This window comes from Calliphora vicina, chromosome 5, assembly GCF_958450345.1.
Source record: "Calliphora vicina chromosome 5, idCalVici1.1, whole genome shotgun sequence".
In the NCBI taxonomy this organism is placed as follows: domain Eukaryota; kingdom Metazoa; phylum Arthropoda; class Insecta; order Diptera; family Calliphoridae; genus Calliphora; species Calliphora vicina.
The window spans coordinates 30,778,193-30,922,371 of record NC_088784.1 but is presented as its reverse complement, the minus strand read 5'-3'; positions in this window follow the sequence as shown (position 1 = coordinate 30,922,371).

The window sequence follows — 144,179 nt, the reverse complement described above, 5'->3', positions numbered from 1 at the left end:
TTACGGCATTTACTTGTGTTTCCTTTGATTAAGTGCGCACGAGTTCTTAAAGAAAAAGTACTACGTCTGCAAATGATTGAAATCATTAATCATCATTATGATTCATCAGTTATTGATGGGGAGGGGGTTTGAACATTAAAATGCTTTCATGTTTAACAATTCTTTAATACTAATTAAAACTGTTTTTTGGTTTGGTTTAATAATAAAATGTTTTAAATATTCATGATTTTAAAAAATTTTACTTTTTAACTTATACTTACAATAGCTTCACAATTTGTGTGTATAAATCACAGCATGTATTGAAGTATCTTTAATGATATTGACAATATACTTAAACTTGAGGAAATACATAAACATTTAAAATTTAATTCTAGTAAATCGATGACACTTAAAGAGTGAGTCCAAAAAAACTTATACACACTATTCCAGCCAAAACTTATCCTTAATTACTTTAGCTTTTAATAATATGTCAGACATGATCGTTTCTAAATCATTTATTTTTAACTGCTATTTCTGTCAAAAAGGTTACCGAAAAAAGTACGAGAAAAAATAATTAAAATTTTTCCAAAAAATCCATAATGGACTTTCCAACAAATAGCAAAGGATCTGAAGGTTCATCGTCACACTGTTTCCAAAGTCATTAAACAGTATAAGGAATACTTTAACATTGACAGGAAACCTGGTTCAGGAAAAAAGTGTCTAATAGATATTGGTTTAACACTTCTATCAGAAAAGCTGCTCGTAAAGTTAAATGAAGTGATTATTTTGTGCATAGATCCAAAGCTAATGATGGCTTGAAGAAGAAAAAGAACGAGCGAACAAATTGAGGTACAATTTTGTAAAAAACAAGTAAGAGTACTATATTCGGCCGTGCCGAATCTTAAATACCCTCCACCTAAATATGATGGTATAACAACTGAAATAATATAACAATTGTTAGTAAGACTAGTTTACGCCGAAGATATTATATATCAAATGTACAAAAAATTGTATCTAATTCAGAAATTTATAATTGATATTCCTATTAGAACGTATGAACTTTAACAATTTATATACTTAATAATAAGTTAATACGTTTGGATCAACATTTTTCCTTTTTAACCTCAAGTGAAGAACAGAGAATAAAAAAAAGGTATACAAATATATTTAGACAAATTTCAAGATATTGGGTTGTGGGAGATATGACCTATTATGAGTCGATTGTCATAAAATATTTTATCGTGATTTTTATGTTGCCAAATATGGACCGATATTCACAAAATTCAGTAGTATGATTTTAAAAATTACTGATCTGTGTACTATTTTGGTTCAATATATGGAAGCTATAACTTATTATGGGCCTAAGTATTTGAGTGCTAATTTTGTACAATTCCATATAAACAACGCCATTAACAAGAGTGGATCTTATATGGGAGCTATGACGAGTTATGGACCAATATTTAAAAAATCTTGTAGTACGATTCTTGGATACAATTTACTGATCGGTGTAAAATTTTGGTTCAATACAGATTATTTTGGATATTTGTGCAGGTTATTGTGTTTTCCGGAAGTGGTTCTTATATGGAGGCTATGACCAATTATGGGCCTATCATCGTAACATTTGGTACATCGTTTTTTTGTATATATTGAAAAAATTTGTTTCGATTTTCAACCTGATAAATATATTTGTAAGACATTTATGACGAGTTTAGTGATTTTCGAGACCTTATATGGGAGCTATGGTTAAATATGGACCGATATTCACAGTATGATTGCTGGATACAAATTACTGATCTGTGCGTAATTTAATTTTGATATCGATATCTTTTTCGGAAATGGGCCTTATAGGGGAGCTATGACCAATTATCGGCCAATCTGCGTAAAATTTGGTACAGAAATTTCTATGTATATACTTATTATTTTTGTTGAATTTTAGCATGATAAAGCTATTTATAAGAGATTTATGAGTACTTAACTGATTTTCAGAAGTGGACCTTATATGGGAGCTATGGTCAAATATGGACCGATATTCACAAAATCCCGTAGTATGATTTCTAAATATAAATTAGAGATTTTTATAAAATTTTGTTTTGATATTGATATTTTTCAGATATTTATATAGGTTAATGTGTTTTTCGGAAGTGGTCCTTATATGGGAGCTATAACCAATTATCGGCCGATCTTCATAGAATTAGGTATAGCGATTTTGGTATATATTGGGACTATTTATGACGAATTTAAACTTAATAGCGATATTAATAAGACATTTATGCTTATTTAAGTGATTTTCGGAATTGAACTTTATATGGGGGCTATGGTCAAATATGGGCCGATCTACAAAAAATTTGGTGTTGTGATTTTTGTATGCACAAAACTTATTTTTCCTGAATTTTGTGTGGATACTGCAATTTGGTAGGCATTTACAGACCATAGAACCATATTTCGGGACGAAATTTGTATGGGGGCTATTAGAAATTATCGACCGATTCCTATAATTTTTACCAGAATTAGTCCCATTAACATAAAAATAACGTATGTAAAATTTGAGGGTATTATCTGCAATATATTTGCACAAATAACAAAACCAATTTTAAAATTATCATGTTTTTTTTAGGTTGTCTCACATTTTGGTTCATAATTCTGCTTCCACTGAACCGATATTGCTGATTTTCAATAACAAACTGCTTAGGAGAACAATAAACATTTTTCTTGCAAGTTTGTCAATTTTCTTTGTCTAATTTGGACGTGAACGTGTTTTACACAGACAGACAGACGGACAGACGGACAGACGGACATAGCTCAATCGACTTAGAATTTCATTAGGATCAATAATATATATACTTTGTTGGGTCTCAGATGAATATTTCTCAATGTTACACACGCAATGACAAACTTATATATACCCTCATTCACCACTTATGGTGGTGGAGGGTATAACAATACACTTGTATGATGGATGATGAAAATTATGTACTGGCAGACTTTTCACAACTTCCGGGTCAAGATCTATATGTGGCTGATGGACTACGTAATGTTCAAGAATAATACCGGACAAAAAACAAACAAAATTTCCCAAAAAGGTCCTTGTGTGGCAAGACATTTGCAGTTGTGACAATAGAAGCCAAGCTGTTTGTAAAGTGAAAAAATATTTACCCAACATAAAGTATACAGAGCGACTAACAATCACTTTCATAGTAGATTAAAAGATGTCCTTCCGTCCGTCCGTCTGGCTGGCAGTAAACTATGTGCGAAAACCCAGTACCTTAAAAAACCAGAGACCAAAAATAACTGTTATTAAATTTTTTAGACTGAAAAAGTTAAGCATAATTCAATGAATAATTTTTACGTTTTTAAATAAAAGTTATTAAAAATATTTATTTTTTTTCATTGCTCATAACTTTTATTTTCAATTTATATTTTTTTACGTTGCCTAATAAGAGTTATTCATAATATAATTTGTTTTTGTTACTCACAACTTTTATTTTCGATTTATGTTTTTTTACGTTGCAATAACTTTTATTTTAAATAATAAGAATTATTCATAATATATATTTTGTTTTCGTTGCTCATAAATTTTTTTTTTTATTAATATTTTTTTTACGTTGCTTATTACTATTATTTTCGATCTACATATATGTTTTTAAGTTCCCTAATAAGACATATTCTCAAGAATAACAATAATTATTTAATAATAACCGGTTAACCGGTTTTTTGGTCTAGAAATAAGAAGAAAATAAGTTTTATTTTATATTAAAGATCTTATACTTATGATAAAGAATATACATGTATTCTAATTACAAAAAATAAGCCTTTTTAAAACGTTCTAACGTTTACAAAGTCAAATTCGACCCATTTTGAAATTAAAATTTAATTTAATTTTAAATATCAACAACTACGTTAGGTTTTTAGTAACACTAATTGTTAAAAAAATATCTATGAAATATTTTGCACTTAAGGTCATTGGGTCAAATTTGACCTGAAGCTTAAATCTTAAATTTTTGTTACGCACAATTAAGTTAAATGTTTTCAGAGCTTTGGTAGCACTAACAAATATTCATCTCTTTTTTTATTTGTATGAAAACTGGAATTCCATGGGTAAATACCAAAGCTATTATTTTCTTATACTTCATAAGATATTTGAGTCAAATTTGACACATTTTGAAATTAAAATTGAGTTTTTCATGAAATGAGTGGTTGATATTTTATGACTTTTATTTAATTTCAAAAGTCAACAACTTGGTTAGGTTTAAAAAAAATTTGGAAAAAATATATATTTTCCATTCGGCTTAAATTTGACCCGAAGATCGTTAACGTCAGTAAATTTGAAGACCTTATGAAGGTTAAAACAATCGCATAGGAATGAAACACAATATAAATGCTTTGGAGCATGAATGAAATAAACAACATTACGACATCGACAATTCCGTTATTTTAGTGTACTCTTTTACTATTTATGTTTTGAATGTAAAATACTTACTTTTTATATGAAATTTCAAAACAAATAGTGAAAAATAAATAAAAAATTTATTAAAAATTAAAATGTGGTGTGCAGTCAAAAATTGCAATAATAATAATAATAACTAGGATCGCCCGGTGGCCGAAATTCGACCACTTTTATGGAAAGAATTTAAAAAATATGATGTTCTGCAAATCTAGAGAAAATAACCTTTTAAACCATATATGTTTCACCAATATTGGTGGACAATAACATACTTAAAAGTGTACCACAAAAAAACGTGTGGCCTATTTATATATAAGATAATAATAAAAAATCAAAATCGTGAACTAAAATATAGCAAAAATATTGAAAATTAATAAAGTAAAATATGTCTAATAACATAAAACCTAAATTACATTTTATTTTATTAAACATTAATAACTTTTAAATATAATTATTGACTTTTCCATTATAAATCACATACAATTTCCATATAATACAATCACTTTTAGTCAATGTTGACGTCACTGAGCTTAAGAGAATTTTTTTAAGAGAGCGAAGGCGCAATCTTGTTTATTTCATTCATGGCTTTGGAGTATATCGATTTGTTTCCTTTGTTTTTATAAAGCTCATTAACTCAGTAAACTTTGTAGGACGTATATATAGTTAACAAATCATTGAGTAAGTTTTCAGGCTTTCCAGATCGATTGTGACATTGGTCTAAATATAAAAAAGTCTTCTAAAATAGTTGAAGTATTTTTTTTAAAAGTTATTTGGATTTTGAATATTTTTTAAAATTTTTAATACACTAAAACTCATAAAAACACGCTTTTAGAAAAAACCGGTTATTCGAGGAGAAAAACCCGGTTTCTTCGATATTCAATATTATGTACTAGGCCGATCACCCTAGTACATACGTTTCACTTTAACCTTTAAAGTTGAAAAAAGACGCTTGGTATGAAATTGTTGGTTTTTTATTTTCGATGAATTTAGTTTCAAAAACAATATTATCAGTCAACAAAAGGCGCAAAGCAGGAAATGCTCTTTCAACAGAAATATGTGTAGCCGGCACTGTATGGACAATATGAACAAATTTACGTAAAAATGGAATATTGCAACAAATTCGCTTCTACGTCCAGTCTCACAGGCTTAAATCTGTCTATTTCAGCTGCTATCAACTCTCGCGATGTATTGTCTTCGTCATCTTCTGAAGATAAATCCACTTCAAGTTCACTAATTGATGTTCTGCATCGATGACGTATTTAGAATCGTCAACCAGAAAATCGGATATTGGTTGAAGTGGAGATACATCACGAGAAGTTACTGAAATAATTTTCCCCTCAAAAAGAAATTTGAAAGTAAACAAAGTTTGTTGACTTTGCACTTTGTTGCTTTGGACCTTTGAAAAACATAAAAATTTAAAAAATCTTTTGTTGATATTTTCAAGTAATAAATTGAACGCTTTGAAGCATTTCTTCAATATTAATTTATTCAAAGTATTGGCCATTATTAGCTATGACTCTTTCCCATCTTTTTGGTAACATATGGATTCCGAGCCAAAAGAACTGCTCATCTTTTGAGGCCAAGAACGAATAAAGCCATAATCGGATACTCTCGGAGAGAGCATTTTGCATCGATCGAAACAAATAATAGTCGGACGGGGCACGGTCTGAACTATAAAGCGGGCGAGACAAAATTTCCTAACCAATCAGTCTAAATAGTCTTTAATAGGTATTGCACAGGTATTGCAACATGTGGCCGAGTGTTGTCATGCTGAACTATTACTGTTTCATGTCTGGCAGCATATTATTGGCGTTTTTCGGCCAATGCTCGCTTCAATAAAATCAGTTGTTCCATATTATGGTTTGGCCAGATTCCAGCAGCTCATAATATATAAGACTCATTTGCTCCCACCAAACATAGAGCATTACTTTAGCGCCATAGATATTTGGCTTTGGTGTTGAATCTGCTGATAGGCATCAATTCCCAATTTCCCTGCTTTTGGATGAATTCTGTTGCACACAAACGTTCTGAAATTGCTGCTTGAGTAGCTCCCAATGATTTTGCAAGCTCTTGTTGAATTTTACCACAATATTCATGGAGTAATGGCTTCAATTCTTAGTTTTCAAACTTTTTTGACTTCCATTTTAAAATTGCCACTACTGAACCAAACAAACCATCTCTCGCACGTTAAAACAGATGGAACACATTCACCATAAGCTTTGCTGAGCAATCAGTGTGCTTCAGCAGTTTTTATTCAAACTAAAGAAACAACGTAAAGCAAAACCGCGTTCAAATGATACGATATCTATTGTAAATCCCGCATTTTTAAGTCAAACACCCAATACACATATATTTAGAATTACTGAGCAACATAAGCAAATAATTTCATTCCACAACTAACATTCTATCTAAATTCTCCAATTTAAGTTAAGCTATTCGGATACTGCAATGGTTAGCATATATTAACGTAGATTAAATTGCTTTTATAACAAAGATAAGTAAGTATTACATCTCAGTCAATAACTTGATAACAATTAATATGGAAATTTATGTTTTTCTTTAATATAAATGATATATTTTTTTTGACAAATAGGGTAATTTTCAAAATTTTTTTTAGCAAATTACACTAGTTTACAAATCAAACATTTTTCTTTGCTCATGGAATGAAACTTATATTTTTGAGAAGAGCTAGGGACGCTTGTTAATTGACCATTTTTTGTTTCCCACCTATACGTCAAAATTTTGAGATATATGGGTTTTTATTTTTCACCTGCCCTGAGTACGACTAATGCATACTGTAGTGTACCGAATTGTAGTAATTAAGTATTTACATCGTTTTTGGGTACTCAACACTCTGGTGAAGCTGCCAGATACTTTCAGAGTTGTATTCTTTTGACAAATTCCAAAAAAAATGAACGGGAAAAAAATAAATACGGTTTAAAAGTACGTCTTTCCTGTAGATAAACGTTAATAAATCGCTGTTAAATACAAATTTCTAAAGTAAAAACTATATCAAAATGTCTTCTAGAAAGTGTAAAATAAACCCAGACCATTTTTGTTTTATTTGCAGAAAAATTATTCAGTCAAATTGAGGTTTTCCTATAACACAAACACAAAATGCTTATATACTTACATACATAAAATTATTTCGTAAAAGCTTTAGATAAGACAAAACAAGCATTTCAATATTTATGCAGCGTTTTCTCGAGTCTGTCTGAGGCTAAACTAAATGATGGGATATTTGTGGGTCCGCAAATAAGAAAAATTTTGGTTGATACCAAATTTGAGTGTCTGTTAACCGGTGTTGATAATGCAGCATGGAATTCTTTTAAACTTGTTGTTCAAGAATTTTTGGGGAATAAGAAAAGTCAAAATTACAGAGATATTGTTGCAAATTTATTACATAATTTTGAAGAGATGGGTGTAAATATATCCCTCAAGATTCACTATTTAGATTCTCATGTGGATTTTTTCCCGGAAAACCTCGGACACATGAGTGACGAACATGGAGAGCGTTTCCATTAAGATTTGAAGTTTTTCGAGAGGAATTATCAAGGTTTTTGGGTCGTGAGGGAGACAAATGAAAATAATTATAAAAAGAGGACTAAACACTTCACATTTAATTTTTTTGTAGTAATTTAATGTACATTTTTATATGTTTCGTTTTTAATAAATATCTCAAAAGTTTGACGTCCAGGATTTTTTTTATATTTTTTCCAAAGTTAGAAGACCTTAATACACAAATCCCAATATGTTTCAATTCATGAGCAAAAACCTTGTAAACTAGTGTTATTATTCAAAATAACTTGTGTTTAGAAACTATATTGAAAGTTCAAACAACTTTTATTAGGACAATGACTTTTTACTTCATGTTTGAATACATTAATATTACAATTTCATATTGCTTGCTTAAACACAATTATTTATGAAAAATGTATGTAGGTATTGGTATTTAATTCAACTTAAAATATAATCTCTAATAGAATTGATAAAACTGCTACGAACATATTTATGAATAATTTTCGCATCAATAATTTTTGTATAGAACTAATTTTGTTTTAGTTTAATAGAGTGTATTAGTAATATTTATTAATTGAATTCAACAAATACTCATACGTTTAGTTAAACTTTATAATTCTCTTACTTATGTAAATGAAATATTTGTTTTAACTGAATTCCAAATCTATGTAGATTAGGGTGATGCATCAAGGGTTTTTTTTAGAAATTTGTTTGGTCAAGCCCGACCATATAATGCACTTTTGCACTTCTGTTGAAAAACTATAGGAAGAAAAAATTTGTTTTTACTCTTTTTAGAATAACTTCCAGGGACTAATTTTTCAATAACAATATTTTGCAAAGTTGTAGCTACGATAAATCTGAATAACTCTTGTGAACAGATCAATGCAATCCGAACATATCTAGGCATTCTAAATAGCTGTCAAAAATCACTTTGTAGCTTAAACATTTTAGTTTTTTACTATTTTTTGACTCTAAAACAAAAAATTGTTGTTAAAAATGTATGTTCGAGTGTATACTTCTCTATTGTGCTGGAATAACGAAGAATGGGCAAATCATTATCGGTATGATCCGGGCGCATCACTTTATCCAATCTTTACCACGCAAGACCGGCTTGATGCAAGATATGAAAAAACATCAAAATTTTTGAAAGTGGGCAAGGTTTGTGGAGCTTCTGAAGAGTAAATATAAGCTTTTTATATAAGTTTTTGATATCGGTGGAAACCCTATGACTTGGAGATTGACATTTTAGTGAAATTAATAAATTTTGTGTTTTTTCGGACGTATTGAAATACGTCCGAAAAATTAGGAGACCCTGGAAGTTATTCTAAAAAAAGTAAAAAAATAAATTTTTCTTCCTATATTTTTTCAACAAAAGTGCACGAAAAAGCTATTTTTTGTAACAAAATTTATTTGGCGGAATTTTAGCTATATTATTGCCATATAAAGTTAAGCCGTATCACAAAGTCTGAATTAGCTGTTAATCAAAAACTGATGACACCTTTTTTAGAGGCCCAACTGATTTTCAGAAACTTTGGGGGCCCATAAAAAAAAAATCGGTCACCAAAATGGACAAACTGAGTATAGGGTTTTACTACCCTTTGGTAGTAGAGTCGAACCTTTATAGTCATGATCGTGTGTTTTTTTCACTGTTGCACTGTGTTATAGACCGATCACCATGAAATTAGGTCGTGTGATTTATGTCTATATCAAAGTGAGCTATGTTGAATTTTGTGTTTATACCAATATTTTTAAGCGATTTATGCACGTTAAAGTGTTTTTCGGAAGCGGGTCTATATGGGAGCTATGACTAGTTATGGACCGATCGTAACAAAATTTGGTGACATGAATTTTGTAGTTATAAAAATTATTTGGAGCAGAATTTGTGGAGATACATAGATAAATTAAACATTTATGACCGATAAAATCCAATTTGTATGGGGACTAGGTGAAATAATGGACCGATTTCAGCCAGTTTCAATAGACTTCGTACTTGCGCGGCAAAAATAATATGTACCAAATTTGATCGAAATATCTTCAAAATTGCGACCTGTACTCTGCGCACAAAGTTTACATGGACAGCCAGCCGACCAGCCAGCAAGCCAGTCGGACGGACATCGTTTAATCGACTCAGAAAGTGATTCTAAGTCGATCGGTATACTTTAAGGTGGGTGTTAGACTAATATTTTTGGGCGTTATAAACATCTGCACAAACGCATTATACCCTCCCCACTATGGTGGAGTAGGGTATAATTAGTCTGAAATGGGGCTAATTTTGCGAACTTTTATCTATATGGTTTTCTGAAAATCCAATTTTTCATACAAAAAAAAAATTCTGAAACATTTGATGAGACATAAGAATACATATTCAGCTTAGTTGAAATGCCCTAATATACATACATTTATGGCAAAATACAAGAGAGTAAAAACAAATCAATAAATTATATAAATTTGTTATTTATCAATTTCTGTTTAATTGAATACAAAAACCACACGAGAAGAAGCTAAAAATCAATTTTACTTTATTTATTTGTTCACATACAAACATATTTATTTAGAGAGATTGTATTTCTATGTGAGTATTTATGTATTAACTCAGCAGTTCCAGGACACTGTCCCGAACTAGTTACATGACTAGTCATTCTAATACTTCAAGTCCTACGCAGGAGATCAATTGACCCTTTTGAATTACAAAGATACTATTTGATTAGATAGAGTCAGTTAATTTACTAGCTACCTAACTCGTTACTTGATCAGCTACATAACAAGTTATGTACGGGTGTTAATTGACCACAAATAGTCAGCTAAAAAGACATCTCATAGACAGTACAATAACCGATTGCTTGTAAATAAACCTTCCTCCGACTAGTCATTACAAATAACACATACGTGTCAAATGATCCAAAATATATAAATTGGAGTCAGCCAAGTGACATTTGTGACGTATGTTCTCCTTGTAGTGCAGAGAGAAGACAATTGGTTATTTTATACATCCCAGGTAATCTAGCGTGAAGACAATTGCCACTTAAGTCTCTCTAAGTAATCTAGAGTGTGGTCACTTTAAAAGTTGTTTGACAAACCGGTTTTCTACAAATTTTGTTGATATAATTCTCATACAGTTTATTTTGATTTTTGTTTTAGTATACTGATATCCCAAATAAAATATGGTGATTTCAATATTCACTTTAGCGTCTCTTAGTAACCTATAGTGAATTCACTTTAAACTTTTATTTTGTATTGCACTTTAGAAAGTCGTTATTTTAGCCACTGGAAGCAATCTATTAGAGACTTGTCAGAGGAAGGTTTGTTTGCAAGCAATAGTTTATTGGACTGTCTATTATTTGTCTTTTAAGATGACTATTTGTGGTCAATTACACTATACAACTCCAAAAAAATTACGAGGTCTGACCAATAAATTTTGATAGAGGAGACAAAAAAAGACACATGTATCGGCGTTTTGAAAGTTTACATCTGAATTTCATTTGATGGGGGGTTAAAGTTTCCCAACTCTGGCACATTCTTATTGTTGATCGTCATAAGAAACCATGTGATCCTTACATTTTAGGTATAAAATATGTTCAGCAAAGTTATGTAAAATGTTACGGAGAGTATTTTTGTAGAATATGTTTAAGGGGTTAAAATGTTCCGCAAAAATATTTTCCGTAAAATTTGACTATGAGTCTCTATATACACCAAAACGGAAAATTCAACCAGAAAGTCAGAAATAAGACATAACAAAAGAGAGCCGAGGGTTAATTTCGCACTTATTAAGAATTTTATTTTAAAGAACATTTTAAGTATAAAATGTATCCAGCAAATTTATGCAAAATGTTACAGAGAACATTTTTGTAGAGTATGTTAACCCTCTAACTCCTCAAGGCATTGGTCTTTTTTGTTCTTATTTTAAAAAAAGAGCAACAAACTCCATTAAAAGGATTTAAGGGGTTTAAATGTTCCGCAAAAATATTGTCCGTGAAATTTTACTATAAGTCCCTGAATACAGCAAAATGGAAAATTCAACCAGAAAGTCAGAAATAAGACACAACAAAAGAGAGCTTAGGGTTAATTTTGCATTTAACCGCCCTCAAATGAAATTCAGATGTAAACTTTCAAAACGCCGATACACGTGTCTTTTTTTTTGTCTCCTCTATCAAAATTTATTGGACGGACCTTGAAATTTTGGAAAAAATTTGATTTTCTTGTATAGTGTTATCACCCGTATATGTTAAAATAACTAGTTATGTAGCTGATCAAGTAACCAGTTAGGTAGCTAATAAAGTAACTGATGCTATGTATGTGAATCCAATGAGTTGACTACTTTGGACTAGCTATCGGACAGTCTCATTGTAATCAAAAAGGGCCAATGATCGTTTTAAAGTAACTAATTCCAACCCTAAATGATGGGTAAATTCACTAGTTCGGGACTGTTTCCTAGAACTACTGGGAATTGATGGGAATCTTTAGAATTGAAATACAAATGTACATATGTAGCTGTGTATAAATGTGTGAGTAATAGAGTGTCCCAAATTATCCTTGGATGCAGTTGAAATCAATTTACAGACCAACATAACAACTCAAATTAATACAAACATTTTAGAAATATTTAAACTTTTTCTTACTGTTAAGGAAACATTAAGAACTCATACCAATTATTTTTAGAGTTCCTTAAAAAATTTTCCCACGAGACACTCTAGTGTATAAATATACATACGTGGCAATATATACTGCCGCATGATGTAAGATGTTAAGTATAAACTTATAAATAAATTAAAACTACTCTTGCATAAAGTACTCACCTTAAGAATAGGATGTTCTATAACAAAATTAAATTTGTTAGAGAAATGTTGTTGAAATTATTGCAATATAGTTTTGTGGAGGGGGGTTTATTTTTGCAAACCAAACATTGTTTTATCCTACTATTTTTTAGAAAAATTTAAAGCGGTAAACTATGTTATAACCTTTAATTACCTTTTAGCAAATAGTAGATCAAAGGTCAGCTACTTTATGCCGTTAATGATTTATTACAACAGACTTTTTGTCAATTAAAATTTATTTAACAGTAGAAAATATGTATATTTTAAGGAGCACTCTAACATGTCAATACTTAGCCATAGAAATATTTACAATACATATATATTTTTCTTTAAATCTGATTGCTATCTAACACCACCACGAACAGCTTTAATACTTTAGCTTACATTGTATATGTTGCCATTATTTATGTACTTTAAGATGGGCCAAATATAAAGCCAATGTCTAGTAATAAGTAATCGATAATATGCTTTCTTATATTTATAGTCGATAAAATATTTTTGAAATCCTTATATCCATCGTTAAGCGCTTCCTATCTTTAAATTAACATACCACAAAGTGTGTGTGAGATATCGATGCCATTATGTGAGGTATATAACATCGTTAAAATATCTGCGGCTTCGCTTGGTGGTGTGAAGATGGCACATCAATCATACTGAATTTCACCAATGGCATAGGTTATGTTGGCTTTGAGGGCCGCACAGCTATAGATAAGGTGTAGCTGAGTTTAAGTTTTGAATCTGGACTTTAAACACTAAGTCCCCTTTTACAATGTAGAAATTGAAAGGCAGACATTTTTCTCATTCTCTTTTGAACTAACCTTAACCTGTGTAATACACACTCTACCTCTTGAACCCCTCGCCCACAAACTTCGTCTGTCTGCCTTTCAATTTCTACATTGTAAAAAGGGAATAAGGAGGGGCGGAGCCTCAAGGCCTCAAAGTGGGGTATCTCGGGTATATGAACAATTAAAAATTATGCCAAATGATGCTATATTTTATCGCTTACAGTTAACGAGATATTCACATTTGAATATAAAAATTTAAAATTTTTAAAAATTTTGTTAATCTAATTTCAGAACTTGTTGATCACCACATTGGGATTTATTGAGATTATAATGGGGAATAAAAATATGAAAAAATTATGTCAATACCTCCTACAGTTTTTTCGTACCTCCGATTTAAATTTTGCGATTTTCGGGAAAAACTAATTTTTTGCCTATATTTTTCATCACTGTAATGAATTTTAAGTAAAATTTATTCATAGTATTATAGTCTAGATAATTTAAAATATAGTCTGAATGTTTTACTAAAATCGGAAAACGTTAACCATTATGGAAATACATATATATTGGTTCCGGGCGACACCCTTCAAAATTCGAACAACAATTTTTATACCCTTCACCATGAGTGGCAAGCGTCATTCCGTTTGTAATTTCTGCATTTTTCATTTGCGACCCTACAAAGTATATATATATTCTGGATCGTTATAGATAGCGATGTTGTTACAACCATGTGCTTTTGTCCGTCTGTATGTTGAAATCAACTTTCCGTAGCCCCCAAATAACTTACATACATGATTCATACATCAATATATCGGGAATTCTTCCAGCTCGGTTGCTATTTCAAATCGACAAAATCGGTCTATAAATGACTAAGATATAAGGAAAAGACCTATTTTGATGTATATTTGGATGACTAAGTCATAAATATAGACAATTTGGATATCCAGTAATAGATATTTCAATGCTCATTGCAATGATGTATAGTAAATAGGACCTACAATGGGTCAAAATCGGGAAAATTATATTTAACCCGAATTTTTTTATCACCAAAAAAAATTTTTTTGTCATAAATTTTTTTTTTAATAAATTTAAAACAAAATTTGGAAAAAACTTTTTAAAAATAAATTAAAAACCAATTTCGAAAAAAAAAATAGAAATGCGAGTAAAATATGAGTAAACTAGCACTTTTTGCTCAATATTTGGTCAGATAAAACTCGTATAACTTTGTTATTTTTCATTCGAAAGTCAGATAAAACTCGTATAACTTTGTTATTTTTCATTCGAAATTATTGTTTTATACCTTGTTAGAAAGATAATTTTCTCTAGAAGCTTAGGTTTATTGCAAATGTTTAAAAAACAGTATTCAAATATGGAATTTTTTTAAGATATCGGAAAAAGTACCATTATTTACCCAATTTTACAACTTTCAATCGATTTCCGGCACGTGTTCTAGTTATCCGATTGCACTTAAATTTTGCAGTAGTTAGTTTTAGCTGCTAATAAATAAGACCCATCCAAAGCAAATCTATTTTTTAAGGGCCAATAAGTAATAAAGGCTACTGCAATAGGGACTTCCGAATTTCTACAGTTGATAAGCGGACATATTGTTGAAGCTACATCAGTTCAATTGGCTGTTTATTGTTCAATTTTATTTCCCAAATCACCATGGACGGACATCAAAATTGGTGTTTTGTTCGAGCAACGTTCCGCGCGCTTCACCTAAAATCAAAGAGCGTCCAATCGTTTATCAGTCAATATTTCTTTGACGACAATTTGGCCAGGCCATCACCGTCATTAGCGAGCGCTATATGATTACCACGATAGTCGATGATTACCAACTTATTTTGGACTGGATTGGATGTTATGGACACCAACGACATGTGATTTCAACAGGACGGAGCTATGTTCCACACAGATCATGCTACACTTAACATTCTGCACTTGCGTGTTGTGCTCATGGTCATCTCGAGAGGAGGTTATGGAAAATAGGACATTTCGGATGAGCGCCACCCATCGAAGCCGCGCCTTTATATGCATAGTGATGCTATTAGAAATCTCGAAAATATTAAAAGTGCCAAGCTACCAACAATTAATATATTGTTACGTTGTTACCTTTTAAAAACGGTGGATAATTTCCTTTAAATAAACCGGATATTTTGATTGAAAATAAAAGCAGTTTAGTAGTTTAAAAGTTGTAACAACTCTTTATTTATTCCAATTTACACAACAACAGTTTAAATATTCACTGTGTCTTTTAATATACACACGTTTATGATTCACAAATTTATACAGCACACTTTAAGGCAGTTAATTTGTCTTTACTTAACGATGCTCTAAATTTGACTGGCTCGTTGATGTTCTTACTCGTTGATATTCTAAATTTAACTAATTTTTTTTAATGATCGCAATACATAATCCTCAAAAGTTTTTACATAAATAAAACTTATTCAATTCCACTTATTAAATACTACAAAATACATCATATTTCAGACCAAAATTCAATAAAAGGAGATCGATCTGTGATCACTCATATTTCTGACCAAAAATCGATTTTTTTTTTATAAAAACTCAAAATATCTAAATTCGCGAATAACTTGGCCAATAAGCGTTTAATCAAGGAAAGGAGATCGATCTGTGATCACTCATATTTCTGACCAAAATTCGATTACTTATATAAAAACTCAAAATATGTACATTGATTTATATATGTATATTCTGTTATTGCAAGGTTTTTGACAACAAACTTAGGTTCTTTGTCTCAGTAGCGCTTCTATGTATATTTTATTCTATGTCCTATATGCATAAAAATTATCATTCAATAATACGTTTTTTTTTCTTTTTAACTATTTACACTTTTCAAACCGCTTCTCACAAATTCGGGTCAGCTAGTATTAAATAACTATAAATATACAAAAGTGCTAAGTCCATTTATTTTGTAAAAATTTCAAAATTATTATCGCAGTCAATCGAATTGAGTATAAATATAAAATACTTGTTTTAATTATGGGTTTATTCATTAAATTTCTACCAAAAAATGTAGATCATAAATTGTTTAATTAAATGTTTGATCATTTGAAATATTATCACCTCGACTTTCTGATATGAAACAGAAAAAGGACCTATAAGATGCAAACGCACTTCTACTTAGCTGTGACTATTTGTCATTATAAAAAAATTCCATTATCAGATTTCAAATAATGGATTTTGGAACGGTTTTTGTCTCTCCTGTAATATTTCTGAAAAGCGACGAAATGATTAATAAATTAAAATTTTAGGAACAAAACACACTAATAAAGTCAAATTTATTGAAAGAAAGTATATACATCGAATTCAATTTAACGTTTGGTAAAATCATCACTAAGTTTTTAATGAATCATAAGTAAGATTTAGCCTAAACTTATAGAATTATGCGGAATTTAATTTTAATTTTTAATAGTTTCATTTTAATTTTTAATAGTTTCATTTTTAATAGTTTCATTACCACACTTTTTTGAACGAAATCATAGATAAACAAAAACAAATTCTACACTGATGATCGCTGTCGTCAATGCTTACCAGCAAAGCTTTGTTGCTTTGCACCTACGTGTATAAGGTGAAGAATGACAAAAAAGAAACATATAAGACAAAGTTGTTTCTGTACTTCGTATTGCTAGTGTTTCTTGAAAGCTCTATTTTTACAACGATCTTAATGGACAAAACTAGTATATTCGAATTCTAGAGCTTTCAAGCAATGCTAATAACTGCATCCTATCAACATTGTTGATAAGAAGGAGCTTCTACTGATGGACATGTTTATAAATATGATGAATGTTGCAGGCAGTCGTTACATACCGTTTAATTCAAATCGCTAATACAAATTCGTAACAATATTTTCTATATAGAAACTCATCTGCCAGCTTTATTTAGCGATTTGAGTCTGCCTCGCACTTAAAGGTTGAGTAAATAACTCCGGGATATTCCGGGATGGAAATCGAAGCAGATTTTACTAGAAATATTTATGACCATTTTTAGTTAGCATTCTGTAAGTCGCGAAAAATTTAAAATAAATTATAAATTGTGATTTAGCTATTTTTCTGAAAAGTGTAAAAATATTGCGATCACGCGATGTTTATATACATATATAGCTAACTACTACAATATTGAATTTTTTTTATCAATTTTTGAGGTGCTCTTACTTCGTTCTCACTTCGGGCATATTAAAGTGACGATGCTGAAATTATGGGTATTATATACATTTAATTATACGATACCACGTCAATTTTCTGGCAGACATTTTTTTTATTCGAAAAATCAACACGTGACATTCTGGGCATCTAATTTTAGGCCACCTTTCGAGCATTGCTGGCCGTATATCACGAATAAAATGAACAATGTTGGCCTCCAAGACAGTTTCATTGATGTGAATATCATCTGTGATTTAGCCATATGTGTATACTATACGAAATCTATACTAAAAATGGTTTATACAAGCACTTTATATTAGAGTGCTTCAAAAATAAGATGTCGAAGTTCCCAACTAAAATGAAAGTTTACGTATTCTTAAGATACCATAATCCAAAATGTTTGTCCTTTCATCCTCAACGAGTTGGGCTAGGAACACAAAACTTTCATTAAAATTGGGAGCATCCATTTTCTCTATACAAATGCGCCCCACCTAATGTACATGACTACATATTCTACATACACGATAATCATGAGAGTAGTGATAGTTTTAGTAGGGGTTACGTGTATCATTTTTTATTTTTTCGAAAGCTGGTGGTTGTCATAGTTTTAATATTAACTACTAGTTTCTTTTTATTGACTTCTCAAATAGAGTGTAATAAATTTTATACGATTCTAATGAAATGTAACTCATCAATAATGTCAATAGAAGAAATATTTTTTTATAAAAAAATAGTCAAATGTGATAAAATATTTATAACCATTTAATCTACACTAGCAGTTTTATACCCTTAAATGCTACTAAAATTAGCCAGTGACCTTCAGGCAGCAAATTAGGTTAATAATAAAAACTTTATACAATTTTGTTGGTTGTAAGAATTGCTTGCAATTAAAATAGTGTACTCAATGAGCTGTTTGTTCAATTAGATGGCATATAAAATATATGGTCTTTTATACAAATCTTTGTGGTTGTAATTAAAATAGTTTAAAAATCGTAACTGAATCCAAAGTTATATGCATTTGAATTTAAAAATTTTACAAAAATGCGATTTTTCGCTAATTTGTGGGAAAAAAGTACTTTTTTTCTTTTTATGTTATCTAAAAAATTTCTAAGAAGATGTATTAGGAATTTATTGTTTCTGAAAATCCAACTTAACACTAAATATTTTAAATGAAAACAAATTTGAAAATTATTGATATCCTTCGCTTTACCAAAGGTTTTTTTATGTACATGGTTTACCAATACCCACCCGGGTGGTATTGCACTTTTACACATATATGCGACGAAAAAATTTAAAAAAATCAGAAAACCTCATAAAAAGTTTAAAATGATTTTAATAAATTCTACGGAACTTTAAAATCTGGTCTGTGAGTCTTAATTTGATTTAAATCGAAACAAAATTAAAAAAAATTATTAAACTACTAAATCCGTAATGGTCACCCGGGTGGGTATTGGTAAAGCGAAGGAAATTGAGGGGAACAGGTCCATCCAGAAAATGCCGTTTTTTGTGTAAAATTAAAATTTAGGGCAAAAATTCTCAAATCGCATAGTCGATATCATAATATAGTAACCTATTTTAGATGGCCCAATATGTTCTTAATTATTTTCTAAAGGGTCCCGATAACCCCTCCCCTGGTATGGATATTATAGCCAAAAAACAAAAATATCCTATTTTTGGAATTTTTGAACGATTTTTTTGGGAATTTCGCGATACCTGATAACAAATTTAAAAATTTAATTAAAAAATATTCATAAATAAAAATTTAATTTTGCAAAAACTCAATAAAAAGCATTTTTTGTCATATTTAGGCAAAAAGTATTCCATGAATTTTTTAATTGTCAAAAGTTGTATATATTTTTTCAAAATATACAGAAACTCCTATCTATTGATCTATGGGCAAATCCCAGAAACAGTCTACCAACAAAAAAATTTTTAAATGAATCAAACTTGAAATGTTTAATTGTAATATTAGACTAGATATGTGTGTTATATTTTATATATAAACAAAATGTATTTCTATGGTCATTCATACAAAAATGATTACCAAATCCAACACAAGCGCAGATATCTTAATTTTATCCAAAAAAAAATTAATTTTTTAATGCCGATTTTTATAAAAACGGCAAATGTTTGTTCATGCAAATAAGTTATATTAGAATTCTCTATCATTCACCTTTCTTTTAGGAATAAGATTTTGTGTGCTTTATTATGCCAAATTCGCTAAAATTACGAATAAACACTTCAACTTTTAATGTTACTTCCACTTTTTGTAACGTGCGTCACAAAACTTTGCGATCAATTATTTGGCAAGAAATGGCAATTAAAAGGTAATATCTTATGCCATTTGGAATTGCACTTAAATCTCACTATAGCGTATAGTATACGTTGAAGGTATCTTATTTGAAAAACCAAAAAATTTTCATATTTAAATATGAAAACTTGTACGAATGAAACGTTCGTCACGCAGGATTTGCCCATATAACATGTCTACCTTATATTTTTTACGTGTCAAATTAATTAGATAAAACTTAACAACTCGCTGAGAATTTACCTAAAATAGAAATTCATAAACATTTATTTGAATGTAGGTAACAGTGCTAAGTAAATTCTCTGAGAGTTGTTAAGTTTGAGGAGATTCTATATTTTTAATTTTTTTTAAATCGGAACACAGACGAAAAAATAGAATCGTTTTAAAAATTTAACATACCCGAGGTGTCCTAATTTGGGGACGCCTGGTCGCACCTCTGGTGGATGCATGCGATCAAAATTCAAAACTTAAACTTGTGGCTTATTCGCATAGACCTGTTACTGCAAAAAACCAACCAGAAGTAGTCTAACGAGGCACAGTGGGGCAGAATCAAATTTTTTTGGAAATAAATCTGGCATTTCTAAATGGCTCATTCGATCGATATAAAATTTGACGGGAACGTAGCCAAAGAATATTCGAGTTTAAGGTATTAAAATGAGCCTTACAAATACTCTAGGAGCAGCGCTATGGGGGCTCAAAGTAGGGTACCTTCGACATGTATTTCGATTTCAAAGTATTTTATATTTTTGGAAAGCGCTCGGCTATTTACTATTTATAAGTTCCGAGTTATAGGCATTTCAAAATTGAAATTTTCAAATTTTGCCATACCTTGGTCCGCTTTTTTAAAAATATAGGTCGGACTTTTGGGCCGAATGGACTTACATTTTCGTTAAAGTTGGTTAGACAACTAAATTACGAATAACATATAAAAGACTTCAGAGCAATATCTATTATGGAACAAAAAATAAACGATTTTCAATTTAAATATTCAAAATATAGTTGATTTTAGCTGTTTTTTGGGCGAAAAGGTTATCTAACTCTTCTTTTATTAAAAATAAACTTTCTTTAAGAACATATAACAATTTTATATTTTTCTGTAAAGCTGGGTTTCCGCATAAACCGTAATCGGTGCCGATAACGGAAGGTGAAACTGAAAAAAGTTGGTATTCGTCACCGTCTCGTTTCTGAATTGTTTTCGTTTCAGTTGGGTGCGTTGCGGCATAAAACAGAAACAAAATTATTTTTTAATTTTGAATGTCGCACACTAAATAGAATTTCAAAATTTTTGACAAAATCTATTATTTTTTTCCTCTTCCAATAAAGAAAATTTATTTTTTATACCCTACATCACTATAGTGGGGAGGGTATAATGCGTTTGTGCAGATGTTTGTAACGCCTGCACAAACACCCACCTTAAAGTATACCGATCGACTTAGAATCACTTTCTGAGTCGATTAAACGATGTCCGTCCGTCCATCTGGTCGGCTGGCTGTCCATGTAAACATTGTGAGCTGAGCACAGATCACAATTTTGAAGATATTTCGATGAAATTTAGTACATATTTGTTTTTTGGCTCTAGGACCAAGCCTATTGCAACTGGCTGAAATCGGTCCATTTTTTCACCTAGCCCCCATAAAAATATCCTCACGAAATTGGACTTAATCGGTCATAAATGTTTAATTTATATATGTATCTCCACAAATTCCGCTCCAAATAAGTTCTATATACACAGAATTCATGTCACCAAATTTTGTTACGATCAGTCCATAATGAGTCATAGCTCCCATATAGACCCGCTTCCGAAAATCACTTTAACGTGCATAAATCGCTTAAAAATATTGGTATACACACAAAATTCAACATAGTTAACTTTAATATAGACTTAAATCACACGACCTAATTTCATGGTAAGCGGTCCACAATTGGTCATAGCCTCCATATAAGGCCCACTTCCGAAAATCACTCAAAAATATAAATTATTGAAATGTTAAAAGAAAAATGTTTTTGCTCTTTTACTTAGTGTAGGGTATTATATGGTCGGGCTTGACCGATCATACTTTCTTACTTGTTTTTTATTCATTTCGATTTTCTTTAAATTTGAAATAAAAAAATAATTCAAATAATTTCGTTCCTACAGCACCGAAAACAACCTACTTGAATTTGTTTTCGTTCCGGCCCAAAATGACAGGTTTTTCGTTACTAATCGGTGCCGTTTCGTTCCCAATTTTCGTTTCTGATTCTTGAAACGAACTTTTTTTCGGTGCAAATGTATGGAATTTCGTTTTCGGTGCCGATTACGGTGTATGCGGAAACGTAGCTTAAGCTATCTTTACGAAAAAAATTTTGGTATAAAAAACATGTTCTATTTTTCGAGTATGTCTTCTCTACGCCCTTCGGAATGTGACCTATTTTTTATCAAAATTTCAACTTTGGGCCACAGTTCTAAAATCTCAAAGCTGTGATGAAAAAAAATTGGAAAAAGTTTGGAAATCTTGATGTGTTCCCTATTTATTTTCAAAGTATTTTCCCAGTCCAGAAGGAAAAGTAGACCCCATGGGCAAAATTGTAAAAAATTTTTAGGAATTGCGGGATTCTGATTTGACCTTTTGACAAGTTTTTTTTACATTTAGTTATTTAGAATGACAATTTTAAAACACGTTGAATATTTCATTGAGTTTTGTTAATAAATAAAGATTTTATTACATATTTAATTTTTATTGAGATTCTAAAACTAAAATCTGTATCAAAATTTGAATAGGATTGCAAATATGAGGAACAATTTGATCCACAAACAGTGAATTTTTCAGGATGCATTGAACTCTCTTGGATCTCAGGTGTGTCTCATGTGTTAATATAATTAACAGGTATGGGCGATTGGTCCCCCTTCTACCCTAATCAAAATCTCAATCTTCTATGGAATAGAAGTACAAAAAGCCTTTAAGTAGAGACTAACAAAATTAAAAAATGTCTAAAAAACAGCATATTAATTAATGTTATTATTTTTTTTGAAACTAAATGACTTAAATTACATATCTACCGTGTTTTTATTTTCAACCTATTTTTTTCTTCTCATATACACAGTATGTATTACCATGAAATTTTTTAAATAATTTTTTTGCATTATTGAAAAAAAAATTAAAATAATTATATACAGTATATTGAAGCATTGTTGACTTTAATTTCCTAAAAATGTGTTTGTTTGCATTTTCATTGTAATTTATACAGGCTTTTACATGCGTTTTTTTCATGTAATTTTCAAGTATCATGTCAACAATATGTAAATATTTTATAAATTATGTCTACATGATATAACAAATTTAATATTTTTTTTTCCAATTTTAATGTAATTAAATACTTATGTGAGTAGAAGTGCGTTATCGTTATGTGTTGCATAATTTGTTGGAAAATGTAAAATTTTTGCAGCGACAATATGTGATTTTTTTTAATAACGAATTTTATTAGTTTTAAGGCTATCACCAGGGCAACCAATAATATGGTCTAAAACATGATACAATAATTGTAGAAGGTAGAAGCACTAGGGAGAGTTCTCAATATTTACCCCTTTAACGTCAAACTTTGATTTTGATATTTTACATATTTGTTTATATTTTCTTTTGTTTGACGTTACAAGAATTGTATGATTGAGAATTAATTTTCTACTGAGTGTACCTTATATTGTTGTGTCATGGTCTAAAATAGTGTTTTAATTATAAATGCATAAAAATGCTCTGGAAGTTAAATATTTTGGTGTACATCAAAATCATATATGCTTAATCAAAATAAAATTTATAGCGATTCGAGTAAATATTGGTAGAAACCTTACACTTTGCTTTGTAACTTAATTACACAGTGAAAAAAACACACGATCATGACTATATAGGTTCGACTCTACTACCAAAGGGTAGTAAAACCTTATACTCAGTTTGTCCATTTTGGTGACCGATTTTTTTTATGGACCCCCAAAGTTTCTGAAAATCAGTTGGGCCTCCAAAAAAGGTGTCATCAGTTTTTGGTTAACAGCTAATTCAGACTTTGTGATACGGCTTAACCTTATGTGGCAATAATATAGCTAAGATTCCGCCAAATAAATTTTGTTATAATTTTTTTTCCAAAAAATAGCTTTTTCGTGCACTTTTGTTGAAAAAATATAGGAAGAAAATTTTTTTTTTACTTGTTTTAGAATAACTTCCAGGGTCCTAATTTTTCACTAACAATATTTAGCAAATTTGTAGCTACGGTAAAGTTGTACAACTCTTGAGAACATATCAATGCATTCTGAGCATGTCTAGTCACTCTAAATAGCACATAAAGATCACTTTGTACCTTAACAATTTTCGTTTTTACTATTTTTTTAACGCTAAAACAAAGATTTTTTGTTAAACTAGTATGATCAAGTCCACACTTCTATGTTGTGCTGTATTATTTACTCGGCTGAGGTGTTCGGAATGGGGATCAGTGAGTGGACCCTCAATGTCACACATTTAAAAAAAAATCGCCAAAAAGCCATTTATGATCCGAATGAGCCGAAATTTAAAATGTAGATAGTCCTTGAGAAGGTACTAGGGTATTCATGATCGTTCGATTAATCGAATAATTTCTTACGAATAATTATTCGAACAATTTAAAAATGTCCATTTTCGAATAACGAATAATTCGAACAATTTTATGTAGAATAATCGAATAAAACGAATAAATGTTCATATATATTTAAATTTATAAAATTGCTTAACATTTTTCATAATTTCAAATTTAAATAAGTAATAATGACTCACAAAAATTGTATTGTTTCTGAAATTTGACAAATAACTAAAGACAAAGGGACTTTCGAGTGTTCCGATAGCTCCTTCTATAAATATATAAATATTTCTGCAAGAAGTTACAACTCTATACACAAATCTTTCAAAATTTTTAACTTAGGACTTGAACCAATGAAAACAAAAGGTATGGAATAAAATATTTGTTATTTAGCTAGCAAAATATTAGAAGAATAGCAATTAATTATCAAAATTTTAACATAGATTAAAGTGGAGTTGAATGTGATGGAGAATGGATGACATTTATATTAATTACATTAATGACATTTATATTGATTACATTGAAATAGATGAAGGCCATGATCATAAAATATATGTATATAAGTGATGTTAAACCGCGTACGTTCATAAGTGTTGCAAAATATTTCATAAATCGAATGATAAAAACAAATATTGCAAACTAACGTTTGGTTGCAAGAAAAGCATGGAGTTCGTCTTATACATGATTTTGAATATCGTTGAACATCTTTGTCTAACATGGTAATAAACTTTTTGCGTATTTGTAAATGCGTAAATCATGCACTGCCTGACTTCAAATTAGCCACGTTCACTCACAATGATATCAAACTTACTACAGATTCCCTTTATTATGTAATTCCCCAAGACCACTTTATTAAGAAAAGATTCGGCAACGTTGATAGAGCTTGATGTATAATACAATTTGTTATAAATAATTTAGAAATAGTGAATGATTAATTTATTAAAGAATTAGAGCTAGTTTCTTACTTGTCAGTTAAACTCAGCTTAACACGCTGTTATATTAATCCTGAAACATATTTTGCCGGAATTTAACCAATGATTGTGTTTCACACTAGTGGATTAATTTTGTTAGCATTGCCATACTTTTCAGTCAAATCACATGTTTAATCTTCAAATTTTTTCATATAAATATGGCAATACTATACATTTTATAAGAAAAAGCAACAGCGTTACATAACTTTTTTTTGTAAATTTTAACTTTCTAAAAGAAAAAGCGACATAAAAGTATATAAAATGTATATTAAAAATTATATTGATGTTAATAAAGCAAATAAAAACAAAGAGCTGCTGTGCTGAATTGTTTATTTTATTTTCCATCTGTTTGTGCTTTGGCATTTTATACTTAGGTTTAACTCACCAATGATGCTCAGTTAAACCTAGATTATATAGCATATAAACAATAAGTGAGAAACACAATTTTTAGTTTAATTTAGGTTTAAGCGAAGAATGTAGATTATCTCTATCCCAGAAACTAGCTCTTAGTTACTCAATTTAAAACCCGAATTAATGAACGACATAAAAAAATTCTTAATGCGTTTATATTGTAGTTATTTGAACTCAGGATCATGTCCAAAAAGCTCAAATTTTTCGAATACCCTAGAAGGTACATACAGATACAAGCAAAAATATGCTTTTATCTGTATGTATCTTTTTTAGTTCAAGAGATATTTAAGTTTAATTTTTTTTTAAATTTTGCTCGATCTTTTTTTTTTTGTATTTTATATATGATGGGCCTACGAAAGGTCGAAATTTGTTTTTTATATACGACGTATATTTGCGATAAAATTCTAAAGAAAATAAAACAAACCTAATAACAATTATTTCGTCCCTATAAAAAGTTACACGCATCCAAAGTTGAAGCATCTTTTTTATATATTTCAACTCTGTATGCGTGTGTTTTTTAATTTTTTCCCCAAAAAAGTCCTCATATTTTTTCTTTTATAAAAAACTAATTTTCTTCGTGGCTATATACATTTTTTTATGATCTGGAAAGTGAACTTAATGCAAAAACGTATAAAGTAAAATTTGACTAACTTAAGCGGACATTGTACCGCCCAGCCCTATCCAAACTTGGCCAATTTTGAAACAAAATTTTAGGTTTGAGTAAAAAATTCTAAAAACGCAAAGCACCGATCCTCAAAAACTCGTCGTAGTTGTATAGCCCTATATGTTGTTTATATACATACAAAACGTTTCTACAATCATACCGTAAATAACGTAAAAGTGGCTATTTTCTAAAAAAAACTCAGTTTTTGGAACACATTTTCCCCGTTTTAGGAATTTCGATATTTGAGAACAAAAAATGGCAACATTAGTGATGCCATTGACTTAAGAACATGTGTATCTATATTAATCCAATTGTTATTGTGATATCTGTAACTGTTCAAATTTAAAATTAATTCAAAGTTTTTATTTTTCTTGATGGAAAATCACCATTTTATAATATTGTTAGTTTTTAAGGTTAATTACGTCCGACAAAACACAAAATTAATTCATTTCACTAAAATGTCAATCTTCAAGTCATAAGGATTCCACCGATATCAAAAACTTATATAAAAATCTTATATTTACTCTTCAGAAGCTCCACAAACCTTGCGTGATCAAGATTGGATAAAGTGATGCGCCCGGATCACACCGATATTGATTTGCCCATTCTTCGTTATTCCAGCACAATAGAGAAGTAACACTAGAACATAAATTTTTTTTTTTTTTTTGACAGCAATTTAGAATGCCTAGATATGTTCGGATTGCATTGATATGTTCACAAGAGTTATTCAGATTTACCGTAGCTACAACTTTGCAAAATATTGTTATTGAAAAATTAGGAGTCCCTGAAAGTTATTCTAAAAAATGTAAAAAAAAAAATTGTTCTTCCTATATTTTTTCAACAAAAGTGCACGAAAAAGCTATTTTTTGGAAACAAATTTTAACAAAATTTATTTGGCAGACTCTTAGCTATATTATTGCCATATAAAGTTAAACCTTATCACAAAGTCTGAATTAGCTGTTAACCTTTTTTAGAGGCCCCACTGATTTTCAGAAACTTTGGGGGCCCATAAAAAAAATCGTTCACCAAAATGGACAAACTGAGTATAGGGTTTTACTACCCTTTGGTAGTAGAGTCGAACCTATACTGTCATGATCTTGTGTTTTTCCAAAAGTCTTCATTTGTTGCATAGTGTTATTAAACGAATATTGTATTATAGAACACAGCTACAAATGCTGAAAGATCTCAATGTGTCACTGCACAGTGGGGCAGAATCAAACGGCAGGTCCGATCAGAATAGAAATTGACGTGGGTTTAGACAACGAGTATTCAAGTTTAAGTTATTAAAATGGACTTACAAATGCTCCAAGGCCGGCTCTATGAGGATTCAATTGGCTAGAATTGTCTAAATACCAAGTGTAAAAAAACTTGTCAAAAGGTCAATGGGAATCCTGTAATTCCTAAAAATTCGAGCGAAAATCCGAAACATTGTATTTTTTACAATTTTGATCATAGGGTTAACGTTATTTTTTTTTTTTTAATAAAAAAAGAGTTAAGTCAAAATCTACTATTTTACTATAACGTTTGAACTGGTTGTGATAGAAAGAAATATTGGTACCGTTTTGATAAGCTTAAAATGTATTTTTTTAAGGATTCAAAAAACATCAATTATATTAATTTTTGATGCAGAATCGACTGGTGAAATCATATTTGCAATATGGTCAACCGTTTTTGCTCTACAGAAAAATGTGCTTCAAATCCGCATATATAGGTGCGTTGAACCACCACAAGCAGTGAATATTATCAAAAAAGGAAAAAAAGGAAACCTTAAGAAAAATTATGATACCCGCAAAACAAATGAAGTGACCTGGTCACAAACGAACTCTAATATACATTCATACATACATATATTTATTCCATTAAAATTAAAATTTTGAATAAATTTTCTTTTGCTACTGTGAGATTTTTATAATTAATAAATGATTAATTTGAACCACAAATGTCTTTTCATTATTTTTATGCCAAAAATAACTCGTCCACAAATTCTACCACTTATTTTCATATTAGGTGTGTGAATTAAAAATGCGGAATTTACAATAGATGGCGTATCTTTTAAACGCGGTTTTGTTTTTAATAATTTATATGTCTTTTTGAAGGGTACATATCTGACAACGTTTATTTTTTCTTCTTTGAAAATGACGAATTTTGTGCAAATAATGCTTTGATTGATATCTTATTTTAATGATTAAAATTTAATCATAAATTTGACATTCACTTTCTGATTTACAAATACGTATCATAAACAGAACTTTTCAACATATTTCTTTAATATTTAAGAAACAGTTTACTGTTTCTCTCATCCTCATCTCCATAATTAAATTCCTTCCAAGATATCACACAGTGAGTTACAGCAAAATGTGAATTTTTAATGATAAATAATTTTTAATAATCGTTTAAATATAAGTGGAGCACTTATTTTCAGTCTCTGTAATAGTAATGTTGAAAGCCTTGATATATATAAGCAACAACTGATACTTGTATAAAATATTGCTAAACTAAGAGTTAGGAGTGCACAACAAATAATCAAATTAAATAAATCTTTTGTTATTTGAAATTTCTTTTCTTCTTGTTCGAAATGTTTAGACAATTTTAATACACCCCAGTTGACACTTGACACAAAAACTGTACAAATATTACAACTAGTACCGTACAGTACCGTACCTACCATGTCTATGTCTCGCCATAAAACACTTTAAAATACTCTGTATTGCAGGAGTCTATTGCCTGGTCTTAGTCAGCTGGTCTGCTTTCGATGTTAGTGTCCTGCTTTATGAGTGTAACCCAGTAAAGTTTTTGTTTAATAAATTACATTTCTGGTTTAACTTTTATTATTTAAATTATTTTCAAACAATTCCTTTAGCTTGGCAAAACCTTTGCGGGTCTTTGTTTATTTCTTCAACAAGTTAAGTAATAAAAATAAATCTAAAGTAGACAAATAACAAAAAGGTTTTTATTTTATTTTCATCTCAATTTTATTTTTACTATCCCAACAGTTACAATAAACAATTGTTAAGTATTGCCTTTCATTCCACATTTCTTGGTTTGTAGTTGAAATTAATTTGATAAAAAGGCTTGTTAACTGTTTCAAAAACAGACATTCACAAGACGACTTGATTTTGTTTTAGGGATTTTAATGTGTTTTTCTAAATATATTTTTAAAATTCTCAGCAAGTAGAAACATTTAATCATTCTCTGAAATGACATGAAATAGATTGTCGTTGTTGGTGTTGAATTTAAATAATATTAAATTTGTAATTGTTTTATGTTCCATTGAATGACAGGGCGTGTAAGTAATATTAATTTTATTGCAAAATTTTGCTATTTGATTATGAAGGCAGGGTGTTTTTAGAACATGATATTAAAGTTGTTTCATTAGTTAAAAAAATAACTAAATTTAGGTATAAGTTTCGTTTAATATTTAAACATAATATTTACATGGCAGTAAATATATTTTTACGTTTTTACCTTTTAAAAGCGGTGGTTTCTTTTCTTTAAATAAGCCAGATAGTAGTTTAAAATTTTATCAACTCATTATTTATTCAAATGTACCCAACAACAGTTTAAATAATCACGTTTTGTTTTAATAAACACATTTATATTACACAGTTTATAATGTACAAGTATACACTGTCAATTCTAACATCATCTATCATAAACCACACACCAACAGCACCCAATACCACTACTTATATACAGCGCCATCTACCTTCCAGTAGCTTCATGAACGTTATATTTCTACAATGATCAACTCAAAGCTTTTATTCAATATTGTAAGTTCCACAGCTATGTTAGTAATAATATCCATAGATATGTTAATAATGTCCACAGTTATGTTAACTGCAGTTAATCGGTCGGTAATTAATATCTGTAATAAAAGTAGAAGCAACCCACATTGCAACGATATTCTAAAGTATTAATAAACCGGTTAACATTTCTATCCCATATAAGATCCAAAACTCTTTTTTGAAACCAGTCCAGCAGCTCTAGACTAGATCTTGCAGCTCCGGCATATATATGAGAATTATATTCCATTTTTGGGGGAATAAATATTACCTTCGTATATACGAGGTAGGTCGGAAGATGTGAAGTATGACCGACAACATCTCAAGAAACCCAAGCACATAAAAGTTTCCTTCGCAACATCAAATATATGACGATTTCAACGGATGTCACACTATATACTCGTACCTACTTAAAATCAAACGGTTATCTGAAACTTCAACAGTTTCATTACCCATACGAAGACATAATTGTGGTGAAGTCTCAAGTCGTCTGTCAATAGGCAACACTGCATTTTGAGTGTGTTGTAATTAATTCCGTTCAATTCATCCCATCTGGGGATTCTTTTAAGATCACGAGATCATCCATAATCATTCTTGCGAGTTTAATCTCATAAAGAGTTGGTTTATGGTCAAATGAATATTAGTGACAAATATTTCTCTCCTCCGCAAAAAAATAAATTGAATTTCATATGATTGCTAATAAATCATTCATGAGAATTAAAATAGGGAAGTAGAAAAAACAGAAAACTGGGAGACTCCTGAATTGTATTCGTTTTCGTTTTATTCTTTTGATTTTCTTTAAATTTGAAATAAAAAAATAATGATCGGTGCCGTTTCGTTCCCGATTTCTGAAACGAACTTTTTTCGTTGCAATTGTATGGAATTTCGTTTTCGGTGCCGATTACTATGTATGCGGAAACGTACATAGCTTTAAATGAGAAAATTCTACCTTAACACCAAACAAGATCAATTTCGAAACTAGTCCATCATGCCACACCCAATCAATTGCACTCAAAGTGCGACTAACTTACTCTCTTCCAAGCGGTTGAACGACTACTACAAAGCCATATTGTCTGTCATTCGTAATTCTATTCAATTCTAAATAATTGACATAGTGACATTTTAACATGCTGCACATAACGATCAAAAGCGTAGAACAAATTTCGATTGGTTGGTAATTATCCGGATTGATGGTTTCGCCTTCTTGGGGGACGTTGGCAACCTTCCAACAATGGGGAAAAATTCCAGTTTGATATGATTTCAGTTGGGAAGAGAGGAATTTTATGAGAAAATTATAGCCAAAAGGTTAGCTTTTTCCTTAGCTTCGTTGACAATACAATCACCCGTAAAAAGAGGAGGTATTGAAGTACCGGTATTGTTCCGAATCCAAATGACAAAGGACCAGAAACTATAGCTGTTTTTGGAAGCATCACGTATACTAGCTTGTATGCAATATATCCAAACAATTTTTAGAATAACATTTACCATAAAAACCTTAAATTTCATGATTTAGTGATTTTTCGTAAAGAAAAATTTTAAATTCGAATTAGTGTAAAATTTTAACAGATCATAATAAAATGAAACTTTCAATCAATGTATTGCTAATTTTTGTCATTGTCTAGACTTAAATACCAAAATTTTTTAAAACAAAGAAAATACGTTACAAACATTTATTTGTTTATTTTTTTTTAACTTTTGGTGAATTTAAATAATTTTAGATAAATCAGAAATTTTTCTTAAATTTTGCCCAACTTTGAAGCCTCTGTTTCTCAAATATACCAATTTTTATTTTACTCGCATTTTTATTAGGTTATGTTTCACAAACATACACAAAATATATAAAAAGTGCGTTAAAATAAACTTATACAGACTATTCCAACTAAAAATTATCCTTGGTCCAACAAATTATTAGTTTTCTAATCACAAAATATGGTCATATATTCATAAGACAAAAAAAGTCGAAAATCGCTTTTGAAGATCACCGAACACTTCTATCAGAAAAGCATTTCGTAAAGTTAAATGCTTTGTTTCTTAGAAGTCGAATAAAGTTGAGAAAGTTACAGATCGCAATGCAGTAAAGAGCTTAGAATCAAAAGAACGAGCAAACAATTTGAGTAACAATTTTATATTAAATCAAGTAAGAGAGCTATATTCGGCCGAATCTTATATACCCTTCACCAAATTATACTTTAAAATAATTTTTTTTAAATATTTTTAGGTAAACAAAATTAAATTTTTTTTTTAATTGTTTTTCAAATTTTTTTTTTTTAAATAGTTTTTTAATTTTTTTTTAAAAAAAGTTTTTTAAAATTTTTTTTTTTTTTGGAAAAAAATGTATGACAAAAAAAATTTTTGGATGAAAAAAAATTCAGGTAAACAAATATTTTTCCCGTTTTTGACCCATTATAGGTCCAACTTACTATCTACATCGTTCATTGTCTATATTAATGACTTAGTAATCCAGACATAGATCAAATATGGGTCAAAAATCGAGGTTGTCCCGGTTTTTTGCTCATATCTCCGTTATTTATGGACCAATTTTGAAGATTTTAAATAGCAAACTTTTCGAAAGCATGTCTGACAGAGTTATTGAAGATTTGGATCCCGAAGATATCTGGGGTCTTCAGAAAATTGATTTCAACAGACAGACATGGCTTAATCGACTCCGCTATCTATAAGGATCCAGAATATATATACTTTATGGGGTCGGAAATGAAAAATGTAGAACTTACAAACGGAATGACAAACTTATATATACCCTTCTCACGAAGGTGAAGGGTATAAAATACACCTGTTGTGTGATGGATGATAAAACTTATGTACTGGCAGACTTTTCATTACAAAATACGGGAAAGGTATCCCAGGACATCACTAAATCATCACAAAATCAAAAATTACATCGAAATATTCGTCGCAGACCCACAAAAGTATATATATTCTGAGTCCTCATTAGATTGTAAGACGATCTAGCTCTGTCAGTCTGTTGAAAATACGATAGGTCTCAAACAAATAGTGCTAGGTGTCTAAAATATTCTATGTTCCGGTCCATGGTTTCACCTAGCTTCCATGCAAGTGTGCTCCTGAAACACTGGCGAAATAAGCAGTCATAAATATATTGATTTTGCGACAATCCTGATACAATGTTGCACAAATTGGTTCTAAGTACTCTGAAATTATAATTTAAAGAATGGCGAAAATAATAAAAAATAGAAAAATATGAAATATTTGTAATACATCATAGTATCTAGAACTATTGCCAGGTTTACGAGTCCCAGCTTTAAAATTTTGTAATACTTTTAAAATGTCGAGAAAAAATGGTTAATTTTGAAGCAGCCAAGGGGTGTCCTATATGTATATTTCGGGCATTTTATATTTTAAAGCTATACTAGAAAATTTTATTAATTTTTAAATTCAAAATCTTTTGTTTTTGAACTCGAAAAAGATATTGCTTTAAAATCTTTTTTCTATGATTTGTTAATTTATGAAAACTTTTAATGAAATACGCCATTAATTATGTCTGATATTGTGAAAAACCGGGCCAAGGTATGAAAGTTAGCTGAAATTATGAGATTTGTATTTTGAAATGTGAAATTATGCTATGGGAAAAGAAAAGATATACATATTATATATCAAAGTATAGGAAATTGTGTTCTCTTTTCAAAAATGTACAAAATTTTTAAGAATTAAAAAAATTATAGAAGACTTTTTTCAAAAATATGGGAATCAAATATTATAGCTGATTTTTTTGGAAAATTTTAATTTTTAAAATGCAATAAAAGTTTTGTTTATGAATTGTTTTTAATGCAATTTTACACTTATATAGAAACTTTCGATCCAAATTCAAAAGTGAAAAAGATATTTGTGAATTGTTAATGGAAAATTTTAATTTTTAAAATGCAATAAAAGTTTTCTTTATGAATTGTTTTTAATGCAATTTTACACTTATATAGAAACTTTCGATCCAAATTCAAAAGTGAAAAAGATATTTGTGAATTGTTAATGACAATCCCACAATTCCCAAAAAACTTTCCAAAAATCCCAAAATTGGGATTTTTTAGATTTTTTGATTCATTGAAAGCACCAAGCACGGTGAAGAACATATTGGGACACACAAAACAGGTCTTAATTTTTTGAAAGCAGATATGCGATTTGAGAAAATGTTGTCTTAAGTTGAAATTTATATAGAAAATAGGTCTACTTCGGAAGGCTCTGGACCACGCAATAATACGAATTTTGATATTATTTTGCTTTTATAATATTTCTCGAAATGTTGTCTGTCAGAATAATATGAATAGACTATTTATGTTTTTCTCATTTTCTGTATAATTTAGTATTAATGTAAGTCCTTTTTTCGAAAAAAATGGCGAAAAAACGACTGTTTTATTTTTTTTTAAATTTGAATGCACATAACTTTTGACTCAGTAGAGGTTTTTAAACAATTCTTTTCTACTATTATTACATGTCTTGTTAATTCAAAAAATTATATTTCAATGGGGAAAGAATTGGATCCGTTATTAGCAAAAAACCAGACCAAGGTAGGTAAATAAAATAAAATTTTACTTTTCAAATGCGAATAACTCGTAAAATGTAAGAGATAATGTATGGCTTTTTGTATATCTCGTCTAGTTCCATATATATAAAAATCTTTCAAATCGGATAGCAAACAAAAATTTGGCATCATTTTTAATTTTTGATATACCCGAGGTGCCCCACTTTGGGTCATTGTGGCTCGGCCCCCCTTGTTGTTATATCCCAAATTCAAAACTTAATCTTACCAACATCATATCTATGACCATCGGAAATTTTATTAAAATCGGGCTATTCGTTTAGAAGTTACAGATTTATTTCCACTTTTTTTCAGATCCCCCACTGTGCAGCGCTGCTACATAAATTTAAGATATTTCTACAAATTTCTACAAAAATTAACTTGGAATAATAATTAAGGAGCTGAAAATTTGTTTATTAAATCTTAGTTGTATTCACTTAAAATATTATTAAGTAAAACTTAATTTAGAGTGCTTAAACATATTCGCGCCTGCATTGATTCCACTAATTTTTTAAGAAAGTTGAGATACTTTTCCCCCCAATGAGCATTATTTGTGAAAAAAGTATTGGCCATACCCTCACAAATTTTCCCTTCGCATTTAAATCCAATCCGCAAGCTGGAATATTATATTCAATGAACTACGATTTGGATGATTATTTAGGAACGTGAATTGCAGCATTCTCTTGTTGAAATATGCAATTTTCATAAAAGTTTTGAGCTAAGAGCATGTTCTCAAATTCACTATAAATTTAATAAAACTACATTTATATAAGTGCTAACATAAGTTATTACTTTAAAATGACAACATAAAAACCTACACATATATATAAAGACAAGTAAACATAGAATATATCGTCGCTGAGCAGACAAAAACAGATATGTCTTCTTAAAATTTAGATTCATTTTTGACACTCGATATGGTCAACTTTGATACCGTGTAGCTCCAATAATCTTCAAACTGATGAGTTTAAAGTTTAATTTTCTAAAAGCTCAAGTCCTTCTCTATTATTTTGCTGTACATTAGTAAACAATCGCACAAGAAGTTTAGAAGATAGAAGATATAGTTGTTGTAGATTTATTTTAGTATTTGCCCCCAATAAATAATGCTTAGGTCCTATGGTACGTATGATGAATATTTATATCATAATAATTAAATAATACGTATAACCCATGTTAATTTGTCTTTTGATAAAAATAAATTTTAAACCAAGATTTTAATTAATAATTTAAATTTAGAAACATGAAACATAAAACTTAATTAATGTTTTTCTGGAATTGTTTTTGTTTTCATATTCAATTGCAAAATCAGAACTAAATAATGTATGTAACTGAAATTAATATTATATAAATATTTAGTTTTTATTATTGTTGCATAAATATAATGCTTTTATATAATGAACTGTTTTTACAAATGTGAATTTTAAATCATTAAAAATGTACATGACCCCGTTGGCCAATAAACACATCATTAGAGGTTTTGTTCAATTCCAGAGTTCATATATGAAAAAACGTTTGCGAGCAGCAGGATTCATTCAAAAGCAGATAAATTGGGTACCATATGAATTGAAGCCGAGAGACATTGAAAAACAATTTTGCATATCCGAAATGCTACTCCAAAGCTACAAAAGAAAATAATTTTGTAGTGTTTTTAGCTGCTTAACAAACACTTTGAAATTGCTGATTGAGTAGCTGCCAATAATTTTGCAAGTCCTTGTTAAATTTGACGACAATCTTAATGGAACAATGCCTCCAATTCTTCTACAACATATTTCTCGCATATTGAAACCGATGAAACGCATTAACTATAAGCTTCGGTGAGCAATCTGAGTTTTTAAGCGGCACAAATTAAAGACGTAAAGCAAAACTTCCTGCATATGACGCTTTGAGGGCATAAAATTCGACATTTTCGAAGCAAAAAAAGTTGTTGTTGATACTATAATTAAGTGAGAATAAATGTGCACCCATCAAAAAGACGTATAAGTTATTAAAAACAAAAGCCGCGTTCGAAAGATACGCCATCTATTGTAAAATAAGATTTACACATAGCCCTTTCCATAACTCCTAAACCAATAGAGATATTTGAAAGCGGTTTAGTGTGTAAAGGCAAATAAGACTTTCAGATTGTGGAATAAAAAATTGTTTTTAAAAATACAAATAGCTCTTTTTGTATATGCAGCAACGATAACACAATTTTCTATTTAAAACCCCCACTTAAAATCTCAAACATATTTACACATCATTTATGTTTGCATGTATTAGATGTATGTATGAGCTTAGCATTATATTGTTGTAGTTGTGTATTAATATTTAAATTTACCAAATATGTCATTAAAATTTTCATAAATAAGAGGATTTATTTGTAAAACTAACATCAAATTCCACTTAAATTTTCAACACAATTAATTCAGCCATACCAATCGAATTAATGCCAGAACAAAGAACAAAACGCACAGAGTTTTAAAGGAGAAGGTTTAATGTCTGGGGGAGTATGTTACACAAAGTGTGTTATAATTAATATTGTGTGTTATTAGGTGATAAGGGTTTTATCTTTACATACAAACATACATCGATGTATGTACTTATGTAGATATGTATGTATGATATTATATATTGAGCATTTAAGAATATTTTAAATTTATAACTGTATTTTGAAGATACCTATAATATAACTTAGCGAATCATTTTTTATTTACATTAATTTTAAATAGCTTTGTATAAATATCAAATTTATATTTTTTCGATAACTTTTCATAAGAGTAAAAAAACTGTTTTGTATGAAAGCCATAAAAGCACAGATTATATAGATATGAAACTAATGATAGGTGTCATATAAGTAATTTCGAACCGTATGGTTATTTTGACGTTTCAAACGATTTTATTTTGGTCGTGGTTTACAGAGCGAGAACAAAAATATAATTTACAATATATGCAATGAGTGTGACAGACCATATATATGAGTGTAAGAAAATGAAAACAAAAATAAACATTGAAGTAAATTTTAATCATTTTTGTAAATAAAAAAATATTAATAAAATTGTAAAAATCAAATAAAGAAATAAAATTGAGAGACAATGGAATTTGTGAGCATTTACTGCAAGAAAACTTGGTTGACGAACCACCAACGACATATGTAATGTAATTAAAGAAGGTGAACTTTTGGCTGTTAGGAAAACGCTTTTTCCTAAGAATTAGCAAAAAAGATCCGGGAATTTCTTAGATTTAGCGCGTTGCAGAACGGAGGAATATATTTGCTGCACTTACGGCATTCTGAAAAAGTTGAACACAGCGATTTGGTCTTATATTTGTTGTAACAGGTCTGTTGTTGGCGAAATTTATTAGAAGTAGTTGTTACCGGAAGTTCTTTCCTGCTGAAATTAATATTGTTACTTTTAATGTTGTTGTTAGAAAAGTTTTATTATTACCTATTATATTGGCTAGATGCTGTTGGGAATTCTTTCTTTAGGAATTTGAATTTTTTTTTTTTTTTTTTTTTTTTTTTTCAGTATCTTTTTTCTTTATTGAATCTTTCTTTTTAGAAATTTACAAATAAGTATTCAAATCTTAACCTAAACTAAAACTAAAGTTGTTATTGCCGCTGCAATATCCAACATGAGTGCTCGATGATTATCTGGCCAGATCCAGTGTTTCCAATCGCCTCAGTCGTCTATGACCCTCAAATGACAGCAACTCCCTGGCGAGGGGGTTTGGATGATCCATTAGTTTCGAAATGTATTTCAGACTGGAGAGTTTGATCTCCTCGCGTATTATGGGGACATTGAGATCCCTATGGATATTACTATTGCGAATGTACCATGGGGCACCTGTTATTGTCCTTAACAGTGCTGACTGCTTTCTTTGCAATTTTTCAACGTTAGATGAGGAGGCTGTTCCCCATAGCTGAATGCCGTATAGCCATATCGGTTTTATAATTGTTTTGTACAAAAGCACTTTGTATTCCAAGTCTAGAGCAGACCGTGGGCCAATTAACCAGTACAGTTGGACTGACTTTAATTTTATTTGCGTAACCTTGGCTTCAATATGGTGGGACCATGTTAAACGGCGATCAAGATGAATTTTAAATTTGTTTAATTTTTAATAGAATTTTTTCACAAATCAATATTAAATTTATTGACAATAAATAATGTTTGATTTTTTTTTTAAATTGATAGTAACGTACATAGAGAATTATACATAGAGACGAGACACTCCGATTTGTCAAACAAAAATACAACAAATCATATGTTTGATACAATAACAAAATACATTGACTAGCATGTATTTTTTTGTTGCAAGAGTTAGGTTTTTGACATCAAACTTAGGTTTTTGACAATTACGTCTCTATGTTACCCTATGGTAACGTATTTTGAAAAGAGGGACAAACAAACATTATTATATATTTGTCCCTCTTTTCAAACCACCACCATTTTGACATTTATTTACAGGTTGTATTTTGGTTGCCATATTCGTAAAAACAGCTGATTCATATCTGTAATAATCTGTGCATAAAAGTATACATATGTATGAAGTTTACAAGCAGTCTATATATATAAAGGAGTAACGTTTCTGATTGACTGACTTATTCATCAGTAGCCTAGCCTAAACACCGAAAGGTAGAGATATGAAATTCTGATTATAGGTTCTCTTCTACTAACAGATCTACTAAGAAGTGATATTTGGAAATTCGGGGGTAAAAACGGGTAAATTTGGTAACCGTATGGTCTGGAACACATATACAAAAACATGTAAATTGCATCTTTATGTACTGAAAAAATTATATTTTTGTACTTTTTTGAAACCACTGTGTCTTTTTAAACGGACAAGTACATTTTATCCGAAATTATTAAGACAATTTTGATAAAGTTTTAAACATATAAAAATTAACTAACAGTTTGTTATTAGGAAATTGAGAGATTTTGCCAAATTCGGGTACTTTTTTAAAACATAACCTTTTCTTGATAAAATTAATCGAGATTAATCGTGTCACAAAAAAAATTGACAAAACGGAGTATTTTACAAATGCGGGATTTACAATAGATGGCATATCTTTTGAACTCTATTTTGGTTTAGAATAACTTATATGTAATTTTTAATGGTATATATGTAAAAAATTAAGTTTCTTTAGCTTCGAAACTGTCGAATTATGTGCCAACAAAGCCTCATGTGCGGGAAGTTTTGGTGTACTTCTTGAATTTGAAAATAAGTGCCACTGAAGCACACCGATTGCTCACAAAAGCTTAATTGGTTACAACGCACAGCGGTATGAGAATAAAAAAAGATGGAAATAAATCTTTAACTTCTAAACCCTTACGCCAATTTGAATGAAATTTCACATGCGCAAAGAGGAAGTGTAGTTATGATTTTAAGTTTTGAATTTGGACCTCATGAGCCCACCAGAAGCGGGACCAGGGGTTCCCAAAGTAGGACACCTCGGGTATGTTCAATTTTTAAAATGATCCTATTTCTTCGTTTGTATTCCGATTTAAAAAAAATTACACATATAGAATCTCCTCGTCGAGCACTGCATAACTACGTAGCTATCAATCTCTTATAGCTTAGGAGATATTCACATTTGAAAATTTAATTTTCAACATTTTTACCCAACCTACTCCAGTTTTTTGATAACAGCGTATCCAAATATTTTCCGATTTTCTCCAGTTTTCTTTTATAGGATTAACAATAGATCTATATATCAAATCATGGTCCTGAGTCCAAAGTTATATGCATTTGAATTTAAAAAAATTTAAAAAGGCGATTTTTCGCAATTTTTTGGGAAAAAAGTACTTTTATTCTTTTCAAGTTATCTAAAAAATTTCTAAGAGGATGTATAATGAGCTTGTACTTTTTGAAAAGCTAACTTTACGAGGGATCAGGTCCATTCAAAAAATGCCTATTTTTTATGTAAAATTCAACTTTAGGGCACAAATTCTCAAATCGCATACTCGATATCAAAATATAGTAACCTATTTTAGATGGCGCAATAAGTTCTTAATTATTCTGTAAAGGGTTCCAATAACCCCGCCCCTGGTATGGATATTATAGCCAAAAAACGAAAAAATCCCATTTTTGTGATTGTTCAAGATTTTTTTGGGAATTGCGGGATACTTGATAACAAATTTCAAAATTTGTTTTTATTTTTCCATTTTAAATTGAAAGATCTACATAACTGTGAAACTTCATTACGAGGAGATTCTATACGTGTAATTTTTTTTAAATCGGAACACAAACGAAGAAATAGGATCATTTTAAAAATTGAACATACCCGAGGTGTCCTACTTTGGGAACCCCTGGTCCCGCTCATGGTGGAGTCATGAGGTCCAAATTCAAAACTTAAACTCGACTACACTTCCTCTTTGTGCATGTGAAATTTCATTCAAATGGCGTAAGGGTTTAGAAGTTACAGATTTATTTCCCTCTTTTTTATTCTCATACTACTGTGCAACGTCCGAGAGATGGTTTTGTGGATCAGAAGTGGTGATTTTGATAGCTAAGGAAGATTGTTGTAAAACTCAACAAGAGTTTGCAAAATCCATATAAGGCCATTGGGAGTTACTCAAGCAGCAATTTTTACGAGCAGCAAATTCTTACAAATGCAGGGATAACTTGAAACAGGATTTTGCATGTCCGAAATGATGCTTAAAAGAAAATCGTCATCACACTTCCACTTCATGGCGATCGGCCCTTAATTGGTCATAGATCTCATATTAGGCCCACTTCCGAAAATGACTCAAGAAAATAAATTTTTGAATTATTTTCAAAGAAAATTTTTTTTCTCATTTACTCAGTACCAGCGTACCACCTTACAAGCAAAAAAAAGTGCGCCGTACCCCACCTAATATAAAGTATTTCTGCAAGGCAGTTACGAAAATAATTTTTTTATTATTTACAACAGACCCTAAAGACTATATTACATCAAGACATATGCACTGTTTGGTGCGGTTTACGTGCTAGTCGCATCATCGAACCTTATTTCTTCAAAAATTAAGCCGAAGCTCGTGTTTCGGTCAATGGAGATCGTACCATGAGCAATGATTTTTTGTTTGAATATATGGATGACATTGATCTGGGCGAGATGTGGTTTCAACAGACCGATTTATTGAAATCATAATTTACCGATAATTTAATTTTGATAAATGGAACTGCGATTTGACAGTTCTCGATTATTTATTGTGGGGCCATGTAAAGTCACTGATTTATTCTGATAAACCAGCAACAATTTACGCCTTGGAGTCCAACATTGTTCGTATTATTCGTGACCTACGGTTAGCAATACTCGAAAAAATGGCACAAAATTGGAATCAAAAACTCTCTATGTTAGAGTCAACGGAGACCTATGTATGTATACTGTTATATGGCAATATATTCGTATTTATGTGATCTTTAAGAATCTATGGTGATATTAAAAAAATTATCTCAACTCTACAGTTAACAATTATTTTTCAAAAAAAAAAGTTTTAAAAAGCCGTCATAAAAAAACTCATTTAAGGAGTTTTATTTTTCCCGTCAGAAAAAAAAACTCATTTGAAGAGTTTTATTTTTTCCGTTATAAAATAAAATTCTTTTCGTTTAATTTCTAATATTTTTCAGTATCTTTCTTTATTGAATCTTTCTGATGTTTGTAGTAATTTATTTGATAAAGAAAAAAAACAACAACAATTTGATAATAAGAATCAAACAATAACAGATTAAAATCCCATTTGATTTTATTTTAATGACAATTTATTAAATTGCAATGCAAGGTGCTTTGCAAATTCCAATGATCCGACCAGCGGCAAGCTTTAGGTGTCAATTTACATAAAATGAGTTTTATTTTCTGACGGGAAAAATAAAACTCCTCAAATTAGTGTTTTTTTTTTAAAATTTCATACTAACTTTTATTTTAACGTTGAATAATAACTGTTTTAGATGGATTTTTATTTTTTAAGCCACAAAATTACTGTTATAAAATAATATATTTATCATATATCACTTATAACCGTTACGGTCCCCGGATTGTTTGAATAATTTCCCAAGTACATGTGTGACTTAATATTTATGTCTAATGAGTTATAACAATAAATTAACACAATATTATTTAAAACTTTTGCCAAGATATTAAAATATCTGACCATAAAGCAAGAAAACTATAGCCTAAACTCAACAATAGAATTCTAACTTAAACACTTTATTGAAATCTACTGAAACTAATAAATCTTTTGGCAAACATTAATGTTAATGCTGACAAAACTTCAGTTTTCTTAGTTTCGGAACATTAATTTGAATAGTTTTCTGCAAATTATAAAAACAATGCATCAATGACTTTAAGGCCTTTTATCAACATAATGCTGCAACAATGAACAACTGAAATATAATACTACATACGAATTTATTTAGAAATGAGTAAGAATATGGGTGTTTATGTTTTTGAATATTTACTTAAGTAAAACTTTTCTGTTTCAAATTTCCTTTTTGTGAAATGTTATTCACTTGTTTTGTAGATATTTGCAACTGCAACAATAATAACACTGCTATGAAGAACTTTATCCTATTGTTTCATTTGTCATAACGCCAAAAAAAAAACAAGGAAAAACAAAGTTAAACACAATAAGGAAGTATTAGTTTTACTTTATACATTTACATACTAACACAAAAATAATAGTACAATAATAATAATTCTTAGGCATTAGGCTGCAACTAATTTTGGACTTTTAGAATTTTCAAAACTTCAAACAAAATTTTGCAATCTCTAAACTTTATACGATTATGCTAAAACTTTCAGCATTAGGGTTTTAGATGACGAAAAACAATGTAGGCTCTGGTAGCATTATAAATCGAAAATGTGCAATCTAAGGACCAGCCTAATATGCATACTTTTTTCCAGCTCACACCAGCCTTCCCTCACCCATAATAATACATAAAAGCATGGTAAACACACACACAATATAAGCTCATATGGTGCTAAGTCAGTTTTCTTGTTGACTTGTCTCAAAAGAAGTCACCAAATAACAAAAGAAACAATACAAAAGAAGAAGAGAAATAAACTCAATGACAAAGTATGACATCAAATTTCTTGTCAACATTATAATATTCATTATACACCATGTTGTACGAGCAAATATTAAAGGAGTTGATGCATGTGGCGACAGCAACAATTATAACAAAAACAACAACAACAATAACAACGCAAACGCCAACACAAAACAATTGCAATAAGGAATTCATTTTGAAAGAATGAAATAAATAAGTTTTCATGCAAACACTAGCATGAGAAAACTGGTTGAATATTTGATAAGTACATAAATATGTAGATACAAATAAAGGCATCGAAGCGTATGAGTGATATTTAATTGTTGAATTTATCATTAAAAATTTCACATACGCACTGTGGTGCTTAAAAAATTATCTCGTAATTTTAAAGATTGCTTCAAGAACTAAGCGTACTGAATTTGGTTAGAATCAGTCCATTATTTCAACTAGCCAACTCTCATTAATATTTTAATTATAAACATATACAAACCAAATTCAGCACAAATTAGTTTTATATAAGCTTAACTCTACTACCAAATTTAGTACCGATCGGTCTACAATGTGCTAGCACCCATATAAGCACCATTCTCAAACATTTCATTAATGTGCATAAATATGTTAGTAAACAAATAAAATTCAACACAAATATCGAGCCCTTAGCGCCAAATTATCGTAAGCGACAAAACACAAATTTTACAGGAGAAGGTTTTTTTATTATTTTGAAATTTATACATAGAATTAAAAATGTTATGATGCGATATAATATAATTTCGTCTATTTGTCAAAAATATTTATAACTTTTGACAATTAAAAATTCATTGAATACTTTATTGAAAAATATGACAAAAAATGTTTTTTATTGAATTTTTGCATATATAGAAATGTTTCGAATTGAAATTAAATTTTCATTTATAAATAGTTTTTAATGAAATTTGACAGTTATGTAGATTTTTCTATTTAAAATGGAAAAATAAAAACGAATTTTGAAATTTATTATCAGCAATTCCGCAATTCCCAAAAAAGTGTTGAAAAATTCCAAAAATGGGAATTTTTAGATTTTTGGCTATAATATCCATACCAGGGTCGGGGTTATCGGGACCCTTTACAAAATAATTAGAAACATATTGAGCCACCTAAAGCCGGTTACAATATTTTGATATCGAATATGCGTATTGAGAATTTTTGCCCTAAAGTTTTATTTTACATAAAAAATAAGTGTTCTTTGAAAGGACCTGGTCCCCTCGGTAACAACTATTTTGAAATTTGTTTTCCTTTAAAATATTTTATGAAAACTTAGCTTTCAGAAAGTATAAATTCCTTATACAGGCTCTTAGAAATTTTTTTGCGATAACTTTAAAAGAAAAAAAGTAATTTTTTCGGCTAAAACGAAATCGCCGTTTTAAAATTGTTTAAATTCAAATGCATATAACTTTGGACTTAGTCATTATTTTTAAACAATTCTTTTTCTATTTGTTGTTAGTCCAATAAAGGAAAACTGTAGAAAATCGGGATATAGTTGGATAAGCTGTTATCAAAAAACTGGAGTAGGGTGGATAAAAATTTTGAAAATTTAGTTTTTAAATGCGAATATCTCCTAAGCTATAAGAGATAATTGATAAGTGCAACGAGGTTTTTTGTAGTGGTCGATGAAAAGATTCTATATGTGAAATTTTTTGAAATCGGAACTCAAACCAAGAAATAATATCGTTTTAAAAATATAACATTCCCGAAGTGTGCTACTTTGGGGACCCCTGTCCGTGCTCCTGGTGGGTCCATGAGGTCCACGTTCAATGCGCATGTGAAATTTTATTCAAACCAATCTAACCATTTAGAAGTTACAGATTTATTTCCCTTTTTTTCTATATCACTGTGTGTCGCTTACGATAAAATTTGTTTACTGTAAAATGTAAACATTCACTTACGATAAAATCGTACCCCCTATATTTTTGAAGTTATTAACAATTTTGATATTCTGAGAACGCTAAAACATCAGTCGGTTCATAAAATTTTAATTTCTGCTAAAAAAAAAAATAAAAATGTAGCTTACGTTAATTTGGCGCTAAGGGCTCCATATGTTTCATATATATGCAAATCACCCCAAAAAATTTTGTGACGATCGGTCCATAATTAGTCATAGCTCTAATATAAGGCTCACTTTCGAAAATCACTTTATCGAGCATAAATATCTTATAAATGTTGGTATTCAAGTAAGATTCAATACAAATAAGTTTCGTATCAAAACAAAACCATTTATATTCATATACTCGGTATATTGTATCATATGGTCGGCCTTGTCCAACTCTACTTTCTTACTTGCTTTATATTTGATATGTTCAATGGTAACAAAATAACTCATATCAATTTATACATCGAGGACCTATATTCAAAACCCTTTATCTTAAAAAACACAACTTTTCAAGAGAGCCAAAAAACTGTTTTTTCGCGTATTACTTGAATTATTAAAATTCGTTATTCTACAATATTTTTTTAAACCAATAATGCAAAATTTTAAAATATTGCATTATTGGGGACTTTCTCAAATATTCTCAAAATATTCAATATGCATGTATGAATATGATAAGATAGAGGATTTTGCATTTTAATAAAACTAAATTATTTTGATTACATTTATGCCATCTGTTAGTTTTCAACGTGATTTCTTTAAAATAACGGCTAATAATACAATATAAGATTGCAAAATTTAACAATAAACAAATTACAAATATTAAAAAAAAAACTCCAACTTTAACCATTTATTTTTATGCCATGGACATTATATTTCCTAAAAACAAAAAGGTAAAATATAAAATGTTCATGGTAATTCAATTCAGAATCGTCATTCGCTATTTTGATAAATGATTGAAAAATGTAAAATTCATGTTCACCATGCAAAAATTAGTAAGAAAAAAAATTACAATAAGAAATTATTCTTTGAAAAGATAGAGGGTTTAGCATTTGGAAAAATTAATTGTATAAGATAGAGAAATAAAACAAATGCAAATAAAACAGCAAAGAAATGTGTTTCACACCAATAATGAGGACAGTTTTACTGAACATTTTACCATCAAAAATCATTTTCATAAAAATCAAAGATAGAGGGTTTTGAATATAATCCCTCGACTATATAACTCTCCAGATATTCAATTATAAATATTTTCTTTTCACTAAGCCTACCCAATTTCAGTCGCCCATTTTCAGCTAAACTTTGTAGACTAATAAGAAATAAATCCGTTCTAAGCTTTAACTTCACAATCATAGTTCTTCATAAATCCTTCAAAGTTTTAAGACTTTCTTTAATATAATTTGCAAGATATTTGATAATAACTATTTATTTTGTATGTGAGGTACCATGCCCAATAGGGCTATAACTTTTTTACATATTTTGCAAATATCAAACAAAAATTTATCCAAAAAACGCAAATATTTTTTTTTATAAATATATCAATTTGGCTCGAATCTATATTTAAAATTTTCAGTAACGGGAAAGAAACCTCTGTTTTACTATAAAAAAGTAATACAAATTTGAGAAAATTTTGACTTTAAAATATCGCTTTTGAAGGAGAATTTTTTATTTCAAATGACCCGAAAAAAATGTTATCGTAAATAACATATTTTTTGCCATCGTATGGTGCTAGGGCCAACATTTGGTTATACCCCTAATGTCCACACAAAGAAAGCATATTCGTAGTAGAAACCGAATTTGTTGCCAATCGAATGATTCAACCTTAATGACGGAATTTTACAGTTCTCGCTGCAATATTTTAGAAGGGTTAACAACAGTTTGGTGGCTTTAACCAAAATTCATCTTTATCAATTAACATCCTGTTAGAATCGACAAATTCTATCTGTGAAACCGAATCATTCGATTGGCAACAAATTCGTTTGCTACTACGAATATGTTATCTCACTCTTTAAATAAATCCTGTTCACTTTGTGCCAAACTCCATATAATTAGTTCTTCAGATATTTGAAATTAACCATTTAACATTGTATGGGACGCCCACTAATCTAATACCATTTTCAGCCAAACTATGTAATGTGCTATTCGGATAAGGGTGCTATTCGGACAAAGCGAATATAACTAAGATTTGCTTTGTATGGGAGGTGCCACATACCCTGTTCTGATACGTAAAATTTTTCGCTTGTTTTTCGAAGTTTTTGGCTATCACAATTATAGTTCTGCAGATATTGCATAATAACTATTTATTTTTATGGGAGGTGCTAGGGCCCACTTGAAATTTCAAATTAAAAATTAAAGGCCACTCGGGGCAGATACCGTGAGAATTTCATGAAAATCGGTTCAGTGGTTTAGCCTCTTATTAGGTACAAATATACAAACACAGATTAATTTATGTATATAAGGCTGGGTGGACGATCAAAAAGTAAAAAATCTTATAGCAGATACGCAATCTACGTAAAATACTAAGAAAGTTTCCTCAAGAAACAATAGCACAGTGGGGCAGAATCGAAATTTTTTGGAAATAAATCTGGCATTTCTAAACGGCTGGGCCGATCGGGATAAAATTTGACGCGACAGTAGCCAAGGAGTATTCGAGTTTAATTTATTGAAATGGATCCTACAAATGCTCCAGGGGCGGCGCTATGGGGGCTTAATGTAGAGTACCTTCGACATGTAAAATTTTTAACACGTGCCATTTTTTTGTTTCCCATCCGATTTCAAAGATTTTTATATTTTTGAAAAGCACTGGGTCTTGAAAAAACATGCTTGCGTGTGCTATTTATCTGTTCTAATTTTCGAGTTATAGTCATTTAAAAATTGAAATTTTAAAAAAAAAAAATTTATAAAATTTTTTTAGTATGAAAAAGTGCAATATTTTTGAAGGACGTAGTTTTAAAGTGGCATATTTTTGAACATAATTGAGATATTGACTCCAAAAATTAACTTATCTCGGGGAAAATGTGTATCAAATTGTTCCTAATATTTGCAATCCTATTAAAATTTTGATATAAATTTTAGTTTTAGAGACTCAATAAATATGTTATATGTAATAAAATCTTTATTTATTAACGAAATTCAATGAAATTTTCAACGTTTTTAAAGTTTGTCATTCTAAATAACAAGTTGTAAAAAGGCTTCTCAAAAGGTCAAAGGGAATCCCGCAATTCCTAAAAATTGGAGGGAAAATCCCAAAAATGATATTTTTTAAATTTTGCCTGTAGAGTCCACATTTCCTTCGAGGCTGGGAAAATACTTTGGCGATAAATAGGGAACACATCAAGGTTTCTAAAGCTGCTTTCCGTTTTCTGTTGCCAGCTTTGAGATTTTAGAACATGTGGCCCAAAGTAGAAATTTTGATAAAAAATAGGTCAAATTACGAAGGACATAGGGGCGACATATTCAAAAAAAAATTTTACACCAAGATGTTCTCCGTAAAGATACCTTACAGAAAAGCATAAAATTGTTGTATGTTCTTAAAGAAAGTTTTTTTTTAATAAAATAAGAGTTACGTCACCTTTTCGCCCAAAAACAGCAAACATTTATATTTTTATTTTTGATCCATAACAGATCCATAACAGATATTGATTTGAAATCTTTTGTATATTATTGGTAATTTAGTTGTCTAACTAACAAAGAAAATTCGATACATAATTACGCCCTATATTTTTAAAATAGCGGGCAAAGGTATGGCCAAGTTTTTAAATTTAAATTTTTAAATGACTATAACTCGAAAATTAGAACAGACAAATAGCACACGCAAACATGTTTTTTTAAGATCTAGCTTTCCAAAAATATAAAAATTTTTTAAAATCGGATGGGAAACCAAAAAATGGCACGTGTTTAAAAATTTTACATGTCGAAGGTACCCTACTTTGAGCTTCTATAGCGCCGCCCCTGGAATATTTGTAGGATCCATTTTAATAACTTAAACTCAAATGCTCCTCGGCTACGGTCACGTCAAATTTTATCCGGATCTGACCAGCCGTTTAGAAATGCCAGATTTATTTCCAAAAAATTTCGATTCTGCCCCACTATGCATAGGTCTAAAATCAAATCCTATCTTGCGCATTTCGTCTTTTATCCAATAAAAAAACTATTAAAAAAAACATATACTGAAATATCATTGGATAAAAGACGAAATGCGCAAGATAGGATTTGATTTTATACCTACGGATTCTTGGGGAAAATTTCTTAGAATTTTCCTTAAAATGCGTTTCTGCAATACGATTTGTCTTGAAAAAATTGACTACCCTAACGTATATACATGAGAGTTAATGTCAAAAATTTGATTTAATTTTTCTGAAGGCTTTTGCGTAAATAAAAATAATGGCGTCTTTTTTTAGTCCAAAATTTCACAACAGGGGGCGCAAATCTCATAAAAAAATAAAAAAAATAAATTTAGTTTTTTTAAACATGCACGATGAAAGGGCGTAGCAAAACGCCAACAATATTTTCTTTCTATCACTAACCATTAAAAAGTTATGAAGTTATTTATTTAACAAGAAAATAATAATTGGTAAAAAAAAGTTTCGAAATTTTTTTTATTGATTTGCCTTAACAAAATATTTTTAACGGCACATTTTGGGTTTGTCGTGGGTTTTTGGAACTATTTTTAAAGATTTATAAAACATCAATTGTATTAGTTTTTGATGGCGAATCGACTGGTTTCAACCGTTTTTACTCTACACAAAAACGTGCTCAAAATGCGCGTCTTTAGGTGCGTTGAACCACCACAAGGAGTGAACATTTTCCAAAAAAGACGCCATTATTTTTATTTACGCAAAAAACCTTCAGAAAAATTATGATACCCGAAAAACAAATGAAGTGACCTGGTCACAAACGAACTCTAATATACATAGATAAACATTTTTGTGCTTCACATACATAAATGAGGTTATTCCTGTTCTACAGTGATATAAAAACTAAGACACAAAAAGTTTAATTCATTTAATTTTGAACTCAAATTAAATTTATCAAAGAAAATATTAATGTTTGGTGGTCAGTAGTACTTAGATGATATACAGTAAAATTTTGAAAAACCAATTTATGTTATCATTTATTTGAATACATTTTTTTTTCTTCACACACTGCACATATGCAAATTTCCCAAAATTGGTTTATTTGTATATATTTTTTAACTTCCAATATTGGCTGTATATATTTTCCATTGCATTTCATGGCTTGTGTATCTGTATGTATAAAAGTATATGTATATAAGTGTCTTTGCATTTTATTTAGAATGCATTTGCTTTAGTTGTTGTAATTCTCTTGGCATTTTCGATATAGAAAAAAAAACACGTTAATTTGTCAACAATTTTCTAGCTTTCCAAAAACGTGTTGTTGTCTCTGCAGCCGTTTGTACGTGCTTAAAATATACACTTTTTCTATGTGACTGTATTTTTATTGTCAGTTTTTCACCCGAAATCATTCTATAAATATTTTCAATTTTTGGCAGTAGCTGCTGAATTGGTGGTAGGAAAAAGAAAAGAATATTTAATCGAAATTTTCGTGTTGAAATCTCACACATACTAAACGCACACACAAACTCACAATGAAGAAAAATGTGTGCATACAAATTGAAATTTCATTGAAAATATTTGTAAAATACCAAATGTAAAGTATTATAATAAATCCTGGATTTTAGTCAACATAAAAATGTTTTATTGAATTGCTAAACCTAAATCAAATTTCAACAATTACTTTAATGGAATTGGAGCAAAACATAAATATTTTTCCTTTTTTGGGGGGAAAAAAAACACAAAAGTAATCGGTTTATAACTTTGTTTGTACACAAGAGCAAATGGTACTCTTTTAGTCTTTTTAATTGTCACTACTGTCAGAAACGTCGTGCTAAATTTTAATTTAATGCAGAAGTATTCCAAATATGGGGAATTGGTAAACAGTATTTTGTAAATTTTCAATGAAAATCAATTCTGCTGAAAATTGCTAGAAAAAAAATGGTTTGCATGATTGTAGGTGGTGTAGGGTAAAATTACGTCCAAAATTTCCAGAAAAGTACCTGGTTGGGCAAGTAAATTGACCTTCTGCAAGGAAATTATAACCATTTTTATCACTGCACTATAGTTCAAAGTATCACTTTTCCGTGCGAAATTCAAATTTCGAAGGTGTTATTATTCATTATTTTTTGTTGTCAACCTGTTACTAAAAATCAAATGCAATCAAAATCGCAATTGGTTTTTGTAAAATACAAAATACTGCTTGACAGCACGCCTTCAAAGTCAAAGTTTCGATGTTGACGTTTGTTAAACTTGAAATAAAGAGAAATAAATAAATTGAAATATTGTGAATTCATTTCACTTTATTTTGTACTGCGCGTTTTTGCGCTTTCTGAGTAATTTAATTTTTTCTGGGTTACTGTGCTATAAAAAAATTAAGTTTTTGCCCAAAAGACACAAAGTATGATGCTATTATTAAATATATTGTGAAAAAAAACTAGTGCTCCTGTTATAATTAAGGGTTGTAAGAAATTATTGGATGAAAAGGTCCGCCTTTTTGTGTACAATTACTTAAAAGTAAAATGTCAAAAATGCAGAAGAAAGGATGATAATTTTCGAAATGAAAACACTATATGGCTTAATGGTGATATATGCTTTCAGATTTGTATCTTTAGTTACCAATGACATCCACAGTACACAAGGTATTAATCCATTCGAAGCAGATGATAGAAATAGGATCGTTTTAAAAATTGAACATACCCGAGGTGTCCTACTATGGGGACCCCTGACCGCACTTTTGGTGGGCCCATCGGTCAAAATTTAAACTCGTCAACACTTCTTCTTTGCGCATGTCAAATTTTATTGAAATCTAACTAAGGATTTAGAAATTACAGATTTATTTCCCTTTTTTTCTATACCACAGTGCAAAGTTTTATCTGATACTTCAGTTAATATTTTGAATCAAATAAGTTTTTCAAAATGAATTACTGATTCAACTAATTTGACTGAAAACTAATATGAAATAAATTTTTTCTAATCAAAAGCAATGAATTTACTTTATTTTTCCCCTGATGGGTTAATCATCGACAAAGGTTTAATTTGTTCTTAAATTTGTTGAAAATATAAGACCCATTTTTTTTTGGCCAAAACTCAAAACTGTTTTTCCTATATTTGTTGTTGGAATATTCTAGCAAACACTTCAAATAAAAAAAAAATAATTTGTTTTTGCAAACTTCAATTAACCGTTATTCTATGAAGTGAGAAAGTTCAATGTTTTAATTGCAGTGGTAAACTGAAACACGTGGTGTAATTTTTTGTTTTCTTTGAGTCACATGTTACACGAAAATAAAAAAACTTTTTAAATCAGTTAGTTATGGATATTAACGACGATGTTAAGTATTTAAATTTTTAATGGTGAAATATTCAATAAATATTATGGTAATAAGAAATTACATAAAAAACTTTCATAACCTAAAAATTAGTGATTTTAACTTTTTATAAAAAAAAACAAGTAAGAAAGTATGGTCGGGCTTGACCTACACTAAGTAAAAGAGTAAAAACATTTTTCTTTTAAAATTTCAATAATTTGTATTTTTGAATGATTTTCGGAAGTGGGCCTTATATGGGGGCTATGACCAATTATGGACCGATCACCATGAAATTAGATCGTGTGATTTGTGTCTATATATAAAGTTTACTATGTTGAATTTTGTGAGTATACCAACATTTTTAAGCGATTTATGCACGTTAAAGTGATTTTCGGAAGCGGGTCTATATGGGAGCTATGACAATTATGGACCGATTGTAACAATATTTGGTGACATGAATTTTGTATATATAAAACTTATTAGGAGCGCAATTTGTGGAGATACATTTATAAATTAAACATTTATGACCGATAAAGTCCAATTTCGGAAGGACATTTGTATGGGGGCTAGGTGAAATAATGGACCGATTTCAGCCAGTTTCAATAGGCTTGGTCCTTGGACCGAAAAAATAATATGTACCAAATTTGATCGAAATATCTTCAAAATTGCGACCTGTACTCTGCGCACAAGGTTTACATGACAGCCAGCCAGCCGACCAGACGGACGGACGGACATCGTTTAATCGACTCAGAAAGTGATTCTAAGTCGATCGGTATACTTTAAGGTGGATGTTGGACTAATATTTTTGGGCGTTATAAACATCTGCACAAACGCATAATACCCTCCCCACTATGGTGGTGTAGGGTATAAATAGTATATAACTTACATAATTTCAACCGATTTCAACGAACCAAAAACGCGCAAAATTACATTGATATTTTGTGCTTACGAATCATCAATATCTTTCTGCTAGTTTTTGCTTATTTTGAAGAAATAAATTTTTGTTTCAGGAAACTTTTGCTTCAAAAATTATGATTTACTCAGAGTTTAGCAGAGTGGAAGTCAAAAACAAGAAAAAAATTAAATTATTAAAAATTTAATAGAATTTATGTTTTTTTGTTATTAATTGTATCTTTTGTTTGAATTCATGTATATAAGTGAATATGGTCCAATTTTGGTATCAAACAGTAAAATACTAATTTCCCACGGAAAAAGTGATACTTTAAACTATAGTGCACTGGTACAATAAATGAAATTTATATAGAAGAATGACATCACAAAACTATTTTGGAAGCAGCTCGTTTCAATTATCCAAAACATATTTAAGGTTACTTTAAATATCATGAACATTGTTAAATTTTAAACATTACTCTAACAAAGCTGCACAATTAATGTTTGTATTGAATACTTGCGCAAAATTGCATTAATTAATGTATTTAATTACTAAAATCCATTCCGCATTACAATTGATAGTTAAGAACATTGTTTTAACGTTTTAATTTGCAATTTTTTTCTTCAATCGATTTAGAATAATTTAATGTGGTAAAACAATGATACATTTATGATTATTGAAATATCTAATGAGATGCATAATTGCATTGCGAATAATTTTAAATGACTATTTATGGCATTTCTTAATCGATTCGTATGTAGTTTAAGTGACCAATAGGAAATTGAAGGCAGGACTTTAAAGACATTTTCTTAATCATATATATATTTGTCATTCCGTGTGTAACAATGAGATCAAGAAAAGTTTACATTTTCTTGCCACTTGTCTGGTTACACAAAATTTCCATTTACTAAGAGAAACATTTGTTGAAACGAATTTCAAGAAGTATACAGAAAATATAAAATAAAAAATTTCATAACAAAATTTGGAACTGATATAAATTTAAATGTCCTTAAGTAATCGGCAGTACAATTGTTACCACAAATACCGAAATTCCTAAAAGGGGGAAATTTTTTTGTAGAAAATTGCTAATTTTACGTTATCTACAGTGTGGTAGAAAATACGATTTAAACAACATATGCGAATATACAACAATAGCTATACAAATATGGATATTTTTCGAGGATCGCACAGTGGGGCAGAATCAAAATTTTTTGGAAATATATCTGGCATTTCTAAACGGCTGCTCCGATCGGGATAAAAACTGATGTGGGCATAGCCAAGGAGTAGGGTAGAAGGGAACCATAAGGCGTTTTGAGGCGTTCTAAAATTGAAACCACAATACATATTGTTACGAAATTGTACTTGAATCCAAATATAACGATTTTAACGGCTGATTTAAAAGTAGCATAATGCTATCAAATAACAGTGCTGTAATATCAAACTGTAACATATCTGTGGGCATTATTAATATTGAATACTCCTTGATTGTAAGTATGGCAATGCTGTTTGCTGTGACCGTATATTCGAATTCGAATATTCAGTTAAAGAACATTGTAGAAAGTACACCACAGATGGCGTATGTATTAGAAAGCTCTAGACAGTTAAAGAGCAATCTAGAGTGCAGATGTCAGTGTTATAAATAGTGGCAGAGGTTGCAGTAGTTAGTGAGTTTATCAGAGACGCTATTCAAATAAACACCAACTGAGTGCCTTAAAGTGTGCTGTATTTTTTCAAGTGAGTTCGTGTATATTATAAAGTGTGTCTGTATTTCTGCAAATTTATAAACGTGTATAAAAAACATTGAGTAACTATTTAATTCTGTTGTTGTACATTTTTAAATAAATTTAAAGGAAATAAACCAACGTTTTGAAAAGGTTATAACGCAACAATATTCTTAATTTTTTTCTTGTTTCGTATACTTAGATATGTTGACTTTAGTTTTGATCATTTCAATATTGCCTATCTCATCTTAATATACATATTTTTGCTAGACTGACAAAAAACGACGAAACCACCCCATGGGGTAAATACGCAATAGGGATGGGGCAGATTTGTCATTTGCAAAATAAGACAAAAAATCAAAAAATATAAACGTATTTTACTGTTTTATACCTTATTGTTCACTATTATTGACATTCTATCACCCACCAATATATTTTTTGCATCACAAAAACTGAAGAAGTTAGCACAAAAAATTCACACGCTGAAATATTTTCACAGCTTAATCGCGTCTGCCTCACATCATATGTAAAATTAAACTTTTCAAATTTCATGGGTGATAAATAATCGATAAACGAATACATAACTTGATAATGTAACATAACTTGATTACTCGGTTTTTAAGTTATTCGATGTTGGCAGATGTGCCCTTATGGCGAATGATCCCCCTTCTACCCTACTAGAGTTCAAATTATTAAAATGGGTCCTACCGAGTCTATTCGGTTCAAAAGTAAAACTTATATTTTTTAAAAAGCGAACCAAGGTATGGGTATATGCGCTTTCCCAAAATGTTAAAATCTTTGAAATCGGTTTGGAAACAAAAAATGTTACGTGTTTAAAAATTTTATACATATGTCGAAGATACCCTACTTTAAGCCCCCATAGCGCCGCCCCTGGAGCATTTGTAGGGCCCATTTTAATAACTTAAACTTGATTACTCCATGGCTACGACCGCGTCAAATTTTATCCCGAATTTTAGCCGTTTGGAAATGCCAGATGCCAAATGCGCTTCGATGCTTTGTGTTTTTTCCTCAAACTTAAAATGTTGTTCCAAAATTGGCCAAGTTTGGATAGGGCTGAGGGAGACAATGTCTGCTTAAGTGAGCCAAGTTTTTCTTTACACTCTTTTGCATTAAGTTCTCTAGTTAGATCATATAATAATTGTATACAATCATGAAGAAAATTTGTTTCTATAAATGAAAAAATATAGAGACTTTTTTGGATAAAAACTGAAAAAATACACGCATCAGTTTTGGCTGAGTGTAACTTTTTACAGGAACGAGATTATTTTTATCAAGTTGATTTTATTTTCTTTGGAATTTTATCGCAAATATAGGTGATATTTTAAAAAAAAGTTTGACCCTCCGTTGACCCTTGATATCTAAAAAATTAAAAAAATATCGAGCAAAATTAAAAAAAAAATAAACCTAAATATCTTTTGAACTAAAAGAGATAACCTACAGATGCAGACCTTTTGTAGACCTTCTCAAGGTCTATTTATATTTTAAATTTCAGCTCATTCGGCTTATTAATGGCTTTTTGGCGATTTTTTAAAAAAGAAAATTGACTTTGAGAGGCAACCCACTGATTTCCATTCCGCCTACGAAGCTGAATAACTGTAAATCAACTCGAGAAAACCTCAGCCAAGTAAATAATGCAGCACAATAGAGAAGTGTGCACTTGATCATACGTTTTTTACAAAAAATCTTTGTTCTAGCGTAAACAAATAGTAAATAAATTTTTAAAATTTTTAATGTACAAAGTGATCTTTATGAGCTATATAGAGTACCTAGCTATGTTCTGATTGCATTGATGTGTTCCCAAGATTTGTTTAACTTTACCGTAGCTAGAACTTTGCTAAATGTTGTTAATGAAAAATTAGGAGTGCCTGTAAGTTATTCTAAAAAAAGTGAAAAGTGAAATTTCTTCCTATACTATCTCCAAAACTGTACACGAAAAAGCTGTTTTTATCAAAAAATTTAAACAAAATTTGTTCGGTGGACTCTTTGCTATATTATTGTCATATATAGTTAAACAATATCACGAAATCTGAATTATCTGTTTATCATAAACTGATGACACCTTTTTTTGAGGGCCCACTGATTTTCAGAATCTTTGGAGGTCCATAAAAAAAATTGGTCACCAAAATTGACAAACTAAGAATCGAACCTATACTATCATGGTCGTGTGGAGTTCTCAGTCTCCCATCGGACGCGTCCCAGGTGGCGGATAGGGGGAGCAACTGCCTAGTCTAGTGATACTGTTTTGACAACAGGTCATTAGCCTTGACAACTGCTCAAGCGATGTCAATATCTTAAGATACATTTTTAACAAATGGTCTAAACTTTCATATGGGCACGATATCACCAAGACTGGTGACGGCACTCGAAATTTTAAATCAATGGTGCATCGATAGTGGTTTGAGTGTAAATCCCAGTAAAACTGAACTTGTACTGTTGTCTTTACGGAATAAGATTCCTAACTTAACGCTACCCCGACTAAGCGGCACTGAACTGTCGCTTTCGGATAGTGCAAAATACCTGGGTATTATACTTGACAGGAAATTATCCTGGAAACTCAACGTAGAGACAAGAGCAGCTAAGGCCATGACGGCTATGTATATCTGCAAAAAGGCCATAGGCACGAAATGGGGTATTAGACCCTGGAACATGAATTGGCTAGTCGATACGATTGGCTAGTTGAAAGGGTATTGAGCCGTATGGCAATCCTGATAACAGGGGCATTGCGAACTACCGCGACAAAATCGCTTTTTACTCTACTCAATTGGATTCCAGTAGATCTAATGGCCAGGCAATTGGCCTTTAGGCTCAAGGCCTGCAACGCATGGAAATTCAGGTCCTATGGACATGCTTGCATAATAGGAAACTTACGAAATCTTCCTGATCTTATTGATTACTGTACCCCCAAACCCTTCTTCCTGAGGAATTTCGGTTTCTCTATCCCATCCAGTATGGAGCTTGTTCATGGTCTCCCTGTCGATGAAATGAGGCTATCGATCTATACGGATGGGTCCAAAAAGGGGGATAGAGTGGGCGGGGGCATATACATTCCTGAATTCGGAATAAGAATATCCTTTAGGCTCCCAAATGGATGCAGCATCCTTCAGGCTGAAATATCGGCCATTAGAAGAGCGGCAAACTGGCTCAGATATTACAGTGTATCTGGTCGAGATATCCGTATATATACTGACAGTAAATCCGCAATTAAATCCCTGGTAGGTGTTTACACAACATCGAATATGGTCCAGGAATGCCGGACATCCTTAAATGAGATGACGAGACATTCGACAGTTGTACTCACATGGGTACGTGGACACAGGGACAATGGCACAGGGCAATTGTATTGCCGATTACTTGGCGGGAGCCTTGATGTCAGACGACGAAATAGACTTCCACTGTGGAATCCCGTTATCAACCTGCAAGGAATTGATACAAAACGCGTATTACGAACTTGCCCAAGCAAGGTGGGGTAATGAACCCACTTGTACCACTACGACGATGATATGGCCTGCGTTGGACTGTAAACGCACGTCGTATCTACTTCGATTACAACGAATACGTCTGAGCAACTTGGTGGCGATGATCACCGGTCACTGCACTTTCGGGACTCATGCCGCAAGACTTGGGTTACCTCATCATGACTTCTGTAGAAGTTGTCAGAACGAGGAAGAGGAAGAAACCAACGTACACTTCTTTTGTAACTGCCCGGCATTGGGTGATCTACGTGCTAGGCTCTTAGGTGAGAGATTCGTCAATACCCTTTCGGGGTTATCTGTAAAGGAACTAAGGTATATAGACGCCTTTATCAGGGAAAGCGGATGGTTGATAAGACCGGTCACGCAAACTTTACCTTCTAGAGATCCAGCAACCATCCCATGATGGTCTGCGTTTTTCGAATTCTTTGAATTCCTATCTCCTCTCCTCCTCCTCTTTTTCTTTACACTCTACTCTTGTTAACTTCACTATGACTCAAACTATTGATTGCCCTTTTCTTTAACTTCTATTTTCCTTTTTCTTCCTTTCTGTTTTTATTCCCCTTTCAGGTATCACAAAGGGAACGTTTATTGAACCCAAGTGAGCTGAACAATACCTAAGGTTTTGGACGGCTGCCTGAATACCATACCATACCATCATGGTCGTGTGTTTTCCCGAAAGCCTTCTTTTGTTGCATAGTGTAATTAATACCGTAATGAATCTACCATCATTTGTGAAGATCGATCCATAATTAACACTATCCCCCATATAATCCCTATATCGGAAAAATATTTTTTTGTCACATATTGATACAAGAATCGGCACTGCCGAATAACACACTCTAAATTGTTAGGGTTGCAAATGAAAGTTGTGAGAACATAACTAGTGTTCTGCATTCTTGTGTAGTACAAAAAATCAATACAGATACAGTTCCACCATTCCCATAAATTTCATATTTCGCACTTAATAGTTTTAGCTAATAATAATTTCATTTGAAACATCAAGCCATATATTGTAAAACATATTTTACACTTGCCTTTACTACATGAAAACGATAGCAATGAACATTTTATACCCTCCTTCATTTAAACATTTTCCAATTGAACTCTTGACGTCAGACATTAATTTCATTTTGTTATTTGAGGAAACAAGTGCATGTATAAATATTCAATTTATTTCTAATCCCATGTCTAAATAGAAAACAATAAATGTGTGTGTATAGCTAAACAATGGCATTAATATGTATGCCAAAGTTCATATTACATTATATTTGAAACAAATTTACAAAACGCACTCTAATACAATGCTATTATTATGTGTTTGTGTCTTAAAATTATGTATATTGTATTAATGTAAGTTTCCAATTAAACAATTCTTAATACTTAAGATATTAAATGACAATCAGCTTATTTGTAATATGATTACTTAGCAGGCACTAAAGAATTAACCGCAATCTAGAAATGTTAATAAAATACTTATTTCAAAACGGAAGGCAACTAACTGTACAGGACATACTATGTCGTATGTGTAAATAACTGGTTAAGGACATTTTATTAAATTCCTGTTATTGAAGACAACAAGAAATAATGTATGGCTTGGATATCTTAGATACAGTGTCTCAAAAATACTTTATGTATGTCTTCTAATCTTAATGGGTACGAAACATGTTAATTTCAATATTAACAATTGCTTGTGGTTTAATTGAATTTAAATACTAATTTAGATACAACTTAAATACCATTTTAATATCAAATATTCAATGTTCAAATACACTAAGACCCCGAAATGCGTAGTTAATAGGAAACGGATGAAAATTTAATCACTTTTTTCATTTATTTCTTATCAAATTATTTTTATTTTCTATTTATTCGAACAAATGCTTTTAATTATTTATATATGTACATAAATAGGTAAAATTAACCGAAAGCAAACAGTTTATAATATGAAATTCTCTATTTACAGAAATCGCACAAAAATGTTTAACAATTTGGTGTGAAAAATCACTTTGTATGTAGCGACAGAAAACTAAATCCAAAAATTTACGATGCATGTCTAATTTATAACGACTCAAACCGAAATTATAGCGACGCTAAACGTCGTGTCACTTTGAATTTTAGTAGATTCGACTTGCGTCTCAAAGTTGTAATTTCGGCTGCGTGGTTATACCTGGATTTGCATCGTTATGATTTTAAACATTTTTCTCTCTGTAAATCAAAATAAAATGTAAAGAGTTTGTGATTTTGTTTGTTTGTAAAAAGGGAATTAAATATAGATTTTTCTTTATATTGGGGCTATGGTCAAATATGGGCCGATCCACGAAAATGTTAGTATTGTTGGTATTTATAGACCATAGTACATTATTTCGGGAAGAAATTTGTGGACTAGAAGAAATAATGCATCAATTCTTATCATTTTTAACCGGGTTGGTTGGTTTACGTGGTAGTTCACTACGTGCGAACAATCAAGTAGAGTCGAAGGGACCCCGTTTTGATGAGACCACACCACTCGTCAGATGTAATGTCGTTTACATCGCAATGTAACTAAAAAGTGCTAGCTAGACCCAACCTGTAGCTGTGAGATATCAAAGTAGGTCATTGAGTTTAGACCCGGCTACCTCACCAAGGTTGGTCAATGTATAGTTGCCCATGAATTTATGTCTCTTGACACTCATTGCTGGGCATTCGCAAAGAAGGTGGAAAATCGTTTCCTCTTGTTCCCTATCCTTACAACTACGACAATGGTCGTTAAAGGGGAGTCCCAGGCGATTTGCGTGCTTGCCTAACGCCCCGTGTCCCGTTAATACTGCCAGCAACCTTGATATATCCCTTCTATTCCGGGTTATCAGTTGCATAGTACGTTTTTCGTTAAAAGATGGCCACATCACTTTGGCTACCCTACATGTGTCTAAATTACACACTCTAATTGTGGTTTTTTATTACACACTCTATGTTCAGCCTTTGTAAGAAAATGTGTGAAGATGATACCTTTAATAGTCCCCAGTGGAATAGCTACTGAGACCGCATTGGAGATATCTAACGCATATCCCATTCTGGCTAGTTCGTCTGCCTGTTCATTACCGTAGTGGTCCCTGTGCCTAGGTACCCAAACCAAAGTAATGTCAGACAGACAACCTAGCCTTGACAGAGAGTTCTTACATTGCATAACTAGTGAAGATGAAATTGTGTAGGTATTCAGTGAGAGAAGTGCCGCCTGACTGTCGACAAAAATACCTATATTGCCGCGGGTATTATGATCATGTAGTGTATTGCCAGCTGCCATGATTGCAAAATTTTCCGCCTGGACTACTCTACACTCAGTTTTTCAACCGTGGAAGTTTGAAGTTTGGAATCTTGGTCTTTGTCGTGAAAAGTACAAGTTCCGTTTTACTTGGATTCACCCCTAGACCACTTGCCGGAAACAGACCTGATAAGAGTATCACCACATCGTCCGCATAAGCCACAACTTTTATGAGAATCGTTGTGGATCAATGAGAATCGAGTTAATAACGATAAGCCACAGTAGTGGAAAGATTACCCCACCCTGTGATATGCCTCTACCAGCTTGCTTGGGATTGACGCTATTACCAAGATTTGTGTAACTATTCTTGATTTCAGCATGTTTACTAACCAGTTATTGATATATTCTTCAACGTCTAGGTTAGTAAGAGCTTGCTGAATTGCAAGAGTAAAAAATTATTGAAAGCACCCTCTATACCCAAAAAGGCTGCCATTGTATATTGTTTAAATTCGAGAGATCTCTCTACAACTCTTACGACTTCGTGCAGAGCTGTCTCTGTAGAGCGACCCTTAAGGTAGGCATGCTGACTATTAGAGAGCCGTGTCGTACCCTCTAGGCGATTTTAACCGGGTTAGTCCTGTATATTTTCATAAGTAACAGAAAATATGTGAAAATTCCAAATTTTTTTTTGATAGTCTCAAATTTGTATTCATAACTCTGGTTCTACTTTACCGCTTTTGCCTATTTTCAATACCCAACTGCTTAGGACAATAATACAAATTCTTTTTGAAATCCTGCTAAGTTTGTTTGAGTAAGAGTGTTTTACACAGACGGACAGACAGACGGACATAGCTCAATCGACTTAGAATTTCATAAGGACCCAGAATATATATACTTATTGTGGATATGCAATGAATATTTCGATATGCTGCTAACGGAATGACCCAGAATTTTGGTGTTGAATATAACAATGGAAATATATGGGAAACATTTATTCGATTTGCGTAGTTTTTCCGAAACCCATTAACGACGCAAATCGTGTTCTTAGTGTACATTTTTCTTTTGTTGAGTATATTACTGAACGTAATTTACTGTGTTCAAATTACTTAAGATTTGTCTAAAATTAGGGATAGTATCCCAAAAAATACAGTACCTTTTATACAAAGTTTGAACAAAACGAGCTACATTCATTTAAGCATTTGGTAGTAATTGTTTATTCTGTGGAATACAGTTCACAGAACTCCCATAATTGTTCTTTTTTAAAACCTCCTTTTACTCTGAACTTACATGATATAATGTAATAAATATTTATTCTGGATTAACGATATAATCACATTTAATTAATATTTCATGTTTTTCATGACCCAAAAATACGACTTTTAATTCATACAATGAATGAATGATTTAGAAGCAACGGCTTGGAAAAATTTCTTAGGAAATCAGAAGGAAAAAATAAGTCAGTCAGTTTTAGCTTTGTCGGCACCAATATAACTCTAGACCTGTGTTATAGACAGATCGTCATGAAATTACGTCACATGATTCCTTCCATATGAAAAATTTAAATCGACTCAGAAACTGATTCAGAGTCGATCGGTATACTTTACTATACTAGGTGGACGTTGGACCAATATTTTCGAAAATATGAGCAATATACCCTCCTCCCTATGGAGGTTTCAATTTTTTTATAGTTTTTATATAATTACACAGTGCAACAGTGAAAAAAACACACGATGAAGATATAGCTAAGAGTCCGCCAAATAAATTTTGTTCAAATTTTTTTTCCAAAAAATAGCTTTTTCGTGCACTTTTGTTGAAAAAATATAGGAAGAAAATTTTTTTTTTTACTTTTTTTAGAATAACTTCCAGAGTCTCCTAATTTTTCACTAACAATATTTAACAAAGTTGTGGCTACGGTAAAGTTGAACAACTCTTGAGAACATATCAATGCATTCTGAAAGTGTCTAGTCACTCTAAATAGCACATAAAGATCACTTGGTACCTTAACAATTTTCGTTTTTACTATTTTTTTACGCTAAAACAAAGATTTTTTGTTAAAATAGTATGATCAAGTCCACCCTTCTATGTTGTGCTGTATTATTTACTCGGCTGAGGTGTTCGGAATGGGGCTCAGTGAGTGGAACCTCAATGTCACGCATTAAAAAAAAATCGCCAAAAAGCCATTTATGATCCGAATCAGCTGAAATTTAAAATATAGATATTCCTTGAGAAGATCTACAAAAATATGCATTTATCTGTAGGTTATCTCTTTTAGTTCAATTTTAGGTTTAATTTTTGTTTAAATTTTGTTTGATTTTTTTTTTGAATTTTATATATGATCGAAAGGTCGAAATTTGTTTTTTATATTTGTGCTAAAATTCTAAGGAAAATAAAACAAACCTGATAAACAATTATTTCGTCCCTATAAAAAGTTAAACGCATCCAAAGTTGAAACATCTTTTTTATATACTTCAACTTTGTATGCGTGTGTTTTTAAGTTTTTTCCCAAAAAAGTCCCCATATTTTTTCTTTTATAAAAAATTTTCTTCGTGGCTATATAATTTTTTTTATGATCTGGAAAGAGAGCTTAATGCAAAAACGTATAAAGTAAAACTTGACTAACTTAAGCGGACATTGTACCCCCCAGCCAAACTCCAAACTTGGCCAAATTTGAAACAAAATTTTAGGTTTGAGTAAAAAATTCTAAAAACGCAAAGCACCGATCCTCAAAAACTCACCACATTTGTATAGCCCTATATGTTGTTTATATACATACAAAACGTTTTTACTATCATACTGTAAATAACGTCAAAGAGGGCTATTTTCTAAAAAAAAACTCAGTTTTTGGAACACATTTTCCCCTTTTTAGGAATTTTGATGTCTAAAAACAAAGAATGGCAACATTAGTGATGACATTGACTTAAGAAGATTTAGATCTATATTACTTAAAAATTTTATTGTGATATCTGTAACTGTTCAAATTTTACATTAATTCTAAGTTTTTATTTTTTTGATGGAAAATCACCATTTTATAATATTGTTAGTTTTTAAGGTAAATGACGTCCGAAAAAAACACAAAATTAATTCATCTCTCTAAAATGTCAATCTTCAAGTCATAATTTTTCCACCGATATCAAAAACTTATATAAAAAGCTTATATTTACTGTTCAGAAGCTCCACAAACCTTGCCCACTTTAAAAAATTTTAATGTTTTTTCATATCTTGCTTGCTTGATGCAGGTCTTGTGTGATAAAGATTGGATGAAGTGATGCGCCCGGATCATACCGATAAAGATTTGCCCATTCTTCGTTATTCCATCACAATAGAGAAGTATACACTCGAACATACATTTTTAACAAAAAAATTTTGTTTTAGAATCTTTTTGACAGCTATTTAGAGTGCCTAGATATGTTCAGATTGCATTGATATGTTCACAAGAGCTATTCAGATTTACCGTAACTACAACTTTGCTAAATATTGTTATTGAAAAATTAGGAGTGCCTGGAAGTTATTCTAAAAAAGGAAAAAAAAAATTTGTTCTTACTATATTTTTTCAACAAAAGTGCACGAAAAAGCAATTTTTTGGAAAAAAAAAATTAACAAAATTTATTTGACGGACTCTTAGCAATATTATTGCCATATAAAGTTAAGCCGTATCACAAAGTCTGAATTAGCTGTTAACTAACCTTTTTTAGAGGCCCCACTGATTTTCAGAAACTTTGGGGGCCCATAAAAAAATCGGTCACCAAAATGGACAAACTGAGTATAGGGTTTTACTACCCTTTGGTAGTAGAGTCGAACCTATACTGTCATGATCTTGTGTTTTTCCAAAAGTCTTCATTTGTTGCATAGTGTTATGAATTAATTTTCTTTTAAGTTAAGTATGTTACGATTTTCATGTTTCCAAGGAATGCTTGTGAAGCAAAATATCTGTTTTGTTGAACTTAAGAGTGAGACAAATTAGTTTTTTAAATTTAAAATACTAACTCTTATTTATTTTTGAAAAATAAATAATTATAAAAAATAAAAATTATTTAATACAAATTTACAATCAAATATTTACTTGTTTTCCTATACTCACTATGTTTATTATTACTTATTACATGTTTTGTGGTTTGTTATGTGTTAATTAATTGAGTGACATTAAATAACAATTATTAAACAAATATGTCAGATATTTAATAAATTATAATAAGTATTGTATATAGAAAATATTTCATAAATTGTTACATTTAATTTACTATTGTTACGAAATTGTACTTGAATTCAAATATAACGATTTTAACGGCTGATATAAAGTTGCATAATGCTATTTGAGAGCAGTGCCTCTCAAACTGTAACATATCTGTGGGCATTATTAACATTAAATGAAAGCTTTGAGTTGATCATTGATCGTAAGTATGGCAACGTTGATTGTTTGCTAGCTTTGACAGTTAAAGAACATTGTAGAAATATCACCAGAGATGGCGCATGCTCTAGGCTTCGAATATACGAGCTTAGACAGTTAAAGAACAATCTAGAGTGCAGATGGCATTGTTATAAATGGTGGCATAGGTTGCAGTCGTTAGTCAGTTTATCAGAGACGCTATTCGAATAAACATCAACTGAGTGCCTTAAAGTGTGCTGTATTTTTCAAGTGAATAGGTGTACATTATAAAGTGTGTCTGTATTTCTACGAATTTATAAACGTGTATAAAAATCATTGAGTGACTATTTAATTCTGTGGTTTTTGTACATTTTAAATAAATAAAGAGTTGTTGCAATTTTTAAACTACTAAACGGCTTTTATTTGCAATCAAAAGTATCCGGTTTATTTAAAGGAAAAAAAACCAACGTTTTGAAAAGGTTAAAACGTAACAATATCATATACAGTCATATGTGATAGTAACGAGCTTCGTTTAGGAATACATGTGCAACATTTTAAGGCCAATGTGGTAAATACTAGGTAAAAATGCAGTTATCCCTATTTGATATAATAGTTTGATGAATAATATCATATTCAGTTCTTTTTTCGAATAAAAAATGTCGAAAAATGTCTTACATACACACTTTATTATACCCTACACCACCATTGTGGGGAGGATACACTTTTGCTCAAGAGGATCACTTTATGGATTGATTAGGCGATATCAGTCCGTCCATATAAACTTTGTAAACAAACTGCAGATCGCAATTTCAAATATAGTTCGACAAAATTTGATACAATCTTTTCTATTGCCACAAGAACGAAGCCTATTGAATTTGGTTATAATCTGTTGGTCATTTCTTCTAGCTCCAATACGATCGCTCTTGTTGAAAAATTGTTTCTGAATTACTATTTAATAGGACATTGGTGCAAATTTTATCCCGATCGTGAGACATGGACTTCAAAAGTTGTTGATTTTGTTGACTTTTTTTTCAAAATGGATTTTTTTTAATTTTTTTTTTTGCACAAAAGAAAGCTTAGGTCCATTCCTTTAAGAAGTTTTTTTGGTCGCTTAGTTGTCGAGAGTTCTTTATCGATCTTGTTGAAAAATTGTGCCTGAATAACTATTTAATAGGACCTTGGTGCAAATTTCATACTGATCGGAATACATCGATTTCAAAAAATGGCTTTTTCTCAGACTATATCTCACACACTAAGAAAAGCGGTCCACTATGAATCTCAGATTCATGGGAACAATTTGCCTCGTCTGGGGGATCCCAACTGTGGAATCAATTTGATGGATCCAAAGTAAACGGCTTAAAAAGTAATTCATATGGTAGGTAGTCCTCATTGAAATCTATTTTAATCAGTACAAGCATGTGATCACCAAGTTCTTTTGGTCCCATAAGGGCTAAGTTAGCGCAATTTAACTTACCCCTAGAGAAATCTTTTAGAAGGCAAATAAAAAACTAACCACATGACTTTTCTGGTTCATAAAAACAACCACAACAAACTGCAATAATATTAACGCCAACATATTTAACATTTATTTCTACAGCATATGTTTTATTTTAACAAAAATAACAAAAAAAAAAAACGAAAAACTGAAACAAAATCCTAAAAACCACAATAAAAATTATACGTAGAATTTGTAAATTTAGTAAATGAAAATGCATTAAAAATTAAAAGCAAATTTTCGTTAAACACACACGTACAATAGAATATTTTCACCGCAAAATTCACACATTTATGCATTTTTTTTTATAATGATAATGTGTGAGTGTGTTTGTGTGTGTTCATAATGCATAATGAAAACCACATTTGAATGCAACGCGCATATTTTGTGCAAGTATTAGTGCTAATATGTGTCAATCTATTTTCATAGCTGCATACATGTACAATTCATAATAGTTATTTAAGGTAAATAAATATACATATAGGGTATTGCAACTGTCAAAATAACAGCTGTCAGACATTTGAACACTAACGGAAGTTTCGAAATTATGCAGCATAATTTTTGGCATTTTGAATTAAATATATTTAATTTTGAATTTAAGTTGTAAAATTATAATTTGCTGAATTTGCACAACGTATACTGCAGACACTTAAATGCGTTTTTAAGTAGACCATATAAATACGTCAGTTTAATTGAATTTTGGAAAGTTATGGAAATATTCATCAAAAGCCTTTCATATATATTTACGAAATACCCTGTGTATTTTTAATGGCTATTTATTTATATCTATGCTCTATCGTAAACGTTAGTGTATTATTTTATCCCAGCAGTTAAGCAAGTACTCAATGTATCATTTATGTATCACAATGGCTGACCACTTAACTGAAACCGATTTATATATTTCGGGTCACTTATATGCCCCTTGTAGTGCAGAGAGAAGTCAATTGCTTACTTTATACATCCCATGTAATCTAGAGTGAAGACAGTTTTCTATTAAGTGTCTCTAAAGGTAGGGTCACACATGACAAATATTTCCTCAAAAAAGCGTAACCACTTTTTTTAGCACACATTTGTTTGACGTGTCTACTCTTACAAGTGTTTTGTAAGATCAAACAGCATCAAATAAAATAAAACTATTTTTTTTGTTTTGAATCATCCAAAGTAAAATAAGTTTTTGAAATAAATAACAGAATTCAAATATAAATTTTTTTAGTGGTTCCGTCTTTTTCAGCAATTATTTGTCATGTGTGACCCTACCCTAAGTATTCTAGATTGTAGTCACTTTTTTGTGATTAATTCATAAAAACTAGCTTTATAAAAATTGTGTTCATATAATTCTCACACAGTTTATTTTCTTTTTCTTAAGACAGTTTGAACCATAGGCTAAACTAGAGGCACAACATTAATTTACATGTATTTTGTTGTTGCAAAACTTAGTTGTTTTACAACAGACAACAGTGGGGCAGAATCAGAATTTTTTGGAAATAAATCTGGAATTTCTTCTTCTTGTCAGATCGGGATAAAATTATTCGAGTTTAAATTACTAAAATGGCCACTAAAAACTCTCCAGTGGCTGCGCCATGGGGTCTCAAAGTAGGGTACCTTCGACATGTAAAATGTTTAAACACTTGTCATTTTTTCGGTTAGGTCTTGCTATTTATCTCTTCTAATTTCCGAGCTATAGCCATTTCAAAATTGAAATTTAAAAATTTCAAGTCGATTTCCCTCCTGTCACACTCGAAACTCTTCTCCTTCCCCAGCTTACCCGTCAACTACCAGAGGCTGTGAACGGACTATCCTAGTGGTAGTTGACCTGTCGAAGGCCTTCGGCACTGTCAGTCACGCCACACTCTTCCAGGACATCCTGCGGTCCACAATGCCCAAGAAGAGATTGATTGTGAACTATCTAAGTGGCAGGCAGTCGTTCGTGGAGTTTAGAGACAAATGCTCAAAATCTCGAAGAGTTCAACAAGGCATCCCTCAGGGTTGGGACCTGTCGCCGCTCCTTTTAAACTTCTACCTCTATAAACTCCCGGTGCCCCCACGGGGTGTGAAGGTAATCATCTATGCGGACGACTACACTATCTTGGCCACAGATCACAACATTGATGCGCTTTGTGGTTTGCTAAATAGTTATCTCAACGAAATCCACAATTTCTTCATAGCACGTAACCTGCAGCTATCACCAATGAAGTCATCGGCAACACTCTTCAAAGGAGGTAAAACTCAACTTAGTCGACGGAGTACAAATTCCGACAGTGAACCGAATAAAAATAGCCTTTTTACATCCTCAGCACACGCCACTGCAATTACGCATTAAGTGCAAAATAGGAACAAGGTCCTCAACGCACTAGCCGACAGCACTTGGGGTATATACAAAGAAGCCTTACTATCAGCAAACAAATCGATTGGCCGGTCAGTGGTTAACTATGCTGCTCCAGTGTGGTCGTCTTCGTTAAGTGATGCTCAGTGGAAAAATATTCAAAGCAGTTAAAATGCGGCCATAAGGACCGTCACGGGCTGCCTTCAAATTACCTCCGAACACCACCTTCACGAGGAAACTGTAGACCGGTAGAACGGTCAGGGAACATAACGTCATGCTGGCGCAACAGTTCCTTCTGGGATGAAACCGGAGGAGTCATCCAAATTGCAACATCACACAATTGGAGTCTTCTCCAAGGTATGTCAGATGTATGTGCAGGATCCATTTGAATGCAGCTCATTTATGACAATTTTGAACGACATTCATTGAGACGCCATCAATTCCGCGGTAGCAGAATAAAGTATGAATGTCGTACTTGGAGTTTGCCAACCACCGATAGCAGACACCGAGAAGATTCTGCCGCGTAAAACAAGAGTCTTTCTGGCACAACTCAGAAGAGCATAATACCACATAGACCCTGGTCAGGGTCCCTATGACAACCTGCACTATGTGTCCAAAAGCCAAAATTGCGGCAAAAATTATTTCTAAGGGATCTAGAATAATAAAAATTTGTGTAGAGACCCCTACTGCTAAAATAAGTATTTTCAATAAATTGGCAATACCCCCTCCCCTCTTGGGCACATAGTGCACATAGTGGGCACATAATGCACGGATCCAAAAATAAACAATTATCAATTTAAAAATTCGAAAAATAATAGATTTTTACTGTTTTTTGGGCGAAAAGTTGACTTAACTCTATTTAAAAAAAAAAAAAAAATTCTTTAAGAACATATAATATTTTTTTTTCTATAACATTTGAGTGTAAAAAACCTGTTCAATTTATTGAATATGTCGCACCTACGCTCTTCGGAATTTGATCTATTTTTTGTCAAAATTTCAACTTTTGGTCACATGCTCTAAAGTCCCGAAGCTGGGATCAAAAAACGGAAAGCAGTTTTGGTAACCCTGATGTGTTTTGGCTATTTATAACCAAATTATTTTCCCAGCCCCAAAGGAAATGTTGTCCCTATGGGAAAAATTGTAAAAAATACTAGTTTTGGGATTTTCTCTCAAATTTTTAGGAATTGCGGGATTCCTCTTGACCTTTTCAAAAGGTTTTTTACACTTTGTTATTTAAAATGACAAATTTAAAAAACGTTGGAAATTTGATTGGGCTTTGCTAATAAATAAAGACTTTATTACATATTACATATTTATTGAGTTTCTAAAACTAAAACTCGAATCAAAATTTTAATAAGATTGAAAATATTAGCAACAATTTGATGCTCATTTATTCCGAACAATTTTTTTTTATTTTTTTTATTTAGCTCCATTAAATTCAAAAATATGCCACTTTAAAACTCAGTCCTTCAAAAATATTGCACTTTTTCAAGTCAATGGTTCTGACATTATATACACGAAATATGAAAAAGTTCAATATTTTTGAAGGACGGAGTTTTAAAGTGGCATATTTTTTGATTCTAATTGAAATATTGATATCAAATATCTGATCAAGTTACCAGTAAGGTATGTAGTAAGGTAACTGACTATATGTAACATGTATGAGACCATCTACTTTGGACCAGCTATCAGAAAGAATTATTGTAATCCAAAAGAGTACGTGTTAAAATAAATAATCACGTAGCTAGCTATGTAACTAGTTGTCACCCTAAATGATCACTAATTCAGGACAGTCTTTTAGAACTGCTGGGCTACTATACATAATATATACATGTAGGTGTTATTTTGTCAAAACCTCTAATGATGTGTTTATTGGCCAGCGAGGTCATGTAAATTGTTAATGATTTAATATTTATATTGTAAAAATATTTCATTATATAAAAGCATTATATTTATGCAACAATAATAAAAGCTAAATATTTATATAATATTAATTTATATACAATATTAATTACTTTGTAGTCATAATTGCTGGAATATTAAAATATTTGGAGTATGAAAAATTTAGTTTTTTTACCCTACACCAGCATAGTGGTAGTATAACGCCCAAAACTATTAGTCTAACACCCACCTTAAAGTATACCGATCGATTCTGAGTCGACTAAACGATGTCTGGACGTGCGTGCATCTGACTGGCTCACTGGCTGTCCATGTAAATTTGTGCGCAAAGTACAGGTTGAAATTTTGAAGATATTCCGATAAAACAGTCTGAAATCGGTCCATTATTTTACCTATTCCCCATACAACTGTTAAATTTCGCTCCAAATTTTATGATGATCGATAAATATTTAGTCATATCTTCTATATAAGACCCGCTTCCGAAAATCATTTTAACGAGCATAAATCTCTTAAAAAAATTGGTATCCACATATAAATCAACAGGATTTGATTTATATGTGGTTCTTCCGAAAATCATTCATGTAAATAAATTACTGAAATTTTAATAGAAAAATATTTTTGCTCATTTACTTAATGTAGGGTATTAGTCGGGCTTGACCGACCATAATTTCTTAAATTATATTATCTTTTAGACTTCCTTAAGTATTTTTTTAAATTCACATGTTTATCAAAAATTCAATTGAGTTTAGCTAAAATAATAAAGTAATTTGTATGAAATAAATATTCATCATACGCACCGTAGGACCTCAGCATTATATAACTGTAACAAAAAGCAAAACTATTTCTATCTTCTAAACTTCCTGTGCGATTGGTTACTAATGTGCAGCAGAGCAATTGAGGAGGACTTGGACTTTCATAAAATTAAACTTTAGACTCATCTCTTCAATTACTGTGTCAGCTACTTAGTATCAAAACTGACCATATCGAGTATTAAAAATAGAAACAAATTAAAAAATTTTGTTAAACAAAGACAAAAATCGTAAACATACTAAACATGAAAGATATTTTAGTTTAGTTATTTAATTTGAATTTTTGACCATGACATTATTTTTGAAAATAAAATCTTTATTAACACATTGACTGCCAAAGCACTTTCACCGAATAAGATGCTGAGGGCCACAGCATTTTCTTCGCGTAATCTCTTCGAAAACGTCAATATTGCAATTTAAACTACTGTCAGTAATATTTACTGCTTAGAAACCGATTTTTTTTATAAATAAGAGGGTCTTACGAAATGGCGAAAAGGATTTTTTTATGGGATACTGAGTTAGAAAAAATACTCAGTACAAGTACAGAAAGTGATGAAGAATGTGAAGATTACAGTTTTGATGAGGAACTTCCAGACAACATCGAAAAAGTTCTTAAAATCCAGCACTATTATCTGGCATGGCTAGAGAGAATAAAAGTCGTGTCAGACATATGTGTCCGACGTGGCATAAACCGCATAGTGCAGTGCCACACATATGTGTCCGACATGTCACACATATGTGTTAAGTCGAGTCAAATTGAGTCATAATTGTCTTCGAAGCTACGAGTACTTGATCATTTAAAATGAAATATATGATATAAGTAGCCAAATATATCCCAATCATGGGAATTTTTGAAATCAAATTGAGCAAAACCCATTCAACGGTAAACATCTAAACGTTAAAGTGAAAAACAATTAACAAAAAACTTGGTTGTGCGAAATTTTAGTCTACTACGTTTTCTGCTCTTCTGATTCTTTAAAATTTAATAGAGTTTTTTCATTAATTTGATATCTGTAGTCACAGTTTTTAGTTTACAAATTCCATACAACAAAAATTGATTTGTAATACATTAGTGCAGTTTTCAAAGTAGTTTTTCGATTGATTTTGTTAGAAAGATTGTGATTAAAGTGATTTTTGCTATAAAAGAAGATTTTCAACTATCCGTAATACGAGATTTCTTGTAAAGGACACCGGTGTCCCAATATGCATGAAAGGTCGAGAGTGTGGAAATTTTCCCAGCAATGTATTATGATTTTTATATATTTAGGCTTATTAAACTACTAGAATATTCTGTTTAGATGATAACGAAGTAGAAGATACTAATTTCTCAGTTCAGAGATAGTCAGCCCTTAATACATATTGGGATACATTTGTCCCAAGAGATTTTCTGTAACCTTTCTTTGTTTAAAATAGCTATTAATACTTCACTAAATGCAATCGGATTTTCAAAAACTTTTGCGTACAAGTTTTGAGCGTGAAAGGGATAACTGTGCTGGTCAATGCATAACACTAACGCCTTTCTGTTATTAAAATTCATTCACAAATTTGGATCTGTATTTCGGGTCATTGTAATATTGAGGTACATTGGTGATGCATTTAATCATGGGAATGAGGCAGCATCTTCTGCAGCAATATGGTTTTATTCAATTGATTGTCCACAATACCGTAAATTTTGTACATATGTTCTAAAATTTAGTATGTTATTGACATATTGTCGAACTATTTCGGCAGAATTCACTTAATTAAATTTAGACTCATCAGAAAATAAAACGGTATTCCATCGTGCAACAGTCCAGTTCAAGGGTTCCCGAACAAATTTAAGGTTCGTTTATGATTTTTCTGTGATATAAATGCTTTCTTCGCAGATCTATATCATTGAGCCTAGCTGAATCGGCTATTCTTTGTACAGTCCGTATACTTAATTCTGGATTAAGAGAATCTATTATTCTATACCATTGTCGCTGGGTAGAAAATCTAAAAAAATAAGCATAAAATGTAGTAAAATTATTTATTTTCATTTTTTACATCTTCAGTTGCTATTATTACAATTGACAAAAAACATTATATTTATAGTTCTAATTAATTGTGATGAATTTATGAACCTTTTCCGGAAACCCTTCCATTAAGTTTTTTTTATAGTGCTTTCTGTCACTTTGTTCGAACAGGTTTAAAAACTACCACACTTTTCATCACCTTTTTTGTGCTCTTCATTTCTCTTTTAACAAGAGCCCAATATTTCTCCACCTTGGATGATTTGTCCTTTTTTTCGCAAACGCATATTGCTTGCCATATCAAGAACTTTTTGGGAACATTTTCTGCTTTTGGGTCCTAAGCATCAGCAACATAAAAATATTGCCGAACATACGTTTCGTCATCCATTATGCACAGGTATATTTTTTGTTGGGAGCTCTTTTGAAACATCATGTGGATCTCCCATCTCCGTATAAAATAATCAAAATGTGTACGTAATTGTCGTTGTAATGAGATATAAAATTGGTTAAAAAATTTTAAAATTATTAAAAATTCCCCAGGCCATTAACTTGTCTCAGGCCATTAGAAAATGAAATGTAGGAACAAAATTAATATATTTTGAGAAATATAAAAATAAAATCTAATTTCTACTTAGAATATATTCATAGTTACTTGTGTATGAGTGTTTGCCTTCTTAGGATGGCCAAACAAATTTAATTTTTTTAACGGCAGTTTTAAAACTTCATTATCAAATTTTTAAAAATTTTGTTAAAAAAATTTCATAAGTTTTTGATCATCACAAAGGGATTTATTGAGAATATAATAAGGAATATAAATATGAAAAAAATATGTAAATACCTCCTACAGTTTTTCCGTACCTATGATTTAAATTTTGCGATTTTCGGGAAAAACTAATTTGTTGGCCATAATTTGACGAATGATACCAATTTCCATACTGTTATGAATTTTAAGTAAAACCTATTCTGTATAGGCCAATTAATTATATATATACTCTGATAGTTTTACTAAATGCGGATAACGTTAACCCCTAAATCGTGAAGGTCAAAGGTAAAATTTTGCAATATTTGGAATTTCTAAATCAATGATAGCGAAATATTATATATTTAATTAAACTTGAGAAAAATACTTAAAGGTCTGAGATTTCCAATAATCAGTACAACAATATAAATTAACCCTTAAGAGCACCTTGGGTCCAAATAATATAATTTCGTTCAAGCTATATGTATGTCTATTTTTCAAAAATATTTATAACTTTTGACAATTAAAAATTCATGGAATAATTTATTGAAAAATATGACAATAAATATTTTTTATTGAATTTTTGCATAGACACAAATTTTTATTTATAAATAGTTTTTAATGAAATTTCACAGTTATGTAAAATTTGCTATTCAAAATGGAAAAATAAAAGCGAATTTTGAAACTTATTATCAGCAATCCCACAATTCCCAAAAAAGTGTTGAAAAAATTCAAAAATGGGAATTTTTAGTTTTTTGGCTATAATATCCATACCAGGGTCGGGGTTATCGGAACCCTTTACAAAATAATTAGAAACATATTAGGCCACCTAAAATTGGTTACTATATTTTGATATCGAATATGCGATTTTAGAATTTTTGCCCTAAAATTTAATTTTACATAAAAAATAGGTGTTTTTTGAATGTACCTGGTCCCCTCGGTAACAACAATTTTTTAATATTTTTTTTCATTTAAAATATTTTATGAAAACTTAGCTTTCAGAAAGTATATATTCCTTATACATCCTTGTTAGAAATTTTTTGAGATAACTTAAAAAGAAAAAAGTAAGAGTACTATATTCGGCCGTGCCGAATCTTAAATACCCTCCACCTAAATATGATGGTATAAAAGCTGAAATAATATAACAATTGTTAGAAAGACTAGTTTACGCAGAAGATATTTTATTTCAAATGTACAAAAAATTGTATCTAATTCAGCAATTTATAACTGAAATTCCTATTAGAACGTTTGACACAGTTAATTATTGTCTTTTAATTGAGAAATTGTCGTCTAAATTTAATTTTTCTAAATCTTCGTGTAAATTATTATTTTCTTACATAGGTAACCGTAAACACTTTGTTGGAACTGAGTTAAATGATCTAAAATATCTCAGTGTCAAAGTGGCGCACAGTGGTATGAGAAAAAAAAAGAGGGAAACAAATCTGTAACTTCTAAACCCTTAGTCCGATTTTAATGAAATTTCACATGCGCAAAGGGGAAGTGTTGTCGAGTTTAAGTCTGGACCTCAACATTTTTCCCTTTTAACCTCAAGTGAAGAAACAGAGTATAAACAAGTAAGAGTACTATATTCGGCCGTGCCGAATCTTAAATACCCTCCACCTAAATATGATGGTATAAAAGCTGAAATAATATAACAATTGTTAGAAAGACTAGTTTACGCAGAAGATATTTTATTTCAAATGTACAAAAAATGGTATCTAATTCAGCAATTTATAACTGAAATTCCTATTAGAACGTTTGACACAGTTATTTATTGTCTTTTAATTGAGAAATTGTCGTCTAAATTTAATTTTTCTAAATCTTCGTGTAAATTATTATTTTCTTACATAGGTAACCGTAAACACTTTGTTGGAACTGAGTTAAACGATCTAAAATATCTCAGTGTCAAAGGGGAAGTGTTGTCGAGTTTAAGTCTGGACCTCAACATTTTTCCCTTTTAACCTCAAGTGAAGAAACAGAGTATAAAAAAGGGTATACAAATATATTTAGACAAATTTCAAAATATTTGGTTTCGATTGTTATAAAATATTTTAACGTGATTTTTATGTATTTATATGAGAGCTGGTGCCAATTATGGGCCAATATTCACAAAATTCAGTATTATGATTTTTGAATACAAATTACTGATCTGTATACTATTTTTATTTAATATATGGATGCTATGACCTATTATGGTCCTAAGTATTTAATGGCTATTTTTGTAGAATTTCATATACAACGCTATTAACAAGAATGGATCTTATGTGGGAGCTATGCCGAATTATGCATCAATATTTAAAAAATCTTGTAGTACGATTCTTGGATACAAATTACTCATCGGTGTAAAATTTTGGTTGAGTGTAGATTTTTATGGATATTTGTGCAGGGTAATGTGTTTTCCTGAAGTGCTTTTTATATGGAGGCTATGACCAATTATGGGCCTATCATCATAAAATTTGGTACATCGATTTTTGTATATTTTGAATAAATTTGTTTTGAATTTCAACCTGATAACTATATTTGTAAGAAATTTATGAGGATATTAGTGATTTTCGGGAGTGGACCTTATATGGGAGCTATGGTTAAATACGGACCGATATTCACAAAATCCAGAAGTATGATTACTGGATTCAAATTACTGGATCTGTGCGTAATTTCATTTTGATATCGATATGTTTTTAATACTTTTTAAGGTTAATATCTTTTTTCGGAAATGGGCCTTATAGGGGAGCTATGACCAATTATCGGCCAATCTGCATAAAATTTGGTACAGTGATATCTATATATATGAGTATAATTTATGTCGAATTTTAGCATGATAAATGTATTTATAAGAGATTTATGAGTACTTAACTGATTTTTGGAAGTGGACCTTATATGGGAGCTATGGTCAAATATGGACCAATATTCACAAAATCCAGTAGTATGATTTCTAAATATAAACTATGGATGTGTGTGAAATTTTGTTTTGATATTGATATTTTTTAGATATTTATGTAGGTTATTGTGTTTTTCGGAAGTGGTCCTTATATGGGAGCTATAACCAATTATCGGCCGATTTTCATAGAATTAGGTACAGCAATTGTGGTATATATGGGGATTATTTATGTCGAATTTCAACTTGATAGCGGCATTTATAAGACATTTATGCTTATTTAAGAGATTTTTGGAAGTGTATTTTATATGGGGGCTATGGTCAAATATGGGCCGATCCACGAAAAATTTTGTAATATAATTTTTTTTACCACGAAACTTATTTTCGCTGAATTTTCTATGGATAGTGCTATTCTGTAGGCATTTATAGACCATAGGACCATATTTCGGGAAGAAATTTGTATGGGGGCTAGGAGAAATAATTGAGCGATTCTTATAATTTTCACCAGAGTTACTCCTTTTATCACAAAAGTAACGAGTGCAAAATTTTATGATATTAGCTGCAATACATTTATAAAAAATGTCCAAAAATAGGTGAAAATTATCAATTTTTTTTTGAGGTTGTCCCACATTTTAATTCATAACTTTGGTTCCACTGTACCGATTTCGCTGATTTTCAATACCAAACTGCTTAGGAGAACAATAAATATTTTTCTTGCAAGTTTAACCATTTTGTTTGTCTATTTTGGACGTGAGCGTGTTTTACACAGACAGACAGACGGACATGGCTCAATCGACTTAAAATTTCATAAGGATCAATAATATATATACTTTGTTGGGTTGCAGATGAATATTTCTCAATGTTACACACGGAATGACAAACTTATATATACCCTCTTTCACCACTTATGGTGGTGGAGGGTATAAAAAGTACTTTTTTCCCAGAAAATTAGCGAAAAATCGTCTTTTTAAAATTTTTTAAATTCGAATGCTTATAACTTTGGACTTAATCATTATTTTTAAACAATTCTTTTATCAAAAAGTTGTTATATGGGAATACAAAATTAATTTTTTTGTTAAGAATTCCCAATAATTGATAAATTCACTGAAATTTATTGTTGAGGAATAAGCTAGTTCCTATGCGCATTTCACTGGTTGCTTAGGCCAGATCATCAGGAAACCTTTTCCTAAAAGGTTTTAGAAAAATTAAAGATATTATACAAATAAAACACTAAAGTGAATGAGACACATAAATGTGTTGTTACTCCAACATGCGAAAATTGGAAAATTGAGATATTTGAGCTATAAGAGATATTTGACAGCTAGGACAAGGTTTTTAATAGTGCTCGATGAGATTATATGTGTGTAATTTTTTTGAAATGGGAACACAAACGAATAAATTGGATTGTTAAAAATATAACATGCCCGAGGTGTCGTACTTGGTCGCGCCCTCGGTGGGCCCATGAGGTCAAGGTTCAAAACTTAAACTCGACAACACTTTTTCTTTGCGCATGTGAAACTTCATTCAAACCACTCTAACCATTTGGAAGTTACAGATTTATTTCCCTCTTTTTTTTTGATATCACTGTGTGTCGCTTACAATAAAATTCGTTTTCTGTAAAATATAAACATTGACTTACGATAAAATCTTACCCGCTATAATTTTTAAGTTATTAACAATTTTGATATTCTGAGAACCCTGAAACATAAAATTTTAATTTTTGCAATAAAAAAAAAAAATTTAGAAAATGTCGCTTATGATAATTTGGCGCTAAGGGCTCGATATTATCTTCCGAATCACTTTCTGATTTATTAGGATACATAAAGTCGATGACGTGAAGATGGACAACGCAAAGTTATATTTCAATCGGACTTTCATTACTAAACTTTACGTTTATTGCAATTACATCTAAGGTCTTTGTGAAATTTAATTCCAAAATCTTCTAAGTGAATCTCAATTGTGTTGAGCATTTTAATTAAATCATAAATCAGCTCACTGTTAAAAAACTCCAAATTTTGTTTGTATATAATAAAATTTAAATATATTCTTCCATGAAAACTTGTCCATTTAAATTTTCATCAAATTTTATATTACCTAGTTTTTGAAATGAATGCTGTTCAACAGATATTCTCTCATTATCGCATTATTTAGTGTGTTATTATGTTTACTATTATTAAATGGTGCGGTTAATTACTTAGAATAGAATGTATGCAGATAATAATGTGAAGAAAAGAATTCTAATAATTCTGTTCTAAGAACTCTCAATGGACTTGACTTCATATTTAAAACTACATTGTAAATGTCACTTTATTATATTTAAAAACTTGTTCGCAAAAAGACTTTTAAAAACAAAATTTTATAAAAACACGTACCCCTACAAACAAAACAAAAACAACTTAAATTAATAATAAAAAAAAGTTAAAAAGCAAAAAATATTATTTGATTTTTCATAAATTCCAAGGAAGTAAAGAAACACCTTTTGGAGTGAAAAAAATACGGCAAAAATAACATCCTGATGTATTACTTTTTAACAGGAAACAAAACGAAAACAAGCTGAAAAAAAAGAAAATAAAAAAAACGTTAGAAACTGTTACATACTAGCTGCTGCATATAAATCAAAACACTTTAATGTTCTTGCCACATGGTAAATGTGGTTGCCACGCACACTCTTGCTTACTAATGGCCCAAAGCAGCAACATGAAGCAGCAGCACAAGTTTATTGGTGGGTTACAAACAAACATACATGGTACATCAAAGGACTCATGAAACCGTCTGTGTGGGTGTACTCTACATGGAGGAGTACATGGAGTTGAGAGTAGAAGTCTATCTTTGTGGTTAACTAAGGGGAAATTATGTCACCAACAGCTGGTTGGTTTTTTTTTTGTATAAATCGCAACAACAATGGAAAAAAATGTAAATAAACCAACAACATATAAAAATATAAATAAATAATACACATGTGTTTGCGCTTTTAATAAATAATAAATATTTTATAATGTTAAAGTTTTTACTTCCTTTCTCTCTCTGTATATATTTGTTGTTGCTTCCTCGTTGGCTGCTGTTTTATACAGTTGCTGCTGTAAGTTGCATGTACGTGTTAGAAGTATGAAGTTTCGTTTATTTGTTCAGTAAATACACTAGTGCAAGACATGCCACAGCAATAATAACAATATTTTAACTGAATTATATATTTCATAAATATTTTTCATTTTTTTCTTTGAATAATAGAGTTGTAAATGTATGCAAATGATTTGTAAAATTTCTAAATGTTCCTTTTGTGGTTTACCGAAAAGGTTAGCAGAAATATAGAGACAAACATGACATATTAAACAATGAATATTTTACAATACAGGGTGTTAGAAAATAATGAAAATTTTAAGTTTGTGATGGGTATTTAAGCAAATATATCGTGTTGAATGATTTGAATTCAACAAATATATTATAAAATTCAATGCCGATTTAAAATTTGATCGAAACTGGTTCAAATTATATAAGCCGTAATCTCTTTTGGTATCGGAAAAAATTCATGGTCAAATAAGTGATGACGGGACTGATTTTATCTACTATGGTACAAAGAGGGGACAATCAAAATATTATGAAAATAAATCTTCATTCGTAACTGGTTATCATCCTAATATCATGAAATTTCACACAAGCATAACAGAGGAATATTCGAGACTTACAGTGAGGATGAATCATAATATTCTAGAAGCAAATCTGACATTTCTAATTTTCTAATAGGTGTAGCAAAGGAGTATTTGAGTTAAGTTTTTCAGGAGCGGATGTTTGAGTTCTCAAAGTAGGGCACTTTAAATACGTGAACGTTTGTGAATATTTTGAGCTTTGTCAAAAATCAAAGATTTTAATATATGTATTTTTAAAGCTCCAGATCAGGTTAATAAATAAAAACAAGTAAGAAAGTATGGTCAGTCAAGTCCGACCATATAATACCCTACACTAAGTAAAAGAGCAAAACATTTTTCTGTTAAAATTTCAATAATTTGTATTCGTGAGTGATTTTCGGAAGTGGGCCTTATATGGGTTCTATGACCAATTATGGACCGATCACCATGAAATTAGGTCGTGTGATTTATGTCTATAAGAAAGTTTACTATGTTGAATTTTGTGAGTATACCAAAATTTTTAAGCGAATTATGCACGTTAAAGTGATTTTCGGAAGCGGGTCTATATGGGAGCTATGACTAATTATGGACCGATCGTAACAAAATTTTGTGACATGAATTTTGTATATATAAAACTTATTTGGAGCGCAATTTGTGGAGATACATTTATAAATTAAACATTTATGACCGATAAAGTCCAATTTCGAGAGGACATTTGTATGGGGGCTAGATGAAATAATGGACCGATTTCGGCCAGTTTCATTATGCTTGGTCCTTGGGCCGAAAAATAACATGTACCAAATTTTATCGAAATATCTTCAAAATTGCCACCTGTACTCTGCGCACAAGGTTTACATGGACAGCCAGCCAGCCGACCAGACAGACGGACGGACATGGTTTAATCGACTCAGAAAGTGATTGTAAGTCGATCGGTATACTTTAAAGTGGGTGTTAGACTAATATTTTTGGGCGTTACAAACATCTGCACAAACGCATAATACTATGGTGGTGTAGGGTATAAAAACGTAGTGTCATCTGATCTACCTGATTTTTATACAGTTTGTAATAAACAATCTAATTATCATGCACCAAAAATATTAGGTTTATATCTTTATTACTTTATTGTCCAGATACATTCAAAATTGACCTAAATGAATGCGTTTGAAATTACCGTATTAGAGTAAGTTCAGGTAATGTGGTATACCTATTTTTTATATGACTATAATTTTTAGAATCTTAATTCGATTGGAACAGTTTTCAGCTGGTGTTTTACTACAAGTGTTAGGTTTACATCCATGAAAGTAAAAAAGTCTTTTAAGTTCAAGTTTCAGAGAAATTTGGGAAAAAGAGAAAACACCCATAAACAAGCCATTGAAAAAATTGGCGGGTAATGTGGTACACCATGTTCTTTTAATATTGTATACCAAATCGCATAACCGATACATAGTATTTTAATTTGTAAATGAGTTGCGTTTTATTTAAATCATCTTTAATGGATGCGGTTAAAGTTGGCGGCTGACCAAGCTTACCAGAAGCTCCTCAATACATTTTTCGCTTCGTGGGAGACATTGAATGACTGATGCGAAACAAATTTTCATTTGTTGTTTCTAATAGCTCAGATAGCGTTCTTAAAATCTTCCGCTGCCCATTTTCATACTTCACATTTCTTTGGCATATTAAGGTATTTTACGTAAAAAAATTAAAAAACGACTTGAGAGACCACTTGAGAGACCACTTCCCGTTCATCAATATTTAAGTGTTATACACCAAAATTCTTAGTCTTTAGAGTAGATTAAGAAAATCGATATTCATGAAGGAATTTCGAAAAAAGTGTAAAAACTGAGACGGTCATCAATGTACATATTTTGAGTTTTTATAAAAGTAATCGAATTTTGGTCGGAAAAATGAGTAATCACAGATCGAGTTCCTTTTCTTGATTAAACGCTTATTGGCCAAGTTATTAGCGAATTTATATATTTTAAGTTTTTATATAAAAAATCGATTTTTTTTCAGAAATATGAGTGATCACAGATCGAGCTCCATTTCGTGATTAAACGCTAATTGGCCAAGTTATTAGCGAATTTAACTATTTTGAGTTTTTACATAAAAAATCGATTTTTGTTCAGAAATATGAGCGATCACAGATCGAGCTCCATTTCTTGATTAAACGCTTATTGGCCAAGTTATTAGCGAATTTAAATATTTTGAGTTTTTATATAGAAAATAGATTTTTGTTCAGAAATTTGAGCGATCACAGATCGAGCTCCATTTCTTGATTAAACGCTTATTGGCCAAGTTATTATCGATTTAAGCTATTGTGAGTTTTTATATGAGTAATCCAATTTTGGTCTGAAATATGATTGATAACAGACCTATGTATTTTGCAGATGTATTTTATAAATATGGATATGTTTTAAGTAAAAATGAGCTTTTATTATAATATTTCTCGAAATATGTTAATTTTTTTCCTACATTTCTTGTTATAGTGGCCTGAAACACGTTAATTGCCAGTGGAATTTGTAAATGCACCTTTTGACTGTGACTGGGAAAAATCAAACTCTTCTTTATTAAGGGCCACTGCGCCTTAGATAACCTCAGAAGAAGTTTTCAATGTATCTGATATACAAATCAGTCTAAATTTGAACTAAGGCAGCTATTAGTTTTGAGGGTAATTTAGCTTATTTCCATAAATCTGCAACTTAGGAAAACCCCAAAAGAAAACGTCATATAAATTGAAATAGTTAGATCTTGGTTTCTATATATTTCTACATTTAATGAATTTAAAAAAATATCTCCCACAAAATTCCCTTATTAGTTTTTAGTAAAATACTACACTTTTTATTTTAAAGAAATAAAAAGCATAAATAAAGTAATAGCTACATCAAAATCAAATAAATACATTTTGATATAAATAAATACAGTTGCCATATCCAATATTTTCAAAACCATATTCATAAAATGCGGTTGTTGTACTTTAGCACGATGCTCTTCAAATTCGTACAATCAAATCAATGGGGAATTCAATTTGCAACGAATACAAGCATTTTAGTTTTTTTATGCTTCTAATTGAATATGTACTATGTTAGAACATGTGTGTATTTAAATGTTTATGAGCATTTGTGGATTTTGTGTAAAAAGATTGTGTTTTTCCAACAAAAAAAAAAAAGAAGGAAAAATTAAAATCAAAAACTTACCAAGACTTGTCGTTGCAAAACATGAGATAAAGGGAAATTTTAATTAAATTAAAAATCTATGCTGTATAAATAGTTGAATTCAAATTTAAAGAAGAGGAGTTAAAATTGGCTGGTAAATCAATAGAGTTTGCATTTTTTTTTCCTATAACCAAATACAAGTATTATTTAAAGGATTTCTGTAATATAAAAATGTATAATCCAACTTTTTTGGCTGAGTAAAATAAAATGTCAATAAAACTAAAATAAATACAACCTGGAAAATTTATTGAAAATTACAAGTTTAGTAATATATTGGCGATAAAATTGAAAGTTTTCTCGTTTTCTTATAAGTTGCTTTTATAATTTAACAATGTACATATTTATTTCTATTGGTAGCAATTCATGAAAATGAAAATTAATTTTTTTTAAAAAAATTTTTTTTTCGATGTTTCTATATCTTTCAATCGCTTTATTAATTTCTTTAATTGTGATCTTACAAATAATAACACAGGTTTTCAAAAATGTTTCTCTATAAATTTAATTAAAACATTTGAAACATTTGTATAGAAAAGTTGAGATTTGCTTCCACAAGAAAAAATTGCTTAAAAATGTAGGAATATTTTTATGAATTTGAATTCATCATCCACAATATATTTAAATAATTCATTGTACTTTTTGAGGAGCTAAAAGTGGAACAACAGAAATAATTCAGTAATTTGGAGCTACCAAGAGCTGGAATAGCGGAAGAGGCTCATATACGAATCAAATCGGTACTTACAAATTTGAGTACAATGAAGAAATGACGATCAGTACCCGTGCAATGACAAACGGCATGAATTTAAGCAAAGCCTTTGGGGCTATGATGGAAAATTCTAAGAAACAAACGAGAAGTTTCTGGAAACTTCTAGTGCCAGGTCAAAAGTCGAAAAAAAAGTTTTTAGTTGGGGATTTTTTGTCATTGGGTTGGTTAAAGAAATGCTCTAGGAGATACAAAATTATCATAGTGAGGACCCTTGCCTCAAATGCCATTCATAATTACAGTTTGAATGAGGCCTTCACACGAATGGCACACTACCGTAGGAAAGATCGACTAGAAGGAGTTTCCGTTAAACAGGTGTCACAGTTTTTGTAATCAAGCAAATCAAACGAAACAAAATGAACTCTACAGCTCAAGGTAAGTATAATACGTAAAAGCAAAATCTGAATGTAAATTTCCAAATAGTAAATTTTAAGAAAGTGATATGTAAGGACTATTTTTTATTTTTAATTTGTTAAACAAAATTGATGTGATTAAGTGAATTTTTTTTCCTGCTCTCTAAGCTATTGTAGGTAATAAGTCAAAGTAATATTTAACAAATAAAATAAAATTTAGCTGCAAGAATTTGCAAGTTACCCTACGTTCGGCAAAAAAAGTGTAATTTTTTTGATAACTACCTTGCAAAAATACTTACTAGAAGGTTTACGGCAAATTTTTTTGCTTGTAAAATGGTACGCTTTAATTTACATGAGAGGTATTTTTTGATGATATTTTATATAAATATAAAGTCACTTCTTCAATTAAGGTTATTATTGCAATAAATTACAAAATATTGACTTAAATTTAATAAAAATTCCCTATTGGATCTGAAAACATTTTTATACATAGAAAATGTTCTTTTGACAGCAATTGATGTTATAAGAGCAAATTTAAAAGACAATATTTCTTTAACACTTAGAACGGTTAAGTTTGAATTAGAACAAAAATTTTATATTTAGATGGCGCTATTATTAAAAAAGTGCTTATTTTATATTAACACAAGTAAGAGAGCTATATTCGGCTGTGCCGAATCTTATATACCCTTCACCAAATTATACACTGAATCAATTAAGTCTCCGTACAGAAATACTTGTAATATAAACTAGCAATTCCTCTGCGATGGGTAGTCATCTTGACGCGATGCAGAGGCTTAAGTGCAAGGAGCCATGGGGCCTTGCTGGCAGGTACAACCATACCAGAGGGGCTCATGGTGAGCACGAACTAAGAACTACCCTTCCCCTTGTCAAGTAGCGTCTGTATATCCCTATGGGGCGGCTATTTGACGGTACTGTCAGAAGGTTTTCCCTTTCAATGAGATTGGGGCCTTCTTGACAGTATATGTCCGCTTTTCTGGACCCTTTGGGTCCTCTGTCCCTTTCCCATACAGAGTCCGAAATCCACCAGCGTCTGTTCCCATATTGGGCGGCTTGGTGGTCTGTTTGACCCCAGTGGGGCGGCAGTTTTTCACCTGGCAGCTAGGTATAAAATGCACTTTTTACGTCGGTCCGTCCGATAAATGGAAAAAGACAAACAGTGCCCTATGTATCCGGTCGGGGGCCTCATAATCTCCGGAGACCCTATTCCCGCGGCGGCGATTTCAGGTCGCGGTGAATCGAGAGCTACTGAGATCCAGGTTAGTTCGGTGGCGACACCGGGCCGAGCTAATCTGCTAGCTACTGGCGCTCAACAACAAGCAGGAGGAGTTTTAGGGAAACCTAAAACATCTGAAAAAAGGATGCAAGAGTAAAAGCAGCGAGGTGCCTCTGAATTTCAACCCAAGCACCTCGAAAGTTGCCTTGGCCCGTACCGACAGAGGATCGGTAAAAACCCCTGTTTTGGGAGCTGCTAGCTTGAAAACTCAGGCTGTAGCTAACCCAGTGCCGATCGTGAGCAAGGGTGCTGCGAACAAGATTTCGGGTACCCAAGCTACACCTCTCCCTGCCAGTAAAGGAACTGCGAACAAGTTTTCGGGTTCCCAAGCTGTGCCTCCTGCCCAACAGGGCGACAATAACCCCACAAGGCACGTAACACCAGCCAGAAGGGCTTTTTTGAGACGGCGAGCCGCCGAAAAAATTATCGACCGATTAGGCAACAAACCTGCCGAGTCACTCTCGTCCGATGATTTATCATCACTCAACTGGGCAAGGAACATCCTAGCTGACCTGCAGAATCCTCCTCATGCGTATAAGGACGCGCCTAAACGGCAACGTTCCGAGGAGGAGGCGCAATCGCAGAGCCAGCAGCCCGCGACGAAACGTCCCAAGTCTCACCGATCGTTTGACAAATCCTTCAGCGAGGTGGCCAAAGGTCATCTTGTTCGGGCTGTCATCGATCGGAGTGACTCTGACTGCTCTATATCCCATGCAAATTGGGATATGGTGCGCAGAAAACTGATGGGAGTGTTCTGGCGAGTTCTCAAAGAGAACCCGGGACCCCCCCCTCAGTGTGATGATGCCGGTTGGTATCGCGGTCGGGTTAAACTAATGGCTTGTTCAAACGAGCGATCTGCCATGCTTTTTAAGCAGGCTGTCGCTCTGTTGGACGGCCTTTGGGAAGGAGCTAGACTGGATGTGGTCTCTGTTGACGAGATACCACGCCGGCCTAGATCCACAGCCCGAGTTCCCGACGAACCGGCGAAACCGGAGGAAATCCTGGAGCTCCTTCGGATCGGAAATCCTGACATCCCTACACATGATTGGATGGTTGCCAGGGTCTCCGAATCTGAAGGGGGATACAGGAGGATCACGGTCATCATGAACCAGGAGTCCCTAGCGCCTCTTCAGAAAAATCTAGGAAAGGTCTACTACGGTTTCGAGTCGATCTTTCTTAGAGTTTACCGAGGAGACGATAGGGGCAAACTGGTTCAGGATGACATTGAACCTACCCCCGAGGACATGTCTTGCGATGAGACTACTAGTTCTGTTGCTCAAGAGGACACCCATTCCAACTCTGAAATGGTGGGTGAATTTTTTGGGCCATTGGACGATGTAGTTGACGAGGACGCCCTCTTGGACTCGAGTCCCTCGGACCAAGAAGACGTCAACGTCACAATCGTACAAAAACACGGAGATGGTGAAGGTAACTCAAATTAATCTTCACCACTCCAAAGGAGCTTCGGCTGCCCTGCTCCTCCGGATGTCCGAGAGAGGGGAGGAGCTAGCACTCATCCAAGAACCCTGGATCCATCGAGAAGGGGTTCGCGGACTAGGTGCCAAAGGCCATAAGCTACTATACATGAAAGGCTCAGGTAACATTAGATCATGTATAGTAGCTAGCAACAAACTCAATATCTTCATTCTTTCTGATTACAGCGATGAAGATACTGTGGTAGCGGCCTGGGAAACTGGTGTAGGAACTATACTAGTTATCTCAAGCTACATGGCACATGACCACAGCGAACCACCACCAAACAGCAAGGTTCGCGACATAATTGAAAGGGCAAGAGTTGAGAATCTGCCGGTTATTATTGGAGCTGATGCCAATGCACATCATATTGTATGGGGCAGCTCGGATACCAACGCAAGGGGTGAGTCAATTTTCGAATTCATTCTTTGTAATAACATAGACATAGTCAACACTGGTTCAGAACCAACCTTTGTAGTTACTAACAGAAGGGAGGTTCTTGATTTAACGCTAGTTAGTTCTAAGCACTCAGATCTTATCAGTGGATGGAGAGTTTCGAATGACTGTTCATTCTCTGATCATATGTACATAGACTTTGTTATTGAAGTTCGTGAAAAGGGGGCTATGCCCATCCGAAACAGGAGAAGGACTGATTGGGTTGGGCAACATGCTATTCTCTCTCGCCTTCTCCCTGACCCTCCGATCATTAGTGATCGGAATGATATTGAAATTGCGGTCAACAATTTGACTAATGCGTTTGACAGAGCGATATCAGATTCATGCAGACCTAGTATCTGCAGAGGTAGGAAAAAACCACCTTGGTGGACTTCCGAGATAGCGAACACTCGTAGAGAGTGTCGCAAACTTTTCAATGAGGCCAAGAGACTGGGCAACTGGTCTGTTTACAAGTCCTCTGTGAATAAATTCAAGAACCTGGTTAGGAACGCGAAGCGCAAATCCTGGAGGTCCTTCTGTAGCGGCGTGGAAGGTTCCTCTGAGACGAGTCGCTTGCGCAGGATCTTGTCATCTTCGGCCGCTGTCCCGAGTTATATTCAGAAATCGAGCGACAGCTGGACTACTAGCGGAAAGGAAACCCTAGAGGTTTTGATGGACGCTCATTTCCCTGACAGTGTTCCCCTATCTGAGGATAACACTGCGATATCTTATACTGGGCCTTTTGAAGTCACAATTCTCATAAATGAGGAGAGACTAAAATGGGCCCTGCGTAGCTTTGACCCATATAAATCTCCGGGTCCTGATGGCATCATTCCGGCGGATCTGCAACGGAATGAGGATTTAATTATTCCCTGGTTGACTCGTATATACTCGGCCTGCTTGGCTTGGTCATATATTCCGGAGTCGTGGACCAGATGTACTGTGGCCTTCATTCCCAAGGGAGGGAAGGCATCTCATACTAGACCCAAGGACTTTAGGCCTATTAGCCTATCGTCCTTCCTCTTGAAAACTATGGAAAGGTTGATTGATCTACACCTTCGATCATCGATTAACCCGAACCGACTATCCTTGTCTCAACATGCCTATATGAAGGGTAGATCTGTTGAGACTGCTTTACATTCGCTTGTGGGATTCGTAGAAAAATCACTCCAGCATAAGGAATATGCATTGGTGGCCTTCTTGGATATTGAGGGGGCCTTTAACAATGTGACGCCAGAGACGATCCTTTCGGCTCTAGGCGGTCTGGATATAGATCAATCTATTATCTGCTTCATAGGTAGACTTCTGACTAATAGAGTCATTATCTCTTCTATGGGAACTGCTACTATTTTTAGATTAGCGAACCGGGGCACTCCACAGGGAGGGGTTTTATCTCCACTCTTGTGGAATCTTGCCATCAATATGTTACTCATGAAATTAGATTCCATGATGTGCAAAACTGTTGCATATGCTGATGATGTTGCCGTAGCTGTTTCTGGGAAACACTTGGACACATTATCACAATGCCTGCAAACTTCACTAAGTACACTCAGCCAGTGGAGCACTGCAAGTGGACTAGGTGTGAACCCTGGGAAAACGGAGCTTGTGCTGTTCTCCAGAAGGTACAAAATCCCTCCGTTCCCATTACCGCGCCTTAACGGTGTGGAACTTAAACTCTCGGATAGTGCTAAGTATCTGGGAATTATACTAGACTCTAAGCTATCCTGGAGCCTTAATATTCATGCGAGAGCGTCCAAGGCGGCTGTCGCTATCTATGCCTGCAGAAGGGCCATTGGGAGTACCTGGGGAATAAGCCCTAGGAATGCGAAATGGCTTTTCGATATGGTGGTCAAGCCCATACTAATGTATGGAGCACTAGTTTGGTGGAAGGCTCTAAGTAAATCCACCTACTGTGGGATAATTGAGAGAATCCTGCGAATATCCGCACTAATGATCACGGGTGCGCTACGCAGTACTCCGTCTCGTGCTCTGTTTGTAATGATGCACTGGCTACCGGCTGATCTGATGGCAAAACAATTGGCCATAAATTCGGCGGTTAGGTTAAGTACTGTTGGAGCATGGAGGTCTAGTTGTACTGGCCATGCGTCTATTTTGGGCAGTATATCTTATCTCCCTGCTAATATTGACTACTGCACTCCCTTACCCTTTATTGACAGACGCTTCTCTGTGTCATTGACGGGTGGGTCTCATTCTTCCATGGACACGTTTGTCATATACACAGATGGCTCTAAGTCTGCGGATGGGGTGGGTGGAGGCTTCTATATTCCCCATCTTCAGAAGAGGGTGTGTTTCAGGCTACATGATCATTGTAGTTTAATTCAAGCTGAGATTTCAGCGATCAAAAGGGCGGTACACTGGATGAAGTACTATAGGCTATTTGGTGTGAATATCCGAATCTGTACCGACAGTAAGCCTGCAATTAAATCCCTATCTGGCGTCTACTCGACATCCAGATTGGTATATGAATGCCGGGTATCTCTTAATGAGATGGCGAGACATTCTAACCTGGAGTTATTCTGGGTGCCTGGTCACTCTGGTGTACCTGGCAATGCTATTGCGGATGAACTGGCCAAAAGAGGCTCTCGTCTACAAATTGACGAGATCGATAACTTGGTCGGTTCACCGCTGTCTTGCTGTAAGTCAATCATACAGCGTAAATTATTTGAGTCTGCTCAACTGAGATGGTCTAACTCGACAAACTGCACGATATCGAGACTCACCTGGCCCGTTTATGACCATCGTAGGTCAATGTCCCTGACGGGGCTACCTCGGGCTAGGCTTCGAGCTCTGATGTCAGTGCTCACGGGGCATTGCTTGATAGGTGAGCATGCTAGGAGAATGAATACTCCATATAATGACTTCTGTAGAAGTTGCCATGATGAAGACGAGAATGAGACGATTGAACATCTCCTCTGTCTTTGCCCTGCCTTAGCAGGGGTGCGGACTGCGACAATAGGTAGTCCATTTTTGCACGGCCTAGCGGATCTATCTACTCTGGATATCAGGAGGATGGATTCGTTCATTCGTGCGTCAGGTTGGTTCGGCATTGAACCCAGTTCTGACATGTGAAGAATCTCTTGAGGTCCTCAGGAGAGCATGATCTTTAGGGTAACACAAAGGGACCAATTTCATGGACCCAAGTGAGCTGGCTGATAACTAGCTGCCTTCATAACCTAACCTAAACTAGCAATTTATGGTCACTTTTCAATACATATTTAAAATTTTTTTTAATTAATTTTATAAAAAAATTTATAAACTAGAAATCAACATAAAAAAATACAAACATTTTCATTAAAAACATAAAAATTTACATAAATTCAATAATTGTAATAAAAGTATCACCAAAAAAGTCTCCGTACAGTTGACCGTTTTAAGGAAAGGAACCCCAATATTAAAATTAATTGCATTTAATATGTGATAGGTCCTCCTTTCTGAGCAATTGCAGCATTTAAATGGCAGTACATGGAATGGACCAGCTTTGTTGTTAGGAAATCTATTTTATACCACTCTTCCATTATAACGGCTTTTAGCTGATCTTTACTCTATATATTGTGCTGCCGAATATTTATTTCCAAGTGATTCCATAGATGCTCAATCGTGTTGAGATCAGGTGACTCAGCTTGGCGATTTAATTGCTTAGGAACATTATAAATAAGACATTCCTTTGCTAATCCAGAGGTGTGTTTGGGATCGTTGTCTTATTGGAAGCAAAGCATCACTTTGTTTTAAGTTTTCTTTTAATATATTAAGGTATGAATATTTATCTATCGTCTTTTCAATAAAAATAAGATTTCCCACCCCAGATGAAGCCATGCAACTTCAACCAATTACGTTACCTCCTACATGCTTTACGATTACGTCAAATGCTTCGGATCCATTTCAGTATTTGGCTTTTTCCATACCATTTTTTTCCATTAGAACAAAAATATTAAATTTACTTTCATCGCTAAAAAAAAATTCGATTCAAAAAAAAAAATCTTTATCAATATGATCAATAGCGTAATCCAATCTCTTTCTCATGTTCACTTTTCGAACAAGCGGCTTCTTACGGCTTACCCGACCATTGTATACATTTAGTTTAAGAGCGTTTCTTACAGTTTGGGGGTTTTCCGTTAATTCATCATTAGTTTTCAAGTTTCTCGCAATTACACATGCGCTAATTTTTGGATTACCTTCTACAAATCGTACAATTCTTCTCTCTAAGTGGTGGTCTACTTTTCTTGGACGGTGATTTCTTGGTTTATTTGCCATTGTTCCGATTTTTTTGCACTGTTGAATAACGTACTGAATGAAAGAGCGTGGTTCTTTTCAATATGATTGATTTCAGTTAGACTTTTTCCTTAATTTTGCAGGTAAATAATAATTTTATATCTAACCATTGAAATTTGCTTATTTTTGCATTCCCTGACAACAACAAAGCTGGTCCATTCCATTTAAATGCTGCAATTGCTCAGCAAGGAGGACATATCACATATTAAATGCAATTAATTTTCACATTGGGGTTCCTTGCCTTAAAATAGTCAACTGTACGGAAACTTTTTTGGTGATACTTTTTTTTTAAAATTATTGAATTTATTTAAATTTTTATGTTTTTAATGAAAATGTTTGTATTTTTTATGTTGATTTCAAGTTTATAAAAAAATTTATAAAATTAATTAAAAAAAATTTTAAATATGTATTGAAAAGTGACCATAAATTGCTAGTTTATATTAAAAGTGTTTCTGTACGGAGACTTAATTGATTCAGTGTACTTCAAAATAAAAAATTAGGTGAACTAAAATTTTTTCTTTCAGTTTTTTAATTTTTTGGATTAAAAAAATTTTCGAATTGTTTTTTTAAATTTTAAAAAAATTTTTTGTTTTTTTAATTTTTTTTTTTCGTGAAAAGCCATCTATTTTTCAATTTTAAACAAAGGAAGTAAAAACCTGTAACACAACAAACAGCGAAAAATAAGTAAGACAAAATTTGTTTTTGATAAAGTCAAAACATGCTATTAAACAGTAAAATATGCTCTAAAAACGCAAAAATATGACATAAATATGCCCTTAAAACAAATATATGCAAACATATGCATTTGAGGATAAAATATGCAAAAATATGCACTAACAAATCGATGCCAAAATTCTTAAATAGTTCTGAAACGTGTAAATATCTTATACATGTGCTCATTAGACTCACCAGAAAAAAACATGCATTTGCATATTTCGGTTTCCCTGAGTGATGACATTCATGATCTTGACCAAAAACATGGGGTATTTGACTCAATGAAGCCATCGTTTGCAGAAACCATCACATTTGCATTGGCACAAGAAATCGCGGATTAATGGCAAAGGAAAGATGAAAAAAAAGATGACAAACAGTATACAATAGTCGATGAAAGAGAATGTGTAATGTTCGACTAACCTTTAACTGTTGAGGTGGTAGTAAATTTTACCCTCTCTTTACATTTTTTTAAAATACTCTCTTCCATTGCACTCTATCAATTAAATTATCTTAGTATCTTCTCATATCGTGATCGTTGTTACTCATTTGTATTTTGGCAGAGCTAGACATTTCACATCCTGGTGTAAAAATTACCACTCGTCAGCATTTAGGTAATTTTGTCTTTGAAAATGTTTTACCACCACGTCAGAGTTAGCGAAAGTATTCAGTAGTAAAAAATTTACCCCACATCAACATTAAGGTAATATTTTCATAAAATTATTAGTAGACAAAAATTTACCCCACATCAAAATTAACGTAATTGCAAGACAAATGATTTTTCCACATTTGAAAAACGTGCAAACACAGATTTTGATGAGTAAAATCCTCCAAAAAGGATGATCTGTAGTTTCTACACTTGATTATTTTTGTTTATGATCTCTTTCATATATTTAAATGTATACATTTGGCTGTGAGAAAATGTCCTTTAAGTTTTTGATTTGCTTTAAATTCTTATTTTTTTATAAGTTTTTGATATATCGTTTTTGTTACATATACTAAAAAAAAAAAATTTTGTTTAACCAAATAAAAATATTTCTTGTTTTCTTTATTTATTGTAATTAAAAATGTGGTAGCTTATTTTTAAAAAGCAAATAATTATAAAAAAATATTTTTTAATAAATTTTTTTTAGTAAAATTAAGAGGGGTAAAATTTACCACCACGTCATTATCTATGTCCCAAAATCTCACCTTGACAGTTAAAGGCTAATGCGTGTGGATTCCCGTAACGTGTATATCGCAAAGAAATGACCCGGTACTGACAATAAAGGCCAAGCCGCAGTCATATTTGTGATCAATGTCCATTCATGAAATCATATTGGGCGCTATGGAACAGCCTGTAAATGACAAATGGCCCATACATGAGAATGTGCGAAGTGAAAAGTTGTTCAGCTTCCTAGAGTTAAAGGGGGCAGTGCCCCTCAAAGTTGATCACCTCGGGTCTCAAATTAAAAAAAAACGCCAAAAATCCATTTATGATCCAAACTATCTGAAATTTAAATTATAAATAGTTCTTGAGAAGATCTACAAGAAATATGCTTATATGTCTCTATTAGTTGAAGTGAAATTTGATATTTAGGTGTTTGTAACGCCCAGAAGTATTAGTCTGACACCGATTTAATGATGTCCATCCGTCCGTCTGGCTAGCAGGCTGGCTGATAAAATTATGATCCCAAACTCCCTTTTTAGATTTACACAATCACAAACAAATCTGTAGGTAAATACGAGCCCTAAGTTTTTATAATTTCAATTTGCCCAGTTTCATTCAACTAAAACTGAACAACAATTAATGCACATTTCGAATTTCTAAAGAAATTTTACAAAATGTTCAAATAATTGCATTCAAATCATTTTACATAATACTACCGACCTACTACTTCAAAAACAAAAACACAAAAGCCATCATCAATCATTTCTCTTAATCGTTTAAATTCTAATATGTCCTTTTTTATGATTAATAACAATTTAAGTATTATCCTTGAGAAATCTACTGCTAGTAATACTAAAAACTAGGCAAATTTATCTGAAGAAAAATACCATTTTTCTTTTGCTGAATATAAGTATTAATTTTAAGTACATTGGTATAGAACAGAATAACTGCATATATCGGTATAACGTATGTGTATATTAGGGTGGCATTTATTCAGGACTTTTTGGATTTTTGATGCTCCCAAGATTTAACATCGGCATCTGAAATACAGTACTGAAAATCGGGTAACGTTTAAAACAATTCAATCTATATATATACATAGTTAAGTTTTTACCTTTTAAAAAAGGTGGTTTATCTTTTAATTTCATATAAAAGCGATCAGTATTTAATTTTTTTTTAATTTAATTGAAATTCAAAGTCAGGAAATTTGTATATTTTATATTAAACATCAAAATTGAACTTGTTTCTTAACATTTAATTTTGGAAATAGGTATTGCTACTTTGACCCAAATCTCCAAATTTTGAAATGAAATGCAACATATAAAATTCTCAGCATTTGGAAAATCGAAAAGGTGCCCAATAAGGGCCACCCTAATGTATACATTACATATCTGTATAGTTTATCTTAGCTGCACATATGATCCTACCTACATATGTACATTTTACCGTGATTTGTTTTATTCCATACCTACAATTCTACTTACCTTAAGGGATACATTTATTTGAATATAATTGTCCATAATACAATCTCTGTCTCTTCCTGTGTCTATCTCTGCTACTGGCTCTACGAATTTATCTCTTCTTATATGAGAAGTTTTAGCTCGGATCAGTTGCTATAACGAATACAATAATTGCAGTAGCAACTACAATATGGCCATAACTAACTAGCTGGACCATCATTAGGTAAGCTGGATTGGAATTGGATTGTTGTTAAAGGAATGTACGATGAGTATGAATGAATTGAAAGATATAGAATGTGTGTGTAGATAAGTATGTATAGTAGATATATACATAAAAGCATTTATCTAATGTTCGTATATATGCATATGACTGTGTCTTAGTGTTTTTGTTCTAATATGGTCAAGTATTTTATGTCTTTTATATTTCTCTGGTATTTTTTTGCATTGTTGAGGGCAGGAATTTATAATGTCAAGTGACGTTGTGCATAGTTAAAGGAGCGCAGTTGGAAATAATACATCCAAGTAATATTGGGATTGCTATGGTACAATATAAATTATTTAAACATTTTAGCAAAAACTTTATTATGAGCTCATTACAGGTCCCTCAGCTTATATATCCTGAGGTACCTCTTGGGAGGCATTATAAACCCATGAATGGAATGCAAAAAAGCCAACATCCTATAGCTAACCATAATATATTTATTCACAACAAGTTGAGGCTGCAATCCATTTCTATGCCCTTCACCTTCGTGAATAGGGTATATATAAGTTTGTCATTCCGTTTGTAATTTCTATATGTTTCAATTCCGCCCCTTTAAAGTATATATATTCTGGATCCTTATAGATAGTGGAGTCGTTTAAGCCATGTCCATGACGTCTGTCCGTCTGTCTGTCTGTCTGTTGAAATCTATTTTCTGAAGACCCCAGATATCTTTAAGCTAAATCGGTCCACAAATGGCTGAGATATGAGGAAAAAACCAGGACAATCGATTTTTGACCTATATCTAGATTACTAAGTAATTAATATAGACAATATGGATATCTAATGATAGATATTTCAAAGGCCTTTGCAATGGCGTATATAAAAATATAAAACGGAAAAAATATTTTTTAACACGATTTTTTTTTTTACCAAAAGTTTTTTTTCGCTAAATTTTAAAAAAAAAATTAATTTCAAAAAACAATTAGAAAAATTTTTTTTTCAAAAAAATTAAAAAAAAAAAATTTACCTAAAAATATTTAAAATTTTTATTTTGAAGTATAATTTGGTGAAGGATATATAAAATTCGGCAAAGCCGAATACAGCTCTCTTATTTGTTTAAATCATTGTTAATAGAATAGAGGTTTGAAAGGTGGAAAATTGGGCTGTTACCAGCGAGAAGAAGTCGAAGACGACTTTCTGATTGTGGCTGGCGTAGACAAAAGCTCTATGTTATATGTGGGAGAGAATAAATGGAAAGACTTTTTCGTTAGCACGTCCATCTTCTTCAAAATTGGAAAGACGCTCATAAGATAATCCTCACAACTAATAAAGCCTAATTCATGGATAGCCCTTGCATTGATTCGTCCACGGTTTCGAAACGGCGCAAAAACATGTAAATATTGCACTTGAACAAAGGCAAATACTCCTGCGAAGTTGTCACATCATTAAAAATTTAAACGATTGAGCCATGAGAGATGTATATGGCTTCCACAATCTCTCGCACTTTCAATCTCCGTTCGGACAACACCATTTCGTGAATTATTTCAACTGTTTTGGGTGTAGAGATCTCAACTGGGCATCCAGGACGTTCGGCATCTTTCGTACTTGTACGGCCACAACGAAATTCAGTAAACCACTTTTTTACCATTGAAATTAATGGTGCCTATAGTATTTATCAAGCCCAGCCATGGTTTTTCAGAAAAAAAATGCTTAATGAGCACACGAAATAAAGTTTTTTTCAGTTTCTCTTCAAATCACGCGTTAGTCTCCTACCAATGCACAGTGGGGCAGAATAAAATTTGTTTGGAAATAAATCTGGTATTTCTAAACAGCTACTCTGATCGGGATAAAATATTATATGATATTTGCGCAGCAAAGGAGTGTTCGAGTTTAAGTTCTTAAAATGAGCCCTACAAATGCTCCAGGAGCGGCGCTACGGGGGCTCAAATTAGGGTACAACTTCAACTTGTACAATTTTTAAACACGTGCCATCCGATTTCAAAGATTTTTGATTTTAGGAAAGTCCATTTTCCACCGAATGGACTCAATTTTTTTGTTAGTTAGACAACTAAATTGCCAATAATATAGAAAAGATTTCAAAGCAATATCAATTACGAATCCAAAAATAAACGATTTTCAAATTAAAAATTCCAAAAATTGTAGATTTTTGCTGTTTTTTTTTGGCGAAAAGGTGACTTAATTCTTTTTTTATTAAAAAAAAAAACTTTTTTTTAATACATATGACAATTTTATGTTTTTCTGTAAGGTATCTTTACGGAGAACATTTTGGTATAACAAATTTTTGGAATATATCGCCTCTACAACTTCGGAATTTTAACTATTTTTTTTTTTAAATTTCAAATTTGGGCCACATGTTCTCAAATCCCAAAGCTGGGATCAGAAAACGGAAAGCAGCTTTGGAAACCTTGATGTATTCCCTATTTATCCCAAAAGTATTTTCCCAGCTCAGAAGGAAATGTGGACCCTATGGGAAAATTTGTAAAATATACCATTTTTCAGATTTTCACTCCAATTGTTAGGAATTCCGGGATTCCCTATGACCCAAACTAAATGACGAAGCATGTTAGAATAATAGCAGGAGTCAACTGACAGATTCCTGTTGACAGGAGCATTATTGTCCTTTCAGTTATGAGGTGGGAAATTAAAAAATTCACGGACTTATTGACTCACTCTCGTATCAACATCCATCTTTGTAGAGGTTGTCTAGTATCCACCAAAGGGGGTACTACACGCATCACCTTTCATTAGGTTAACAGAATTAGTGAAGCTGTAATTGTATAACTATATGTTCAGATAAGAAATATGATCCACATTCCTTCTCAGATCTTTGTATTTTTCTAAAACTGGCTTCACTCATCTCCACAACACATAAGGTTTCGGAACAAGGGGAAAATTTTAGTTAGGTCTTAAGCAAAGAGTCGATAATCATCAAAACGGAAGTCTAGGTTATAGATTTAGAAGCAGAAATATTGAGTACTGAGACGAGTGTAGTCCACTCCGAAATAGACGAAGGCAGGGATTTAATAGAGACAACCGGAAATTAATCTCAGTATGCTGAGATTGGAAGCCTTTGAGCAAATAAATTTACGGCATTAATCACATTTCTAAAATTAGGAAAATCCAATCAAAACCCCTTACTCAATCCAAGACACTCGTAGATTCGAATGACAAATCGTCGAAACCATGAAGGAGAACAGAAACTATAAGGGATACAGATGAATCAAACAATCACAATCTCTCAGCTTAAAAGGCGGTAAGGCCGGACGGTATTTTTCAGACTTTCTTTCAGTGTTTTACTTACATTTGTAGCCAATATCTTCTCTTTTTCTCCAATCTGTAGCCAATCTCTTCTTCTTTTGGAGAGAAAAGTTTTTCAATATCTGAATTTGAAATTGTGTCATTCACCTTGAGATTTAAGGATATATGTAAGTCTGACATTATAATTTCATTTGTAACACAGATAGCGGTGTCATCGGCTCACAATAAATAATTTTTTAGTGAAAAAAGATACTATCGTGTTCAATGCTTCATTTTAAATAATTCACAATCTAACCATTATCATTGTCACCCTCATTTTCAAGACGCTTCTGCTATTTAAAACCCATCAAACTGTAATTGCAATATGAGCTTGAAACTATGTATTTAAAGGAAGAAAGATTATATGACAGAACACAGACAAGAAAGTGTATTCTTTTCATTTTATACCTAATAATTGCTGCATGCAGAATGACCATCATGAGAGGACATGAATAGACTAACTGCCAAAGGACAAAACTTATGCACACTATTAACCATGTAAAATATTTTACAGAGATGGACAACATTTTTATTTGTTTATGTTGGATTTGTAAAACAAATAAAATATCTAAAATTTACTCTCTGGATAATGCATTATAAATTAGACATGTTTTATATTTTAGAATTTAGGTTCAATGATGTGATAATTAAGACTGAAAACTATTTAAAAGGAATAAATAGTTATGTATGCTGTCTGAAAGTTCTCGAAGTTTAAAATCGAAAATTAGTTTTTATGTAAGTAATTTTTCCTCTTAGTAAAATAAATAAAATTGTGCATTGAAAGTTGCACATGACTACATTTATCCACTTCCATATGAATGATTTTTTTAAAGGTTTACTGAATGTACATTCTAACTATACGTAAGCACATACATATATATTTAAATCTACCGTTGGATACTTTGCAGTACTAAGCCCTACAATAAAGAGATACATTTTTGCATAAGAGCAGCACTAGTCTGTGCATGTAGTACAACATCTACTTATATGTACATATGTATTTTGTTTACATTAAGGTGGCCCTTATTTTGTACTTTTTGGATTTTAGATGCTCCCAAGGTCTAATTTGTTCTCTGTGTCCTAAAAGTAGCAATATTTAAAAAAAAAAAAACTTTAAAAAAATACAATTAAAAATAGTTTTCTATTTCAACCTATATATAATAGATAACACAGCGGAACAGACATTTTTGTGCCCGCAATGTGAACTACATTTTGTACGATTTGATGAAACCTCATTACTACGTTATACTTGTTTTTTTTCCAGACATTGCATTTTTTTTTTCTCCATCACATCTCCATCTTACACTTTGCTGCTGTTATTTTGGCGTCTTCCCATGTAAGATTGCACTGTCCTAGATATTCGAGTATCGTGCGTCTCCATGTATTCTTTGGTCGACCACGACCACTTCTTGAATCTTGAGGGTTCCTCTAGCGAATCTAGCGCCATCCTTGTTATACTGTCAGGATTCTTTCTAATAGTATGGCCGATCCACCTCCTTAGCAGTGGCTTTCTACGTATTCAACTGGTTGGCCTTGTAGCATGATGTTATCGGTTCTAACGTTGTTGATGCTCATAGCTTAGGTTTTCTTGATATTTATCTCAAGTCCAACATTGCGTGCTAATATTTCCAAATTCCGTTGTTTCTTCTGCGACTCGGTTATATGTTGCTGTGATATCTTACCATGAGCGGTCTAGGTGTGATAGCTGTTCACGAATTATCGCCGCTAACATGTTCTTAGTATCGTTATTCTGGAGTTGTTGTAGATAGAGCCGTTTTCGTCTTGGGTGCCTGGTTTTTCTCCTTTATCATTTCAGTTTGATCTTAATCTCATCTATGATGAGCTCATGATCACTGCCGATGTCAGCACCTCTTCTGTTTCTGACATCCATTAGGGAGCTTTTCCATTTTCTGCTAACGCATATATGATCAATATGATTGCGTGTGTTTCCATTAGGTGATGTCCACGTATATTTGTGTATCTCCTTATGCGGGAAGATGGAGCCACCTATGACGAGTTGAAATGTCTGGCATAGTTTAATTAACCGCTCCCCATTGTTGTTTCTAACTCCACAGCCATTCTTACCAATGATAGTGGTGATGTTGGTATTGTCACTTCCTATATTTGCGTTGAAGTCACCCATGAGTATTATAATATCTCCTCTTCGAATCACATTGATCGCGGTTTTTAGTTGTGCATAGAATTCATTCTATGATATGTCTTACTCTGCTCTTGAAGCGAGCCATTATTATTCGGTCTGATGTAGGCTTCCACGTTTGGAGGGATTTTCTGATTTTCTTTGATATAATGAATTTCCAGCGGGTGGGGGTCAGGTGGCGTCTGACAAGGATTTTTTGGAGGTGGTGAAGCCACATAATTTTTAAATTTCGAACGATCCTATGCCGCTTGTTTTTGTAGGCAAGCACATTAACCACTACGCCACTAGATTGTTGATGTAGATGATGAGCCCTCGAAAAACTATCGAATGGAAACTAACCCTTAATAGCACTTTTAAAATCACAAAAAACACAGTCATTTTGACCCCACGTGCTCTTAAGGGTTAATTTCCATTGTTGTACTGTTATTGTAAATACTAGACTTCATTTTATATTTTTCTAAAGTTTCATCAAAATCGGACCAAAAAATATAATATTTCGCTACATCTGTATGAAAAATTCCAAATATTGATAATTTTGACCTTTGACCCTCAAGATTTAAGGCTTAGCGTTATCCGATTTTAGTTAAATATTCACACTATATTTAAATTGACCTGGACTATAATATTCTGAATTGATTTTACTTAAAAATCATAACAGTAAGGAAATTCGGCTCATTCGCCAAAATATGGCCAAAAAATTTATTTTTCTCGAAAATCGCACAATTTCAATCAGGTACGGAAAAACTATAGGAGGTATTGGCATACTTTTTTCACATTTTTATTCCCTATTATGTTGTAAATAAATCCCCATGCGATGATCAAAAAATTCTGAAATTTGTTTAAAAAAATTTTAAATTGGAGTTTTGAAACTGCCGTTAAAAAAATATTTTTTTTTATTTAATTTATAGATTTTTGGTAATTATTCGAACTTTTTATATATATAATTTGAAAGTAAATTTTTAATTAGGCTTAAGTTCATTTATATTATAATTTATTTGTAATAATTCAAAGAATATCACTGAATACTAAAATTTTAGACAATTGGCAAATTGAAATGCATTTTCTACCCTGCCAAGGGCGTCATCAACAATCTTCATTGTCAAGGTCTATTTGTAAATATCATCTATTTAACTTACTATTATTAGGAATTAGAATATGGGAAGCCTAATTCATATTTATATTATTTGTAAATTAGACGAAATTTCAAATATTTTTATTATATATGTGTATTCTTATTATTACAAATTTATCATTTTATTAGTGTTGCTGTAGTCAACCTTTGGTTAACAATTTAGCTAAATTAAATATTTTTTTTGTTAACTATATCCTATGAAAATAAAAACTCATATACAAGTAAATATGGATATACTTTAAGTAAGAATAAACTTTTGTTTTAATATTTCTCAAAATATAATTTTGTTCCTTTCTTGTTCTAGTGGCTTGAGACACTGGCGATTTTTTAATAACTTTAACATTTTTTAACCACTTTTTGTCTTTTATATCTTATTGGAACGCCAATTACGTATACATTTCGATTCTTTTAAACTAAATTGCAAAAGTAATTATTTATGGCAAATTTAAAAAAAAAACTGAAAAAATTGCATTTTTTCCTCTTGTAAATGCACCTCAAAACTAAATCGAAAGTCGGCACGGGTTGCCCTTCTTAGAACAAGCTAAACATTTTGTTGGTGGCATTTTATGTCATTACGAAAGTTTTCAGCGGGTACCGTGTCAACATTTCAAAAACTTTAATTCTAAGGGACACTAACATGTCTATGGCCTCCAAAATCCCTCATACTTTCAATCACCGATCGGCCAACACCATATCTTGCATTTGTTCAACGGTTTCGTGTGTAGTGACCTCAACTGAGCATCCAGAACGTTCGGCATCTTCCATGCTTGTACGGCCATAACGAAATTCAGTAAACCACTTTTTTACCATTGAAATTGATGGTGCAGAGTTCCCATAGTATTTATCAAGCTTAGCCTAGGTTTTAGTGATGGTTTTTTTCGGCAAAAAATAGGGCAGACGAAATTCACATTGTTCCATTTAATCATCAAGAACGAAGAACAGTTTTAGTTATTGGCAGCATCGAAAATCCAAAAAGTGCCAAAGTAAGTTCCACCCTAATGTACATATTTCTGCATGTAGGACATGTGTTTGCCCATATCATTGATACTTATAGTTATATTCAATAGCAACAAGAAGAACTCCAACAATCGTACATGGTTAGTCATGTAGTGTGCATGGTTGCTTTAGCATACAAGCATGGCTGTAGTCCTGTTTGAATGCAGTCCTGCATGTATCTACTAGATCTACTAGACAAGTAAATCGACACACACCAACAAACATGTAGTGTTTGTTTTTTGTACATGTAGGTCCATCATTATTTGCTTGCTCTTTTATTGGATCGTTATTTTTACGGGCAAAGTTACTTATTGTTGTTTCCCACTTAATTCCATTATTATTTTTAGATTGGCTGATATTTGATGTTTGCCATCATATTTGCCATTGTCGGCTGCACAAACAAACATACAAACCGGTACAAGGAATTTTAATATTTAATTGAATGAACAGAAATACTTAGTTGGAAATGAGAAACTTAGCAAATTTTATGGCTTAAAAAATGTGCTTTTTTTATCGACATTCTTTTGTTTGGTTTTTAACTTGCTAAAACAAATTGGTTGAATAAAAGTTGAAAACATTGCAAATATTTCAAGTGGTCCTTAAAATTTTGGCATTTCAGTATTTTTTAAGAGTCTAAGGTTTTATAGCAAAAATCACGTCTCACGTAAAACTATATTTTTTTTTTTATAAATACAAATAATTCAAACAGAAAAATATAAATAATCAACAACAAGATATTTTGAATATTGCCGTGTAAAGAAATGTATTTTGCAAAATGATTTGTTGACACACCGAATGGACTTAATAATATTTTAAATTTGAAAAGTATTAATACACAGTATTTTTGTCTGTAAATGCCTTAATTAACATTTCATATTTTCAATTTCTTTTTTTTAAACCCTTCACCTTCGTGAGAAGGGTATATATAAGTTAGTCATTCCGTTTGTAATTTCTACATTTTTCATTTCCGACCCTATAATGTATATATACTCTGGATCCTTATAGTCGATATTCTGGCGGAGTCGATTAAGCCATGTCCGTCTGTATGTCTGTCTGTGCGTCTGTCTGTTGAAATCAATTTTCTGAAGACCCCAGATATCTTCGGGATCCAAATAGTCAATAATTCTGTCAGACATGCTTTCGAGAAGTTTCCTATTTAAAATCAGCAAAATCAGTACACAAATTGCCGAGATATGAGGAAAAAACCACGACAACCTCGATTTTTGACTTATTTTTTACCTATATCTGGATTACTAAGTCATTAATATAAACAATATGGATACCTAATGATAGATATTTCAAAGCCCTTTGCAACGACGTATATTAGACCATAGTAAGTTGAACCTACAATGGTTCATAATCGGAAAAAAATATTTTTTAACCCGATTTTTTTTTTCAATTAAAAAATCAAAACATTTTTTTAAAATTAAAAAAAAAATAACAATTCGAAAAAGTTTTTTTTACAAAAAATTAAAAAAACAACTTTGAAAAAAAAAATTTATTTTGTTTACCTAAAAATATTTAAAATTCGGCACAGCCGAATACAGCCCTCTTACTTGTCTATTATTAATTTGTATTTTCTCAATTAATTTGTACATTATTATTTTCAATTTAAATTGTGTAGATTCCTCCCACCTTATGTGCGTATACTTGATACACACAATAAATAATTCTCATACGCCTTCATTGAAATACAAAGAATTTCGAAAGAATTAATTCTCAGGCTTTTCAGTATTTTTATACAATTTGGTTTGAAGTCTTCTAGAAAAACTCAATTTCCTAAAATTTTCAAAAAACTACCTTTTGTTCTGCGGCTCCTTAATTAATCTTCTATTTATAAAAAAGAGTATCGTTACTGACAGATGGTTTCACCATGGCACAGCCCAATTCACTAAGAACGATTTTTTGGAAATACGAACGTTTAGGGCGTAAAAAGGGTTAATTCGTTTACCTTTTATCTTCAATGCTAATAAAGATACTAAAAAACTTAAAAATGCATATTACTCCACTTAAAAAAAAGCTGGTAGGTTTTTGGTACCTTTTCGAAATTCGAAACTTTTAGGAAAGAAAACGGGTAAAAACTATATTTTGGTACTTTTTTGGCACAATATGTATCCAATAAACATTGAAACAAATTTTAAATTGTATTCTTTACTTATCAAAAAATAACAAATACAGGCAAATCCCTGTATAACGAATCTCACTTTAACGAAAATACGATTTAACGGACGGTCAATTCGTAACATTGACCTCCTTATATAACGAACGTTTCCAAAATTGTAGGCTCGATATAACGAATGATGAGAAAAAACAAACAAAATCAAACAAACGACAAAATCTTTAACATTGACAACCTTATATAGCGAATATTTCGAAAATTGTATGCTCAATATAACGAACAGAAAGTATAAAAAACAAAAGTAGCAAAGAATGTAAAAATAAGAAAATAAGTCGTTACAGTACCGTTTTCTACTCGCTTAATAATAGGTGCTGTAATTTTTTCTATTGTGGTGTAATTGCTTGTTTTTACAATATGGAATGAAAGATTTCGTTAGCATTCTAAGCGAAAGAAAACTGATTCGTTCACATAAACATGAAGTTGGGGAATCCAAAATCAACTTTCATTCGCTTAGAATACGATGAAAATCTTTCGTTCGATATTGTGAAACAGGCTATAATTCACGTGAATTAAATATGAAAGAAAAACTAAAAATTTAGATGAATGAATGAAATATGGAATAACAAAATTCTCAACATATATTTTGAAGAAAATGAAAACAAACATCCCATGCACCAAATCAAGTTTTCCGACCACGCGGCGGGTAAGATTTCGACAACTTTTTCACTTTTCATGACCTGATATCTCGGGAACCATTTGGTCTAGTAATCCAAAGTTTTTTTTATACCGATTTTTTTCAAGATTGGAGAGGCTCAGGTCCAAAATGTATATTTTGTTGGTTGGTTATAATTGGAAGTACCCATATACTTAAAAAAAACAAACAAATTTTAAAATTTAATAAATTGATTATATTTAAAAATATATAAATTATAAAAAAACAAGTAAGAGAGCTATATTCGGCTGTGCTGAATCTTATATACCCTTTACCAAATTATACTTCAAAATACAAATTTTAAATATTTTTAGGCAAACAACATTTTTTTCTTCCAAAGTAGATTTTTTAATATTTTTTAAATTTATATTTTTTTTTTTTTTAAATTTTAACAATTTTTTTAATTTTTTTTTTTTTGGTGAAAAAAAATTTGGGTTAGAAAATATTTTTTCCGATTTTGACCCATTGTAGGTCCAACTTACTATTATGGTCTTATATACAGTGCAGGTCAAAATAATAGCACCACATAACCTTAAAGCAATTATCATGAGAAATATTTTTATTTCCATAATAATTTTAATTAAATATAATATAAGATCATTAATTAATGTCTATTTCTTCTACGAGTAAAGTTTTCTTTAAGAAATATTAACTTTTCAATCAATTATATGGTATTTTTGAAAAATATCCAGATTTTGTGCAGTCAAAATAATAGCACCATCGCACAGAGGGGCCAAACATACTAATTTTGCGGATTAATTGAAAAAACAAATTTCAAGTATCGTGAAAACTGAAAGTGCCAGCTTAAAGAGCACAAAATTCTACATCAGCAGGCAAAAAATTAATATGAAATATTAAAAGGTATTTTTATAGTCACGTGTTGAAATTACATATTGTGAGAAAAAAACCTAAAAAATTTATAAAAAATAAATAAAAAATTGCGCAAATAAATACTATTTGTGATAGGTAATTTAAAAAAATTAACAAATCTAATTATGCAACTATCAAGTTCAGGTATTTAGTGATATGTTTTGGTTAAATTTAAATTTGAATTATTTGTGGAAGTGGCTTTGATATTAGTTTGTATATTGGAAGTGCAAAAAAAAAATGGATTTTGTCAGTTCAAATGGACATAAAGTTATTAGCTGGGCTCAGCTGGGCAGAGAATTTAATATAATTTAAAAGCCTTGACAGTTAGGAGTTGTTTCAGAAAATAATAGGTTGCGCATCGCTGCGCCTCATAAGTTATATGTAAATTAGTAAAAGCTTCACCCTTTAAGTCTACCATCAAAAAGCACTTTGCGATTCTGATAAACGTTTTATTGCTGTCGTTGTCGTTGTTGTTGCTGTTATTGTCATTGTTTTTGTCATCGTTTTATAAGAGATGTGAAAGTGTTGTGATTAATAATACGAGAGTCCCGTGTGAGTCAGGCCTGGACGTATTACAATGAGATAAACAATAATAAACTTTTACCAATTACTTTTCTTTATTTCAGTTTAGTTTTCCATCCATTGATTTTCTAATCGTGAATGAATAGTACGCGGAATTTTAACAATTTTAATTCTCATGCACTCACGCTTGTATATGCTTGTTTTAATTTTTTTTTGTGATAAGTTTTTTCTTGTGGATAATACGAAGTCATCCGATAGCAAGCAATTTAGCTTAATGCATTAAAAACATTCAAGACAGCAGGCTACCAACTTCAATCTGTCAAAAATAAAATGCACACGTTTATATGGAGACGATTATTTTAACGACAGCACAGCTACACGGCCACACGACTACTCATGCCGATGTAGCCGAATTAGGCTAATTTCTATTTTTGTCAACTACAAAACAGAAATAGTGTTGCTAATATAATAAAAAAATGTAAATCAAATTAGTGCTTAAAAAAATATATTTTTTTACTTAATTAAGAGAAGTTTCTGATAACCATATTGAAATAAATTAATAACAAGTACATAATTGATTATAACCATATATATATTTTTACTCAAAATAATTGTTTCAATCTTAATTACTTTGGAATTTTGTACGGTTATTTTTTATTAAGGTGGCACCACTGAATTATAAATCAGCTGTTTAATTGTAGCTGTCGTCTTTAAAATAATTCAGTAGCTGACACACGACTACAACTGTAACCAGCAGAATTTGTGTTCGTGTAGTCGTGTAGCCTGTTGTCTTGAATGTGTTTAATGCATAATAAAAAAAAATCATGTTAGTGAGCGCGAGAATTTTAAAGTTTTATATCGGGAGCCAGTTATCACTCACGTTCAGTTCTGGAGTTTTTATATTATCTCATTTCAAATATTGTGTTGTATAAATTTCAAAGCAGTGCATTTAAACTTTGCAAGTCTTTTAGTGGCAGGAGTTGGGAAAGATCTCTATTATTCAACCTCTCATTACTAGTTAATATAATGATATCTTCTTAAAACAATATGGTAGTTTTTTTTATCAATAACATGCATAAATTTAGTGTATCTCACTGATGTAGTTCTATAGATATAGGAGAATTAATAATTCATTTGTATGGGGGGAACCCGATTCCACTTCCCTTCCGATTTTGGCGGAACGTGTAGTTTGTTTTTAAAGTTACCCGCAGCAAATTTAGTGTGCATAACTATTGTAGTTCTAAAGATATAGCACAGTTAATAATTATTTTATATGGTGGGTAATTGAGTTCCCCCTCCTATATCCCTAAAATTTTGTTACAATATGCGGATTGATCTCACGTAAAATTTTGCGAGCGTCGCTTTTATTGTTGTTGAGATATTAATAAATCGGTAAAAAAGGGGCATTAGAATATTCATGTTTTCGTTTTAAAAAATCGCCATAAAATTATAATTTGAATCTATTTATATCGAAATGAATAAAATTTAAAACAAAAAAATTAATTTTACTTTCTAATTTTTTTAGTAACAAAAAAAGTGGTATATGTGAGCTCTAGTTTAAAAAATAATGATTTCTGAACATACAAATTAGCTTAATTCAGAATAAAACTATTTACAGATATTTAGAAATGGTTTTAAAAAACATTGCGTTGAAATAAAAATATAAATTTTAGGTTGCACAACCGCTTATCGCTTTTAGTCATAACACTCTTTGCCCCCGTTTCGAAAATCAGGCATTTATGTTCTGCACGGTGGTCAAAAGTGACGACTAGTGTTGCAGTTATTCGCTGACCATTACAAGAACAACATTTAAATTATTTAAATCCTAGAAAAGTTTCGCCAATAACAATTTAACATCCTCTATTAAAAGAAAAATTTACGAAGTGGCATTACCATTTTTCAACATTCAAGTACCAAAAACTTTTTGGTCTAATAATTAAACAAATTATATTGTTTGATAACAGACTTCTATAGAATGTCCTCCGAATCAAATTTCAACCAAAATTTAAGATAATATATTCATCTTATCTTACAAACACACAGATTTTAGAATTATATACATTTATACATTCCAAGAATATATTGAATACGTGGAATAAATAATTCAATCTTATATGATCAAATGCTTGATAAAATCAATTTTATTAAAAATAGATGGCCAAAAGTTACAAAAAGGGTAAAAGGAAAGCAAAAATATTTATGAATTTAATTTGGGGAATGAAAAAATATACTTGGCATACAAGTTCGATACAAAATTTTTAAAATTTAAGACTCTTTATGGGTAGGAGGTGGTCGGTCTCTTTTTTGCCAAAAAATACGAAAACAAAAGACAACAATATTTTAATTTTAATAATAACGTGTTAAGAACGTTACAAACCATAATAATTGTTACTAAATTAATTTTTGTCCTGGTTAATTTTTGTTTATTTTAATCGATTTCTATCTTGGTGCTATTTTTTTGACTGATGAATTTCTTAGGCATTTATATATTATGAAGTTTTTCTTTAAAATTTGCATCTAAATTTCAAAACTATTTTTAAGGTTTGAAAGTTCATTGAATTAAGTATAAATTTATACAAAAACAACAAAAGTAATTTAACAGTTTTTACGTAATATTATTATAAAACAATATAAATCTCGTGGTGCTATTATTATGACCGCAGCTGTACGTCGTTGTAAAGGTCTTTGAAATATCCATCATTAAATATCCATATTGTTTATATTAATGACTTAGTAATCCAGATATAGGTCAAAAATCGAGGTTGTCCTTGTTTTTTCCTCATACCTCAGACATTTGTGCACCGATTTTGCCGAAACTTCTCGAAAGCATGTCTGGCAGAATTTTTGAAAAGTTGGATCACGAAGGTATCTGGGGTCTTCAGAAAATTGATTTCAACAGACAGACGGACAGACGGAAATGGCTTAATCGACTCCGCTATCTATAAGGATCCAGAATATATGTATATAATTTATAGGGTCGGAAAATTATATTGTGCAAATTACAAATGGACAACTTTATTAAAGAAATTCAAACGCAAAAGATTGCCAAGAATACTTTATCTCAAAAACCATATTTTACACCCATTATTAGGTTTTTTTGTAAAATGGCTTTTTTTCTTTTTATTCATGATCTACTTAAATTAGTTTTATTTTTAATTAAAATTGAAATTATTCGGTTAATCGAATAATTTCAAATTAACCGATTATTAACCGAGTAAATCTAGATCCCGATTAATTATGTACTCAATTAACCGATTAAACCACAAACCCTACCCTAGTACTCACACCATATGTGCGTATACTTAATAAACACATTAAATAATTCTCATACGCCTTCATTGAAGTACATACACAACAAATGTTCAAAAGATTTAATTCTTAAGTTCATGTTCGAAATCAAAATATATTGTACCGCTTAACCATTCCGTTAATGAATTCACTATGACTTAATTCACAGGTTAAATTATTTTGTTGTATTGAATTCATTCATTTGAGAATTCATTCTTGATAGAAGTAATGCCTTATTGAATCACTAAAAATTCAAATACATTTTGTAGCTGAAAATAATAAAAAAATAAAAAAAAATTCCAGGGAAAATTCCCAACATTTTTTAACAACACATAAAAATTAAAATGAAAATTGAAATATTTTCCTAGATTGTATTTGAAAACAAAAAATAAGAAAAAATCATACTATTTAAGAAATTATTTATAAATTTTATGCATTGAAATTAATAAAATCAAATCATAATATTTAAGTTGAAACTTTTTTCTGTGTGGTGGTGTAGGGTAAAAAAAAATAAATATCAAAAAATTTCAATAAAGCTCTAACTAATTTAAATTGCCACAAATAGTTAACCCCGTCCTTCATTTCTCTTTTTTAACACCACTATTAAAACAAACAGAAAAGAAATTGTGTAAAATTGTTTAGTTTATCTATGGAATTCTTGGCAGCAAATAAACAGCAACAAATAAAGTCAATGTAAAACGAAAACTATGCAGCAAATAATGTAACACTTGTTTAACCTTACTGCTGTTCTGTTCTGTATTTTTTTTATTTACTTGATGTGTGTTGCATGAGCCTACGTATATTGGCGGTGAAATTCTTAAGAAACTTTGCAAATTTCTTCTTAGAATAATAAGCAGCAGCACTAACGAAAGCCAACAACGTAGTAACAGCAATAACAAGAAAAATACATTTTTACGCCTTCCGTTTCCTGTTCCTGTTGCTGTAAGCGTTATGTTGTTGTTAGCATTATTTTTAGTTTAACAAAACTACTAACGGATCGGAAATATATTAAGTTTACGGCAACAACTGGCGACCTTGCAGGAGTGTGATAAAGACAGTCAAATTATTTAAAATGAAATCACTGTATCCATTATTTACTTTCAAATAGAATACCTGATACAAATTTTCATAAATCCAAAAGAGTAACCCATTATTCACCTTAACCTTACATATTGTTGACTCCTCTGCATATATTCTTTTTTGTTTGGAATATATGTTTATAAAAACCTACGTTAAAAAATCTTCCTTTACTTAAAGTTTTTTCTGTTATTTAACTATTATTTTATTTTTCTCTTCTCTTACTTCTGCAGAAAATATTTTTTTTAGGTTTTTTCTCAAGCAAAAGCGAAAAATTGCATGCATTACATTAAGAACGAAGTAAAGTTTTGTGGTCGATACCCAGCAAAAACTTTCTTTACCAAGTAATGGCATAAAATAATAATTCGCCATTTCTTACACAGGTCTACAATGAGCTTGGTGCCGCCAAAATTAAAACTGACATTAAGTACATTCGATAACATGATTCTAACTGTATAGAAATTGCAGAGAAATTGCAATGGTAAACAAAACGATCCATCATATGTTCACCCCAGTGAGTTTGGTATCTACCTTTTATCTCTTTTATATGACCAAAAGTTCTAGATCCAAGATTTTTAGTAAACTTATCTACATGAATGTACAGATAGTTTACTTTTATGTAATTTTCATCCTTCTGATTTCCTTTGAAATTTCTCACACCGACAGCAAAAGATTGGCTTGGTAATCTGCTTCCAAATCATTAATTTAATGCATGAAATAGTTGCCTTTCATTGAAAGGCTTGTTTGAGGGCAACAAAAAATACCAGCTTTTAGTTGTTCTGTATTCAAACCTGGAAAATTTTCTTATATCTGAAAACCACCCAGATGCCAGTCTTTCTTGATTCAATGGTCATAAGTTGCTCTATTGCCCCGTAATCTGATGAAACGACATTAAACATTTTTAAGTTTTTTTTAACAAAATCTACATTTTGATAGTCCTCCTTTCATTTCGTAGAATGAGCAATAGCACAGCTGTATGCATTGAGCTATTCATAAACAACCTCCCTTCATCAGCTTTGTAGCTTGGAAGTCCCATTTTCGTTAAAGGTTTCTTTCTTTGAGTCTAGATGCTAACAGCTCAGATCTCTCTTTCGTAAGGTCAAGGTATCTTAGCAAGTCACTTAAGGCATCTTGTAAAAAACTGAATGTGTCGTTAATACTTCGCTACTCGTTGTCATGTACATTCGAAAAAACTTCCACGCACAAACTTTTGGAACGCATAAGACCACCAGGGGTGCGTCCAGGGTCCCCAAAGTAGGACACCTCCGATATGTTCAACTATTAAAACTATCCTATTTCTTTGCTTGCGTTCGATGTAGAATCTCCTCCTCGAGTACTACAAACTTTATCTCTTATAACTTGGGAGATATTAGTATTTTAAAATAAAATTTTCAACATTTTTACCCACCCTACCGAAGTTTTTTTAATAACAGTGGGTTCAAATATTTCCCGATTTTTTTAGTTTTCTTTAATTGGACTAACAACTGATCCAGGGGCGGCGTTATGGGGGTTCAAAGTAGGGTACCTTCGACATATACAATTTTTAAACACGTGTCATTTTTTTGTTTCTTATCCGATTTCAAAACTTTTTACGTCTTATAATTTCCGAGTTATAGTCATTTCAAAATTGAAATTATAAAATTTTGCCATACCTTGGTCCGCTTTTTTAATAATATATTGCGTACTATAAAGCGAATAGACTCGAATTTTTTTTTTTTGTTTGTTACCCCCATTAACACGAAGTCTGGTTATGCCTTAACTTATAGTTATACTGTCGGTTAAAATTATTTTTGTATGAAAACTGTCAGTATAACTATTAGTTAAAACATAACCAGACTTCGTGTTACTGGGGGTTAGACAACTAAATTTCGAATTACATACAAAGGATTTCAGAGCAATATCAATTACGATCCAATTTAAATATTCAAAAAATAGTTGATTTTTGCTGTTTTTTGGGCAAAAAGGTGACTTAACATTTTTTGGGTTAAAAATAAACTTTATTTAAGAACATATAACAATTTTATATTTTTCTGTAACGTATCTTTACGAAGAAGATTTCTGTATAAGAAACATGTCCTATTTTTCGAGTATGTCGCCCCTACGCCCTTCGGAATTTGACCTATTTTTTTATAAAAATTTCAAGTTTGGGCCACATGTTCTAAAATTTCATAGCTGGTATCAAAAAACCGCAAGAGGGGTTGGAAACCTTGATGTGTTCCCAATTTAGGTTAGGTTAGGTTTCCAGGCAGCCACGAAATGAAAGACAAGAATAGCACTCACGTAGGTCACGCAATTGTCCCTTTGTGTTACCTGAAAGTAGAAAAAACAGAAAAAGAGGGACAGATAGAAAGAGAGAATTAGAAGATTGAAAAAGTTAAGAAGGAGATATTAGAGGAAAGAGAGAGGGAAGAGATTTTTAAAAGTTGCGTGTCAATGAGTCGGCTTTTAATGGGGTTACTCTAAAGAGATCCCCATGTCTGGTCTTTTTAACCAATTACTTCTCCTTATAAAGGTATTAATGCCCTCAAGCCTCATATTTGAGAGCTCAGAAAGACTATTTAGGGGACATCTAATCATCCTCCTCGTTTTGACAACTTCTGCAGAATTCGTGGTATGGCAAGCCAAGTCTCCTAGCGTGGTTACCGAAGGTGCAGTGTCCGGTTATGACCGCCACTACACCACTCAATTGTGAGCGTGTAAAGCCATGAAGATATGTTGTTCGTCCCCGATTCAGTCGGGGCCATATCGTTCTGGTTATAGTGTATGTGGGTTCACATCCACATCTTGTCTGAGCGAGCTCATAGTAGAAGTTACTAATTTGTAGCTTGCATTTGGATAACGGAATCCCACATAGGAAATCTTTGTCTCCTTCAGGTAACATGGCGCCTTTTTTCAGGACAACACAGTTGCCCGTAATATCTCAATGTCCCCTTACCCACTTGAGTACGACTGTTAAATGTCTTGGCTCGCCATGAAGGGCCTAGAAATGCAATGATCAATATTATCCGGAAGAGTCTGAATACTACCTGTTATGCTGGCTGTTCCCTATTTATCTCCAAAGCATTTTCCCAGCCCCGAAGGAAATATGAACCCTATGAGCAAAATTGCGCTCCAATTTTTAGGAATTACGGTATTCCCTTTGACCTTTTGACAATATTTTTTCCACATTGTTATATAGAATGGCAAATTTAAAAAATGTTAAAAATTTCATTGAGTTTTTTAATAAATAAAGATTTTATTTCATATTACATATTTATTGAGTTTCTAAAGCTAAAATAGTATCAATTTGATCCACATTTATTCCGAACTATTTTGTTTGTTTATTTTGATAAGTTAATTTTTGGTCCTACAAAAAAAATTCAAGTCAATATATCCATTACATTCAAAAATATACCATTTTAAATCTCCTTTCTTCAAAAATATTGCATTTTTCATACTAAAAAATTTGTATAAATTGTCTATATATTTTATTCAGCAAAAATTCAATGCATTGCAAAGGTTCTGACTCAGTCACATTAAAATATGAAAAAGTGCATTTAAAGTTCTGTTCTAGTTCTGTTCTAGTTCTAGTTCTGTTCTAGTTCTGTTCTAGTTCTGTTCTAGTTCTGTTCTAGTTCTGTTCTAGTTCTGTTCTAGTTCTGTTCTAGTTCTAGTTCTGTTCTAGTTCTGTTCTAGTTCTGTTCTAGTTCTGTTCTAGTTCTAGTTCTGTTCTAGTTCTGTTCTAGTTCTAGTTCTAGTTCTAGTTCTGTTCTAGTTCTGTTCTAGTTCTGTTCTAGTTCTGTTCTAGTTCTGTTCTAGTTCTGTTCTAGTTCTGTTCTAGTTCTGTTCTAGTTCTGTTCTAGTTCTGTTCTAGTTCTGTTCTAGTTCTGTTCTAGTTCTGTTCTAGTTCTGTTCTAGTTCTGTTCTAGTTCTGTTCTAGTTCTGTTCTAGTTCTGTTCTAGTTCTGTTCTAGTTCTGTTCTAGTTCTGTTCTAGTTCTGTTCTAGTTCTGTTCTAGTTCTGTTCTAGTTCTGTTCTAGTTCTGTTCTAGTTCTGTTCTAGTTCTGTTCTAGTTCTGTTCTAGTTCTGTTCTAGTTCTGTTCTAGTTCTGTTCTAGTTCTGTTCTAGTTCTGTTCTAGTTCTGTTCTAGTTCTGTTCTAGTTCTGTTCTAGTTCTGTTCTAGTTCTGTTCTAGTTCTGTTCTAGTTCTGTTCTAGTTCTGTTCTAGTTCTGTTCTAGTTCTGTTCTAGTTCTGTTCTAGTTCTGTTCTAGTTCTGTTCTAGTTCTGTTCTAGTTCTGTTCTAGTTCTGTTCTAGTTCTGTTCTAGTTCTGTTCTAGTTCTGTTCTAGTTCTGTTCTAGTTCTGTTCTAGTTCTGTTCTAGTTCTGTTCTAGTTCTGTTCTAGTTCTGTTCTAGTTCTGTTCTAGTTCTGTTCTAGTTCTGTTCTAGTTCTGTTCTAGTTCTGTTCTAGTTCTGTTCTAGTTCTGTTCTAGTTCTGTTCTAGTTCTGTTCTAGTTCTGTTCTAGTTCTGTTCTAGTTCTGTTCTAGTTCTGTTCTAGTTCTGTTCTAGTTCTGTTCTAGTTCTGTTCTAGTTCTGTTCTAGTTCTGTTCTAGTTCTGTTCTAGTTCTGTTCTAGTTCTGTTCTAGTTCTGTTCTAGTTCTGTTCTAGTTCTGTTCTAGTTCTGTTCTAGTTCTGTTCTAGTTCTGTTCTAGTTCTGTTCTAGTTCTGTTCTAGTTCTGTTCTAGTTCTGTTCTAGTTCTGTTCTAGTTCTGTTCTAGTTCTGTTCTAGTTCTGTTCTAGTTCTGTTCTAGTTCTGTTCTAGTTCTGTTCTAGTTCTGTTCTAGTTCTGTTCTAGTTCTGTTCTAGTTCTGTTCTAGTTCTGTTCTAGTTCTGTTCTAGTTCTGTTCTAGTTCTGTTCTAGTTCTGTTCTAGTTCTGTTCTAGTTCTGTTCTAGTTCTGTTCTAGTTCTGTTCTAGTTCTGTTCTAGTTCTGTTCTAGTTCTGTTCTAGTTCTGTTCTAGTTCTGTTCTAGTTCTGTTCTAGTTCTGTTCTAGTTCTGTTCTAGTTCTGTTCTAGTTCTGTTCTAGTTCTGTTCTAGTTCTGTTCTAGTTCTGTTCTAGTTCTGTTCTAGTTCTGTTCTAGTTCTGTTCTAGTTCTGTTCTAGTTCTGTTCTAGTTCTGTTCTAGTTCTGTTCTAGTTCTGTTCTAGTTCTGTTCTAGTTCTGTTCTAGTTCTGTTCTAGTTCTGTTCTAGTTCTGTTCTAGTTCTGTTCTAGTTCTGTTCTAGTTCTGTTCTAGTTCTGTTCTAGTTCTGTTCTAGTTCTGTTCTAGTTCTGTTCTAGTTCTGTTCTAGTTCTGTTCTAGTTCTGTTCTAGTTCTGTTCTAGTTCTGTTCTAGTTCTGTTCTAGTTCTGTTCTAGTTCTGTTCTAGTTCTGTTCTAGTTCTGTTCTAGTTCTGTTCTAGTTCTGTTCTAGTTCTGTTCTAGTTCTGTTCTAGTTCTGTTCTAGTTCTGTTCTAGTTCTGTTCTAGTTCTGTTCTAGTTCTGTTCTAGTTCTGTTCTAGTTCTGTTCTAGTTCTGTTCTAGTTCTGTTCTAGTTCTGTTCTAGTTCTGTTCTAGTTCTGTTCTAGTTCTGTTCTAGTTCTGTTCTAGTTCTGTTCTAGTTCTGTTCTAGTTCTGTTCTAGTTCTGTTCTAGTTCTGTTCTAGTTCTGTTCTAGTTCTGTTCTAGTTCTGTTCTAGTTCTGTTCTAGTTCTGTTCTAGTTCTGTTCTAGTTCTGTTCTAGTTCTGTTCTAGTTCTGTTCTAGTTCTGTTCTAGTTCTGTTCTAGTTCTGTTCTAGTTCTGTTCTAGTTCTGTTCTAGTTCTGTTCTAGTTCTGTTCTAGTTCTGTTCTAGTTCTGTTCTAGTTCTGTTCTAGTTCTGTTCTAGTTCTGTTCTAGTTCTGTTCTAGTTCTGTTCTAGTTCTGTTCTAGTTCTGTTCTAGTTCTGTTCTAGTTCTGTTCTAGTTCTGTTCTAGTTCTGTTCTAGTTCTGTTCTAGTTCTGTTCTAGTTCTGTTCTAGTTCTGTTCTAGTTCTGTTCTAGTTCTGTTCTAGTTCTGTTCTAGTTCTGTTCTAGTTCTGTTCTAGTTCTGTTCTAGTTCTGTTCTAGTTCTGTTCTAGTTCTGTTCTAGTTCTGTTCTAGTTCTGTTCTAGTTCTGTTCTAGTTCTGTTCTAGTTCTGTTCTAGTTCTGTTCTAGTTCTGTTCTAGTTCTGTTCTAGTTCTGTTCTAGTTCTGTTCTAGTTCTGTTCTAGTTCTGTTCTAGTTCTGTTCTAGTTCTGTTCTAGTTCTGTTCTAGTTCTGTTCTAGTTCTGTTCTAGTTCTGTTCTAGTTCTGTTCTAGTTCTGTTCTAGTTCTGTTCTAGTTCTGTTCTAGTTCTGTTCTAGTTCTGTTCTAGTTCTGTTCTAGTTCTGTTCTAGTTCTGTTCTAGTTCTGTTCTAGTTCTGTTCTAGTTCTGTTCTAGTTCTGTTCTAGTTCTGTTCTAGTTCTGTTCTAGTTCTGTTCTAGTTCTGTTCTAGTTCTGTTCTAGTTCTGTTCTAGTTCTGTTCTAGTTCTGTTCTAGTTCTGTTCTAGTTCTGTTCTAGTTCTGTTCTAGTTCTGTTCTAGTTCTGTTCTAGTTCTGTTCTAGTTCTGTTCTAGTTCTGTTCTAGTTCTGTTCTAGTTCTGTTCTAGTTCTGTTCTAGTTCTGTTCTAGTTCTGTTCTAGTTCTGTTCTAGTTCTGTTCTAGTTCTGTTCTAGTTCTGTTCTAGTTCTGTTCTAGTTCTGTTCTAGTTCTGTTCTAGTTCTGTTCTAGTTCTGTTCTAGTTCTGTTCTAGTTCTGTTCTAGTTCTGTTCTAGTTCTGTTCTAGTTCTGTTCTAGTTCTGTTCTAGTTCTGTTCTAGTTCTGTTCTAGTTCTGTTCTAGTTCTGTTCTAGTTCTGTTCTAGTTCTGTTCTAGTTCTGTTCTAGTTCTGTTCTAGTTCTGTTCTAGTTCTGTTCTAGTTCTGTTCTAGTTCTGTTCTAGTTCTGTTCTAGTTCTGTTCTAGTTCTGTTCTAGTTCTGTTCTAGTTCTGTTCTAGTTCTGTTCTAGTTCTGTTCTAGTTCTGTTCTAGTTCTGTTCTAGTTCTGTTCTAGTTCTGTTCTAGTTCTGTTCTAGTTCTGTTCTAGTTCTGTTCTAGTTCTGTTCTAGTTCTGTTCTAGTTCTGTTCTAGTTCTGTTCTAGTTCTGTTCTAGTTCTGTTCTAGTTCTGTTCTAGTTCTGTTCTGCTCTTAATCCTATTATTCCTACACCTTCGGCATTATTTCCAAGTAATGCAAATGCTTCACAACATTCATTGCAAATTATGTTTATCATACTTTTGATGGGTTATTTAATAAAAAAATATTTTGTACAAGAAATTCTTACAAACATGTTTTTAAGACTGAAAAAAATATAGCATTAAAAAACATATTGAAGTCATTTTGAACAGGTGAAAATCTTCTTAAAGTGAAAAAAAAAATAATATAAAAATAGACAAGAAAATAATATTAAAGGCTGTATAATGTAATAAATATGATGGCCAAGAACATTAATGATGAAAACAATGTAGCGAAATGCAGCCAGAAGTGGGAGATGTTAATGTATTTAATGCTTATATAAAATGGAAACACATAAGGAGTGAGATCGAAAAATTCTTAACATACATATATGTTTATAAAAAAGAAACCACTAAACTTACAGCTTTAATTTTTTTTTTATTTGATTGAAATTATTATTACAATTTACAAAAAAAATTATTTTTATAGTTTTAATCACTAGTGATGAAATTTTGAACCTTTTTCGGAAACCCTTCCATTAACGTTTTTATAGTGCTTTCTGTCACTTTGCTCGAACATGTAGTCCATCTCCGTTTAAAATCTACCACACTTTTGGACACCTTTTTTGTACTCTTCAATTCTCTTTTAACAAGAGCCCAATATCTCTCCACTGGCCTTAGCCCCGGGCAGTTTGGAGGATTTGCCTCTCTTGGTACAAATACCACATTATTGTTCTTGTACCACTCAAGGGCTTGTTTGCCATAGTGACAGGATGCCAAGTCAGGCCAAAAATAAGTGGACACATTATGAAGTCTTATGAATGGAAGCAGCCTTTTTTGTAAACATTCCTTGATGTAAATTTCGGTATTTATAGAGCCCGTTGTAACAAATGAGTGGCTTCTTTTGCCGCAACTGCATATTGCTTGCCATACCAAGAACTTTCTGGGAAATTTTGTCTGCTTTTGGGTCCTAAACTTTTCTTCAACATTCCCTCGAGCATCAGCAACATAAAATTTTTGACCTGGAAGTTGCGAAAAATCTGCCAGAACATACGTTTCGTCATCCATTATGCAGCAAGAATATTTTTTTATAAAACTTGACTTCAATTTCCGTGCTCTGTTTTTGGCCTCTAAATTTTTAGTAGCGTTCCTGTCAGGAACTTTTTGAGCCTTGTATGTTTTTAAACCTGCATTAGCTTTAACTTTTCGTACCAAATAGTCCGAGCACTGAGCTAACCGGGCTGCTTTCCTACCGGATGTGTTGGGAGCTCTTTTGAAAATGCGTTCTATTTTTTTGGCTTTAGAAACATCATGTGGACCATTCCTTCTACCTGAACCAGGTTTTCTATCAACTGACAAGTTCTCCCGGTACTGTTTAATAACATTGGAAACAGTTTGACGGCAGACCTTTGTATGCTTGGCCAACTTTTTGTAAGACCAAGTTGGGTTTTGTTGAAAATATTTAATAATTTCAGTACGCACTTTTTTCTGGTCACTCATTTTAATCAGATTAACAAAAAAATTAATATAATTGACATTACACATAATAACCGACATGTTTTTCAAAGGTAACTTGATCAAAAAAAAATTCAAATAATACTTGGGTTAAAAAATGTAATGAAAAACGTGTGTTAAGAATTTTTCGATCTCACTCCTTAGATTATAATAACTTATAGTAATTTCTAGTAAAATTAAACATTTTAATAATATATTTTGCAGAAGCTATATTACACTATTAATTATTCGTTGCAAAATATAAATTTTAAAGATTTATTTGTAAACATAAACGATTTCTAAAAAATTATAAAATCTTTAGAGTGATGCTATTTAACAGACATGTCCTCAGAGAATCCCACAATTGAGATATAAATGGTATCGCTTTTCGTAACTATTTTGTTCAAGTGAAATTGTTATATTTTCAGTTTCCGTCTACTTAATTCTTTTGTAACACAACATGTTCAAGCATGTCCAGACAACCAATGAATGCAATATATAATAAATAAATAAACTGCAATAGGATCAAATAGCATTATAGAATTGATGGTGGATGTAGCTTGATAATTATCTTAAATGGAACATTATGCTAACCTTAATCCCTGGAGATTTTGCTTAAAATAAATCTTTTTTTTCCATTAAAATAAGAAACTCTAATCATTAGGGGAACACACAAATTATGTCTCATCATCAATTTAGCCACGCCAGCGTGCACTTTTTAAAAGCCAGCTAGCAAAAATGTCAGTTGCAACTTTAACAAAAAACCAGCGACAAACAATCGCAAAAAAATCTAAAAATTTAAGAACAACTACAACTATTCGATTTCTTATAGTCATACGTATCTTAATACCAGCAACAACCACAAGAACAACAACAAATAAATATCGCAACAAAGAACGACAATGACGTTTTTAGCTAACAGCAATATTGTTGTATGTTTTCTCGTTCTATCTTGAACAAGTCTAGTGTCAATATTTTATTATTGGAAAATGGATTTTATAAAGTTTTTCCCGCAGAGCATTAGGAAATTTCAAGGAAAAAACGATATAATAATAAACCACAATAACAACGACACAACAGCAACAAACAGCATTAATAACAATAAAAAGTGGAAATAGAAGATGATACCACCATTGAACATCCAAATAAAGAAAGATGCAAGACGACAGTGATGTTGATGCTAACGCTGTTGCTGACGATGAAGAAAATATTTTTGAAGACTGTAGCATAAAAAGCTCATGTTATTTAAGAAAATATGTAGTCAACAAGGTATTGTTGTATGTTAGTAGTATTTGGAAAATATATAAATACGTAAATACAACTTGCCACAGAGTACATTGAGTATATTTGTTATTTGTGTGTATACAATGGTTGTTTATGGGGAAAACACTAATGTAAAGGTATTAATTTTGAAATTCCATAAAATAGCTTTTTTCGCTATAACTAATTTATAAATAGTTGAAACAATGAGATAAAATAATTTTGAAAATATTCTATAAATAAATATAAGCTAGAGTAACATAGAATTCCACAATCGCCTTTGCAGAATACAAGACACTCCAGCTAAAATTAGAATTTCACAAATTTCGCTCCAGTTTTACACTATTTTGGAGCTTATTTTGCACTTTTACGATTTCCTATGATGCCAAGGACTAAAACTGTTCTCCGTCATCTGAAAACCAAAGCTGAAATAGAACTTATATTTGAATTTTTGTTTCATAAACCATAAAAATCTCAAATCCCAAAATTTACATTTTGAAAATTTGTATACCCACCATCAAAACTTATTTTGTCATTACTTTTTTAACACATCGAAATATTCATCACAGACACACAAAAGTATATACTGTTACGAAATTGTACTTGAATTCAAATTTAACGATTTTAACGGCTGATTTAAAGTTGCATAATGCTTTCAAATAGCAGCGCCCAAACTTTAACATATCTGTGGGCATTATTAACATCAAATAAAAGCTTTCAGTTGACCATTGATCGTAAGTTGGCAACGCTGTTTGCTGCGACCGTATATTCGAATTCGAATATTCATTTAAAGATTATTGTAGAAAGTACACCACAGATGGCGTATGTATTAGAAAGCTCTAGACAATTAAAGAGCAATCTAGAGTGCAGATGGCAGTGTTATAAATAGTGGCAGAGGTTGCAGTCGATAATGAATTTATCAGAGACGCTTTTTGAATAAACATCAACTGAGTGCTGTATTTTTCAAGTGAATTCGTGTACTTTATAAAGTGTGTCTGTATTTTAATTTAATTGAGTGACTATTTAATTCTGTTGTTATACATTTTAAATAAATAAAGAGTTGTTACAATTTTCAAACTACTAAACGGCTTTTATTTGCAATCAAAAGTATCCGGTTTATTTAAAGGAAATAAACCAACGTTCTGAAAAGGTTAAAACGTAACAATATATTCTGGGTCCTTATAAAATTCTAAAGGTGCTAGCTGCCTTAAGTTTTCCAAAAATACTCTCTGTTGATAATGTTTTGAAAATGAGTAATAAAGGTCACTGCTTTCACTTAGCCCTCATTTAAATACTCTTCGAGCAGTCATAAATATTGTTACGAATTTGCAATAGCGATTTGAATTTAACGGTCTGTAACGACTGCCTGCAACATTAATTATGGTTATAAACATAACCATCAGCAGAAGATTCTACTTATCAACAATGTTGATAGCATGCAGTTATTAGTTTTGTTTGTAAGTATGGCAACACTTAATGTTTAAGATGCTAAGATTAACATCGAAAGCTCCAGAATTCGAAAATACTAGTATAACTGCGGTTGCAGTAGTTAGTGAGTTTATTATAGGAGCATTCTTGTACAATACACCTAGTGAATAATTAAACTATTATTATGTACATTTAAATAAATAAAGAGTTGTTACAATTTTAAACTACCTTCTAAACTACTTTTATTTTCTATCAAAAGTATCCGGTTTATTTAAAGGCAATAAACCAGCGTTTTTAAAAGGTAAAAACGTAACAATATGTTAATTGTATGGCAAGAGTTTTTCACAAATTAGTTCTAAGTACTTTGAAATTAAATTTTAAAGTATGGCGAAAATTGGGAATATTTCCCTAGTCCACCCTCAGAAAATGAATTGAAAATTCATAATTATCTTATAATAACACTGTCCAACAGCAATTTTGGAACAGAATAGCGACCATACAATACTTGAGTAGATAATTTTTGTAGAATAAACTTATAGTCCATCTGGTCTGATTCATTATACTAAATGAAAAAAATATTGTCAGTTAATGTCTGAGAGAATCGTGAATTGTTATGGGGATAATTTTTGAGGAAGATATTAAACCTCTAGCTCCTCTCTTTAGGGGTCAATTTTTTTTTGTTTTTTTATATATGGCGGGCCTTCGCAGGGTAGAATTATTTTTAAGAATATCAGCTATATTTGTGATAAAAATCCGAATTAAATAAGATACCTTGCTAATAATTATCTTGTCCATATAAAAAGTTGCACGCATCCAAAATTGAAATATGTAAATTACCTATTTTTTTAATTTTTTCCCAAAAAAAAAATTTCTTCGGGCCAGTATGGCCCGGAAGGAGAACTTAATGCAACAGAGGGTAAAGAAACATTTGGCGCTCTTAAGACATTGAACATTGTCCCCCCAGCCCTATCCAAACTTGCCCAATTTTGAAACAAAATTTTAGGTTTGAGTAAAAAATTCCAAAAACGCAAAGCACCGATCCTCGAAAAACCTCCATAATTGTATAGCATTATATGCTACTGAATTACGTGCATAGTTCCTTTACTTTTTTTTCCGTTTATTGAATGCAAAAACCTTATATTTAAACTACAATAAACAATAGTAATGAATATTAACTTAGATATACAATGGTCCTTATTCGAACTCTCTAGTATTATTAATACTGCTATCACACGGTAAATAACGTCACAGTGGGCACTTTTATAAAAAAATAACTTTTTGGAAGACGTTTCCCCCGTTTTAGTAATATTTGTATTTGAAATACCCATTGATCTAAGAACATTTGGGTCTATATTAGTTCCGAATTTTGTTGTGATATCTAAAAAAAAGAAAACGAATGTATTTAAGGCAAACGGGAAATTCATCTTAATGCAATGTTTATTTGTTTTTTATTTGGAATAATAAATAAATTATTTGGTGTGCTAACTCGGGGGCAAGCCACATACAATTGACATTGTGAAAACCATGATTTTTCCAAATGTAAGCCAGCAATAGTCAACGATTGGCCTTGTGCTTTGTTAATGGTTATAGCAAAGGTTAGACAAAAACGGGAACTGGAGCCGCTTGAATTCAAATGGTAAGTCGTTGAAAATCATCGGTATGCGTGAAATCAGTACGTCTTCGCCTTTGAATCTGCCACCGATTATTGCTGCCTCAATTAAAATTTCGATGGTCAATCTTGTTCCGTTGCATAAGTTGTGGAGAAGCATTATCGGTGATCCAACCTTCAATTTTAATACACGTAGTGGCATTCCGGCAGGTTCCAATGAATTTGCTCATTGAGATTGTTGACATCATAATTTTTTGGTTTTTTGCACAGTCAATCCGAATTTTTGTAGTAGGTTGTAAGACTTGGTAATACCTCGTCGACAATGGCTTGAATATTCATTAGCATTTGGCAGATGGATCAAGTAGATTTTTTCATTTCCGATGTCCAACAATTGTTTTGAGAATGTTTCGGCAGAAGGGTTTTGCAGCAAATGCTCACGGATGTTAATCCATAGCATTCGGCTTCTGTAGCTTTATTTACAGGGAAATAAATTTGAAGGAACTTCGAATCATGCAATGATCCAATTCTGTGGTACATTTGACCTTGAATTTTAAAGGTGGGCATGAAGCCGACTTTGTTTACGATATTAGTTGTTCCGAAGGTCTTCATTTGAAAGCATGAGTTGTACCGTTCGAATAGCACATTCCCGTAGTCATCATCATTATTGCAATGAAAAGCCACCAACTTTAAATCTATTCTTTATCTTGATTATGCCATTCGGGAGCAATTTTATACTAGTCTTTGGTTATGCTATTGGGGTATCTCTGCAGATGAAGATGCACTGCAATTAGGGTTTTTAATTTCACTACCTTTTTTGATTCCCGGGAATCGGGAAATTTTTTTCTACATTCCCGGGTACCTGGCTATTCCCGAAATATATAATGGTATTGTAAATTAGAAATATTGTAGCCAAATTTCATATAAAAACTTAGTGTTATAATTATTAAATATCTGAGCTTCAAATTAATTAACAAAATTTGAGCTTAATTCACTAAAATCTTAATCCGTAATTAAAGAATGTCAGCCTTCTTTCCATAAATACACTCCTAATATTGAATTTTTTAGATTCATTCCAAAGTTTTTGTATAAACTGAATTAATTTTAAAGTTAATTAATAACAGAATTTATTCAAAATTTGAATGATTAATTTTTTGTTAATGAATGATTAATTTTTTGTTAAATCAAATCATTTACAAAATTAATTGGAAAAATTGTCTTAAGCCTTTTTGTACTAGATTTGAATTGGAGAAAAATTTAATCATTTAATAAATTATTGAATCAATTTTGTTATGGATTTGAAGAAGAAATTTAAAGAAATTAGAATTAGAATCAATAAGAAATAAATTCTTTAAATAATGAATTCACTTTTTAAATTTTCATACGAAAAACCCCAAATAATAATAATAATAAGCGGTATATTATTGCCGTGATATAAGCAAAAAAACTGTGAAAAAAATATAGTTCTAACTTGTTTTCTATGTACACAGAAAATATTAAGGATACTCATTTAAACGCTTAAGTTTCCCATTTGTTCAATTGTGCAAATTTGCGCGACGTGTTTCATGAACCCACCTTTTCAATTTTGTGCAAGTTTATACATTAAATTTCTATCTATTTGATACAAATGTCAAATAAAAATAAATTCAACAAAAGCCTTAAAAAATAAATTTTCAAATTGTATAAATTTTAATTTTAAAAATGTTGAATGAAAGTTAAATCTTTGGAACAAACGGTGATATACATAGTTTGTAAGATTTTATTTATGTTCTAGATGTTGGTTAATGCTTTCATATACAATGTCATTTAATACAATCATTCTGTTCTAAAGTTACACAATTTTCACATGCTCAAAATTTTTATATTTTATTTGATTTTTATTTCTTATTAATAAAAGTAAACAAAAGCAGCTGATTCATCAAATGCACAATAAATTCAAGTTTGCGAGTCTAAATTGTCGCGCAAACTTATCCGAGTTGAGTCTAAATTGTCGCGCAAACTTATCCGAGTTGTGCAAACGAATTTTCATAAATTTTTTGACAGTTCATTTGCGAGAGTATAAACATTTACGAGGCATATAAGCGTTTACATGAGAACCCTTATTATATTTCAATTCAAACATTTATCACATATTGAACTAGTTTCAATTATTTCATAATTAAATCAAGTATTCATGTGCTCAAAAACAAAATTTTCTGATATTTTCTATTGAATTTTGAGTTTTGAATTTGATAATTTTGACAATTGAATATACAATTTTCGTTATTGGTTGAACTTTAAATACAAAAATTATTGAATGGTTCAATATGTGATATATATTTGAATTGAAACGGTTTAAAAAATAGTTTTTTTTTTGTGTATTTTCGTCAGTTTTTAATTCCCGGGATTCCCGACTAAAAATCCCGGGAATCGGGTAGTGAAAAATTGACAAAATTCCCGGGAAATTTGTACCATGAATTCCCGGGATAAAAACTCTAACTACAATGCAGTTGCTGAAGCCGTGATTTTTCTTTCCGTTTATGCGGCTCTAAACGTAGATGACCTTTCGAGATTTTCCTCAAGACGTGATTCATGTTCTCTTTCTGTATACGCGTCTCTTTCCGTTTCTGCGGCTCTAAACGTAGATGCACTTTCGCAATTTTCCTGAAGACGTAATTTGCATTACGCAGCTGCTTCAGTTACTCTTCTTTCCCTGATCTTCCGTGATTTGATTGTGTTTTTACAGTCAACTAGAAATTATTAATAAACCATTGTCAATGAGACCATTTTCTCCCATATTAAAATTTAAAAATCTAGTATTTAGAGCGCGAGTTTAAGTTCTCAAGATATTTAAGGGCTTGATAAATTTATACATAAAATTTATTAATCCAGATAAATCCCAAGATTTTCGGAATTGGCATCCCTGATGGTACACTGAAACATATTGTTAAGTTTTTACCTTTTAAAAACTGAGGTTTATTTCCTTTAAATAAACCGGATACTTTTGATTAAAATGTACAACGGCAACAGTTTTAAAATAATCACTCAATGTTTTTATACACATTATAAATTCGCAGAAATACACACACTTTATAATGTCTTTACTTAACGATTTTTCAAATTAGACTCATTTACGACTGCAACCTCTACCACTATTTATACACACGACATCTTTCGTGAACATTCTACAGTGATCTTAACGAACAACTACTATATTCGAATTCTACATCTTTCGAAGTTAATGTTCGCAGCTTAAACATTACTTCGGCTATGCAGCTGTTAGCCGCATAGTAGATGCTTCTACTGATGGAAATGTTTATAAACACGATGAATGTTGCTGGCAGTTGCTACCGACCGTTAAATTCAAATCGCTAGTGCTAATTCGTAACAATATGTACCTCTCCTTTCTGTATAATGTCTTTAGGAACGGGACATGACGATCGGCTAGATTAACATGACAGAGATAATAGATTGGTTAATGGGTTGGTCTTAAGACGAATGGAGACAGGAAGGAATAGGAACATAATCATTCAGTTGTGGAGATGAGGAGAAATAGAGAGAGATTACACATACTCAACCGAGATGTACAACTAAATGAGTCAGATAAAAAGAGGTAGTTTTCTACATGTCCAAAGACTCCCTTGCAATTAATGGCTCCCTGAGTACTTCTTCTGGCTAGTCTAAAGATATTTCTGGACATATCTGCTATTGATACCACATTAAATGCTTATCTGCATAAATTGGTTCCACGACTCAAGATTTCGAATGGACAGAAAGACGATAGCATGGATAATTGCTCCAGTCTACGAAAAATAGGCTGGAAAATAATGAGTCAACGGGCCACTTTGAAAGGATTCTTAGGATTATAATATCAACAAAAGATGACTCGGTTGTAAAATTGTACTCCGAAATGAATGTACGGAAATACGGAAATGAGTACAGAAGTCGAATTATATCTCAACATGTTTTTACATGGTCGAAATGTCTGATTGCAAGTTTGAACCGAGATTTAAATTTCCCATAACTTTCAATAATGAAACTGAAAGAAATTCGTTTCATTGATACTACATTAGAAGGCATGAGTATCATATCGCAGACTTAAGTTTTCAGTTACGAATGAAAACGAAGCAAGATAGCATTCTTTTTGAATCATGCTATTGATAATCTTTTTACTCTTCTTGTTCATAACTAGCTGTATGATATTAAACAATATTTGTGGTTTTATAACTGTATAAATATATATGTATATCTTCTTCTTCTTCTTATTTTTTGTATTTCAAATGATGGTTTATTTACGACCATTTATCGTATCTCTGTGTGTTTTGTTGCAAATAGATCTGTTTGTATAAGTGTACATTTCCTTATATTTAAGATGGTTTATTTGTCGTATTCTTTTTTTATATTTCTAGAGACTTATTCCCCTTCCACAGATGTTGCTTGAAATACTTAAACTGTTGTTGTTGTTGTTGCGTTGTCTAAAGAAGATCTACAAATAGTTTTATGTTCAAAAATTGTTAGTGGAAATTAGTGCCATAAATAAAACGTTTAATGATATAAAGAGGAACCTGCAGAGAAATTAGATTTATAGCATTTAATATGGATTTTATTGATAGGTATTTAGTGTAATTTCCTGTGATTTTTAATTTTAAAATTTCTATATAACTTTGATTTCAACATATTCCATTACCATTAACGAAATGCATTATTCGATAAATAGTTTGCCTTAATCTCAAGGAAATTGAATGCGTGTTATACTGATGCATGTTGTATGTATAAAGCATTCAATTAAGCTTAAAGTAATAATGTTATCTGTTGCCTCTTTCAAAGATGAATTAAATGGAAACTTTTTCTTCTTCCCTTTTGTAACCACCATCAAAAAGATGAGGTATATTGAGTTTGTCATTCCATTTGTAAGATATTGAGCAACAGGTTTTGTCATTTTCTTTAAATTCGTTACTTTGGCATTTCAAAAAATCTGCAATTTTATAATAAATTTCTTTAAGAATCAAAAATTTTTGAACAAATTTTAAGTTTTTAAAAAATTGGAAAAAAAATTAAATCGATAATTCCACAATTTTAATAAATAATAACCCCTATCGGCAATAACATGTGAAATTTTGTTCCCATGAAATATCCATTTCCCACGAAGGGAAAATTGCTATCGTGATATTCCCGTGAACTTTTCATTCACAATAGTTAATTTTGTTCGTAACAGCTGTTTATTGTTTACAAAATTCCATCTAAAAATTTCACAACAAGGGGAATTTTTTCACTTAAATAAAGTTGATGAACGAAAAAGGGAAAATATTTCATGTGAAATATTGATTTTCAGTTACGTTTTATAGTAACTGAAAATATAAAGCTGACCAAAACGGGTGAACCAGATATCTAAATGTTTTTATACAAAACGCTCAAAAATCGGTGCCCGTATTATATGATGAATGATGGGTATAGAAGATTCGGCACAGCCGTATTTAACACTCTTACTTGTTATAGTTTATACAGCTTTGTACCATTTCCATGATTCTATTTAAATAAAAACACAGATTTTCTAGGAAACATCATATTTCCAATGAAATACAAGTAACAAATACTGTATTGTAGGGATTTTCTTTTACTTTACTTTAGTAGTGTTTAGCTTGTTACTTTTTCTCGTTTTTTTTTGCATTTACTTTAGTAAAAAGATTTTCAAGGGAAAAAAAAATCATATTTTATCTTTAATACAATCATCTTTCGTATTTCTTCCTTTCTGTTCAAGGACAACAATAGCAATAGCAAGAATAAAAAAAACAACAGCAGCCAGTAGTACAACACCAATATCATTATGATGTAAAAAAGGCTTTTCGATTTTTTTTTCTCCTCAATATTTGACATGATGTTTAACAACATGTTTCTGTTGTACATCGGTTTATAATCGTAATTGTATGTGACTGTATTAGGGATGCCAATCCAGATATCCTGATTCAGAAAATGCAGAGATTTTTCGGGAATAACATATCCTGAATTACGGGATTTCGGATTTTTCGGGATTAATATATACGTATTTTTTTTGTATAAATCCCTGGTAATACCGGGATTTTTAATACTTTTTGATCTTTATAAATTTTGAAAACTAAAATTTGACATAAAAAATGCTGGTGCATTGGATTTTTTTTATTCAATACAGAAGGCCAAATCAAGAATTCTTAGGGCCATACTACATAAGTAATGATAGCATTCACGATGTTTCTGAAGTACTATCAGTAAAGGATGATTTCAACACAGAGAAAACAGATTCGTGATAGTAACCGAATTTGTTGCCAATCGAATGATTCTGTCTTAGTGACCGAATTTTACAGTTGTGGCTACAATATTTTGGAAGGGGTAACTAAAGTTTAGTTGCCTCAACTGAAATTCTTCTTTATCAACTTTCTGTTGTTAGAACTGAAAAATTCGGTTGCTATCACGAATCTGTTTTCTCTGTGAAGAAATACATTCGATCAAGTTACAAACACGATCAAGTCTTCGTAGAGCCGCTAAAAAAGGTAAGAAACTATAATAATTTCCTACACTTAGTACATGAGCAAAAATATTTTTCTTTTAAAATTTCAATAATTTATTTTCGTGAGTGATTTTCGGGAGCTATGAGTAAATATGAACCGATCGTCATGATATTAGGCCGTGTGATTTATTCTATATGAAACTTATTTTTATTAAATTACTTGCTGATCCGACAGACGTTGTCCTGTCCAAATTAGAAAAAAAAATTGTGTTCGATTTGTGAGGAGCTGTTTGAGATATGTAAAAATATTTAAAAAGATAAAAAACAAGTAAGAGAGCTATATTCGGCTGTGCTGAATCTTATATACCCTTTACCAAATTATACTTTTGTAAAAATTTTTTTTTCGAATTTTTACTTCAAATTTTTTTTTTTTTAAATTAAAACTTTTTTTTTTGTGAAAAAAAAATTCTGGTTAAAAAATATTTCTTTCGACTTTGACCCATTGTAGGTCCAACTTACTATGGTCTTATATATGTAGTCGCAAAGGTCTTTGAAAAGTCTATCATTAGATATTCATTAGAGTGTCCCTTACAATTAAATTTTTTTAAATGTTGAAACGGTACCCGCTGAAAACTTTCATAATGACCAAGAATACCACCAAAAAAATGTTTAGCTTGTTCTAAGAAGGGCAACTCGTGCCGACTTTCGATTAAGTTTTGAGGTGCATTTACAAGGGGGAAAATTAATTTTTTTTTCACTTTCTTTAAAATTTTTGCCATTAAATAATTACTTTTGGAATTTAGTTTAAAAGAATCGAAATGTGTACGTAACAAAAATTGGTTAATAAATGTTATAGTTAACATAAACGTGTCTCAGGCCACAAGAACAAGAAATGTAGGAACAAAATTAACATATTTTGAGAAATATATGAAAACAAAAGTTTATTCTTACTTAAAATATAACCATATTTACTAGTATATGAGTTTTTATCTTCATAGGATACGTTAACCTATTCGCAGGTATAACCAAAAAAAAATATTTTTTTTAACGGCAGTTTCAAAACTCCAATTTCAAATTTTTAAAAATTTTGTTAAACAAATTTCAGAATTTTTGGGGATTTATTTACAACATAATAGGGAATAAAAATGTGAAAAAAGTATGTCAATACCTTCTATAGTTTTTTCGTACCTGCTATATAAATTTTGTGATTTTCGAGAAAAACTAATTTTTTGGCCATATTATGGCGAATGAGTCCAATTTCCATACTGTTATTAATTTTAAGTAAAATCTGTTCAGAATATTATGGTCCAGGTAATTCTAAATATAGTCTGAAAGTTTTCCTAAAATCGGAAAACGTTAAGGTCAAAGGTCAAATTTTTCAATATTTGGAATTTCTAATGGAAAGATAGCGAAATATTATATATTTTTGGGCCGATTTTGATGAAACTTAAGAAAAATATAACCTGAAGTCTAGTATTTACAATAACAGTACAAAAAGGGAAATTAACCGTTAATAGCACTTGGGATCAAAATTACTGTGGTTTTTGTGATTTTAAAAGTTCAGGGTCATTTGGAAGCCAAGTGCTATTAAGGGTGACATAAGTAATTATCAAAATCACATTTATGTTTTTTACATTACAACTTGGGCGTATGAGTATTATGGATCAACAACAACAAGTATACTCATATGACTAGACTAAATCTAGGCATTCAAAAAAGAATATATTTTTTGGAATGCTCCATGATATGGACAATATTTTGTGGGCCGATTTTACAGCCTGAACCAGGACTACAGTGGATATATTGGTGTATCAATCATGTACTAGTATAACCCGGTGCACTTCGCTACCCCTACTCTAGTAAAATTAAAAAATATGAATGGATTTCTGATAAAACCTACATATACAAAATATTGAGAATCTCTCAACAGTTCACTTGATATTCGAAAATAACTAACTAATTTGGTATGGGAGATACCCCTCCACTGCTCTGATCCCACCCATTTTTAAACCTTTTATGTAAATATGAAGCTTTATTTTAACTTTCCTTTATAAGGGAGGGGTAATTCCTACTAAGCCGACCATGCTTATCTAAACTTCGAACAGGAATCAGGAATAAATTCATTTTTGGCTCACCTCCGTCACCATCTCAAGAAGGTGACTAAGTAAGTGAGCAAAAACATTTTTCTTTTAAAATATCAATAATTTATATTCGTGATGATTTTCGGAAGTGGGCTTTAAAGGGAGCTATGACCAATTATAGACCGATCACCATGAATTAGGTCGTGTGATTTGTGTCTATACGAATGTTATTTATGATGAATTTTGTGTGTTTACCAACATTTTTAAGAGATTTCTGCACGTTAAAGAGATTTTCGCAAGCGAGTCCTATATGGGAGCTATTACTAATTATGGATCGATCATAATAAAATTTGGTGACATGAATTTTGTGTATACAAAACTCATTGAAAGCGAAATTTGTGTAGATACATATGGGCAATTCCACGAGAATGACTAAAAACCCAAAAACCCTTAAAACTTTTTTTTCAAGATGATTTGAATATGAAAAACACTAAAATAGTACTATGTGTAAGTAATTAGAGCTTACCACAACATTTTATTGGCAAAAATAATAATTTAAACTTACTATATTTAATTTTTTAATTTAATTGGTATATTTTAGGCTAAAATTGCGGTTAAAACTAAGCTCCCAATTAGCATATATTATGAAATGAATTTGATTCTGATTGTTTATTTGCTATTATAAAATTTATTTATTGAAACCGAATGTATATTTTCTATTAATATTTTACAGAATATATACTGTTTTATTATAAGAGAAAAATCTGTCACGTACGATACTAAATTTTGTTTATTATAAAATCATCCAAAGATAGTTTTTATTTAAATATGACGAATTGTAAAGGAAAAATATTTTGTTTAGTCTAAGAAATTAAAAGAAAACATAACGCCTCTCTCACGATTCGAAAATCTTCGCATAATTCTATATGTACCTCAAAATGACTTCCGTTTTATGTCACGTACGATATACCCTTATTTCGCTCGATATTTTGGACAACAATGTTTCGAAAGAACTTTTTACTATTTTAAAATATTGTACCCTCTGAATGGAACATAAAGACCAAATTATTTTTCAGATACTCATATTTTTGCAAATCCCTCTGTAGGCGTACAAATATGGAATTGCCCATATGGGGGGTTTCATGTCAAGTGAACCAATTTTTAAAATCGATGTCTTCCGATCGGGATGAAATTGGATAGCAATTCAGACACAATTTTTCAACAAGATCGGTCAAGAACTCTCTTAGTTATAGGGTGTCAAAATTTGACATTTTGGCCAAACATATATTTTTTCTTATCCATGTAACTTATTACCTATTGTTCTTAGCAAAATGTGTCCCAAATAGTTTAGATAGCTATTTCTTCAATCTTTCGAAAAAAAAAATATTTAAAAAAAAAATAAAAAAAATTTAATAATTTTTTTCCGAAATCAAAAACTTTTTTGACTTTTTTTTTCAAAATGGGCCTTTTCTTAAAAGAAAGCTTAGATATTTTCCTGGATGACCTATTTGGTCGCTTAGTGGGATGCGAGTTCGATATCTATCAAAATAAATGTTTTGTAACTCAAAACATGTTTTGACTTTTTTTTGCAAAATCAAAAACTTTGTTGACATTTTTTTCAAAATGGGCTCTTTTTTAATTTTTTTTTTTTTGCTCAAAAGAAAGCTTAGGTCTATTCCTTTATGAGCTTTTTGGTCTCGTAGTGCGATTCGAGTGGGATATATATCAAAATAAATGTTCTAGCTCAAAAATTTAATGTCTTGAGTTCATCCCAATCAGAAGACATCGATTTTAAAAATTGGTTCACTTGACATGAAATCCCCCATATAAAAAACTTATTTGGAACGAATTTTGCGTGGATACATATATAAATTAAACATTTATGACCGATAAAGTCCAATATCGGGAGGACATTTGTATGAGGGCTAGGTGGAATAATAGACCGATTTTAACCAATTTCAATTGACTTCGTCCTTGGGCCGAATAAATTATATGTACTAAATTTTAAAATATCTTCAAAATTGCGACCTGTACTTTGCGCACAATGTTTTCATTGCCAGCCAGACGGACGGAAAGTGATTCTAAGCCGATCGGTGATTATCCCCCACTATGGTGGTGTAGAGTATAAAAATCATCAACCAACTGAATACTGTCACAAATAGTGCGATAACTAAAGTCCAGGAGTAGCTAAGTCAGGCAAGCCTAAATATGGCGGAACATGAAGTGAAGGCAGTGCTAATTGGTGGAAAATGGAACACTGCTGGGGCAGAATCGCACAGTGCTTTGTTCAATGGACAAAAATCAAAAACAAGATCATGTCTTTGATGTTAACGAAATTTATATTTTTCAATAGACAACTAAATATCTCATTCGTGTAAAAAATACTTTTTTATTAATATCTCTGTTTGTAGTCACTAGAGGTCGCTAAAGTTAGTACATTTTCAACATAAATTTTATGGAGAAAAATATATTTTTTTTAAGGTTAACTAAAATCATTGTTAAAAGTTCGTTTTAAAAGATATAAACTCGATATTGGCTGCAAATGAAAGAATATGAATGTGGAATTATGGAAAATTACTGTTTTTGTCAAAAAAGGTTTAACAGTTTAATCTGCGCAATTTTTAATAATTAACATTTTTTTTATTGTAAGCCTGAAATTCTAAAACTTTGTTGGAATATTAGTAAAATACGTGTTAATCTATTTCGATTATGTTTTACTATAGAATAGCCATAAGTATTATCTATAAGAAAATGTAATCATGTGTTGTCCTTTCGTATGAAAACTATTAAAATTTTGTTTTTGTTTAAATGTATAAATTACCATTTCGAAAATTTTCAATTTGATGGTTTGGGGAAATAGCTCCAGATTTTTGAATTTTTATAAAATAATACCGTTTTTTCTTTTAAATAACTAAGAAATATTGCATTATTTAACAAAAGTAGTTTAATGGCATAAAGTGCATTAATAGGTCTTTATTTGGTTCTTGATGTTGTATGTTTTTTTGCTGAAGTCAAAAAAAAAACCAAAGTTTGATTAAATTTTGAAAAAAAACATGTTAATCAATTTTAATTTTATCTAATGCCTATCTCTTATTTATTATAATGTGAAATCATTATTTGTCCGTTTTGACTAGAACTTTAAAAAAAATTTGTTTTTGATGGCACCCATAAATAATACATTTTTACCGTAAATGTAAGTAACTCAATAATTGAATATAACCTACATATCCTTATATTGAGATATTAATATGAGCTTCTGATGATATTATGAACACTTAATGTATAATCCAACATCCAGTTTCTAATATTACAGCTGAACCATAAGGCTATCAACATTTGAAAATGTCCGTCCATCCGTCCTTCCGAATTTAGAAAATATATAAAATATTTAAGTATTTTTTTTAAAAAAGGATATATGACAGTTATGTAAATCCTTGCTAGAATTGAAATGTTAATAACTAAATTAAGCTGATATTATAAGAGAACAATAATTTCTGAAAATAAATAATTTTATTCAGGTTTATAGGTTTTTTAAGGAAATATATGTATGGCAGCCACCCGAATCCTTGCTGCGATTGTAATACAAATTTTCACAAACAACAATGACTTTATTAAAATGATTATAACCAAATTGGTTCCAAAATAAGAAACGATTTTTACAAATTTAAAAAAAAAAAATTAGATGTTATGCAGGATAATGAAATCTTGATGTCTTGGAATTATGAATATCCTTCCGATAAAATTTTCATAACTTTGCATCTAATATTATAAGAGAACAATAATTTCTGAAAATTAATAATTTTATACAGGTTTATAGGTTTTTTAAGGAAAAGGATGTATGGCAGCCACCCGAATCCGTGGTGCGATTGTAATAAAAATGTTCACAAACAACAATAACTTTATTAAAATGACTATAACCAAATTTTAAAATGTTAGGAGTATAACTGTGAATTTTATTCAAAATTATATGTTCAGGATATATGGGAGGTACCCGTGTCCTTTCACGGATTTTTTCAAGAATTATATTTTTTCTTAATCTTACCAAAAGGTAATATTCCACTAATTTTTATTCGTCTGCAATAACTCCTTCTATTTTTGTCCATTGCCTATATGAAAACAAAGCACTGTGAATCGGTTCCCAGGTTATTTATTCAAGTAACTCGATTAAGTATCTTTGAGTAATACTGGATAACATTAACGATTATGTGAAAACGAAGTCATCAAATATACAAAGACCGCCTGCCCGTTTGGCCTCCATAGAAAGTTACAGCATTGAAAGTGAAGACGATGAGGAAAAAATTTTCATCGACTTATAGATTTGCGCTTTAAGGATAATCAATAGAGGACCAATAATAATTACAGAAGTGATACATATTAAAATGTTGGTAGATGATATGAAACTAACATAACTTTGATAACATTTTTCTTGATATCAAATTTATTGTTTTATACCTGTAAATTTGACAATTTCAAAATAGTAAAAGAAGTAATTTTTCGCAATCATTATTAAACAACAATTTTCACATAAATTGTATTTTGATGACGGCATTTACAAACAAAAAAATTTCAATATCTACAAAAATAAATCTGTAGTTATGTATGTATGCATGTATTTTGAATACATTTTCTAAAAGTTGTCGCTTTTTTCCTTCAAAACAAAATATAAATTCGAAGTTACAAATTGAAGGAATTTTGTAATAAAATCACGATGTCAAATTACATCTTTCAATTTATGCATTTACATATGTATGGATTGTGCATAACTATATGTTAGTTTACAGTTATGCATTCATTTCCCAGTATTTTTAGAAGTAGTCAGTGTATCCCTTAGAGACAATAATTGTCACTAAGGTTTGATCATTTGGCTGACTCCAATTTATATTTTGTGCTCTTTGTAGTGCAGAGAAAAGTCAATTGTTTACTTTATACATCCCTGGTAATCTAGCAAGAAGTCAATTGTCACTTTATTGTCTCTAAGTAATCTAGATTGTAGTCACTTTAAAGGTTTATTTTGAACTGCACTTTACAAAGTAGTTATTTTACCCATCAGAAGTAATCTATTGGAGAGTAGTCGAAGGAAAATTTGTTTACAAAAAAGACTTTTTTTAATTACTCTTTGAAGTCAATTAGCTTCCGCTATATTTTAAAATACTCGTAACCAGTTAGGTAGTTAGTAAGTTAACTGACTATGTAACCGCTATGTGAATCAAATGCGTTGACTCCTTTAGACTAGCTATCATCTTTTTATAATATATATAGGGACATTTGACAACCTGCTTAGGACTGGTCACCATAAATGATAGTTCAAATCACTAGTTCGTGACAGTCACCCAGAAATGCTGGGTACACATGCAATCTACACACAGATACGCAGAGACACACAATTTGTACCTGGGTTCCCTAAAAATATACAACATTTTCATTCATATAAATATTTATGCAAAAACAAAAATGCAATATTCGTACATTTAACGAACAAACATTTTTGTATTTTACTAAAAATAAATGTACGTATGCATGAATGAAAAAAATAAATCATTTTTTTTTATGATTTTTCTTGCCAACAAAATCAATTTGTTTTCAATTTTTGTTGTTGCCACACATACAGGCAAATATGAAAATTGCACGCAGCCACATACAGACCTACAAGGGCGGCCTTTATTTTTCATTTTGCAATCTGAAATTAAATATTGGAAAATTGGATAAAAAAATGTTTTTCAGAGAAAAAATTTTAACAAATTTGTTATCAAAAACTAAATTTCCTCCAAATCCGGTAATTTCAAATCGGTCCCCACGTTAGCCTTTTTGAGGCTAAATTTAGCATATTTATTTACTCTTTAGCCTCGAAATTTTGGTTTTAGCTTCGTGGCTTTTTTCTAGCCTTTTTTTAATTTCAAAATAACCATTTTTGAAATTAGAAAAAGCTAAAACCAAAATTTCGAGACTATAGAATAAATAAAAAGGCTAAATTTATATTTGTGAGCCATTTTCATTACTGCTTTTCATTTAGCTTTTCAACATAACCAATATTGTGCAGTGTTAAAAGAACAAATAACAATTGCCAATATCAAGCGTTTCAAAATGAAATATAGTACTTTATATCTGAATGCTAAATGTCTAGCAAATTCTCTTTCAAGAAAAAATTAATATTACACATTATATTCATCGTTACAAGCGTCCCATAAACTCATGAAGGCTTGTGATACACGATGGCTGTTAATAGCCGTTAAACGTATTGTGAATCTATGCTTCGACTTAAAATCCCATTTTAGTTTAATTTCGTCAAACCAGCAACTGTTTGTAATTTGCCGTACCTTCTTTTTTTGGTGGGTAAAGAACAAAAAGTAAATAAATAAGTAAGCAATTCACTGGATCCAATAAAGCTGTTTTCTATTTAAAAATTTCTTCTATATAGTTTGTGTTTTGAAATTGAAATACAATGCAAGGAATTTGATCCATTATCGTCCCCAATTGAAAATTGTTTAATGTTTTCTCCATATTTATACCCTACACCACCACAGTGGGGAGGGTATTATGCGTTTGTGCAGATGTTTGTAACGCCCAAAAATATTAGTCTAACACCCACCTTAAAGTATACCGACCGACTTAGAATCACTTTCTGAGTCGATTAAACGATGTCCGTCCGTCTGGTCGGCTGGCTGGCTGTCCATGTAAACCTTGTGCAGAGAGTACAGGTCGCAATTTTGAAGATATTTCGATGAAATTTGATACATAGAGTAACTTCGGGTAATGTGGACTACCGTTTTGTTTTTTCTAAATTTTGGCAACAATATATATGGATATTAAAAGAGTTGTGAAGCAATAAATTAGCTAATGTATTCTCTAATGGTTTTTGCAGTTGAAAATTTTTTCCGTTAAAGAATAAAAAATTTATGTGAAAATATTTTAAGGAACCCAAAAATCAGCATTAAAAAAATTGGAGGGTAATATGGACCACTATATGAGGGTAATGTGGACTAGTATTTAATACATAAAATTCATGAACCAGCTAATCATGAATGATTAAAAAATTTAATTTCAATATATTTTTATTAATACAAACTAAAAAGTCGCGTTCTTGGCTTAGATAGATTGCTTACAAAGTACATAGTTATTGTCGGGTAATATGGACCAGTAGTACATAATCAAGTAATTTAAGTGGTCCACATTACACGAACTTGGGTTACAGTGGTAAAAAGTTATTTTTACCTAATTATCTAAACTAGCATAACCCGGTGCACTTCGCTACCCCTACCCTAGTAAAATTAAAAAATGTGAATGATTTCTGATACAAACTAACTACGTACAATGGTACGAAAATAACACATTCAAAATATAACTAACAAATTTGATATGGGAGATACCACTCCACTGTTCTGATCCCAACCATTTTTAAATCTTTTGTGTAAAAAAATAACTCATATTAAGCTTTACTTTAACTTTCCTTTATAACGAAGGGGTCATTCCTACTACGCCGATCACGCTTAGCTAAACTTCGTACAGGGATCAGGAATAAATTCGTTTTTAGCCAACCTCCGTAGAATGATAATAAATTGATTGATACAAAGTTTAAATATTTTTAGAATTATAGTTCTCGAGATATTCAAAATTAATTATTTACATTGTGCCACGACAACTACTGCAATCCCGACCATTTTCAGACAATCTCTGTAAAATGGTAAGAGAGCTATGCGGAATAACCTTGCAATTATTACTTTCCGATCCCTCCCATTTTGGTTCCCCAGATATTCGAAATCAATATTTACTCTGTATGCTAATCTAAAATATTTAGAAATAACTATTTAATTTGTATGGGAGGTGACTCACCATTTGTTCCAACCCCTCCCATTTTTTATTAAACTTCATGCCGTGATAAGAAATTGATTCGTATGAAGTATTTACCCCCATATGCATTAACAGTTTTTAAATTTGTCAAATTTTGAATATAAATTTTGTTTTATAAACCTTTGATAAATTTAAAAATTGTTTAGGCATATGGGAGTTAGAAAAAAAAACAAAAAACACCTTCAAAATATAGTTTTTTAATTGACTTTGAATTACTAAAATCTTCTTCTTTGTTTTCTATAACAACTCTCACTTAAAACAGAGCGAAATCAATACTGTTTATTTGTTCCTCTTATTTATGTACAACAACAAATTGGACAAACACGCATAGCTTTGTTTACATTTTAGCTTAAGGTTCACATGTACACGTTTTTGCATATGTGTTAGTAACATATTTAAACGCTTATAACTCCTAAATAACTGAACCGATTTCAATAAAATATATATTCTGCACTTCTGTGAATAAATCCCTTTAAAATGGTATATTTCTTGCCC